The following is a 144,179-nucleotide window of genomic DNA, read 5'->3' as shown; positions in this document are numbered from 1 at the left end:
TTATTATTATTATGATTAATATTAATAATGCCATTGTGTGTTTGTTTTCTGAAATGTACCTATTGATAGATACTACTTCACCTTGTACAAGGTGTGGGTGTGGCGTTTGCATGTTCTCCCCATGTTCTGTGGGTGTGGCGTTTGCATGTTCTCCCAATGTTGTGTAGGTGTGGAGTTTGTATGTTCTGCCCATGTTGTGTGGGTGTGCACTTTACATGTTCTCCCCATGTTCTGTAGGTGTGGAGTTTGCATGTTCTCCCCATGTTGTGTGGTTGTGGAGTTTGCATGTTCTCCCCATGTTGTGTGGTTGTGGAGTTTGCATGTTCTCCCCATGTTGTGTGAGTGTGGAGTTTGCATGTTCTCCCCATGTTGTGTGGGTGTGGAGTTTGCATGTTCTCCCCATGTTGTGTGGGTGTGGAGTTTGCATGTTCTCCCCATGTTCTGTGGGTGTGGCGTTTGCATGTTCTCCCAATGTTGTGTAGGTGTGGAGTTTGTATGTTCTGCCCATGTTGTGTGGGTGTGCACTTTACATGTTCTCCCCATGTTCTGTAGGTGTGGAGTTTGCATGTTCTCCCCATGTTGTGTGGTTGTGGAGTTTGCATGTTCTCCCCATGTTGTGTGGTTGTGGAGTTTGCATGTTCTCCCCATGTTGTGTGAGTGTGGAGTTTGCATGTTCTCCCCATGTTGTGTGGGTGTGGAGTTTGCATGTTCTCCCCATGTTGTGTGGGTGTGGAGTTTGCATGTTCTCCCCATGTTCTGTGGGTGTGGCGTTTGCATGTTCTCCCAATGTTGTGTAGGTGTGGAGTTTGTATGTTCTGCCCATGTTGTGTGGGTGTGCACTTTACATGTTCTCCCCATGTTCTGTAGGTGTGGAGTTTGCATGTTCTCCCCATGTTGTGTGGTTGTGGAGTTTGCATGTTCTCCCCATGTTGTGTGGTTGTGGAGTTTGCATGTTCTCCCCATGTTGTGTGAGTGTGGAGTTTGCATGTTCTCCCCATGTTGTGTGGGTGTGGAGTTTGCATGTTCTCCCCATGTTGTGTGGGTGTGGAGTTTGCATGTTCTCCCCATGTTGTGTGGGTGTGGAGCTTGCATGTTCTCCCCATGTTGTGTGGGTGTGGAGTTTGCATGTTCTCCCCATGTTCTGTAGGCGTGCACTTTACATGTTCTCCCCATGTTCTGTAGGTGTGGAGTTTGCATGTTCTCCCCATGTTGTGTGGTTGTGGAGTTTGCATGTTCTCCCCATGTTGTGTGGTTGTGGAGTTTGCATGTTCTCCCCATGTTGTGTGGTTGTGGAGTTTGCATGTTCTCCCCATGTTGTGTGGTTGTGGAGTTTGCATGTTCTCCCCATGTTGTGTGGGTGTGGAGTTTGCATGTTCTCCCCATGTTGTGTGGGTGTGGAGTTTGCATGTTCTCCCCATGTTGTGTGGGTGTGGAGTTTGCATGTTCTCCCCATGTTCTGTAGGTGTGGAGTTTGCATGTTCTCCCCATGTTCTGTAGGCGTGGAGTTTGCATGTTCTCCCCATGTTCTGTAGGCGTGGAGTTTGCATGTTCTCCCCATGTTCTGTAGGCGTGGAGTTTGCATGTTCTCCGCATGTTGTGTGGGTGTGGAGTTTCTAAATTGCCCATTCTGTGAATGTGTCCTGTGTAATGGATCAGCATCCTTTCCAGGGTGTTTCCTTGCCTTGTGTTTCCTTGGAAAGGCGCCAGGCTCTGACCCCGCCAGGCTCTGACCCCGTACTGGAAGATGGATGGATACATGTCAGATGGCTAACTACTTAACTGCTCTAAATATCTACAGATATTGCAACCAGCATGAAGAAGAACAGTACACCAGTGCACAACCTGCCTGTTTGATGGCAACATAGTGACTAAAAATTACTGCTGGAAGATGAGGCTCGTTGGTCATGGGACCCCAGCTGAGGCTTGACATTGTAAGAAACATGCCGGTGGGGATGTGCCTCTGCTGTCTGCATGGCTGGAGGAGAGGCAGTGCCTGGGAGTCAGATGCAAGAACACGTGTTTAAGGAAGATTGCAGTTATCTTCCACAAAATTGTGTTGCCGCATTGAAAACAACTATTGATTGCATTGAACACCGAGACCTCCTTTTTATAAAGTGTTCACATATTTTTCTTTTTCTCAAGAATGACTGTTTATGTTCTTTTTGTACATATGAGTGCCTTCAGATGCAACTTCTCTCGACAGGAAAAAAATGTTTCCATAGTAGTTGCATGTTCGTTTCGGAGTGAAGACTGTATTCACCTTTTTTCTTCTGGCCCCCTTTAAACTCAGATTCTAACTTAGTTTCTGCCATTTGCTGCTCAGTCTGGTCCGATGGAAAAGGAAGAAGGCCTATGAGAACAATAATGGAAATATTAATCATGGCCTAACGCAGCCTGCTGTACTGAGTAAATTAAGTCATTTTAATTGAAATTTCAGAATCCTGCACTGAGTGTCTGGGGACTGGGCTTGGATTTGGTGAGTGCATAAATGCAGCTAAGGTTTAGGCTCATGCAGGCTCTCTCTGTAGTGCAATATTATTAAGATAGGTGAGATAATTAAAGCAAACACAGAGCTTCATATAAATGCATTCAAAAAGCATTTTAAAAATATTTTTCCTCAGGCAGTTCGACTACTGAACAGGCCGGCCCTTCCAAATCTAAGACTAGATCTTTTAAAGGGACCAACTTTCCCTCTCTTTGCACTGGAATCATAACAGTGTAACTAATATTTATTCACTTCACATTCTCTTTCTTTCAATTTCATTACCATTTGCACAATCATATTTTTTAACTGTAGTTTAAAAAAAATAAAAAATCTGTCTGTGTCTGTGGTCAGTATTTTGTGTTTAAATGCCTTATGTATTTATATTGAAATTTCATGTCAGCATATGATCCACGAATCAAATTACTGGAGATGACAAAGATATGTTCACTGGGACTTGCTTAATGTCTACAATATTCTATAAAGGTTGACATAACATTACAATAAGCATAAAAATAACAAAAGAAGAGGTTGCACTTTGCATGATTGGGTATATCTTAAAGTAGCCATGGCATGCAGTTAGTTCAGGATTACTGCCCTGACTTTATTCGCACCTACAGGTATCCTTAAAGAGGCAGACCATTTATTTCATTGGAGGACAGTGCAAAAGGAGACAGAGCCAAATATGAATAGACAGTGAGGAACAGCACTGAACAGATACTTATTGTCCTACAGAATTTCCACAGAAAGTGCAAAAGATGAGTTTACCAACATGGAAAATTAGCTGTGAGCAAGAACACACAGAAGGATCAAAGACACTTTGCCCTTTTTAACCTTTTGTCTACTGTGTTCTCCACTGTTTTCCAGTTTTCCACTGTGGTTCTCTGGGTATTTTTATATTTGTAGCTTATGCGTTCTCTTGGACCTCATACACAAAAAGAAATCCCATTCATAGCACGCGAAAGCTGTATGAGCCACTGTCAGTGGAAATGTTTTCAGATCAACTGCACATTTTTGAGATGTATTTCACAGACTTCGTCTGGTTTTCTGAACTGCCACAAGTGTTATGTTAATTATATACATGCATTAGGACAGCAGTTTTCAAGAGAACTTTTGCTTTTTTGTGGAGTTCTGCTAAACTAGTTTTACAGAATTAATATACCTTTTTTTAAACATCATAGGTAGTAGAACACATGCTATACTGCTGCTATGTATATATAGAACCAGAGGTTTTGTGCTTAGCATATACATTAGTTATTTCCATATAAATATTAAAACGAATGTTTTTTCTTTCTTTGCAAAGCTCTTTCTTGCAGAAGTGGTATCGTAGCTAGCAGCATTATTAAGTTAGCAACACCACCCCTTGCCATGCATTAAAATATTTTCATGAATATAAATCACTAGTAGGACCTTTTTCATTTTTGTTGTGATACTAGCTTCTCCTGAATTTGCCCGCATTTGTCTGGAGAGTCAGTGACATCTGAAGTGCACACCAGAGGCTCCACACTTTGCCTGTGTTACTGTACTTCACTCCTTCCACATCTTGGTAATGATGCTAATGCAAATGTTCTTTCTTGTTCAGGTACAGCTGTAGATTAGCAGCAGGACTGCATTCAAGGTGATGTTGAACAAATACTATCCACCCGTTCATCCAGCCATCCATCTTCCATCTGCTTACCTTGGTAAAGGTTTCAGGAGTAAACACTGACAACATACAGTACTGTGTACTGTCTTTATCACTTAGCTACACAAATAATCTTACAGGAATTCGGGTGTGGGTTTGTAAATTTACGTCTTGTATGTATCAGTCTGGAAAGGGTCATAACATTTGTATAAAATGTTTTGTGATATATCCACTGCAAAACAAGCAGATTACAATAAAGAGCAATTTACTCTATATTCACAGTATTCTAAGTGGTTAGCTAAGAAGACAATGTTGTCCTTGATGTTGTACATTACATCAATTATGTCCAAAATAACCTTAACACCGATATTAGCGTAATATGTGGGATTGTCCTGGTTTGAATCTACAGATGATTCTGACATCAGCACTGTTGAAACAGCGATTTTATATCAAATTCAAATCATATTCATATCAAGTAATGCCAAAATATCCATCCATCCATTTTCCAAACTGCTTATCCTTCTGGGCCGCAGGGGGTCCGGAGCCTATCGCGGAAGCTACGGGCATGAGGTGGGCAACAACCCAGGATGGGGTGCCAGCCCATTGCAGAGCATTGTAGAAAAAAAACATCAGTCCTTCTGCTTATATACATTGGACCTGCATTCAAGACAGACATTTTATGATGAAAAAGATCCTAAAAGTTTCAGCTAAGCTATGAATGAATGGATTAAAAGCATTCAGTTTCATCTAGACCTCAGATTGCTGTGGTAGGATATAAAGTAGACTGTCAATGCTATATTGCCAACAAATTTGGAGAAGTTCTATGTGTAAAAATAGACAAATTCCAAAAAGATATGGAGATGTGAGTCTATAGCAATAAGCATTTGTATTTGCTCACTTAGGCCATTGGACTATTTTGATTTGAGCATAATCAATGAATTAGCCCAGTCCTTGAAACAACAGCCTTATTGGATTCTGGTCAGAAAAATTACTTTACAGAATTAAAGTGAATTTTGAGTAGGGAGGTTTTGAAACAGGTAGGTAGACAGCTAAATAAATAAATAGACAGACAGACAGACAGACAGACAGACAGTCAGTTAGATAGATAGATAGATAGATAGATAGATAGATAGATAGATAGATAGATAGATAGATAGATAGATAGATAGATGTCATATATCTTCAGCAACAATGCTTATGTCAAAAGAACACTTTGTTATGACAGGTTTTCATGACATGCATTCTTCAGTCTTTCTCTGCTTTTTCTGCTTCTTCGTGATGTCTGGGGTGGGGGTGGAGGGCAACAATCTCGGCAATCTCAGGTATGATTCCTAAACCAGAAATCAAGCCAAAGTTATGTGTAAAATGTGCCATGGAAAGCCTCCTCGCAAAGCAGCCCTAACCCATCTGCACAGGTGTGAGATTTTCTCCTAATTTTAACTAAACAGCTATTTTAGAATATCGATTCATGCTTAAAATATGCCGAGAATAATTTTTGTATGTGTTCAACATATAGGGTTTGTATAGCTGCTATATGACAAGTAGGGGGTGCAGTATCAAAAGAATTGAAGAAAAATGCCTCCCAATTAAGTCTTCTCAGATGCATTACAGTTTTAACTCATCAACAGCTTTACCCATTAACCTTTATAACCAGGAAGTGGGAACACCAAGTCCCTGAAAGAACAACTGGGTCCATTGAAGTTACAAGCAGCTTAATGGTAATGTAATTAATGGTTCTTAGCAATTAATGGTTCATTTCTATTTAATCACTTAAAGGAAATGTATGTTACCTTCTAAATATTCAATGGTATAAATGTACTGTTGGAGGGGTTATATCACAAAAGGGCTAAAAAGCTAATACACCTGCATGATCATACTTATTAAAATAAAACAGACTATATTTGACCAGAGGTGGAAAGTCCAGGACCAGAAAGTAGAAATCCGGACCACGGTTTTGTTTCAACCAACCAGTTGAGTATAATGAGTCACAGTCATAAAGTACTCGGTTGGTTAGTTGAAACAAAACCTTGGTCTGGATTTGCACTTTCAGGAACTTTCCACACCTCTGTCTTTAGCAACGGGGGGGGGGAAGACACACGTACTGAAAAAGTTCAGAACATTATTGTAGATCTTCACATAGGAACAAGACTTCCTATGTATTGTTTCATCTGCATGTAGTTTAAATAGAATGTGGTCTGCCGTGGCAGCACATAAGCACATATGTCTTAAGAACTAAGTAGCACAGCCGGGGCCCCCTGCTAAGTGCATGGAGAGCTGGGAGCGCTCCTCCAGAGGCATGTTAAAGCATGCTGTGAAACAGCCTCTTTGCACGCTCCTTGTTACTGTATTTCCTCGATCTGCATAAACATGTTAGTAAACCAAAGTGGTCTTTGAATCTAAATCTTCAGTTATTATTCAAATTAAATCAAGTCTGGCAGATGGTAGAAGAAGTCACAAGCACGCTGTAAATCTCCTGTTCTACCTCCGTGATTGCTCTGCCCACACTGGAATAAAGATTCAAAGAAAACCAGTAATCATGACGGATGTCATTAGCATATTCCCAATAAGGGAGTGTAAGGGAAAAAAAATAAAAGAAAGAAATTGCCTGGATAATATGGGCAACGGACGAATCAATGGAGAATATGCATGAACACAGCTGCTTGACAAACACATTCACTCCAGTACGTGGGAAAGGAAGTTTACTGAAATGACGCATTTTATACTGAGCTCATAGATTGACTGGGAACTTTTGATAGTATCATTTTCCCATCTTAGAATCAGTTTTGCAGCTGGGTAACCCTTGGTTTTTTTTTTTTTATCAATGTCCACAAAGCTTCAAGTGGCTGCTGTCATTTGAAGAAATTTGTATAATTCGTATTTTCAATTAACTTAAAAAAAAAAAGAACTATGGCTCTCTACATGCTACACGATGTTGGTGGTTCGTAGAATCCTCTCTGTCTTTTCACTATATGCGGTATATATTGTGGTATATTATGGTATACACTACAGTGTAGAGTATATAACAAAACTGATGCCATTCTTTTCCAGTTCCTAGTAAAGCGTTTTAAAAAATGTGAAACACTGTGATCCAGTTGGTTTAGTTTGGCGTAATTAAAAAAATACACTTAAAGGAAACTGCTCCACAAATTAGTGGAGATAATGCTTTTTGCAAATGGTTTAAACATCATAATGCTTCAGCTGAATCACTTTAGTTGTGGTTTGAATGTGGAGTAACAGTATAATGGTAATAATGCTTGTCCTTAATTAACTATTTAATGTGCTTTTTGTTCCCTGCGTATCAATTTTATGTAAATAGCACTGCTTGCAAAGCAGTTAAAAAATAAGGAAACTTAAAATAAAAATAAAAAACACTTTGATTTGCATACAAAGTTAATCACAAGTTAAACATTAATTTAATTAACAGGCTGTGATTCTGCTTGTGTTGATCATTGCTAAGATCTGTATTACTCATTAAACCACTCTAAATGTTTATGACAGTATACATATATATCTGAAGCAGACACAATGGGCTTATATATCTGAAACATACAGTATAAAGTCTTTTAACAGCATTTAAATTCTGCTAATGCGTTTGCATTTATGTATTCTTAATGATTAAGAGGACAAAAAAAAAAGAAACTACTGACAAGAAACGGAAAGAAATGGTGTGAATTCTGCTGCAAATATGCAGTTTGGGGAGGACATGAAAGAGGTCATTTCTTACACATCTGTTTTCAAAGGAAACGTAAGAGAGACAGTCCTGATAGATAATTGATTACCCCAATTAGGGGCAGATGGTTAAAAATAAAGTAAAGAAAGTGGCACAATAGTTACATTTTTGCTGCATTGTGATACAATTTTCTGTTGTATATGTGACAGACGTGGTCAGCCTGTGTTGAATAATTAAGCAAGTGTTGAAGAGAAATGTTAAATGAGACTCACCGCTATTAAACTCCCTTTATTCCAACCAAGAATGCAGAAAACATTAATAATGCTTCTGTCACATCCCCATTCTCAGCAGTGAAAACTGAAGAAATCATCAATTACTGTTTGTGTCACACAGTAAAGACGCCTCCAATAGTCTATCCCTGTCTGTGTTGTTTTGTTTTTTATTCACCTAGAGACCACCTATTCTCTGCGATCTGAATAGTGGTTTGCCCTCTATACCAACAATAAGCCTCTTAGCTCACATTCCATGTGTTAAGGAGCTAGGAGACCTCAACACAGCTTTTACCAAATTGTTAAAAACTAGTTTGAAGTATTTGATACCATCAGTCAAATTAATTGATTAACTGGTTAAAGAAATGGGGAGCGCACAGGAAATGATTCGAGTTACAATTATTCTATCACATAAATTATGGCGGTACCAAGTATTTCTGAAATAAAACTGTCCCCATTCACATAAAACAAAGCTAAATCAATCAAGTGATAATTAAAATGTTATTATCAGTAGTTACCTTTAATTATCACATTGAGGCTGTACTCTCGCTACATTTAACACAAAGTATAAAAGACATTTGGTTTTCATACATTCAGAGCTGCTTGAACCCCACATTCCTTTCATGACTGAAGAATCCCTTTTAAAATATTACTCAGTAAACTGCAGAATGTGTACGAGTGTCAAGAACTTGTTTGTGCACATTGTAACCAGCCAAACAGCAGAGAATGGGAGAACTGTTTTATCTGTTCCCAGAAATGCCTTTAATTCTAGATCCCCATCTTTATGCACTGTCTCAGTGGATGGATATTTTAGTCAATAAACTCCTCTACTGACATTCTAATCCAGTATAAGCAATATTTTGCTTTTTCAGCCCCATCTTCAGCAATATCACCACAATCTGTGTTTCTATTTTAAACATTAAATATATATATATGAAATTAAATCTCATTTACTCAAAACAAATTCTCCTTGTATGAAGTTTCACAACTTTTTCTTTTATACCATAATCACACAGCTTTTATTCTATACATGATAACATAACCTCAGTTACTCCATTCATGAGCATTTTTAATCAAATTGCATACTGGATACAATATGTATGTTTATATACTTATATTTTTCTTGTGAATTCTTGGGTGCCCTCCTCCTAAATCTCCCAGAAGTCAACAGGACAACAAAAATGCAAGTTAACAGATTAAATAGACGTGTGAATAAGAAGTCGGTACACTCAGAAAGAAAAATGCATTTTTCCTTTTTCTGTACTCTGAACTCTCCTAGAGAGCAAAAATATATAGCAACTATATTTGTTCATGATTTGTACTTCAGAAGTAACTGAGTTACTATTAAGTATTTTTGCCCCCTTTAGTATGAAGTGTTACATTTCCTGATGATGCCTCTGGAACCTTTTTGGTTATAAGGTTATGCCCTTAATGACTATTATATTTGTTATTTGCCTGTTTAGGAGAGGTGGGGTATAGGGGGTAATAGGGGGTCACTGTCTATGATGACTCATAATCCATCAAGACTCATAAAGATACTGTCATATGGATTGTCTTGATCGACATCTTTAAGGTAAGTATACTTGAAACCTCAGATCATGACCACTTTAACTAATGACAAGAACAAGCACAGTCCATGTGGTTCATCAGGAGATCCAGTTCTATCAAGGTAATACAAGGTAATAAGTTGTCCCAGTCTTTCAAAAAAACACCCATGCTAGACCACTTAGACAATCTTCAACATAGAGAAATGGTCCCATTGACTTGTTTGGCAAATATTACTAATTTTGAACATAATAACATACTTATTCATTCATTCATTCATCTATTTATTTATTGTTTGCTTGTTTGCCTTTTGTTTTTTTGAAAATTATGTTTATTTGATTTTGATTTAATTATCATTCATTTATTCCCATGTGCTGTAATGCCTAATTTATCTCTCTAGACTCAAACTTCTATCAAAATAGCAAGGTATAACTCAATATTACTCATTGTAGAAATCTACAAATATGCTATTAATATTGTTTATAAATGTTTATTTGTGAAACATAGCATTACAAATGCTAAGTCCAAAGTTCATTCACATAAACAAATGCACAACAACAAGATAACTGCTCTATTTTAGTCTCTTTCTAACAGGCCCATACAGTATATTTAGCATTGCATATTTTGTTGCATAGAAAAATATGATTACACACACCTAGATGGGGATTCAGAATAAATATAGCCACTTCACATCTAAGATACAGTAGTCAGTGATTTATTTTTAGTCACTGGAAGCAGTAAAACATCTTAAGGTTTTGGATAATGGCAGCACCAGCCAGAGCAAAAATGCTATATTTGCATTAAAAAAAAACAATAGCAATAAGATTACTTGTATCAAGGTAATAAAGACATTTTTCAAGACTTGAACAGAGGAAGCATAAATTTTATTTTCAGCTTTGTTTTTTTATTGTTTTTTTCTGATCACAAAATCGCTGAGCATTGAGTTACATAACAGATCTAACTCTGGCAAAACAGAGTGAATTATTAAATCCATGTAATAATAATCATATTATGAGTACTATAATTAGAAAAAGGCATAAGGTATAATGCTATTGTCTACAGCTGCTAAGGATATATTGTATATTAATATCACCATGCTATTTGATTCTTGTTCTACTCATTGGTCAAATTCTTTTCAATAGTAAAACAATGACCAGTTACACTAGTAGCCAAAATTGTGGAATTACTTCCAGTTTTTAGAGATTGCAGAACTTTATTCAGCTGTTGCTCCAGTTACTTATTTAATTGTTTAATGTATGATTATGTAAACATTCTTTGATTATTTACAAACATTACCACCAATATCGTGTAGTATTTTTTTTAAGCGTAATACTAGGTGTTTCCACAATTTTGGCCACAAGTGTACATGACATAGGTAGGACACTCAATTCACAGATGGCAGAGAGCAAAATAAACCTTTAATAATTAAAGGTTAATAATTTAAAGACATACTAGATGCAGGAATATCCATTGTCTTCAGATTAGCTGCTCTATATGCTAGTAAAGTTCACCTGGTAATCGCTATTGTTTAAGTACACACACGTGTCTCATTTATCCTGAATGCAGTTACACAGATTTAATTAATTAATTATATTATGTTTCAATATTCTATTGCATTTTATAAATGAACCTGAAGCATCCTTAGCTAAGAGTTCTGAAAATTAGAGAGTACTTGAAATAAAGAAGTACTTTAATGGACAATCACAGTACAAGCAGCATCTTATATGTTGGCTTTATTAGTTTAGTCTTGAGTACCATTTATATTTGTTTCTCTAGAGGGACCGCAGGTCTGTTTTATGTTATGGTTTTGATTAATAAATCTATAGTTTTTGTTGGGGTCTCACATATACAACTGTCAATGTGTATGTATACACACGTTATATGCTATCATATCCATGTTTTGGCCTAAACTCATTTAATTCGGAATCCCAATATTCAAACAGGACTTACATTACGATTAATTTATGTTGATTGCATAAATATTCAGACCCTTGAAATTGAAAATGAAGGCACCTTTGCCAGTAATTACGGCTGGACTTTTTTTTTTTTTTTGTAGGTCAACTACTTTGAACACTGATTTGATGCAATTTTTTCCCATTGTTGCCAGATTTCTTGAAGTTCTCTCAAGTTGCTCTGGGATTGCTTATAGACAGAAGTAAATCTTTCCAGATTGTCCTGATTCAAGTCAGGACTGATTTAAGGACAGATACTGTCTTTCTTATCCCTGAGCCAGTTCAGTGCAGTATTGGCCTTGTGTCTTGGGTTTTGTTTCTGAAAGGTTGCCTATTTTGGTATCTGTCTGTATTTTTTTCTGTATATTATGTTTCAGCCCAATCAATTTCCCACTATTTGATGAAAAGAAGTATCGTCGCTGGTTGATTTTTCCTCCAACTTGTCTGACTGTGTGTGGGGTTGACCAGGGGTAGATTAATGAACACGTTTGCCTAAGCTCCAGCCTAGGATCCCAGAGTGATCAGGGGGCCCCTATTGTTTTCTTTTTTCTTGATCACTATTTTTTAAAGTGATCCTTCATTGGCCATTTGTTTTGTAAGCTGGTGATTGGTTAAAACTGGATGGGGAGACCAATCCTAAATGTATCTTTTTTTTTGGCACTCTTTTTATACTGTTGTGTATTTTCTGGTGACGCGGTTTCCTGCGTTTAATGAATTTTATGAGTCTGGTGAATGAGTTTTCTGCCCAGAAAACATGTAGGAAAACATTCTAATAGTAAAAACTTGTTTAAGTTTCTTTTGGAATTTGCCCTTCTCTGTAAAGTTGTGTATGGTCTATGCTATCTATGGTGACGATGTGGATGCAGTTGACACGCATTGGATCAGAGTGTATTGTTTTAAGGCTATCGCTGGTTTATTCAATGAGGTCTCTGTTCAGCTCTTTCTGGTTGCTGCACATGACTGATGTGAGTGTGCAGGCTTGCTGGTTTGTTGTTCTTATAACGTGATTGTTCTCGTTTGACACAGCGTCACACTCTCTTTGACTTTTTAGAAATTATTTAAGAGTTATTAATATTTTAAAAGTTTTAGTGTTTAATTGTTGTACTGCTTTGGAGCAGAAGAGGGGCGTACAGAAAGTGTAGCCTAGGGGGGCCCTGAACTCATTAATCCGCCACTGGGTTTGACTAATATTAGGGATCTTTTCAGTGGCTGACCCAGAACTCTCAGCGCAGTATAAACCTAAGCTATGTACATCATGCAGTTTTGCTTCATTTTGGGGGAGCATTCTCATATTTTATTAAGCTACATGCAGGATAACTTTATAATGTCTTTCTTCTTGTCAGCCTGACGTCAGTGGCATCAGCAGAAAATTTCGATAGGGGTAGCCATCAGGGGCTAGCAATATTTTTGGGGGTGACCACACCACACCGTATCTATTCTATGGTTCTGCTTACAAAATAAAATAATCCATATTTTGTTTGTATTATTGTGATTTGGGGTGGCAACAGGGGTGGTCACATATTATATTTTCTTGGGGTGACCATGACCACCCCTGGGCCCCCCTTAGATCCGCCCCTGCCTGATGAATGACTTAAGCTATCAATATTGTTAACTGATATTCTTTCTCTTTGCCAAAGAACTCTTAAGTTCTTTTAAACTTGTATTATTGTTAGCCTTATTATGGTGTCTCTCACAAGTATTCTCCTTGCCCAGCTGTTAAGGTTTAAGGGACAACCTCATCTGGAAAGTGTATGACTGCTGTGATGCAATTCCTGCTCACAGGGTTTGTGGGGAATGTACTTAAAGAGATATTCATAGACTTAGATATTGTTTTTCTACCCTTCTGAGCTCTGTGTTTCATTACTTTATCTTTGACTTGCTTTGAGAGATCTGGTCTCTTCGAGGTTCAATTTTTGTTTAATTTCCTACCAGACCAAAGAGTAGCAGAGATGGCTATTGTTTTTCTTAAACTATATAAAATTACTTTGTGTGTCTTTATGTAACAATGAACTGTGCACCGGAGTGATCAATGTGAAAATATTGAAATGCGCAATGTTAAAATATAGATATGCAATACAATTAGAGTATCTAGTCATGAAAAATCTGTAACATGCACCATATTTACAGGCTGACGATTTAACACAACCGATTATTTACCCATTTTTATCAGTCGATTTTTACAATTTTATTTAGTCAAGAACATGGCAAAACCCAACAAGAAATCCACAAATAAGAGCTATTGTTAATAAGCCAATGTCTAATCAGCTGTCTTCCAGTTGACACAAGATGTTAAACGGCATCCACCTGTTTTCTAATGTAATGTTTATAAGTAGCCCAAAATAAAGGTAATCACTCCTGTAAGCCTTCTTTGCATGATGGTGCAGAATCATTAGAGGACAATAACAATAACAAGATAGTTTCCCAAACAAAGTTGATAAGCCTCCTCTAGTTTGTAAATTCCTTATGTTCTTACTAAGAAACATTTGAGTGATGCATAGATATAAAGCAGAGTAAAGGTACAGATCAGGTGATAGGTGTAAAAGGATTTTTATGGCTTTACATTTTCTTGGAGCACTGCAGAAACTATAATTAAGAAGTTTAATGCATATAATACGGCCATAACGTGTCTAAATCAGGTTCTCCTGCCAAACTGTTCCAGAGAGTTCATGAAAGACTCATCAGACAGGACACCAGAAATCAATCTTTTTGCCAAAGAATGGTAATATTCTGCATAGTACAAGAATGTCTGCAGCTCTGCCCAAATTTGGGTGTTACAGGAGGGTGCCAAGAAAAGTTCTACTCACATTGAAGCTTGTTTAGGCATTCAGAAACGATACTCTAGGGATTCCAGAGCCATGTGGGAAAAGGTTTTGTGGTATGATGAAACCAAGATAGCACTGGTTGACCTCAATGTAAAATGTTATGTCTGCTAAAAACCAAACACACTACATCTTAAAAAACAACATGCATGCCCTAAAGTGTGATGGAGACAGTATCCATCTATAAAGCTGATTGTTTTTATTAAGCACTTGTGAGGTTAGATGAGAAAGGGGATGGAGTCAAAGTAGGTTTTTGAATGCAACCAGTTGCCTTTTGCCAGAAACTATGGAAAATTTACTTTCAACACAGTGACTCTAGGCACACTATCAAAAGCGGAATATCTAGCAGAATTGCTAATGTACCGAAAGGCAAATATTCTGAAGTAACCAAGCCTACAGCATGAACTCACAACCAATCAAAAACAGCCAACTAGCAACAGTCTAGCAATGGTTCCCCTGTAATATGAACAGATGAATGTAGAAATATCACTAAAGCTAGATGTGTTATGATGGTGGATGCCTACCTAAGTTGTACTTGGCAGTAATCTATGCAGAAGGTGATTATACCAAGTATCAGCTCGGGGTTGTGTACACTAATCCAACCCATATTCCCGCTTTTTGCTTTTATATTTAGAAAACTGGAGCATTTGTTTTATTTATTTATTATTTTTCCTCTTGGAGGTTGTGTGTTCCAATATGTAAATAAAGGTAGAAAAATATCGTTTCATTTATCTTGATTTTGGGTAATTGGTCCAACAGATGTCAACATATTTAAATGGTATGTAGATTTTCTATATGTATTATATATTATATTCAAGAAAATAAGACGTTATCAGTTTGCTACCATATTGTTTTGCACATATTCCAAATGTACTTTGGTTTTACTATTGTAGCAAAGATGTGCATATTTAATTTTAGCGATTTAACACATACAGCTGTATTAGTGCATACCACGGTGTTACGCTGCTATTCACTTCCATACTGTTTTATTATCTGATTATTGGTCATTTTAAGCATTCATTGTAAATAGCAGGGCACATGTCTCTTTGGCATGTTAAACGCTCCAGAATGTAAACAACAAGCATGTTGTGTTAATGTGAAAGGTAACCTGAATGCACAGTGATGTTTATTTTATGTTGAATGTGTGGGATAATTGAAATCAGTTTTTATCTTTTATTGCCTTCTGTACCTAACCTTGTTTTTATATAGCAATGTCACAAAGGTTTCGTATATCTTGTGTAATATCAGATTGCATTATATAGTTAGATTTTAAATTACATTATACATCAATGTATTTCAATTATTTTTCCACATTTCTTTGAAGTCGGTTTTCTTTTATGCTGAAACTAACATCTATAAAACATAAAACGCTGAAGAATATGGACAGGATTACCACAACTATGTACTCAAAGTTAATAAAATATCTGATTTAGCTTTGTGACCTATAAGAAATCACAAGTGTGTATCTGGAAATTATGTATACTGAGTAGTTGTAGTATACAGTGTAGCATAAGCAGCATCACATTTCATGCAATAAGAGTGCTCGGGGTCTCGAGTGTTATTTGTAATTTTAATACATTGAATAATATCCTGTTTCTGTTCAAATTGCACTTTTGTATAATTATTGTAAAATGTTATGGTAGCCCTAGTGCTGCAGTGAGTGTATGTGAAAGTGCTCTCCATCTAGGGTACATCTCAACGTGATGCTAAGCATGTTTAGCACGGTTTGTATCACATTTTTAACATTAGAAACAAAAATTATGCAATTCTATTGGATTTCATTGTAAAAGGTAGCTTTTATTCACTTGAAGACAATTTATCTTGTCTGTACATTTCCTCTGAAATTTTAACAAATAAAAAAATGTCTAACAAAAAATGTTTCGGAGGATTCAAGCTGAACATTACAAAGGTGTCTCAAGTGTGTTGCACAGTGCTTCAAGCTCGGTCCTAACAGGGCATAAGAAAAACAAAATAAAAAGAAGCCTGAAAGAAGGCAATAAAATTATATTTCTGCAATCTAATATCCAGGAAGACTCAAATTGCAGATCACAATTACAGTTATAAAACACAAGTGGGTGTCTTGATCATGGCAGCTAAGGACCCCAGGTTAGTGATTACAGTTGGCTGATCACAGAGTACTGAAGTTAGGTTTATGCAGACGACTGTATTATCCTCTTTGGTTATTGCCACAGACCAATTGCAATTTTCAGAGGGCATGAGGCAATATACCTCAGTCTGCTACTAGAAGGGCTTACATATATTTTGTCTTACAATATATTCATAGGATGAAGAATTCTGCTGTATTTCAGTTGACCTCTGTTGCGGTACATTCAAATCCGTATTAATGTCCATCATGCAGACTAAATGTAAAAGCAAGTTGTAAAACTGCTATCCAATGAAGAACGATGCAGTGCTCATCTGTCACTCTTTCTAGTGCAGTTTTAATGCATATTACTGTTCATTCTGATGATACTCTCTTTTTCTTTGGCTACATTGCCATTGTTTCCATCCTACACTTCAGGTTAAGCTACTCCCTTAGAAATGTGTCCTTGATTGGGGAAAAAAAATCTGTCCGTTCCTGGGGTCCCGCAGCATGCAGATGAGTGGACCAAGTCCGAGACTAAGTCCATGTTGGTAACGGTTCTGGAGGGCTCTTCAACTTCAACCCATTGTGTGGTTCTGTGCACATCTCTCTCTGCTTGTACTCACTGAGGCTTCAAAACTTCAAATTGCCCAGCAGAAGTTATTTTTTTCAGTAGAAACTGGCTACATTCTGCTGATCTGTGTTAAAAGCAGAAACGTGATGGCTGTTCTTGGGAATGTTTGGGTTATTATCTGTAAAATATAAAATTAAATTTTACTCATTCGGTCACATACAAACCTATTTAAACCTTTTTCATTTTTAATGTTAACAATGTCTTGTGACATTGTTTAAGACAATTATACAAGGCTAATATATTCTGTAATTCTGTTATTTTATACTTCCTGGGGGCTATACACCATCTATAAAGAGTATGAATCCAAAGTGATTTCATGTAAAACGCATCAATCTAGATTAAGACATGCAATAAATATTACATTTACTAAAGTCATTTGCAGGTAAATTTTAGATTCCATGAAATATAAAAATATTGATCATATTTCACATTTTCCATAATCTCCCAGAGCCTATATGACTAGGCACAGAGCTAACATACAGTATACTGTACAAAGAATATCATTTCTTAATTATGCTTTTTTTTTAATTATTCATTAATTTTTTTGGACAATGTTTTCTTTGTTTTTCAGACACATCCATCCAGAATGTTTGAAACACTGGAGTCACAAAGAAGTAATTGATGTTAAAGTGTGAATGGCATTGAGGATACAGATGATTCAGACAGGTTTCAACATTCTAACCGTGTAAGCTTGGAGGTGCTGATTGCACAACTCAGTTCCATGTAAAAAAAAAAAAATACATTTACAAAGAAAAACATATAATGTAAAGTCACCAACCAATAGCTCAAATGCAAAAGCAGAGGACAAAATCACAATCCAAACATCTTTCAGGATCAGTAATGTCTTTAAATAGGGTGACTGCATAATGATCTATCAAACAAATTCTATGGTACCCATTTATACAAAATGAGAAAATTCAATTAAGAGAATTCTCAGCAACCATTTCTTGACTGAAACAACTAGTATGTCTGTAGATTTTTAAACCTTCTGAAGGATAGACCTCAATAGATGTTAGTTGTTCAGATTTGTTCAACAGCACGGTTTGAAAGGAAATATTTCTGATACATAACTCATTTATAACAGTTATACAGTATGTAGATCCTACATTTGGGGAAGAAATTGTAAAACACAGTAAAACAGAGGAACTAAAATAAGAAAGCAGAAGTTTTAGTAGGAGGAATTTAAGAACCTTCAGACGGGTATGGCTGTATTAAAATATCGCCACTTTCCTAATCATAATGAAATAACTAGTCCAAAAGCCATCACTATTTCAAATATATTTGTTCTGCCCTCCTATGATATCAATAGTTTTTGAAAATAACAGCCTGACTTCCAATGAGTTTGTTGTATTCTGTTTAAATAGCATAATAAACCTTCACATTGTCGTGCTAGTTCGTTCTGTGAAGCAAATGATTTTTGAAATGTCATGCTTGCTTAACAAATATGAACATAGCACCTAGCATGGCATTCAGTTCAGGTTACATATTGAAACAATGTATTAAGATAATGGACGGTTTAGAATTAACTCTTGAAAATAACTTACATTAATGAAATACAGACAAAACTTTCTGAAAAGCCCATTCAGTGGCTTCAGGATTACCGATCCAACAATTAAAATAGAGCTCTTTGGATTATTTGGATTTTTTAAATGGAAATAAACCATCATTATTTTAAGAGAAGGTTATTGCTTTTATATGAAAACATTCCCATAACATGTATCCCCTGGGACACCATTACCAATTGTTAACCACTGGACTAAAATGAATAGAAGTTAGTAACAAAGGCGATAGATGCCTTTTCCTCATAATAAGGAAAAACATAATGTTTAATTAATGTTACAGTAATTAACATTTTAATAAACTCTTTTCAACAGGGACTATATCATCTATTGAACACAACATTGAGCCCAGAGCATCTTACTCAAACAATGTTTTTATGAACATTGTGTGTATCACATATAAAGCAAAAGTGCTGTTTTTGCTGTATCAGTCCAGTACTGTTAATATGACATTAGATAGTTTAGATGGGTTAGATGTGTCATTAATAGCATCAAGCATGGGAACTGCAAACTGAATCTCATTGTACTTGTGCAGAGACAATAAAGATATTCTATATTATATTGTATAATTTTGATGTCTAATTTCATTTTGACATATAACTGAACATGACACCAAACTACTACAACTATTAACCAAATCAACATAAAAGAGGCCATCCATCCATGCATCCATGCATCCTTTATCTAAATGTTTATCCTGGACAAGATGATTAGGGCCCCAGGATCATAAATCCCAGGAACATGCAACACAAGGCAGACATACATCTGAACAGGATACCAGTCAATCTCTGGGCACTCATCTAAACCAAAGTCAATTTGGAGATGCCAATTAGCCTGTCTTTGGGCTGTGAAAGAAGATCAGAGCATCCAGAGGAAACCTGTACAACACTGGGGAACTGTACAGATCGACTCACACAAAGAGCAAGGATTCGGACTCTCAGCCCACTGAGCCATCATGCCGTCTTTGAATAGACTAATATAAAAGAAAATGGTAATGCTTTATGAGCTTCATGTTATAACAGAGGGATCCAAAAACACACAATAAAGTCAGTTGACCCTTTTATAAATCTTGTTCCGTAGTATTGCAGTATCATTCCTGTGTCCTTTCACCAATGACGTGTCCCTAGTAAACTTCACCACCTGCCGAGTTAAAAGCCCACAATATTGTGAAGTGAGGAGTGAGAAAGCGTTTGGAAGAGCCCGTTGGAAGTCTAAGGCTCACTACCCCAGTCATTATGGATCCAGATTTATAAGGTAAATTGTCAGGGCCTTGGGGTAAGGGGAAGAGGCAGTGCTTTTCTTGAATTGCAAGCTCCAACACAGGATATGAGATACTTATCACTGCCCCTTCAACTACATCAAGACCACGAAGGGACATTATACTTGGGTGTGCTGAAAAAAGTACCTAGTACAGCACTTTTTAAAATGTTTCATCCTTGTTAAAGAATGTAAAAAGCGTCAATGTGGCTTCATATATACCTTATCATTGGTAGTGGTACTTAATAATATGCTAATTAAAAAATCTGACTGAATACAAAATACATTGAATGGAAATGTTTATGAAATTAACAAAACGGAAGTATATTTACTTAGTCAATTGTGTGCTATAGGATAGACCCTGCTTGTACAGTTAATCAAAATCATCTGTGGCCAAGCTATTTCTTATGAGAGTAAGCAAGTCAAGATCATAAACCTTGTGAAGACTTTGCACACTAAATCATATTGGAAGGCTTATACTGAAGGGGAAAAAAATCAGCCAACTGCATTCTGCAAGCCTCTAATTTAACCATTATAATTGAACATGTAGAACCAGTAAATGGAAATTTGAAAAATGTCAATGGGAAACTGGTTCTAGGAAAGGAGTCTGTACAAACTTGGTATGTCTTGCATTGCATTGCAAGAATCCCTTGTTGATTTAATGCAAAAAAGCAAAAGTTACCTTATAAATCATTAACAGTGTCAGTACTGCAAAGGGAAAAAATAACAGGTTTTTTTTTCTTTTCAGTAACGCCATATGTCTACTGTGTTTATGTAAACTTACATTAAATCCTAGGTTATGGAGCCATCTGGGTTATAAACCAGGCAGACAAAGCAAACATTCTTTTTACTAAGTGCAATTAAACATATATAAATATTTAAATTTATTTAAATATCTCTGCTTATTTTTACAGCAGAAACAATAATTTCTCCCCAAGATTATGTGAGAAATTAAGAATTCAAAAGTTTATTGATTATTTGCTATTAGATCAAAACTACATAATGGCATTTTTTTTTTCCTCTCCATAGTGGGGATATACAAGATACACATATTCCATTGAGATTTACAGCGAAAGCTGTAATTGTCAGGAATGACAATAGGGAGAGTTCAGCTAGAAGCCGTGTAACCATCTGCTCCACAATCAGCACAGGAGAGATACAGTAGCCGTTAACTTCACTACCGCTACAATTGCTAAAGCTGGTATTGGAAGCAGGTTTTTGTTTGTTTCTTTGTGTGTTTGCAAAATTTACAACAGTTCTATACATCATTTCTTTGAACACTGATTATTGTGTTCTGAATGTCCCAATGTAGAGATAGACAACATGTATATAATGCTAGTGTACTACCATTCAAATTTTTTTGCAGCTTAATATATGAACTTATACTTCTTTCGATAAATATCGTGGAATATGAAAGTGCAAAGCTTCTCTTTTTTGTCTTTTAAGAATGCTAGATGAAATCTATGCCTGAAAGTGCATAGTACAACGCAGAAGAACACCCAAAAATGGGATGGCAGTCCATCACAGGACACGTATTAACATCCGTTATTGGGTGTAAGTAGGATTCAAAACCAGAGATGCGAGGCAACAGTACTATTGTCCGTGTGTGTGTGCGTGTGTATTATGTTTATATTACATGGTATTATGTATTATTCATTATGTTTGTATTACATTACCAAATGTTCAGCACCATGTAATTAAAATCTGTGCTTTTAACGTTGTGTGGACCATTTTCATATTTTGTTTGGTTGCTTATGAGTTAGGGTTAGGGCTCGGTAGGGGTTATGGTCGTCACGCTGGGATTAGCGTTTTGCCTCATAGAAATGAATGAAGAGTCCCCACAAAGATACAATTACAAAGCTGTGTTCATCCAAAATCCTGGCAATGAAATGACATTTCTGATTTAGTATTCTAGCATTCTCATTTTTGAAATGCATTGATTATACAGATACACGTTAGCTTGAGTTATCAGTACATTTACCTACATATCCTTGAATCCCGTCTGCCTTCTGTAGACAAGGGCATAGATTTGGGTATGGACAGTATGCACATGTCTTGAACAATACTGTGGGGATCCCATGTGTGTTTAAACAGACTGGGGGGGGGGGGGGGGGTTTGGGGTATATTCAGTCTACCAATGTTGAAACCAAACCTATACCTTTGTGGCCGTGCAGGGTGTATGTTCTCCCCACAGCACAGGGTGTATGTTCTCCCCACAGCACAGGGTGTATGTTCTCCCCACAGCACAGGGTGAATGTTCTCCCCACAGCACAGGGTGTATGCTCTCCCCACAGCACAGGGTGTATGTTCTCCCCACAGCACAGGGTGTATGCTCTCCCCACAGCACAGGGTGTATGTTCTCCCCACAGCACAGGGTGTTTGTTCTCCCCACAGCACAGGGTGTATGCTCTCCCCACAGCACACAGACTTCCTCTGTGCACACCAAAGACATACAGTTAGCTTAGCGCTGCCTATAAGCTGCACATTGTTCATGTGTATATACTCTGTATCTACTCGCAGGTGTTCTGGCATCCTGTCTCAGCTACACCCTGGTCTTGTGCACTGCGCTGCCTGAGACAGACTCCAGAGCCCCGCAAGCCTGACCAGGATCGAGATTTAGAAGATGTATAGATTAATTATAGTTATTATACCTGAGCTGAAAATTAGTCTTTATACAGAACAGAAAATTAGTGGAGACAAAAAACATAATGTTTCAAATCATTACTCAATGACTAACCCTGAAACAGAAGGAGGAGCCTATTATCTTACTGCTATGGTCAAAGGTTGTATTTTCCAGTTAGTGTCCTTTTAAAAATTTACTAACACCTAAAATTATGCTGACACCAGGTTTTTCTTTATTTGTGCACAAATTGTATTCAATGCATTTGTAATATGTATTGGCATTATATGATTAAAGCCATATGATTGGATATGTAGGGAGAAGGAAATGCTTACATTAACATTCTTTTTTTATTGTAAATTATTCATATACAGACAGTAAATTCCACATTCTACATTCATGCCTCCATCACTGTCCCTTCTCACCACACTACGGCAACTTCTAAACTAATTTAATGGAGAGGAGTATGACTGAAGAATTCCCCCATTATTTTCTGAGTCTTATTCAAGCAAAGAAAAAAGCTAATTAAACTAATAATAATAGGATTCGCAACTGTCATAATTTTCTCCCATTAATAGTCCATCACTGTGTTCACAGTGCTTTATCAAATAAATTGGTGACATCAACGAAAACACAACATGGTATTCTACTAAAATTTAAATATATGGTATTTGGTGGGTGTGTTTAGACCTGTTTTTTACCTTTATGGTTGACCCACTTATTAAGTTTTTTGCATTTTCCTGCTAACTGCATCTCTCACAGAAGCTGAATCATAGATTTGTTTAATCTGATTCCCATTAGAGAAGTAAAGTAAAAGTAAGTGCATTTTTTTCTCTCTCTGCCTCAGGAGAAGCAGAAGTATCGATTATTAACGTCCTCAACTATTTGTAATGTGTGAGAGCCAAAGCTAACAACACACACACTTTGTGTATTTAAGGCTTATAGGTACTTGTACAGTTTCATTACATAAATAAATAGGGCAGCAGTGGTTTTACTTGTGCAGAACCTGATTGCACAATGGTTGTAAAAGACACAAACCAGTTTTTTTTTCATTCCCAAATATGTGACACTGCTAACAAACACTCATTTCAAGTATAATTCGAATGAAACCCTTACAGGAAGGTGTCGTGGCAACAACGAATTCCAAGGAAAACATTTTAGTGCTGGGAGATCTCTACATGATCAGATTTAATGATAAGTTGTATGCACATCAGCAAGTTAATTGATATTTTGGGATTGAGCGAAAGCTGTAATTGTCAGGAATGACAACAGGGAGAGTTCGGCTAGAAGCCGTGTAACCATCCGCTCCACAATCAACACAGGAGAGATACAGTAGCCGTTAACTTCACTACCACTGCAATTGCTAGTTTTTCTGATCAGTTAACAAAATGTTCCCTGCTCCGTAATATAGTAGCTAAGTAATCTGCAATATAAAAAAGCTCTTGTCATTTCAGTAAAATTGTGTATGCTGTTGTTCTTTTTTCATTTGGTTTTTTTTCCCTGACCAACTGTTACATTTCACACTGTGGGTGGTCAAGGATTCTGTGAATGGCATGCAGATTATCCATTCCACACACTTTTAAATGCTGTGAAAAACATTCTTTAGAGTACGTGAGGTAAATCTTATTTTTGGCCGTACCACTATGCTTGCATAACAGCACCTGTTCCTGTACTCTTAAAATAGTACACTGTTTCTAGTTAAGCTATGACCATATCTTGGGAATGTCGCTTTGTTCCCCACAGAAACACTTTTCATAATGATTTGTGAAAGCCAATATGTTTGTGATGAAAATCATTCAATTTTTAAATAACTATAGTCCTAAGTGTGCAGCTTTTTCTAAATTGCTACTCTGTTGACTTGAAATGCTACAGCTTCATTTACCAAAATATAAAATGTATCAAATCATTTATAGTGTGACTTGGTGTTGTGGCATTGTGTTGAGGAAGCAAGACAATGGGCTTATTTACCAAATCATGCTGATTAAAGGAGATGGATGTGGAAATTGTGACTTCACAGATCCAAGACTTTCTCTGTTTTCTGTATGCTTTCAGAGGCTTTTCCTGAGAAATCCAGTTTTATGCCATGAATGAAAGGTATTGTTTGCAAAATTGTGAAGTACCATTAGTGAGTTTTTTAATACTTTATATTAGTAGTGCAAGTTGATAAAATACCATCACCATTATCTTCATAATTTAGGTAACTGCTGATTTCCCCTTTTCCTTTCTCTCATTTAAGTGTGTTCCAAATAATTTGTAGAACTTTGGTCATTTGTACAGCTATGATAAAGGCTAGTTAACTGTGTCTGATACTGTGTAAAGGAAGGAACAGATTAATGCAATATTGCCCATCATAAATTTAGTCGATTACAGATTATATTTTCTAGATTATTAGATTATATTTTAATTTATTTAGTATGAATGTAATCGATTGAAATGTAATTCTTTTAGTTCATAGATCACTTCTTGTCTTCATCGTTAGCAATATATCTTCTTTTTTTTAAAAAAATGACATTTTACAGTACATTTTGTAGTTAAGGTATATCGAAGTAAAGTTCAGACTCAAAATCGTTGTATCTCTCTTCTATATTCAGCTGATGACCCGTCTTCACATTTAGTCTCATGATATGCTTAATCGTACAGTAGAAGCACTCAAAACTAAAGCAGTCTCAGTTCTCTATTTGTCAAATAATCTGTGCCTTGTTGATGCAGATCGCGCTGATTGCTGGTGCTGCTCCTTTTTGCCTGGAAACTGGCCAGATCCTTCTGAAATGCGAGTAGGCCACCAGCACCAGTACGCCATCACAACTTTCCATGAGATCTTTTCAGTTCCTCAGAGAATGAGAATAGAATGCCTCCAGTTTCCTTTGTTCATTGAATCTCATGAAGTTGGAGATGTCCAGGTAATCAGCTTGGAGGATCTCAGTATTTCATCATCCCTGTAGCATCTAATGAAGTACCAATCAGACGTGCTCCCGGAGAAAAGGAGTGCGAGTAAGCCCAGTTTTAAGTGGATCTTCATTTCTCCTGCGACCTTCATTTTGCAGAGCCTGAAAGAAAGCAAGGGCTGTGAATAAAGATTAAAGTGAGGATACAACCACACTACTACAGTTTCAGTAACTTGGGTAACCATATTCACTGTAATATATGGACAAATAATGTAATTTATAGGAGCGCCTGATAAATGTGTTTTTTGATCAAGTATGCATTTTAAATTTGACTTACTTCTCTTCCAGTCATACAAGACATTTGAGTAATATTCAGTACTTTTTTCTTTTAATATTGAACAGCATAAATAAAATATGAAATATTATGTTTTAAAAAAAACTGAATAATTGTTTTAATAACTGTGACCTTTGCGACCCTGTATAGGACAAGTGGGTATAGAATATGGATAGACATACATTTAAAAATGCTAAATGTATATTTTAAATTATAATCCTCTATACTACAATTTGTGACCAAAAATACATTGTCACTGTTATATAATTACTGTCAATCTCAGTCCACATAAATCACTTACTTGAAAACAACATATACCATTAATGTGTAATTTAAAAAAAACTGAACCAAATATTGGCATAAAATCTTTTTTGTGATACTGTCAGCTGTGGTCTACTTTACATTCAACGGCTCCCCAGTGCAGTATTATTCTTTGTTCATCCCTCTGCATTGTAATTCAAAGTAAGACTAGTGTCCTACAACTCATATCTGAGTTGACATCACAAAAAATAGGGTCCTATTTGCAAAACCACAAGGAAGCAAAACCAGCTTAATCTGCTTTAATATTTTTCCACAGAATAATGTCTGCTTAGTGCCAGGTTGCATTTCTTGATAAATTTTAAGCCAAAGCAGCAATGTCTTAAAGCACTGGAAAGCTTATTAATAGAATTTATAGGCCACATAACCCCTTGCCCAAGCAGGCTCCCCTAATTATCCCACATGGTGTCCAATACTGCTCTCTGTTATTACAACCCCAATGTATTGCAGAAGACAGCTAAGAAATACTTCTGCTTTCATGTAATGATATAAAGATATTGCTATTCTCCTAATGAAGTTCTACCGATTTTTTTTCCCTTTGTGTTGCTACGCATTTAGGTATGGGGAGATGGGCAGGTTTAAAGGGGACGGCGTCCTGGTAGTGAACTCAGGTAATGATATGTAATTACGTAGCTTGGCTGATGCTCGCGTATGGTTCATTGTTAAAATGTAAACGCAATGAAAGTCGTTATAATATACGCACTCTGTTGCCTTTTTAATAGGGTAATCTCGAAGTAATCATTCATTAGAGATTACTTCAGTTTCAGGTTCAGTCATTCATTTGCAGCAGTCCTTTAAGTGATTAATGAAATTATTAAATGGATTTCATCGTTTGCGTTCACGTTACACTGATATCTATGCATGTTATATGTATATGTATATGTATATGTATATGTATATACGCAATCAGATACATGACTGTCTCCCCTTAAACAAATTTGATTCTTCAGGACAACTGCATCCCAAAATTTTACAAGCCCTTCACCATATTATTTATTTTTTTGATGTACATTTTATATACGTGTTCTAACCTGAAATGAAGCAAATGAGTTATTATCAAAGCACACTAAACATGTACAAGACGTAAAATATACAAGTCGTAAAAGACAATACATTAACTACAAATGAGTTGTCGAGTGTCAAGAAACTGTTTTTCCCCTCTAATATATAAGTACTAATATTTTTATCCACTGGCATCTCATGCAGGGGGCACCCTGCGTTCCTGTTCTGCCTGGCATAGTTTCCAGACCTTCCCCACTCCTCCATCTGACTCGGATAAGCAGTCAGAGGAAGCATACATGTAAGCAACAAAGTTGTAAACTCTGGTGTGATTTGTCATTTGAACGTTCTTTCAAAAATATTTAAATTATTTAAGCTCATTTACAAGAGTTCCCTCACCCTGTCTGACACGGTAATAATTTCCAAAGCATCCAGTTTTGCTAACCCTCACAAAAAGCCGATCTTACATACATCAGCAAAAAAGTATAATATAAACAAGGGGAGTGGGGGAAAAAGACTTTAAAAAACGTCGAAAAATTATCGCTACAAACAGATTAGCAGAAGATGCCTTGGCTAATGGTGCTGAAGGCTACAAACCAGTAAAAGGTGCAAAAGCAGAGACCTCAGCGCAATGGCCTTGAGCCTCAGCAGGGGGCACCAATATGTCTGTAGGTCTAGGAACACCTCCCTCCTGTCAGTATACTCCATAATGCATTCATTTACATTTTGCTCCAACCCAGCCCCCATTCCCTGCGCTAAAGTGCCTTTTTTTTTGTAACTCACAGCATGCGTATATTGCCCACAGGCCCTGATATGAAGCCCCCTAAGAAGTGTCGCACCTTAATAATCAGGGCATACTAATAAACCACTATGGCACTGTAAATCGTAGCCGTTTAATCAATAAATGCATTACTGAAATCTCCTACTGAGTGATACAAATAATTAAATCCTGCCTCCCATATAGAAATGCCACCGAATGAAAAAAAAGGAAAGAGAGGAGAGAGGAAAAACGCAGAACTTCTTCTTTTTTTTTTTAACTCCACATATAAAGAATGCATCACAGTGACCTGCCATTCAACTGTCCAGTTATGGGTGAGGCATCTACAGCACTGCCTTTGAAACCTACGCCACAGGTCATCTGCTCAGCATACCTACCTGACACAGACTTGTTTGTACTGGAATTCCCAAAGACCCTTCTTTAGTTCAGCTCACTTGTCCAGGTTCTTTCATATCTGGACTCTCTTGGTACCTTCTCCAGTATTCAGTATCCTGGGCCATCTCCAGTATTCAGTATCCTGGGCCATCTCCAGTATTCAGTATCCTGGGCCATCTCCAGTATTCAGTATCCTGGGCCATCTCCAGTATTCAGCATGCCGTACCTATTTTTTTTTTTATTCGCACAAGTCTCTAAAAACTCAGTCATCAATAACTGAAGTAAAATAAAGTCCAACATTCTCTGGTAATTAAAATGTTGTAGCACGGTAAATCACAGCTTTTTTCTGCCAATGAGATAAGATTATCCTAACCCTAACCCAAATAAGTATTCTCTTTTAATGCATTTTAATGTTTTATTAAATGTGTTAATATATGAACCTGTGTTAGTTTTTACTCATAAATAAAGCAGCATAAAATTCCTTGGTTTTCAAAATGCAAGCACCTGTCTGTTGACGATTTCTATGGTAACTTAAACTCAAGCATCCTTACCAGATATTTTATCCTTAGAGGGACTATATTTTTAACTTAGTTTCAACTTAGTTTGTTTGACCTAACATGCTCCATACTTTTTTAAGAGTCTTACTGGTGTAGGATGATTAATCAGGAAAAACAGGTGTCCGAAGCTGTAAGAAAACCCTTTCTGACACTGCTTAAATCAACAGGGTTACTTTATATTAAATTGAATTATTATTTTTCCATCCATTTTATAACCATTTATCCAATCCACAGGAATGCAGGAATTCTTCTTATTATTATTATTATTACTACTACTACATTGATGGTGGTGGTGTGGGTGGTGTTCTTCTTTTATCCTTTATCAAAGTGTGTTTGATGAGCAAAAATTGTTTAGTTGTTGGGTTCCAAACACAGACTGTGCGATAATGAAAAATGTGAACAGAAATATCCATGGATAGTGAAACAAAATAGCTTTTTCATACAGAACTGTCACTGCAACAATGCATCATAACAAACTAAACAAACTATTGCGCATGAAGTAGCAATAGGATTAATCTGTAACTTAAAAAATCTTATATTTAAAGCATTCAGTTAGTAATGCATGGCCCATCTCTAGAAAGTGGACTTATTCAAATTATACACAATGGAAAGTCAGCTCTTAATGTACTTGCAAAAAGCCAGTTCATAATCTATACAAATCAAGTTAAGAATCAATTTGTTTGTGCCAGACAATTGGGTGCCTACAAAAAAGATTTCATCACTGTGCAAAAGCACAGGTACACTTTAATTTCAGATTTTTTTTCCTCCTTTTTAAAATGCCATATCATAAACCATAAAGCTGATTAATACAAGCCTCTGAAAGTCTGAAGATCATTCATAAAACCTGATGTCTGAAAACGATATTAATAAAGGAAAAAACCGAAATGCTATTATGAAATTAGGTGAGGTGCTGACTCAGAAGATAGCATTGTGGTCTCGCACCTAATTATTATTTGCCATTTGTACAAGCAAAGGTATATAGGAATCCTTTGTTTTTCACATATGGCTTCTTGTTTTCTTGTGAAACATACAAAAATACAAGTGAAAGTGAAGGTTTAGCCATTTGTCTAGCCCCGCAGGAGTAGAATTTGGGTTGAAGAGTTGTGTTCAATGGCCCAGCATAAATACAGCTATCCTTCCAGCCAAGTCCTAAACTTTTGACCACTCTCCACTGCTGTATATGTGTACAGTCATGGGGTTTTCCTCTAAATAGTTTTCATATGTAGTTAATTAGAAAAATGTCTACGATGTTTCTGAAAAAGTGCATGCAGGTGTCAAGTGGTGACCAGATGCCCGGTTCAGGGTGAACCTAGTCCACGGTGAACCTTGTGCTGGACAAATGTGGCTAGAACAGAAATATCTGTTAAAAGGAAAAACAGTTGGGAAGAAGTTAACACATTAGTCATTAGTCACATGATTAAAAAAAATATTTTAATGTAACCAGATGTTTTAAACATTCGTCACCTTGTCCTCTTTATATCTCCTGTTTTTTTTTTCTTTCCAGGTTCTATATATGAAATCTTGAATTGTATACACACAAGATGTGAAAATGAAAAATCACCTAATTTGCAATAAATATTTATAGACTAACAAAGCATGTAACCATTCATTTCACGTAAGACATGAGAACAGAAAAAGCAAAAAATAACATTAAAATTATGTCCTTCTAAATATGCAAATTTCAGAGGCATATACCAGGCATAATAAAATCACTTTTCCTTATACACACACTGTCACCCCTTGAATTTATGATTTTCTTTTCAGAGACATTCTTTTAATATTATACTTGCTTTGTCTCGGGCAACAAGATGAATTATTAGGAAAGATACCATCATAAAAGCAAGGCTCTTATGACATCACATATCTACAAAACTACAGTCTAGAAAACTAAATAAAATTTTCACAAAAGTGATTCAGTTTTGTCTCTCATTGTCTTCTCACATAGCGCGTGTGTACATCCATACACACACATCCATACATACATACACACACATCCATACACACACATACATACATACACACACATCCATACATACATACACATGCATACATACACACACATCCATACATACATACACACACATCCATACATACATACACATGCATACATACACACACATCCATACACACACACACATCCATATATACACACACATACATACATACATCCATACACACACATACATACATACACACACATACATACATACATCCATACACACACATACATACATACATACATACATACATACACACACATACATACATCCATACACACACATACATGCATACACACACATACATGCATACACACACATACATACATACATACACACACATACATACAGTACATACACACACATACATGCATACATATACACACATCCATACATACACACACATACATGCATACACACATATTCACGGACAGACATATAAATTAAAACATTTGTTTCTTTATAGAGGTCTTTGGGTGACAGAAAAGATAAATAAAATATAAGTGACTCAAATAAGCTGGAATTTTACAATGTCTTCCTCAAGAAACCCTTCATCTCCCCAAAGGCCCTGTCATTGTTTTTCCCACTGTTTCAAGAATCCTTTCAGCTTCTGTCTAACCTGCAGGGGTGTGGCCACGTTTTGTCTAAACTGACAGGGAGTTTATTATGTGGCTGGTGAGAAGCTAATGCAATTATGTGCATCTGTGCTTTCAAGCAGCATGCTATTCATTTAAGTCCATCCCATTCCACTCATCCTTTCTAAAGAAGCTACCTTTGTAAAGTGACAGGTCCTGTGAAGTATTTATCCACTCGCCATGCAAAAAAAAAAAAACAATTTTAATTGAAATTAGTCCATCTTAGGCAACTGGAGGGAAGCCCTGTAATTGGTGCTGAACTGTGTCATTTACTAATTTTTGTGTCTAAACATGCATACTTTAGCAGCAAATTGCGGTTACCAGCGGCGCTCACCTCTGCGTTATGTATGGCCAGTGTCTGGACTTGTGTGATTCAGTAACCTGTTTTATGTGTCACGCAGAGCTGCTTGTGGTGATACGGTACGCCCTTCCGCCTCAGCTGTCAGCGCGCACCAATTAAAACAACGTGAATGCAGCTTTGACCGGCCGGCACCATCAGAGAGCTGTGTATTTTTTAATCAAATTGCTTTTCAGGTATATATCGCCTTCAGGCATTCTCTGCTCCAGCTGCTTATTTATCATTCTGCTCATTCAGAAATTAGCTTGGCGAGGCAGACAGCGTAATTAGGTCAACTAAAGCTGTTATTTCATTTTTATTTATTTATTTTTTTTTGCAGTCACAACTTGGATAAATAGATATTTTTCCCCTACTGTTTTTTCCCCCTCTAAGTGTTTATATAACATTCCTAAGCAATGACAAATCCCAAATTCATAACTTTCTTTAACCATAAACATAAAGCTATCATGCAAGATCGAAGCTCATATATATTTGTTATCATACCCAGCTGAATAAAAATTTACTAGAGCCAAATTAGAGATAGAGTTTAGTGCTGTGGTTAAAGTTATAGATTTATTGGCAAAAAATTTGAAGGGCCGTTATTGTGCTGTTAAAGGTAGGCTGCAGATCAGTTGCAAATGGTTTTATAAACAGCTTGTCTTTGTTTTAAAAATGGAGGGTTCAGTAGATTTTTCTTTTTATACACGGGATTGCATTTAATTCACTTGTCACTATCTGGATTTTAAGACTCTTTCCTTCAACAGTGTGGAGATGCTTTAAACCTGTTAAATCCTTTATCAGGGTGCTAGTTGTGTATATCACCTTGGATAAAAGAAAATGCTTAGCAGCTTGCTAAAATAAATACACTTAATTTAGTTATAATAGTCAGTTTGGCTTTCTAAGTGAATGTCCTAGGGGGAATAAAATAGTTTAATATAATAAATCTGAATGTGTTGTCAGTGTTGTTGCTAGAGATTTTGAACCCCAAGAAAGCATTTCATATTGGCCCCCCATCGTAAAGCAATCCAATGGAGTTCCACATTTTTTAGGGCCCTGTTAGCCAGGGGCCCTCAGCATCATCCTAGTGTCCGAAATGAAACAATCGTCTTTGTTGGTTTTTACTGTTTTGTGCATTGTGGCACTGTAGTTTTATATTTAAGTCCTATATATAAAATAATAGACAGTTATGTAAAATTCATATATATATTTTACATATCATTGACTAAATACAGATAAAATATAGGCACAGGTATGTTCACTTAAGGGACAGTTTCATACATGTGCAAAATGCTTTTGATAGCATTTCTAGTCACAGCTATTATACAAATTAACTAGGCTTTTAGATACAAATGTCTCTGTGCCAGATATGTGTAGGCTATCAGGGAAAGTTTTTAGTGCATAATGAACAGTGTCACCAAAGAGACAGCAATGAGTAATGGTGGTTGCCTTGGATGGTCCTCAACACAGTTTTGAAATAAAACGATCATGCTGACAACAAAACAGTAAGTGCCCCAATCAAATCTGTCATAAAAACTAAATAATCGCAAAAAAAACTTCAACAGGTAGGAGCCATGCAGGCTTGTCATCAAGTTAATTGCAATAATTATAACAACACCATACAACTCTCCTGGTGGGATGGCTTATGATTAGTATAATATGATTATATAATATATGATTAATGCAACTGATGATCAGTTTTGCCTACACATTGGAGTAATGAAAAAAATAAATAAATGGATTCCAAGGACTGTAAGTGTCGCTGCTTCTGGATACTTCTTATACTTTGTTATATAAATACATTGAAACCATATAATTTATTCCTGACAAAAACATGTCTACATTTAACAGCAATTTTTTAATTTATTTAAATTTGTTTGTGTTAGATCTTAGATGTTGGAATGCCGAAGCATCCTTGGATTTCTACACTGATTTTGGCACCAGTATTTTCTGGCCATTTTGTTTCCACAATACTCCTAAGTTCACACGGCATTTCAGTACTGGCCCATGATATTTATTTTGAAGCAAAGAAAAGTACAGAGGAAGCTGCAACTTATTTCCTCACATTGAGATTTCAGAAACAAGACTGAAAGTCAGTGATGGTAAGCATCAGAATTCATCATGAACCCAGTACTGGGATGATGCAAAGAGGCAATATACTTAACTACATGCCATTTTTTGAGTACTGCTTTGTTGTTCCCTGTTAATTTAGGAAGAGATTCTAAGTGAAACCTCATAACTTTGCTAATCAGATACCATGTTGCCAAGTAATATACTATACAACAATACTGCAGTTGATTGTTTAGTCACTACATTTCAGCTTGTTTAATTTATAATTTAATTTCTCTGTACATTTTAAATGAATAAATCTATGTTTTATTTACTCTGGTTCATGGTTTTGATATGTAAAACATATTAAAATGCAGTCAAACCAGCGAGGCAAAATGGCAGCTATCGTATGTGCAAAAAAAATGATCAACTTTTTAAAATTAATGTTTTGTTTTGATATTGTTGCATCATTGCATACTGTTACATATATGGTGCATGTGTTTTATTGTTAACATGTTGATATTCTCTATATTGAAAAAACAAAGTTCGATTAATATCTTTCTGACAAATACAAAAATCTATTACTCATTAAGCAAAATATTTCTGAGGAGAGCTTGACTAAACATGAAATCATTACACTAGCTTCACTGAATGTTCTTGAAGCATTAAGAAACAGTTCCAGCCTAGTGATGGGCTGTTTTCCCACCTATGTTCACTGATGTTTTTCAATGTATAACATTTGTTTGACTCATTACTTGTACGCAAGAATGTGAGAAGCATGCTTTGATCACTACTTTATCATATAAAGTGGTTTGTTTAATCCCACTGTGATCATTAAACCATTATTAGTGTTTTATTTCCATTCATATTATTTCCATCCGGAAACATTTTAGGTTCATTCGATTGGCATGAGGGTATATGATGTCTATCGTCACGGCCTCGTTGCACGTAAAATGAACCAACCTACCCGGAACAAATAGGGAGACAATCAGGGGGAGTCTTTAAGTCCCCCAATGCCACAGCAGGGTGTGTGTAATGAAAGAACGGGTCAAGTAAGTTTAATTTTCAAGCATTTTCAAATTTGCCTAATTCTGGTTTTGTACTTTATAATTGGATCTTGATTCTTTGTCAGTAAAATATCCAGTTGTCATCATTTTCTTAAATTGCCATTTTTCGAAAATACAAGAGGACCCTTTTCAGTCACTCTTCACAAAAAAACCTACATAATCATTTTTGACTACTGCGCTGTTTTATGGAAATACTAGCATAATTATTAATATGAGATGTCAACAATGCTCTCAGAAATCTAATGACATTACCTGCATATTCTTCAAATTACACTGGTGGAAATTTTTGTTTTGTTTATGATGTTCCATAAATGTTTTATTTATGTCTAGTGATCGGGAAGGTAACAAATGGCTTGTGCTAGTATTTGACAAGGCGTTGTTGTTTCAGGTACTATTCTTCTAGAAAATGTTCACATTCTAATCCCAGATAAATAATGTGGAGATATAATGGATCCAAAAAGGGACACAATTACAAAACTCGCAGATACTTCTTTTGACTTTCAGGGATGTGGAGCTGTTGCTATTAGACAAACCGGTATCCATTATATATGATATATTACGTTATATATCAAGCCCTCCACTATAACAGGAATCATCATGGCGAAATACAGTTTTGATGTTCTGCTCTCAGATTGTTTAACCAATGTGAAATTAAGTCTTTATGAAGAATGTGTGGCACACCTGCACTCCTGGCAATTTATACATTTTTCTCTTAAGAACAATAAACACTGTAAAAGTGCAATAACAACCTGAAGTACAGAAGACCAATCATTTATCTCTGCTTTAGCAGAAAATTCAATGGAACGCACAGCCATTAGTATGAAGTAAAGTGCCACTTGTTCGGTCAAGTCTCAAGGTTCTACATTTCCGTAGCTACATATAAACCCAATATGCCTTTTAACCCTTTCCTTTAAACAATTCTTTTAAATATAGCTGATATTTGAGCATATTCTACTATTGATATGGTTTACCTACGAAATGCAAATCTTACAGAATTCTTACTGCATGCTATGTATGTTAGGCTAGACCTGTAACTTTTATTTTTAATAACAACCCCAGTTCATAGGAGCCCATTGCTTGTGCTCCATATACCAGCTGGTACCCATTACAGTTTATGCAGAACAACCTGTAATGGTATCCAATCATATGAAAGGTCTTATCACTATTCTTGTTGGTGCAAGATAGATATATTGTGATGCCCATTTTCCAGCAGCTGTGTTGTTCCTCTTCTGATTGGTGTCCCATGGATGAAAGTAGGAATGTACCTTTGGATGAGTACTGGGCATTTAAGCCGTTTAAAAATAGCCTAGAAGACAACCAGCATACGTCATTCAAGATATATTGAAAGTGAGAGATGCTGATGAGTGCAAACTCGTCTCACATGGCTTGTTAGCCTCTTCATACTCATTGGTAACGAAACAACTTTTAGTAGAACATGACAAACAGTTAGATCTTCAGATGCTGCTTTGCCAAACGTGCACTTTCACCCAAATCATGTCCTGGTGTACCCATTTTGTAACAGTTTAACTAGTTTATATGTGCACCACAAAGGATGACTAATGAGGCAATAATTCAATATTTGCCAAGGACACTACTTGTGCGCAATTTTATTGTCCTTTTCATTGTGTTTGCCATTGTAAAGGCAACATTGTACACAAGACACCAGTCACCATCGAGGCATAACTGAATTTAAAATTGTCTACAAAAGGAAAACAAAATATGAACTGGAAGCCCTTGTTAGAGTCCCTTCACTGTACATTAGAAAGGTACTTCAGAGAAAGGTTATGGCTCATACTTGCAAGTTACCACCTTGTACGGTATGCAATTTCAATTAGCTCAAAATGGAAAAATGAATCACTTCCACATTTTTGGTAAATAAATTTAATTCAAAGAAAGCATTAAAAACAGATATAATATACTTTAATGATATGAATAAGCCGTCAAAATTTTCTAGTAAGCATGAAGCATGTTAATAAGCACTGCAAAGGATTTCCGATAGAACCAGTTCTACCTAGTAATAAAATACAGATCAACCTAGCAATAACAAAACACAGCCTTAATCCATAAAAAATACAGGTATACATCATATACATAGATTTTTAAAAAAACTTGTTTTTATAAACACATGATTTTTTAATAGGTGGTATATTTTCAGTTTCCAAAGGATATTATTTCCATTTCTTTCTACCATCATGGAAACGTCTGACTTTGTTCTTTTCATTTTATTATGCTGAGGACCATGAACTTTAATAGAATTTGCATAAAAATCAGACAGCTGAAGCTGGACTCCATAGCACAGTGAGATGTCCCCCTAATCCAATCTTCTCCAATGCTGCTGGCATGGCAGTTGTACAGCCCAAACAGTGGGGATGTCTATTGTCTGAGAGGGTAGGATCTGTATGATTTAAAGCCCAAAACCATGCTGAGGTCACTTTCCTGTACTAAAGTTGCTTCCTCTAGCTGCGTTTACATGAATAGTTAGGTAGGTGGTATTAAACAAACTGAAAATCAGGTGAAAACTCAGTCATCACTGTTTAGTTACAGAAGGATAATTCTCTAGTGTAAATAAAATAAGATTGCTAAATAAGCCCAGGTATACAATGGCACCTACAAGATTATTTATTTAAAATTAAATCATTCATATATATATATATATATATATATATATATATATATATATATATATATATATATATATATATATATACCATTTTCTATTGCTCTATTACATTTCTATTCCCACTTTCTAATTTTCCATTTTCATGCTTATTTTATTAATTCTAACCCCTGTTAGGTGTGCCACTGTGCCACTACAATAAGTCCAGAACACATATATGTTAAGTAATTTTTTCATTGTTATCCATGACTGAAACCAACCAAAACAATTAGAAAACAGGCTCAGAAAGTCATATTTACTATCATGAATACTGTAAATCTGTCCCCCACAGACAGTATAAAAACCAGAAACACACGGCAGGTTGTAGTACTAAGTTCCTTCTGCAATTCGCACATTTCTTGGCAAAGGCTGAGGGGGGAATATTGCCTATTGTTCCTCACATGACAGCTGTGACTTCAAAAAGGCCATTTCTAGCAAGTTCCCCACTTGGGTCTCAGCTACCCACTGTTGTCTCCTCATTGACTACATAACCGCGGTATATTTCGGAGATTTGTTGTAATGCACACAGGAATCTGGCCGTACCAGGCACTTTTTCACCTCAAAAAGATGGCAGAACATTCTGCAACTCTACCAGTTTTATCTCAGTGTGCATAGTTACACTTATATTACAAATAGGCTCAAAGTGGAGACACTGATACTCCCCCAGTAACTTAAAGAATGAATGTAGAATAGTGGATCCTTTACAAAATAATTAAGACTTTGATAGCAAGACTTGCTGTTCTTTTTTCATTGTCTGTGGAAAATTTCCTGGAACAAGGTCTGCTCAGAAAAATGGTTATAATGTGCAATTAATTAATATGAGGAAAACTGTCTCTATGAGCAGGGTCTTGAGACTGGATAAAAAAAGTATTATATCCTATTCTCTTCTCATCAGAGCTTAGTTATACATTCTTTGCACTGTGGATCAGTCTAAGTGGATCTACAAGGGAAGGAATATCTGATTACAATGTGAATCGTAGCCGAAGAAGCAAAATGTTGCCATAGCGATTGAGATTAAATGCTCAAGAAGTTATTTAATTAATTCTAACCTCTTTAGTAGTTTTGACAGTCAGTAGAGTTGACAACAGAGACCATCCAAGATATTAAAAGTGCAAAACTAAAGGTCCCTTGTTGAGAAATCTTTGTTCAAGGAAATTAAAAACAAGAGGGGTAAGATAATGTAAAACGAATATATTTTTATATGATTTCAATTATTCTGCCGTTGGAATCTATCTATCAATCAATCAACATCAAGTGATATTTGTCAGGGTGTAATTCTTTAGAACACAGATGGCTAGAGGTAGAGTGACTGATTTGTATAACCTGCATTTTATTTTAATAGAATATCATTATATCATTTGATATCGATTAGTAGTGAAATGTGCATTTTCTTTTTTTAGTTGTCATAAGCTTTGTATTTGTATTTTTGTTCTATTTTGTGATAAATACACAAATGCAAACAATAAATTCACATGTTTAAAGACACTCAGAGGTCCAATCATTAATAGAATGCCCTCAATAGCACACAAATGATTCACCATTCAGATGTCTAAGAATAAACAATAAGTTTGTATATACAGACATGTCATCTTATTTCTATTTAATATTTGAAGCAATTATACATTTTATAAATCTACAACAACTACAACATCTACCATTGGGTGTAAACTCAAGCAGTTCAGCAATGAATATTTTCATGAATATTATGCACCATAATAGGAAGGATTAAAAAGTGTTGTTTTCCTTGTTTTCTTGTACTGTAAATTAGGTTGTGTAAAAGCATCATTTACATTGACCCATAACAATAACCTCTTGGAAAGACAGCTGATGATTACAGTAATAAGAGCTATTACCAGGATAGCCTTTGCTTTGGTAAGTCAAGCAGTTTTACAGCTCCACAATCAAAAAGAAATAAGTTATGAATCTACATTAACATATTTTCATACCGAACAGCAATCATGCCTCTTTTGATTGTATCATAGACATATACCTGCATGGATTGAGTTTTGGAAGGAAAACAAACGAATCCATGGGTACATTGATTGATAGATTTACAGAGGGTTTCTCCAACACTCATAATATTCTACTAGTTATGATATTGTACTAGGTTAGCTAGTCTATTATTCTATGTATTAAGTTGCTGTAACTAAAAAAAAATCAATCCATCCATCCATTTTCTATATCCACTTGTCTGGAGCCTATACCCAAAACCTTGTACCACCATGACCCTGTATAGGAGCTGTAGGCATGGATGGATGGATGGATGATAATAATTATTATTATTTACAGTTTTTTTTTTTTAACCAAATTTGCATTATTTTTATTTTATTTTTTCAGTATACCTCATATATAATGACTATAAAGGAGCTAACTGTACCTTTCAGTCCATAAATCTAACTAAGATGTTCCAAGATGAAATGATGGTGTGGTGGCTCTGAGGCTAGGAATCTGTGCTACTAGTTGGAAGGTTGCTGGTTCAAATCCCACGAATGCCAGTAGTGGTTCTGCTCCATTGGGCCCTTGAACAAGACCCTTAACCTGCAATTGCTCTGTTCCAAGTATGCTGTTAACCTACATCCAGGCCTGCATTCTACAACTTTCAGGGAAAATGTGAGTGTTGGTGGCAGGATTGGCACTCCAACCACTGGGAAAAAAACTCCCACTGTTCCATTTGGACTAGGGTGGTGTAGAGGTATCATCATATATGTGTGTATACATAGACTATGTAATAAGCAGAGTTAACACCTATATGGAAACTAGAACGTATTTATTTATCACATATAGGCTGCTTTGAAGAAGTCTAAGTCAGTCCTCACAAGTCAATTCACAACTACACATATATAAAAAGCTGAAAGCACTGAAATTTCAACAAAGATTTTTTATTGTATTCACTCTTGTGTCCCAGAGAACAAGCTTCACATATTCAATTACATTCTTCATATTGTATCCATAAAGGTAGAAAATGGTTCCCAAAGAGGTTGAAGGTGCCTCTCTTCCTTGCTTTTAAACTCATACAAGATGACGAGAATCTTCCCTGAAGGAAAAGACATATGGAAAAGGTTCCAGAGGTTTAACTAGAAGGATGTCAGGCTATTGACATGTAGGACATACATAAATTACACTGCATAATGATAAGAGTTCTAACAAAAACAACAAAAGTCAAGTTAAGGCGCATGCATGTCTACAGAACATGTTGACATATTCATGGACAAGAATTGACACTCCTTCAATGAAACTTATCACTGCTAGTGTTCAACTTGCTACTACATTTAAGGCTCCTTTCACACCTTTACAATTAATGAGCACAGTTAAACGTTTAATTTAAAATTCTATTTTTGTATGTGTGTGTGTGTATATATATATATCATATATATACATATATATATATATATATATACACACATGTATATATAAACATACACACACATAGTTATTTTGCGTTACGTCTTCCTTTATGTCTAGCTCATGTGTGTAGGTATGCAACACAAACGTTTCCCTTTGAGGATAAATAAGTCACTCTAAATCTGAATTTGAAAACCTCTGGGGTTGTGGGTATAATCTTAGTTCTGTCTGCATTCCCCTGCACTGTATGTGATTCTTCCAGGTACTCTACTTTCATCTGAAGTAGAAAAGAAAACAACATGCAGTCAGATTTATTGGCAGCCCTGAATCGCCTGTTGTGTGTGAGTCCCCTTTGATGGACTGTCAATTCATCCAGGGTGTACCCCTGTCTTGTGACCTGTATTACCAACCCGCCCCACCCCCCCCCCACCACTACCACCACCAACCACCGAAGACCCTGTCCAACATTAGGGGAAGGAAGAGGGATGGAAGTGAGGTCCTCAGTTTGATGTTGTTTGTTTATGGACTGGTACTTATTTCTCTACAAGTCCAACAAAACAGCTTTCTTTACAAACCATATTTCACCTGCCTAAAAGTCAGAATAGGAGTTTGAAAAAATTAATAATGTGGTGGAACACCTGGAGAAAGTCATCTGGGAGTTGCAGGGATTTGAAACCCACATTTAATCAGCTACTAAAATTTCATAGAAAACTGTGTTCAGTCTTAGGAGCAAGTTCAGGTTTTCAAGGAATTCCTGTGGGGTCCTGTTAATGTGCCAGAGTTAAAATTAGTCTTCAATGAGTAATAGTATTCATTTAATTTGCTAGGTTTTTATGCATTGCTGAACAGAAATATATTTAGAACAATAATGTTTTATGGAAATAAGCTATATGTATTTAAAAGTTTTATAATTGAAGTCTTTTATGCAATCACATAAAATTTACTTTTGAATTAATAGTATTAATAGAAATGCACAATTAGGTAAGGCTGTGAAATGTGTTTTTCCCCCTCTCAATTAAAACTTCAGGCAATTACTCTAGCAGATTATTGATCTCTTAGGGGACTTGTGATGTCACATAAGTTTTTTGTTCATTACTTGGCATTAGTACTCCACTTAATTAGCAAAAACAATTGATTAACTTTTCTACTCATATAAGCAGGAGGTGATGTGGACTCATTATCCAGACTATATTTTTCCTGATAAATGGGCTTCTTATCATTGTCTTTTCAGCTGTAGATTTCCTCAGCTGAGTCATTGTTCATGAGACGCACACTGAGCTGAGCTGAGACATGGTGCACAGTTGTAAAGTATGAAATATGTAATTCTGTGCAAGTAAAAAAAAAATACAAAAATTGAAAATGACCTGTTTTGTGAAACTCAATATTATTTCATAAATTAATATTACATAAATTTCATTCTATAATACTGCATTGCAATATGTCTATGTATATGTGTTTGTGTGACATTCAGTATAGTTATTTGTGCCAGAAACTGTAACAATGTTGACTTTGATTAAGTATTGAAACTATGAGGTTCTTTGTATACAGCAGAGTATTAATGTAAATGTAAGACCTACAGGCAAACATATTTTTGTTTCATTTCCTTATGGGAAGCATATTTGTCTTTACAGAGGATTGGCGCGCCTTACCATTTGTTTAAGGAAATGTCTGAATTTACATAAAACAGAGCACATCTTTGTAAAGTGAAGCAAATTAGAACTGCTGGCCTCTGTTGAACCATATTACTGGGCACCATATATCAACTTTTAGATGGGACAGCAGTGTGCCACATCTGTTTTCACTTGGAAACAACTCACCCTCTGAACAAAGCATCTGAATGCAACATGTACTCAAAGCTTGCAAGAACAAAATATCCATACACAGGCTGTGGCAGCTATAATTAGCTACATTCTAGAAAAGCACGAAAAATGAGCCAAACAGTCAACAAACATGTGCTACAATACTATACTGTCCACTATGATGCACTACAGTGGAGCTTGTCCCATCTTTTTTATGTATTATAAAATTTTCCTATAAAGATACAAACAAGAAAGAGGTTCTACATTCATCCATCTTCCAGCTGATTATCCTGGTCATGTGAAACACAATCTATGAAATTTAAACTCTCCTCTGCACTCAGGTAAGGCATTTAACAGAATGATTTGTTTACATTGTCAAGTCATTTGACAGTAGCGTTAGCCAGAGACCATGCTGGCATTTCAATGATTTGATATTAGATGTAAACATGTGTAATATTTTTGAGCACTACTTTTCAGTTTAATTTTTTTTTAATAACTGTTCAACATACACACACATGCATATTTTATCCCATTAAAGAAATGTTTAATCAGTAACAAAAAAGCATTGAATCATGTATATCTTAATTTATTACTTATAAATGACAATGTTGCACTACAACTACATTTGACGATTACTTGTTTAATACGCTCCAGAATTATACAACAATTAACACCATATAACATCTACAAATACATAACAAAATACATGACAAGCCTGAATGTAGATATTTACATGCAATATTTTCAAGACACCTCTAAAACTACTGATAATTTAGTTCAAAATACCTGGATATATCACATATATGTAATCTCAATATATATTTGAATATCTATGAATATCTGTATATATGCCAAATGCTTTTTAGCATAAGGTATTTCAAGATAACTTGATATACTGTACTTAAATTTCAAAACTATGCATCATTTAAAAGATATTCTAAAATAGACCATAAGTGATTTTAGGATACTGCTAACTGATGAACCAGAAACCATATAATTCAATGTCATCATCCATTGAAAAATTTGAAGTTATCTGTAAATCATTTCCAGAGAGCTATTCATGATCAATGTATGGCATAAAATTAGTAGAATGTTGTTTATGATTTTGAAGACATAAGTGCTGTTATTCATCAAATTATAGTGTTGCCATAATAAACTATAGAAATATTGAATTTGGCTTACAGTATCTTTGTTAAATCAACTAAACAATATATTTTTTTTCTTTGAGTAATTATTCAAATTAAGCTAAATTCATTTTAGTTGGAAACCCACATTGAAATCAAGTGTGGTATATGCCTTTGAAGACCACCGGACTTCACCATGCACAAAGGTAATGGATTCCTTCCGGCCATTTAAAGTGGAAGTGCATTTTCACAGAAGAAAGAAGATTTATAGTTACGTATATGGAAGCCACATTTTTAAAGAAGAAACACATTTAAACCACTGAGGATTTCGATGGAGTTTGGTGTAAATGTCAGGTCTGTTCTCCGTGTTTCAGCTGAAGTCTGCAGGAGTTCTAATGAATGCCTCTGTCTTACAGAGGGAGCAGCGCAGGGCGCAAAACCAATAGCATAAGCTAGTTAGTTTAAAGTTTCTGTTAATCCTGGCATCAAAAGAAACAAAAGAGCCTTTCTGTTGTAATGCTGTTGTAGTTCAACCTTAATGAACTTCCACCTGGGTCAAATCATTCTTCTGTGTACTAGATGTATAGCAAAATTCTTTTATATTATGTATCATATAAGTGCTTCAGTCAGTACACACAATTACCCCTTGGACACCTTTTACTAAAACAAATATAAAATTCCTTCAAAAAATTTGGATTACATCATATTAAATTAGATCCTGTAAGCAATCATATGCTAACATATGTCATAAAATCAGAGTCAAAGTCATTTTTATTCGCCAAGTGTTTTGATAGTGATCTACAAGGAATTTCCCTTGATGGTCTTACACAGTTTAAAGTGTTTCATTGAGCAGGTGTGTTACTAGTGATGGACTATCCATAGGAAGTGTTTTATGAAGCCTGTGCAAGCCTTTGTTTATTGGTTGGGTTTGCTTCAAGGTGGCATGATTTGCTATATTCAATATACAGTACATGATCTTGAGGTTTGTGTAATTCCTGCTCACAAGATCATAACATCCCCATGTAGACAAATATCTTAGTAGTATAGCATAGATTAATATAATTATAAGGATTAATATAATTAACTGTGATGTAATATCATGTTAAAATGAAAAGTCTGATTAGCTATAACTGGAGAAACGGTAATTTAACTTTCAATATTCTAATAGTTTCTGTTTTTAAATACATAAACATGCCTTTATACCTACATATGTTTCACATTTTTCACACTTGCTTTGTGTGCTGGGAGCACTATGGTTATAATTTGCCCAAAGAAATGTGACAGTTTTTTTAAGCCTCATCTCAGAAATATATTGTAAATATGCTTTTAATTTGCATATGCCAAAAATCAACCCCATTTGACAAATTATCTTGCCCATTAATTGAGTTTTAATGGCCCTCTTGGCATATCCTGAATGTAGGTTGCACACCACAGTGTGGGCTGGAAACTGAGCGGAAAGAGACATGCAAATGGCAGTGGCTTTGACTGAATGTTAAATTACTGGCAGTTAACTTTCGCATAAAAGTTACAATGTCTATAAGTACAGCACTGGTTTCTGCTAAGCAGTACAGTGTGACTATATTGAAAACACCATCCCCCAATCATATTCATTGATGTAATACAGCACTCCTTTCAAACACACACACATGCGCATGCATACGTCTGGCCAAAGCATAACCACAGGGCCCAAAACGAATTCTCTTGTGAAATAAATGAAAAAGGCATGTGCAGCTTTACTTGTCAAATATAGTCAATTTTTTACCATTTCAAATCTGGAATACACTGATAAAACTAAACAAGATCACATTTTGGCAAGCTTGTTAATTGCTTGGATGCATTAGAATTTGGATAACATTAAAGGCTGCTCCTAATATTAAACTTCTTAATAGGTATAAGAATTCCTAACACATTTCATTTTATTGGCAGGAAGGGATTAATTTCCTAACATTACTACAAATCACAAAATTATACTCTACATCAGGTTTATATTTCACATATTATTTAGCAGAAATGTACCTTTATGGAAATCATATTCTTCACTGGCTTACATAAACTGGACTGATGTAGCTGAATGCGTCAGTCCCAGGAATGCATATTCAGAGAATCACAAATGAGAAAAATATGATTTTTTTTTCTATTGACAGTGCCCACTGTGATGTTGCGGGTAACAACACTCGTTAAGATAACTTCTAATTTGTTTTTTTTTTTAATTCTCTCTCTCTCTCACTTGTGAAAACAGACCACAGGGAAATGAAATGCAGATGAATGAAATATTACTCAAACTTACTGCGATGAAGAGCTTCACATTATTAAAAATTTATTAAAAATAATTTTTAAAAGTCGCTCATGCTTTCTCATGCTTTCTGGGGCTATCCAGTGGGGCCGAGCACCCCAAAGCATCCTTGCAATTCTAATGCTGTGTTATAGAGCTGAGTGATAGTAAGGCGATTACACGTAAAGATGGTGCTAGCTGAATCACCCTCCCCCAACAAACACAAAAGCCTTCCATTTTTATAGCTGGAAGCAAAACGCAACTTTTATCATATATTAGCTAGTTAGTCTTTGAATAAATTACATTTGTTAATTTAAGTGATAGGGAAAAAAGAGATTTTATTATAGTAGTACAGCTTTATTTATGCTACTCTTCCTAAACACCAATCAAATGCAAATTCTTGTTAGAAATATTGCTACAATAATCAAATAAACAGTGATTTAACGGTAAACATGTAATAATATTGTCTCTGTAAAGTAAATTTTTCCCAATGATTACACAGTTGGTCACCTTGCAGCACATCCTGCAAAATATGCATTTTTAAGGTTTATATGGATCGGGGCTATTCAATCAATTAAAATTAATTAAGTGAGGATCATTGATACCCTACATTTCACACATCACAAAATCATAGTTTAACATGTCCTTTCTTATTTGCCTTGTCAAAAAATGGACAAATTAAAGCGTTGACCTAATATCAGCAGTGAAATAGATTCTGTGTGCCTGTTTACATACCATGTGGCTGTTATTATATTTTTATATTATTGAATAATTGAATAATACATTTTCAATTTGCGAATAGGAATTGTTTCTAAATATAAAATATGGATTACCTGAAACTTATAACATTATATCTCACAAGACAACATACAGTGTCTCTCTTTAAAATAAGCTGTATGTAATGGAAAAAAAAATACAGGTGATTAAGGACCACCATAAGTTCGGCAATTGTTAACAAACAACAAACATTCACAGTTAATAAAGATAGATATATTTTCAGCATTTTGATACATATGAAAAACGTGTGAATAAAACATGCAACATATTTAGACGTTAAAGGTGGGGAAACCACATGTGTTTTAAATTGTGGTGGTACTTATACATAAACATTATTTCTCCAGATACGAATATTTGTCATTGGATGACCTTTATTACTGCTTTTTCTTGTGTGGAAGAAAACGTCTATTATTATGTAAAATTATGCTTATGAAAACAAGTTCCCCCCGTCCAGCCACCTTCACTTGAGCCTGACTCCAATTCATGTCTCCCCTCAGCAGTTTGGCGGTCTTTATTGAAGCCAGGTGTAACACAAGGTTTCTGACCCGGTCGCTTTATCGAGTATAGAACACTCGCGCGTTCCATCACAGTTTTTAAATAACAATCTGCACATTTACATTCCGCGACCAGTCGTTCACGCACATATGCTTCCGTCTTACACAAACCAAAGACCGTGCAGAAGTATCCTTATGAATCTTTAGGAGAAAAAAAATCACAATAAATGAATGTATATTAATATATAAATGTATATAGCAGCAAATACTTACAAAGTAAAATACAAAAATCATTGCTCACCTGAAAACTTTTTACCTGTGATTCATTTATGTGTGTGAGTGTGTGTGTGTGTGTACAGACGCACATACACACACACACACACACACATAGTAGCCTAATTGTCTTCGTGGAGGAAGGCCAGTTGCAAAAAGAAGAAGTGTACTCTTTCCCCAACTCTTCTTTCTTGCGATGCTCTCCCATGACTTACTGTAAAATCGCGTCCTCAGCCATTGGTCGAGTTGGCTCGCCCGTATGCGAAGGGGACCGAAGCGCCTAAAGCCGAAAGGAGGGCAGGCAACATTCACCAACGCAACTGGAACATTGTCAATAGTGGCATATATTTATGCGCAGTCTGCGTCGCCTTTCAGCCCGCTTGTCTGTAATCTTCTTTTGCGACGGCTAAGGATGAAAAAGAAAAGCCGTAGTCTTGCTGCACATGATAACATATTTATATGATTAGTTGCTTCGGATCTGGGGGTGGTGGGGGTAGGGGGAGGTTAGAGGAAGCTCCGAGCCGCTCCGTATACCGGGCCACTCCGTGTCAGGTTTTGACAGCGACCCATTCAAAGGCGGCTCAGGCACAAGGCAGCCTGCATAGGACTTGGTGCGCTGGCTCTGTTTACTGGGACCGTGTTCCTCCGTGTTTCCGGCATCCTCAGCACCGCTTATGAGCAGGATCCTCGCTAAATGCAAGCGGGCTGACTAACTTAGTACTGATACGGAAGGGCACGCTGTTATTCAAGGCGACACGGAGTGGATTGACACTGGTGGAAAGGTGCTTCAGTTTGCCTTGTTCTTCCATATCAGACCTAATATCTCAAGCTTTTTTTCATAGTACTGTGTTTTTTGTCGCCCTGCGCTGCTGTCTTTTGTATTTTTTTCCCATTTTCTTTTTTTTTTTTTTTTTTTTTGGGGCATCTTTAGAATAGGAGAGAAAGCCGGACTGTTGATCGATTCAGCACCTTCGCAATGGGACCAGTTGCCGGGTCTGGGAGAATGTGTGGACTCAGAGAAAGAGCGGCTGCCCGATAAAGCGTCGCCTGTCCCAGATAAGTGGAGCATGCATCAGGACTGCATTAGCTTCCCTTTATGCTGCGTGCTCTTCATTAGGCTGCAGAGGAGTTACTACCCGGCTGTCTGCTTTGCGTTTATTTTATTCCATTGTCTGACCGATTTTGTCTTTGCCACCAAAACATCCAACCTGTCTGATTCCCTTTAAAGGTAAGAATTTAAAAAACAATTTCTCTCATTCACGTAGGTTTGTTTTCTCAGTCCAGTACTGCGAGGCTTTTTTATTTCTAAACTTTTCCTTAAAGTACAGAAAGTTTTACGTTATACTCGTTTGTTTTTTTAATACATTATAAACTTGATTCCCTGTCGACACATTTGTGATTATAATCCAGTTAACACTGTACATTTTAGTAATGCAGCACAAACTGTTCGAGGCCATTTAAACTTGACGTTGAACTGATAAAGAAGGGGAAAGCAGGTTTAAACATTATGTACAGTTTATCAGAACAGATGCAATCTGTTTAGAGTAATTAAAAATGGTTTAAGAAGCAGCGTGGATAATTGAAAAAGGTTAATCAAAACATATTCAAACGTGAATTGATTTACAAGACTGCCGTTTTATTGAGTTGGAATGAATGCAAAGTATAGGGTTTTTTTTAATCTTTTTTTCTTTTTTTTTTTGAGACGGTGGTCGGTTTATTTGAACCAGACCAAGCAAAGCAGTTTAATTGGAAATTATGCGTGTCAAGTACGAGCTGGACGGATTTCTCCAAATATTAGTAGCTTGTTGGCCTGTAAGAGTTTGTGTGAACGTGTGTATATATACGGGTTTGTTCGCCTGAACCCGTGAGTGAGTTTCCATGAGGTTATATGTGTTTTTAAGAGCCACTGAGTATTGGCTGTAGTCACACTTTATACACACTTTACTTTTTTTCTGCTCTCTTAATGGACTCATAAAATGTACAAAATACAGGAGCAAAATTGAATCTTAGTTTAGATGTAAAACATCAATGATATCTGTGCGATTTTTGAAAGACTGATAAGCAATATTGGTCTGAATGTCTGCTGAGACGCTACTGCACACAGTGGCAGTAAAATTAGATCATTTTACGACACATGCATTATTTACCGATATCTCAGCCATTATGTCAACCGTGTGTTAATCAGCAAGCAAGAGGCAGGGAAGCGGAGCGGGTCTGCCGCTGGCGGAGTGGGTTTAGCGGGCTGAATCCTGATTTAAAGCCCGATCTCCTGGCAGCTGAGCCGGACAGAGAGCCCGCATGGATCGATAGCCCGAAGTACGTCGCCAGCAGTGTCCGGCACAAGAGAAACATTGTAATACTTTGGTCTGAATTGTATAGTTACACTCGTAGCTATTAAAATGGATACACGCTGCATATTCTACTGTCTGTGTATTAAAATCTCTAGATCGACAGTCATCGTGCAATTGTACTCGCTTCACTTTTAAAGCATATTGGAGCTGAAGGTATTTACTGTATTATAAGTGAGGTATGCTAGGGTCTTTAGTCCAAGGGACCATATGAGGTTTTGCCTCTGTGTGATAAAAGACAGGGAAGACTATAGGCAGCCTTGAAGGGTATTATCTATAATAAAGTGCCTGTAAACTGGAAAGGTTGCGTTTAGCTGAAGTGCTAGTATACACGTAAAGGACAAAAGTAAACTTTCTATTAAGAATTGGGGGGTGGGGGTGGGGGGCGCTAAACCTGTAATACCTTTTTAATTTTAAACTATAGGAAAATCAAATATTCTCTGACATTTAGGATTTTTATTCCACAAAACCATTAAGAATCCAGGAAATTTGAATTAATAATATGTTGGTATTGCACGAAAACAAAATTTATTTTAATGTTCCAGACAGGACTTTATTATTTTTTTAATATGTCTGGTTTTGAGTGAAAGGAAGAATTCAGCAGAACAATTGTGCTGTTGTTTGATTTCATTGACCACACTGTGATACACTCCTTTTGTTCTGCCTGTCTTAAAAAGAAATGCCATTTCACATTATTCTGCACAAATTGTTTGAATTAATGCAAGAGTGAATGCTTACTGTTGAAAGCTTCAATTAGCATATCAAAGTAGTCAGTGCTTTAGCTCAGTGGAAGGAACTTCAGTGCTGTCCCACATTTGTTTTGGCGAAGGTGGAGAGGGCAGAGGGGTATATCAAGGAATGAAGTAGGGAGTTGAACTTGTAATCTGTTTTAAGACATTTTACTCTCTCCATGTAAACAAGTATAACATGCTAATCTTTACTTGCCAAAAATGATATAATTTGTAACAAAATATGCATTATTGTAATTCACTTTCAAGTAAAGTAACTGTCTTCGTTCATGACGTTGCCTTCACATTTATTCTCAACCAATTAACAATAGTGTGCAATGAAAATCATAATTTGTAAATTATATAAGCTAGACATGAATCTCATCTCAGTGTTTTTATTTATCCTATAGATAGCAAGTTTTTTTGTGTTTCTGCAAATGTTAGTTATTGCAATACTTTTTTGATTGATTTAAGTTTTATGATCATTGATTTATTATGATGTTAGTTCTCAGTCAGCTATATTTGTTAGAACAGGCACTGACCTTTATATTAAAATGATACAGAATGGGCCGGTTGTGTTTGACAAGTAAGTGTAGAAAATGTGGTCTTTTTAAAGAGAGAGATAAACAACAGCTGCTGTTTGCAGAAAATAAATAGGTTATTTGCCAGTACAAGGTATTGCAGTGCCTTTCTTTTCATTTTCACTCACAAATCAATAGCCCACTGTGGCTCAGTATAGATTAAAAAATAGACTAGTATTTATTGTTGGTTCCTGTTTTGGTTTATTCTGGGTCAAAGATAGTTATTACGTGTAACTTTGTTCTCACAGATGGCAATATGTATAATAAATGTAATGCATTCTTTCTGTTCAATTTGTTTGGCAAATCTAGTATTGCAGTGAGATTATTCATTACATTTGTTACTCTTATAGTACTGGAACAGTGTGTCATACCACCTTCAATAAGCGGTTCTGTTACTGCATGTGATCAATCTAGCATCGTCGTATAACAGAGTGCCAATCTAGAGCACTGGATATTTTTAAGATTCAGTCATTCCAGCTGTTATTTAAGTCTTTTGAAATGATCTGTCATCAAGGTATGGAAGACACTTGATTTTTTTTTTCTCCAAAAGAACCAATGCAATGTTCATCATTTATTATCATAGATTTTAGTTTAGGTGATTGCACCAAATTAATGGAATTAGTGAGTAACATGTCGACAACTGCCGTTCCTTGAAGTATAATGTATAGGTTATAATCATTATTATAGTAAAAGGTCGGCAGAATGCAAAAATCTTCGTGGTCATGTAAGCAAATATGCACTGAATTAGAATAGAGCACATTTACAGCAAAATGAATAGAGGCAGGGAGCTTCACCTGACAGTGTCAATTATGGCTTCTTGATTTGTCAGCTGTCTCTCTGTCAAAAAGAGGGAAACCCAGAGGCAGGAAACGGTCTGACAGTTTAAGAGGTCATGGGATCAAATCAGCAATAAATTTTCCTGCTGTGAGTTCGGATTTCTTGATTCGCGCCTAAAAAATTTCCCATTCATCTTATTTTTCTGATTTCTCACACCACACTTACAGCTGCCCAAAATGAATAATAAACACGACTATTAAAAGTATGACTGTAACTTTAACAATATGCATTCACCTCAGTATTTGGTGGCACAAAAAGCTGTGTTTATTACTGCAGTTTTACAGCAGGCAATCACTATAACGCCAGAAGGCAGCCTGTTTCCTTTAAGCCATTTTGTAAAACATTTGTTTCCACTTGCCAAAAGCTTCTGAGGCAGTAAGGGCAATTTTTGGTTCTCAAATGGCTAATGAAATTTTTTTGCTCACAATTTTTTACGTAGACTTTAAAAATACAGTGCTATTTTGGGCTGTATATCTTTTTAAGACTACATCCCTGTATTGTCTTTCCCCCTCTTCCCTTCTTCTTCATGCATTTAGATCAGTGAGAGGAACATGGAAAAATGGCAGGAACCGCAGAATTTGGTGTGATTCACCAGGTTGCATGGTATAAAATCACTGTCACTGCAAATTACTCGGTTTGAGGAACCAAAAAAAAGTCCTAAGACACCATGACCTTAGACTTATTTTAATGTTCCGGAACGTTATTAAAAATGAGGGGATGCAAAAAGATGGCGGTTAAGTGACACATTGTGCTCTGCACATGAATAAATTAATACAACGTGATAGACATTTTAACATTACATAAAAATCAGTATCAGCAGAGTATCAGGCTGCTTTGAAATGGCCACGAAGGCCTTTTACTCACCATTTAATCACAAGCTGGTGTGGGTACTGACCATAGTGAAAAATAAAGGCATCACTTTTTTATACTGAATTTTTTTGCCATGATGAATTTTCCTAGCGATATTCTATTTGAAACTTGATAAACATAGTAAATAATCGATCTGATCTGTGGCCGAATCGATAATAATAAAATTGATATAGTGTAGTTTTAATATATATTCTGCAATATCACAAATAAAGGTTTCCGATTTTTTGCTTTGTTCTGTTGCAGTGCTATTTTATTCGTGTGTCATTGGTTAGTTTTAATCCTTTTATGCCATCTGATTGAGAATCAGAACAAAGTACAAGCTTACTAAAGTGTCATACTTAAGACTGCCTCTGAAATGATTCGTTAACGTGCTTTCCTTGACAGTACTGGTACTGGTAATGTTAAGACACAGGTTCACTAAATAAGCCTTCAAACCACACTAAAAAGGCACCTATCCCCATACAGAAACACATCACTTAACAATGTTTGTATATGAATAGAATGTATATTTCTCATGCACAGCTGCGGCAGTGTGAAGGATTATGATCAGTTTTGCTACCTCAGAAGAGAACCTCCGAGGCAGCTCTTAAAAACAAACAGAAGCTGTTGCCAAGGACAGTGTCGAGCTAAGTGTGATCTGCAGCTGTCTGCCAGGGGACGCTTCAGATCTTCTTATGGATTATGAAAGAGGTTCACGTTCTTGCCAAAAAACTTTTATTTTAAAGGAGACTATCCTGCAAATTAAGCTATAGTGAAAAATCCTGCTCCTCGTTGATCACCTGATTCTAACTCTACGCAAATAAAATAAACGTTGTAACTGAAGTCATAATTCATGTTTATTTCATTATGTTATTGGTGTCAACGCCTGGCAATAGAAGGACACACCTAATCTTAGTGCACTTGTGTGTGTTTCAGTCACTTCACATTAAAAAAAAAGTCAGACACATGGTTTATTACTCAGTATAATTTATCATATAATACAATTTTATTTTGTCGTGTAAAAGCCTGTCAGAAAACAATAAATGAATGTCATTAAATGTTGATAATACACAATGGAATATATATTATTGTTGCTCAATTGTAAAATTTGCATTTGTTTACATTTGAGACAATGATTCTGGCAGTTTTAGAAGTAATGTATTTTTTTAGCAATAGGGAGATGGTGTAAATATGGTCATTGTTTATAAAAGTTTTTCACTGAATACAAACAGTGTATTTTTCTCTTATTAAAACTACACTTTATATAACTGCGACTTGTATTGGGATTTTATGTTATTATTACAGCTTTAGGGGAAGTGATTTATTTTTTCTAGTACTTTATTGCAAATATCCCTCAAAATGACAATATGCATTATTTCAAATTAAAGTATGTGACAGCACTGAATACCTTTAACCATTTACACTACAACATCCAAATTTCAGTAAGTTACATCATTTAGGGACCAACCATTCATTTGATTTGCTGATTGTGGATGTTTGTTTGTGTTGCAGCCTGTATTTGTATGCTAATTTCGTCTTTCTCTATATTGATAAATGGAGTGACAATTTATCATTTAGTGCATAATGACTAATGATTATTTAATGTAACCATGTTGACCTGGTGAAATGGTACCCCACTGATTTTAGCTGCAGACATTTCCAATGAATACATTACTCCAAATTTAATACATAGGATCCGGTAATTCTTAAAACTTTTATTGAATTTGTACTATCAGTGAAGCCATTCTTGCAATTTGGAAGGTTAGTTGAGTGAATATTCAGGTTGATCTTTTTTTTTTTTTTTTTTAAACTCGTTCTACTTGAACCATGTATGATCAGGCTGACATTCTGTGAGCAGCTAAGGAACTATCTGCTCCAGACAAAGACACGTTGTCGAGGACAGCCTATAAACGGTAGAACTGAATGGCTGCATCTGTGATTTTCATCTTCACTACTGTGAGGGCTAGTATCAGCACAGCAACTGGCGGTGTTGCACCTGCTGCTGTTTCAGCGAGAGGCTTCCTGTCCGAGTACGCTGCAGGATCACTCTCCTAGTCTTGACAAGTCAGAACTTAAAGGGCTGAGCTTGGGTCATGTTGCCCAACTTGAAGAAATTTCTGGGGAACATACTTGAAAACAGAGGACAAATGTCACTGCAAATATATACGTTTAAATCAGATTTCTGCCCTTGGGGTGAAATTTGTTCCATTTGAGCCTGGATATAATGTCTCCCTCTACAGAGTGCAGCATAAATCACAGACTGACAAGGGGATGGAAGCCTTGGTAAAACATTCCCTCGTTTAGTCTTGTCATTGGTTTTCACAATCTGTTAGGAGTGTATCATTATCATGAACATGCTCTCCTTGGGATTAAGTATGAGACATGTCCTGTATTTTTTTTTTAACTGGGAAGAGTTGCGTTGGTTTAGTATGAGGGGTCTTGAGGGACACTGGTGATGGTCACTTTACAGGCTTGCACAGGTAGCTGAGCCCGTGTCCCGGCATTCATGGGCTGCGATTTTCCGTCTCCCCTATTTTGCTTTTCGACCAATCACTAATGTTTATCATTACCTGTGTCAGCATTGTGCACAAAAAGTAACGGAGCATATTAATTGAGTAAAATCTTAAAAACGTTATTAAAGCCCAAAAAGTTTAAGTTTAGTTCATGTGTTTTCGTTAAAATTGAGAAATTCACTTGAGCCGAGCATAATGTGTGATCCTTAGCGTAATCCATTTGGGCACTCGCTGTGCAAATAGCTACGTGTAAAAACATGCTTTTAAAATGGCTTAATCTTGCTAACAAAGAAAAAATATTTTACAATCTCTATGCAACTGGCCTAGTGCGTTTATCTTATGTTCTTACAATATATTATTTGATTGTCCTTCCAAAATACAAATCTACCGTGGTATTTCATGGAAGTCAGATATTACAGATGATTTTGAAACAAATGTAAATACCATCTGTTTTAAAAGAGATATGTGGACATCTTTTAATCGATTAATGAGATTTGAAATTTGAAAAACAATACAAGGTCCGTGGAAACAGTAGGTCAGTGGACGAATATTTCTGGCCTTCTCGGATGTAATACAACATTATTTACATTAGCATTACATCTATAACCAAATTTCCAAATGCCTGAATTTAGGAATGAAAAAGAATGCTATATCTGATGGGATTAAATCAGTGGAATAGCAAATACAAAAAATACTACACAAAATGAATGTAGGATGTTATTTTTCACCTAGAATTATCGATCCTGTAGAAATTACATAAAAAATAAAAGAAATCGCAAGACATGCTGCACTATTGCCCTTGTACATGCGATGTTCTTCATTCATTTAACACCTTTACCACTGATCATGGACCAAACTGACAGGATACTGCCCACATGTCCACTACAATCACAAGGAAGTCAGGCGAGCCCAGAGGCAGTTTGAGAACTGTTTTATTCATTTATTTATTTTTAAAAAGAAATCTATTTAATACTTCTATTAACTGCTTTATTGTGTCTGATAGCATCAGTCTGGATCGGGGCGTTTTAGCAAAGCTAAAAAGATCTTCCTGTTTGCCTAATCTTTCAGTGACTGTTAACTCTATTAGTCTGCAAGTGGGCATGAAAGCTTGGTTTCTGTGTAAAATCGACACAGCGATTCCTGTCCATTAACCATGTCACCACGGCCTCAGTTTGCCCGGCAATTTCCCTGATAGCAGACATGAGCGACGGAGCCCCGATACTGATGTCTTTCTGTGGTTCATGGTTAAAGTCTCTCCAATCTTGCCAACTGGCCTTCAATATTTACCATAAAATAATGTACCTTTGATTGTGTTTCCTGTGCGCTCTTTTTTTGTTAAGGCGTGCAGCCGTCCCTTTGCTATGGCGTAATCTTTTTACGTGTTAAGCACTATGTCACACAAAATACTATTTGGACTGTGTCGAGCTTCCAGTGGGGATAGAGAATGTTTTGAGGAGTGCGAAAATTGGTGTATTGAGATAAAGAGATTGTGGAGTAGTCTGGTTTCATATTAAGGAGTCCATTAAGTTCCATATTTGGCCTTCATTTATCCTTAGTTTTTACCTGTAGGGGGAGACTGTGAAATGAGCTCAAAACAATTGGGATTAACCAGGATACTGCGCATCTGAACTGTATCAAATTTCTGTATTTTATTTTTGAAGCATCTCTGCAATGTACCAAATGGAAACAAAACACATTATTAGTTTAAGTACAATAATTGCAGAAATGAAAATTATACTAATTTTGAAAGCCATAGAAATTGTCCTGTAATAAAAATATGAAGATATAGTTTTAGATACTCCTTACCATCATCTCTTTTTATTTCTATAATTTTTTCAAGTCAACAATAACTGCATTTTATTATTCCAAATAATCTTAATCTTAGTTTTATGATACCCAAGCAAATGTTTGCATCCTGACTATTCCATTTGCAGTTAGTAATACTACATTAGTCTTATTCTAATATGGAAACTTTATTTATCTGGTGTTTGAGCTTGGTGATCCAGTGATTTAAATGCTTTATCCTGTCAAGAAACAGCAGATATATGACAGAGAGGTTGTCTTACAAGGAGATTTCTAGCATCCACAAGAGCTATTGTCAAAGTATTACCCTCTTTCTCAGCGTGATTCTGCGTTCTCTGACTCGCACTATATTCATATTGAGTTTTGGGCTGTCATTATTTTTCATTGCACTTAAAGTGGATATTAACCGCAGCAATTACACTTCACTGGATTATCTAGGTATTGAGACAGACAGGCATCTTTCTCTTATTCAACATCTTTTCTCCAGTTGAAAGGAATGACCCAAGCAAACATTTTATCACTGGGATGGAATGAACACTTAGACCACCTTTTTAACATTTAAATTTATTTGAAGATGGAGAAGAAAGACAAAACACTGGAAGATAAAACATCCGGGGACGTATCTCATACAATTCTCTGATAGTTACTCAATCGTCATGTATGGCTTTGAATACTCAGACTTTGTCTTGACTTAGAATTATTTCTGAAGCTATCACAAAGGAGCACGCTGTCTCAAAAAGACACGGCGTGGAGAGGTAGTGATTGCTGCATCTGCTGTCCTTCTGTGATGGTAGATGATGATAACACTATAATTCATGTACATTAGGTTTGCATTGCTTCAAGACTAATTCGTCTTTGCATTTATGCTGATTTATTTACCCCATTAACATCAAGTGCTATAAGATGCTACTAAATGGATATTTTCTACTCAGATCAATGGCATTGCATCTTTTTTTTCCACTTTGGGCTATATTATGCAGGCATATATATTCTGTAGAACAGGGTTTCATAAGACAATGAGACAAATCTGCATTAAAATGTTTTGTAGGAAGCAGGAAGTAGTTCAACATTACGGCTGCTGCTTTTGTCTTGTGAGCATTGCTTTCAGCACTACCTAGAAAAGGCACACTATGCAAGCAGAGTTTGGCTCTGGCTCATGCTATAATGCAGACGGGCACGCTCAATGAGCCAGTCCAAGGACAATTCGCATCACAATGCTTCAGATAACACTGGTGGTTAACACATGTTAATGAACATGTAACGATCCCAGGCTTTAGCACAATGTGAGGCCGTTGTCTGTGTTCTGAGCTCTCGAACCCTTGGGAGATTGGTACTAGATGCTATAAAACTGCATCTAATTGAACCTGCCTGATAAAAGTCTGAGCCTCCTTGTGTCAATCACTGGCTCCGTGGTTCTTTGTAAGGCAACAGGATACACTTTTATTGCTATACTATACTGGTCTGCTTTTTAAAGGTGTGTTTAATGTTTATGGGTCTGGATTAAAAAGACGACCTTGTTATCGCCGTCTTGCAAGTCGTTCGGGAGTGTTACTACATACTTGTTTCCAGTAACGTGTCCAGAAGCGTAAGATGTTTAAGCTACATCTCCATGGAGATTAAAAATGTCTGTATAAGTTATACATTTAGGTTGCTATTATTAAAGGCACAATATAAAATTTTAAAGGTTCTAGAATGTGCCAGAAACCAGCTTGGTGTGAACATGGAGATATTTATCTTTGGCCCTTGGCGTGCCATAGTCTGCACCTGGCCATTTGGACGATGCTATACATTCCCCTCAAAAGGCTGGAAACATTGGATGTAAGTAGCAGCTGCAACAACAATATATGTTGTGTTTTTTTAATCTGTCTAGGTTAGGTCTGTTCAACTCGCTTTGGTTAACTAGATAGGTTTTGTCGGAACACTACATTGTCTTGGTATACACACACACACACACACAGATATGTAATAACGTGCAGGTAAAAAAATAAATTGAAAACGACCCTCTTGTGGAATATTATTTCAGAAATTATTTTATTCCATAATACTGCATTGCAAAATGTCTATGTACATGTATGTATATGTGTGCTTGCGTGTGTGTGTAGATACATATATACCTCAGTGTTTTGCAGAATACAGGCTGCTTGTTATCGGGCCCCACATCAGGACTTGTGTTCTCAGAATACTGTGCAAACCTGATAAGCCACACAGGGTCTCCACCAGCACACTGTCGGCATTGTAGACTAGACACCAGCTTGAACAAATGGCCTTCAGCATTGTCTTGTTGATTGGGCAAAAAAAAAATGTACACGACAGGGCAAGCTTGACAACTTCAATACGAAACAGAATACATCTGCATTATTCACCTGTCCCAATAATTGGATTGATTAACTAACTTATTTATTAATCTGAATATACTCGATTCTAATATTTTATTTAAAATTTGGCGCCATGAAACAATGATGATTGTAACAATATTGAAACATTCAACACATTTGTACTATATGATATTCTAAGTAAAGGAGCAAGGTATACACACACAAACACAAAAACACTCACCTAAAAATCTGATATTTTGTCACTTATTCAAATTGCTTCATTGCGAATCTTCACACAAAAATCTTGAATGTGTGGCGGGTGCATTTTATGCAGTATACTGTTTTATTTTGTCTGGGAAAAACAATGTCACCTCACATGGAAATTAACAGATGAAATTTCTTTGTATCTGAAGAAGTTCTTGCTAGGGCTGTTGCTATGAAAGGGACAAAAGGCATCTCCCAGCCTTGTGGTTTTGTAGCATTTGAATGCCTTTTGTAAAAAAAAAAAAACACAAAAAGTTTGAAAAGCTGTGCTACTATCATATTGTTATAAAAGATTTTAGGTGCCAACTACTTTCAGAAAAAATAACTTACATTTGGTTATTTTGACACTACATGCCTTGGTAGAAATCTGCAGTGTTTTTTAAAGCATGTGATGTATTTATTTGTATATTGTTGAATTTGACTGATTTGTAATTACTGTTAGATAAAGGTTGTGCCTATCATCCTAACTTTTGTGCTGCATTGGAAAAATGCTAATTAGAGATGATCTATGTGCGTTAGTTTGAACGTGTGTCAGCTGAAGATTAGTGAAATTCTTCAGCTCAGGATTTTTCCTTGCATATTAACAAAATCAGAATGTAGATGAAAAATTTAGTTATTCATTTTGTGATTAATACTTTTATCATCATCATGATCAACATCATCATTAATAATAATAATAATAATAATAATAATAATAATAATACTTGTATTATTGTTGCTGTTGTTCTTCTAAAACATTTAATCAAATATCAGAACAAACTTTGTCTCTAAGGAGAAATTTGTCTTAAAATTACAGAGGGTGATACATTTATTTACTTTACTGTTTAATATTCTGTCTGTACAGGTTTTGTTCTCCATGGTACCTTTAAAGTTTATTGTTGCCATCAGTTATCTTAAAAATTAATTATACTGTTAAATAATACTTTACCACCTTAATGAATTATTTATGGCTTGTTCTCTTAAGAGAGACAAGCTCTGTACAGCAAAGGTTTCTTTTAAAAAAAAATCCTTCCATTGTTATACGTATTAGTCAGAAACACTAACTTTTTAATGTGAATATACTTCATGAAAGCTGCTGAATGTAGCTGATTACTTGGAAAGTATAGGTATTTATGCTATTTTTTTATGTTTATACTCTAGACATTGTAAATATTATAAAGGTTATTATTCATTAAAGAAATTCGAAACATATTGGTTTTCAGCTGTGTATGGGTCTTGCAAATAGGGTATTTATGAGCTAATTCATAAGGGGTACTAGAAAAATACTTAACACTGTATAACCTTTGTCAGGTTTTAGCTTGAATTCTGTGCATATCTACTGTGGGAATCGTGCTTCCAACATAAACATCTATTCACTGTATCTGGAATGCTTCCTGTTCTTTGTCAAAGCTGGTTAGTGATAAAATAAGCCAATTAAATTTGGCAAGACAGACTATAATGCTGTGCACTAAGAGGTAAATATGTGGTGCCTGAAATTTAATTGTTATGCTGTTTAATGTTTTCATGTTATGAACGGCATCATTAACATGCACACTCAGTCTGTGCTGCTTAGAATGCTGGTGCTGCTCTCTACCAATTTATACCTCCAACCAATAGTTCAAATACAGCTTCATATTGCTGATATGGGTACTTTAACACTAGCTTGCAATACAGTGTGAAAAAAAAATCACCGAACTCTGCAAAATTGGCTTAATGGTTAACAGTAGCCAAATCATTAGTAAGAATGGTGGGTGTCAAAAGGCATTGTATATAATGACATGATTGAAATGCTACTCGTTTTAACAATCATATTGTACGCTCCTCTGGTATAGTGTTTTGACCCTTAACTCCATGCCTCCTTTGGTCATGGGAGGGTTAATTTTTGTTAATTGTCCTGATTGCTTAGTCTTGTTATACACTTTTTAAGCATTAGAATGATATAATACAACATGCACAAAAATATAAATATAGATAAATTGTTATATAAACAAACATAAAATAATCACAAAAACAAAATAGCTGTCCTATTATAGTAAAGAAATACTGACATTGTCATGACTGTTTGAGAACCAAAATATAAATATTATTAAATATTGGTGTTATTATAATTATTATTTTGTTTTCAGTCAGCTTGTTGTCAAAGGGAATTAATCAAACTGAGAACCTTTGCTGCACTATTCTGCACTATTGTAGTAAGAACTACAGCAGCGACACTCTTGCAGTGGCAGTTCTTGCGTTTTTTTTTTTTTCTTTCTAACTTTGTACCTTTTTTATTATTAATGTCAGCCTATTAATTCCACATCTCAAAGGCATTTGGCCTATGCACCATTTTCAGCTGTGGGAGCAACTTTCGAAACCTGTGACCTGAAACTCGGATTTACAAAGCAGCCTTGTTGTAATCCTTGTTGAAGACCCCTGAGGCTGAATGAAGGGTGAATGTCCAATAGTCACCTTGGAATTGCTATATAAATGAATACATTATAATAAGAAAAAAAACATGCTGATATTTTTTTCAAAAATAATAATGATTATTCTAACAAAAAAAAAAATAGGTGATAGTAGTATTTGCCTCTAGCTTCCGATCGCTTACTCCGGGGGCCTGGAGCCAATTGCCGACAGTGCAGGTATGCTTGCTCCTGGACCGGATGACAGTTCATCGCATGACTGCATGTCATTTGGGGTATGGGAGGAAACGGAGCACCATAAGAAAGCCGCATGATGCCGCGAGAAGATGCAAACTCCGCGCGCACCATGGAGGCGGGATTTGACCCACAACCCTAGAGGTGTGAGCCACTGAGTCACCACCCACTGCGACATTTTATTTTATTTTATCTTATTTTATTGTTCTGGACTTAAATGCATTTTATAGAACACACCGAATAGCCCAGTTTCAATAATTGCAGTAAGCTTTCAACCTGTCAGTTTTATACATTTTTAATACCAGTTCTATTTAGTTAGTAGTACAACATTATTTCACATTTACATGAGTGACTACATTGTTCACATTTACCTTATACATCCAGTAACGGTAATGGTATCTGTTGTACGGCTACCGTTATCCTCAACTGGATAGGTCGTTTAACGGTGGGTGCGTATTGTGGCCTCTACACTCCTTTAAATATTTATGAACTTTTGCATAAGTAAAAACGAAATGGTGCAAGTTGTGTGTTGCAGACGACCCCCCCCCCCCCCCCAAAAAAAAAGAGAGAACTTTGAGCTTGTGACTAGATGATCTTAGGTGCAGAATCAATAGGAAATATAGTATCAAAAAGAATGAAAAAATTAGCGTATTTATCTTTATTGTGGAAAGGCGACTCACTGGTACGTTACTGGTTTGAGAGGAAAAGGCAGAAACTCTTCAGTATCGGCCAGGTTGGATTAGTGGCAGGTGGGGACGCCTCTGTTTATTGGTTGCTATAGCTCTTCATCCAGTAATGGAAAAATTAATCGATAGGGTAAAAATTAGAATAAAAGTGCTCAATTGATTGATGATTGGTACTAGCTTTAAATTTCTCCCTCTTTTAATTTTTTATCCAGAAAGGCCATACGAAATGGAGCTGTGTTGTGCTTAATTGCATTCAGATTTATCAAATAGCTACGCGCCAGCATTGTGTCAGGATTTCAACTTAAGTTTATTTAATCATGCAAATACTCTTTAATGTATGATTTGAAAGCATTGTAGATGTACAGTAGGAAAACAAAACAGAAAAAGTAATAGTAATGAAACTTAGAAATGAGTCCACAGGAACTCCCATGAAATGACACAGTAATGTTTAAAGTACTTTTTTTATTTTATTTTATTTTTTGCTTGAAGCCTTTTATTATGGTACTCTAATATCCTCATTAACAGCTGGTATTGTGACCTTCACCTTGTTAATAATACTGCCTGTCAGTAATAAGACCGCATGTCCTCACACTCTCAGATCTGTACCTGTAAAATGCCACCACGAAAGTCTGCTTGTCCTATTGTTCCACCTTTCAAAGACAAATGTTCTTTTTTTGTGCTGTGGCTAAATTGTACCTCCCCCCCTCCCTCTACCACTTTGCAGGAAAAAAAATGGGGTAAGTGATATAAAGGCTTTTAGGGGACATGCATCTTCCAAAAACCTTGCCAGGGCAATGAGTGAATGTGACGTGCATAGGTGACTGCAAAAAGCAGCTTCCGGAGCCTTCCCCGAAAGTGTTGAAACTTTGAGCTGTCCCCCTCTGCAAGTAGATGTCATGTAGCTTGTTTGCTCTAAAATGTTACTAGTGACCTAAATGCCAATTGAAAAAGATTTGTGAAAACAAATGCCATTTATTTGTTTGTTTCAAGATATATTTTATTTGCTCCCCTTGTGCATTTTTTGAACTAGAACATTCACGTACATTCTTTAAGGCGGCTGGAATCTCTGGGCTAATTCAGAGGTCAAGCAAAACTTTCAGGTTGTTAATCTCTTATTGTAAACCCACAGCCTCCCCCCCATTTGCTTCTATCTCTTGTCTCTTTCCTTTTCATCCAGTCGTCCCTCCCGTAGAATGCCCAGCTCTTCCCCTATTCTCTGGTGACTCTCTCACCAGCTTGAGAGGAACAACCACAAGCTTTGTCAAAGGAATTCAGTATGGCTTCACATCTGCTTCTCATTTTATTCTGCAGCGTTCTAATTGTAAAGTCATTTCTCAGCCGTTATTTTAATGGCTTTCTCTTGTTTCTAAAATACTTTCTACTTTTGGTAGAAAGAGCAAATGCACGTAAGTGATTCATATATATATATGATTCAATGATTAACCTGCTCCAATTCTTTCTTCAGAAAAACAGCAGATGTTTCAGGTAAAGGTACCTTTTAACCCACAGGGGCCAGGACCCCATGTATTTCTGTTTTTATGATGATATTTTTGCATCATATTTGGCTAAAACAATTTAGCATCTTCACGCACAGCAGTTCGTAATATTTAATTTTAAAACATCATTGTCATTAGAATACATCTGTAGATGTATTTAGGTTAAACAACATACCTAAACCGTGGTATAAATTTTCCAAAATCACATAGGCATATTTAAATATGTATTATAATACGTATGTTAGAATAAAGCCATATTATGTTAATCACCTTAACTTTTGTTTCAGCTCTGATCAAACCTGATCAGAATCCATTAGAGTAACAGTTTGTAGATGATTATCAGTATTTCCCAGTGCAGCTTAAGAAGAAAAGTCTCCAGCAGTGAAGGGAGACCTAACAGGGTTTAACGAGGAGAACGTCAGACAGGTTCCATTTCTGTTCTTTGGTACAGAAAACAATCACGTTAACCACTCAGCATGATAACGAGATACGAAAGTTGACTAAGATTAAGATATTAACATCAACAGGGATTTCCCGAACCCTGGTTTTCAGTGTGTATCTGTGCTCCTGTATACATATGTATGCTGTAGTCAGAGTTAGTGGTATTGTTTTGTATTTGAACATTGTAGAAAGATTAAATGATTATGGCTGAATCATTGCTCTCTTTTTTCAGCATGTAATATAGTTATAATGCGATTCTTTTTCTGCTTTGCATAGGGGTACATAAGCTCAATTTATTAACTACTAAAGCAGTGTTATTGGTATCTTAGAAATTATACCATTTCTGTACCAAACTTTTTATATTTATTTATTCTGATTTTCTATATAAAATATGCCAGATATGCAATTAATGTTGTTTTATTCTTTGTGTATTTGTGCAGTTTCACCTCCAGTTGAGCATTTAAGATAGTAAAAATGTAGTCCTTTTTGGCTACTAGCTTTTTTGAAATTGGTGTGTGTGTGTGTGTGTGTGTGTCTGTGGGTTGGGGACCAAATTGTCCCTAAAGTGTAGTAAAACCTGAAATTTCCCTACTTTTGGGCACATCTTTTGAGGTCCCCATTTGGATAACATCAGTTTTATAAAAATCTGTGAATGCAATCACAAAAATAGTAAAAATGCCAAAAGTCTTGTATTTGGGCTGGTTACTTATGGTTAAGGTTAGGGATGGGTAGAGGTTAAGGGTGTCGTGATTGTGATTAGGGTTTTTCCCATAGAAAGGAATGGACGGTCCCCATTTAGATAGGTACACCAACATGTGTGTGTGGGAGGGTTGTGTACTTGTTATACTGGCCAGATATACAGTGTACATTAAACATATTATTGCTATTGGCAATGTAGCATATTTTAATTATTTTAAATGAATTTAGAATCGTGCTAAATATGATATTCATAGTTATAGCTATAGTGGAGTATTTGCATTATCTTCTCTAACAAATGTTCAGGTATAACATCTGCCTATGGTGGATTCATGGTGTTGTGTCATTGTCTGTGGGTTTCTAATACTTATATACATACATACTGTACACACAATTGAAGCTTTACTCTTCAGCTAATGTGCTACTGGCATAAATTATCTTAGTAGCTAGTCCCCAGTCACGACTTTTACTTAAATATCTCTTAATGCAGTTGTATCTGCTTTAAGTAGTAGTAGTAGTATTCATATGAGTTTATTGTTAGGGTTAGCCAAGTCTTTTTAGGGAAATTATTATTATTATTTTTAAATATTGAATTTATTTTGAGTGGTACATTTGGTCCTACAGGTGATATATATTTGGTCCTTAATCTAAAATTACATTCATACCGTAATTGGAAATTTGGTCATGTCCTTGATACCTTTTTTTTTTTTTTTTAAACTATACAGAAGATCAAGCAGAACAAATTATTTTATTAATTAATTTAGTTGTACGGCAATTAATAAAATGGGCTGGAAAGAATTACTGAAGGAAAAATGACCCAATCTTGCAGGACCAGCGCTTTTATTACAAGCAAACTTTTTGTGGTCTTCACATCCAAGGAAAACGTAGCAGAGATGTCCCGTGTAGCTGTTTAGCGATTCTGTTTTTCTTTGCGCAAAAGATTCATGGGAGGGAACATTTCTTGCCGCCAGAAGTGTAACCATGTTAGACAAAGCAGGGCAGTAAGGAGTGAGGATTGCATGCCTGAGCACATAGATAGGAATCCGTATGTCAGAAGTCTGCCAGCTGGCTCTGTGTGGTATTTTAAACTCTTGTGGAAGCAGGGAAGCAAAGAAAAATGTCTAAATGAATCAGGTATTGATGCGGCGTGGTTTAGATGTGGCGCTAGTAGTGGTCATGTGATCATAGGCAGTTTATAACACTACTTTGGCTGCTTTCTTGGCAAGTATAGTGTTATAAAGTGTCTCGTTGTTTTTGTGGCTGAAGGAGGAGATACACCAAACACTGGCGATGAAAGGGCAAGCTTTTCCTTCCATTATGGGATCTTCTCTCTTGACAATGATTATCCTTCAGGCTTTCTCCGCCACTTGTGGATTTACAGAATTTAGCCCTCTCGAGCTCTGCTTTTTCATTTAAAGCTTTTGGGTGAAAATGAGGATCGTCACGAGGAGAAGGTGGAAAGAATGCTCCTTAAAGCAGAGGGGGAAAAGGCTAAAATGAGGAAGCAGTGGAAATAATGTAGTGTATATCATACATGATCACTTCCTTTCTATTTTTTTTTATTTGTTTTTTTTTTTTTTTTTTAGGTGAGAAGATCAATGATGAAGATTGAGATCTGCAAGTCTGGAAATTTTTAAATACGCTCACCTGTACCAGGGGTGCAACAAAAGCACAATGGCAGTGTGGAAACTACCAACTTTTTGCTGGGTAGTCTTTGCAGTGGCTCATTTACATTATTCAAAAGGTAGGTAATCATTCATCAGCTATTGCATGCTGTGACAACGTCTTTGAGAGCTGCACTCGGAGCACATATTGAACGTGTGACAGTCTTTCATATATGACAGGATATACATATTGCGAAACTTGCTTTCATTTCACCATTGGATTTCTGGCCAAGAACACTGGATTTGTGTATATATTTTCACATTAACAAATAACGACATAACGTTATTAACAAATATTTATTTGAAAGCTAGGTGACAGGTTTTGATTTTGTGAGAGTTATTTGTGTGTGACGAGGCAACATCTTAGCCTCAGACTTTCATTGGTCTATTAAATTCCTAAAACATCCCGATTCTTAAATCTGTCAGTATGCCTTAATAAACTACCCCCTTTTGTTGGTTATCATGCTTTTTTGTGAATACGACACTGACTTACCCTGCAAGTGCCTCTCTTAAGTATGCTACTCTGATACTGTAATACTTATATCTAATGTGCTTTTCTTTTGAGTAACATAATGCTGGTAACACTTACAGAGGAATTCCATCTAAAGTATTTAATTTTATGCATTTGTGATGTTTACTGATATATTTAGCTGGGGGACAACTACAGTAAATAATTCCTGTAATTATTATATTATTATAAATTTTTGTGGGTTTCATTTCACAGGAACTAATTTTTAGTGTTATCTGATTCTCAGTGAATTTTTTGGCATAATGTAGACTATTTTACAAGGTATAAACCTTGCATGTACGTGCTGAATAATCACAGATTGATAGTAAACTGGCAAATATATAAAATATCAAGGTCCAGGAATGGGTATAGAATATTTTGTTGTTATGTAGCTTGTTTTTAAGATGGCTTGACATATCAAGTTTGGGCATCCAGATCCTGCCCCTTCCTAGCAGTGTGGGTTTCCTTTGGGCATTCTGGTGCCCTTCCATAGTCCAAAGATACGCAGATCGGCAAACTGCCATCGCTGAATCGCTTAGCCTAGCCGCACTTATGCCGAGTCGGCGATCCGGCAGCACGTACGTTTGTAATGCGCTATTTGCCTCACTTGTACGATGCTTTGGACAAAAGTCTCTGATAAATAAAAATAAATGTTAATATAAATTAGCCATTGTGTGTGTGTGCCCTGTGATAGACTGGTATCCCACCCATGGTGTCCCCTGGCCTTCTGCCCTACCATGACTTGGATTGGCTCCTTATCCCCCAGCAACTCTTGTACTGTATACTGTAAGTGGTTGGGAGATGGATGGGCACATGTTTTTAGGAAAAGGAAATTAGTATAGCAACCCAATAACTAAAATAATCATTCTTTATTGGTTGATCTGGATTCTCTGTTGCTGGTTGACAGAATCTTTCACTTCCTATTACTGGCAAATGGGATGTGAAGCCCTATATTGCCCTATACTATTTAGCAAAGCAGCATGTGCAGTATCGCCTTTTCAGAACATGAGTAAAGTACAAGCTACAAGCTCACTGTTTCTTGGCTCAATGGTTAGCACTTCAGCCTCACACCTCCAGGGCCCTGCGTTTAATTCCTGTCGTGACTCTGTGTCCGTGGATTTTGCATGCTCTCTCTATGATAGCATGCATTTCCTCTGGCTACCTGGCTTCCTCCTGCAGCACCAAAACGTGCAGTTAGTAGAATCACTAGGCTTCCTCTGTGATTCTGTAGTGTGTACCCTGTGACGGACTGGCATCCTGTTCACGGTTTCCCCTTGCCTTCTGCTGTATGCTTACTGGGAATGGCTGCAGTCTCATTATGGCTTTGTACTGGACGGGTGAAAAAATGGATAGATGGATTTCATTTTTGGATTAGTTTTTTCGCTCATATTAAATTTCACTCGCGATAAAGACATGCTTTTTCTAACTGGTTTGCTCATCTCCCAGAATACTTTGGTGCCACACATCGCTGTTCACCAGGTGATTAGTTATGCCGTGATCCTGTTTTATTTAACAGCACTTTGGCTGTGATCCTTCAGGTGAGCCACTGTCATATCTTCTGCGTCTCTCTTTTGGTAATGGTGCTGCCTTAAAAGTTCTTGAGTTTTAAATGTTATTCGTGCTCATCTGATTTTTATTTAAGAAAATTTGCTCCTGAATTATATTATGTATCGACTCTTTCCTAATTTAGTTAAACATCTTTCAAGATCACATATTTTTGTGATCGTCCCTTGTAACCACAGGGAACAGCCCAACAACAGCTCATTATAAGCAATATTCCTAAGTAAACATGGTTCATTAAACAGCATCCTGTCCGTAATATCCTTTTAATGAATTTTTTGTAATTAAATTAAATGGGTTAGTGGCATGCTCTAAATGGGTAGAAGTTTAGCTTTTGTTGAAGTTTGGCTTGAGATTAATGGCTTCAGGGTTCGTCTCCTCCTGCTTCATTAGAAATGACACATATGAGATAGACAAAACTTTCCCCTAAACAAAAAACTATTCTGTTGTTTATTTCTATCGTCTGTACGGGTTCTGTGTTCTCTTGCTTACTTTATTATATTTTTGAAAGGGAAACAAATATCTTGAGTGTAATACAAATATTTGCACTAATTTTCCTTGCATAGTGACCTCTGAAAGCTGCAGCATGTAGCTGACAGTGCCAAATACGTAGCATTACCTATATAACAAAATGTTTCCCAGCTGCACGTGTACGCACCTGTCTCTCTGAAAGGATTTCTTCTACAAAAACAGAAAGAGAGAGGATTTTTGGGATCAGAGTCAGAGATTGACAAGGATGTGCATTTTCTTACATACTGTGAACATTTGAAGACTAGAAAATGCTACAAACATATACCCTTTTAATGGGTCGCACTCAAATTGCTCTACCTCTACAACTTTTCATGCCACAATTCGGATGTGTCAAAACAATTATGTTTTTCAGATTGTAATTTGATTGTATTAAAAGTCATTTAAGTAGCTATGTTGTATGACCACCTGTTTGTTTTTAGTAACCAAATACTGTGTTAGGGTCATGGTAATCCAGATCTGATTCCTGTTAGTCTGAAACCTGTCTGTCCCTGGGCACAGACACAAAGAGTCAAATTCACTTTAAAAGTCACACATGAAAAGCAATTTAATCACCAATCTACTGTGCAAAAAGGCATGTCCTTAAACAAATGGTGGGAGCCCCAGTGCACGGGCTTGTTTTAGAAGAAAAACCTGTTTTATTGTCTTGCTTTGAAAGGGCATTTTAAACACTACAAATGCAAACTAGGCACAGACAAGAGACATATTGTTTTTTTTACACTTGAATTTTATGGTATGCTTGCATTCTGTACTGTGATTAGCTGCATCTTCATGAAACAACACATTTGAATTTTACGATCTCTTTGATGGTATAGTTATAAAGAAAAATTTAAGGCAGCCACTTTTTTGGGGGGGGGGGGCGATGTCTGTGAACACTAAGAGCACTTGGCTTTTGGCCTTCGTTTCTGTGAAAATCCACATTCGCAGTGACCTGAGGCACAGTTTGGAATCTGGCTTCCAGTGAAAATTAAGTGCTGTCTGGGAAAATGTATGGCAACCTGTCGTAATGCCCTGTGTCTTTTCAACTGCCAGCCCAGAGAGTTCAGGAGACAAAGGAGTTAAAACTTGCAGTTGCAAGGTGTGACTGTAGCCGGGGTCCCCACCCTGCCGAGTGCTTTTTTTTTTAATCCTCCTCAGGATTTTCAGAAAGGAAGGAGGGATTTTGGGTGGATTAAGCCTCCTCACAGCTGGGTCCAGGTTTGTGTTTGTCATGCAATGTCAAATGTCATGCATGAATAGCAATTCTCTATTTTACACCCAGATGGAAAATTCTACCCCCACTGCAAGTAGCAAAACAAAAACAAATAATTAACATATAAAAGGGGGGAAAACTAGCTTGCTTCATCACTCAGTGTTAATGGCATACTGAATAGTTTGTTTTACTATTGTACTTAGTTAGTACATTTTTAGTAAAAAAAATAAATCATGATAAATAAAATAACAAAAATAGTGACCATGCCACTGAATTCACCACTATCACTGTTCCAGTATTATTTTATATCACTATTATTTCTAATATATATATATATCAGTATATATATATAAACTGGAACATTGTGTTAAACAGTTAATCCCTTGATTATGTCTTATGACAGGCACAATATACGCCTAATAAACGGATATGATTTGACTATACATGAGCAGTTTCACTGTTTCACTGTCTGGTTTATGCACCATCCTTTTATTCTATTTTTATTTTGTTTCTGGCCCACTGAGATCTGTGCGCCTGCAAAAAGACTATGTTACGTTATCAGCAAAACATACTGAGACAGGAGGCTGGGAACATAAATGCCTCAAGACAGAATAGCTAAAACTTATCAACCTTTTTTTCTGCTTGTCTTATCTGTGGATCATGGACCCTCCCCCCCAAAAAAGAGAAAAAAACAGTGCTGGTTGACTGTTGTCCAGTTATTATGAATATATTGAAAGAATGTGGGCAGATTATGACAGAAATCTTGACTTTGCTCAAAGGGAATATGGCAATCAGCAGACTGCATTTGTCCCCCCCCCTCCCCCCCCCCTCCATTTGTGCCACACACTGACAGACTTCAAAGTGAACAGCACTGCCTAAAATTTCACATAGCCTTTGAAGAAAGAACATTCAGCGTCAGTGGATATCCACCTTTACTGCTGCCTGGTCCTGCCTTTCTCAGGGAAAAGACGAAATCAGCTTGAATCTACTCTGAAGTGCACAGGTGGAGACCCTTTTCTGTGAAGCCTAACAATTGGCTGTCTGTCGGCATGTGAAGGTACTGCGGATTGGGCCGAGGTTAGGAATGCTTTCGGGTGCAGCCTCTGGCAGTTACTTTGGTGTCAGTCCTACGCAGAGACACTTGTTTATCTGTGGAGCAGGTCATGGTAAAGCAGGGTTAAAGATCAACAATCTTGCACTCTGTCAGTCGCCCTTCTACTGTCTCTCAAATGTCATGGTAATTTAAAAGTATTTTATGTGAGTATTACACAGTTATCTTCTAAACACAGGTGTTTGTACCCTTTTCAAATATCACATTTGAGTTAAGTAGACATTCCCCTCCATTGTTAGCAGTTTTTTTTTCCACAAATGTGCCTTTGACCAGCCTAACAGTACTTTTGCTGAGCTTGCCACTGGCATGTAAATGTGGATATCACATATATGCATTTTAATCAATAAGAGGATTATGTTTGAGGCCATGGATACTGCAGCCAGCATAGTATGTATTAGTATTCCATGTAAGAAGGATGAAAAAATAGCACGTCAGATTTGTTTAATGGTTAAACTTTCATGAAACTGAAATGAAAGTTAATAATATCTATCTTCAGTTTGATCACGCTGCAATGCCCAAGTGCAAAGTCTAAATGAAGAATAAAATAAAAAATAACATTATCAGTTTCTGCTGTTCATAATTGTGGTGGGATACTTAAAGCAAATGGCCCAAAAACTCCAAACCCAAAGAAAAATAAAGATACAGCAATCTGTATTTATTGTTTGCATCTAATGGGTTTGGGATTTTAACCTTTATTTATAGCAGATTTTTATTAAAATTATCATTGAAGCTATAGGCTAGATTTTGTGGTGGATTGCCTGTGGAAATAAACAACAGTGACACATTTGTAGTAATATACGTAAAGGCAACATTAAGCATACCTATTACTGTAGTCTGTTTTGTTCTATTTTCCTGGAAGAAGTTAAAAAAAAGAGCAACATTCACATGATGTCATACACGAAATACAAGGCTGCCATTTTTTACAGAGAATACCACTATAAGGGTATCCTGCAATGAAAGTAAACTCAGATAAAATGTGCTGAGACTTCTTCAACATATTTTTGAATTTAATATTTAATAGTGCCCAACAGTAATTTGCTGCGTGCTGTATACTGAGGAACTGATGACAATGGCAAATTTTTCGGATGCGTTCCAGTTTGATTTAATTTCTTCCTTGGCATGATCCTTCCATTTTGCTTTATTTTGACTAGTAATAGCAGGTCAATTATAAGATGGTCCAGTAAACTAGTGAATATAGCCTCATAGATAATGAAGATTGCATAGAAAAGACAAATTATGGGATTTTCAGAATCTACTTTTCTGATGTTCGTGATATATGCTTGAGTCAACAGCAGTGGGATTTCAGTCTTTTTTGGCAATTGATACTGTTTTCCTGTGGTTAACAAGAATTAATGATATTCTCATTTAAAAGTGACTACACTGACATTTGTAAATTGTAAATTATGAAATAAAGTCCCCCCTTCCCTCCCACTGGAATAATAATATACAATTGAATACTTTATTGTTGTATCAGTAAGTAATTGCTATGTCAATTACTGTGTGACCTCCAAGTTCTTCAGACTCCCCATGTCTTGAATATAGCACTCTGCAATTCTTCACATGCTTCAGAGTAAATCATTGTGAAATAAACAATCATTAAGGAGCATGTCCTGAATGCCCCTGGTGGACGGATGATACCACTCAATATCAAAGTAATAGAGCTCAAACAGTGCTGATTCTGCAGCAGTCACTGGGACCGGATATGAACAAGAACAACAATAACAATAATGATAATAATCATAATCATCATTATTATTATTATTTAAGTTTACAGGGCATAATTATTATATTCAGTATTAATTGAATACAATCTTCAAAATGATGCTTAAACAGAAAATATCTTGACACTTTCTTGGTTTAAACAATCCAGCAAGAATTCCTATGAATTTATAGTCGTATTTAGTCTCAGAACTGGACCAAGTGAATTCTGCACAGCAGTATTTCTTAAGAGCAACTGACTTACTGACGGTTCTGTGACACTCCTCCCGTATAGATATGGTGCTATTCAAACATGCATGGCCATACTCTGTAGCAGTATAACTGAGCTAAGCAAGTGTTTTAATGCCTGTTTTCAGTGGGAGCCTGTCATCCGTTTCTTGAATAGTAGTGAGTGTGAATTTGAATTGTTTCATAAACTAAAAAAGAGAAAGCATCTCACAACTGGTCTCTGTCAGCATAGCCTCGACTTATTAGAATTGAGCTTTCTTCCTTTCGTTTCCAGAACCCAAGTCAGTATTAATACAATTAGCTTTCGCCTCTTATTGACTGTATTGAGAGTTTATGACACACAAGGATGCAGTAAACTTTCACACTACCATTTAATAACAACACAAAAACTAAAAAAATTATCCTGAAAATGCAATATTGTGAAGAACTAGCAGGTTCTGAGCATTAAATAATTAACCATCTGATGAATAAAATAATTTATATGTTAATAATAAATAGTTCGAAATCTATTTTAGTGTGCAAAACATTATTTGATTATACGTTTGTACAGCTACTTTACTAGTGACATACGGTTCTGGCATTGCATGGAAGAGGTTTAATAAAACAACCACATATTTGTTAATTAAGAAATGGGAATCTGATTGAGGGAGAGATATATGGGGCTCAGGGTTCAGAAAATTTACATGAATCATATGACTGTTATTCTCCTTAAACAACTTTAACAATATGCCATATATGCTCCTTTCAGAATGACTCATTAATTAAATTCAGAATGACAGTAATTGCGATGTCACAGTTGTTTTTTTCTGTCTGGCCTGCCGTTCTAAGAATACATGTACATCAAGCATGGATAACTTTCAGGTCTGTTTTGTTGTATTATCAACTGAGTATTATGAACTTAATCAAAATATTATAAGCTTAAGTTGACTCTTAGTCATGCTATTGTTTAGTCTACCTGCGCCAGTCAGAACAAGCTGAAAGGCTCACGGTTATAAATGTTTGTTTTAAAAACCCAAAAATGCAGCGTGATGTATTTGCATGAAGGAGATAACAGTTATGTTGTGATCAAAAGCCGTTAGCAGTTTTCTTGAAGACCCCAGTAAAATTCACATTAGGTAAACTGCTTTTTAAATAGTTATACATTAAAATAGTTAGGACTAACATCTTATCTGATTTTTTTTTAATTGCATAATTCATGCGGGGGTGGCATGGTGGTGCAGTGTTGCCTTGCACCTCTGAGACCAGGGTTCAAGTGTCTGCTCGGGTTCCATGTGTGTGGAGTTTGCATGTTCTCCCCGTGTCATAGTGGGGTTTCCTCTGGGTTCTCTGGTATTTCCCCACAGTTCAAAAACATTCCGAGGTTAATTGGAATTGCCAAATTGCCCATAGGTGTGCGTGTGTGAGTGAATGGTGTGTGAGTGTGAGTGAATGGTGTGTGAGTGAATGGTGTGTGAGTGTGCTCTGCGATGGGTTGGCCCCCCATCCTGGGTTATTCCCTGCCTTGTGTCTGTAGGCTCCATATCTCCCACAACCCGGAATAGGACAAGCTATTTTGGAAAATGGATGGAGAGTGCATGGTTTCTAGTGTAGTACTATTAAATGTATACATCTCTGTAAAATGTAAAGATTCCTGGTTATTCAAAGCAAATAACTCTCACTGTTTTGTTAGGTTAACCATATCTTTAAACAGTCACTGTAATCTCTGAAAAACAACATAGAAATTTGTAAAGAGGTGGTTTTACCAAATGTTTCAAACTGAATACAAAGATATGCTTATTATTGTGCATAATCCACGAAAATGTAAGGCAAATTTGTCTATGCACATGAAAAATTAAGCATGATTCCAAAAGTAGCTGTATACAGAGACAAATTTTGTTTACTTTGTGTAATATTATGAGTTATTAAATAGTAAATATATTTAATGAGGGAGGGGGGCAGAGATAAAAATAAGAGAAAAGCTGATATATGTTTGAAATACATTTCTTTTTAGAAATGTGCTTGTTCCCTTTTCTGTCCTCCACCAAGACCCTGACCAGGATGAGCAGTTAGAAGACAGATGGATGGAATGTTCTTTCGTTTTCTGAAGCCATTCTCATAACATGGTTCAGGTCATGCCTGTAAGGTCAGGTCAGGTCTTGGAACTGGATGTGTGCATTATCACATTGGGGCCTCACTTGTCGTCCACCTACCTTTGAGTTGCTTCTGCCATCAAAAATGGTGGGATATCTGCAAGCATATATATATATATATATATATATACACACACACACACACACACACACACACACACACTAGACAGGCTCAATTTCAATTTATAGTTGATTTGGCACTTCTTAAATAGATAATACTAATATGTAAAAAAAAAAAAAGATCCAGTCATTTAAAGATGTACTGATATCAAAGATGTTCCTGATAGCTCACCCACTGTTGCTATGGAAGAGAAAAGATGTAAATGAACTGAAGTAAAGGGTATAGCTGTGAATACAAATAAGGTTCAGTCTGGTGCCTACAGTCTCTCACATCTGAGAATGACAGAGATTCCCTGTCGCATCTTGCACACACTACTATATACAAAATACAATCTTAGATAATTAAAAACACAAAAAAATATGAGTTAAAGCCTTGTGGTGGATACCATTTAGTCTAGAAAACGAATAATCCACTAATGCTCTATTCTTATATATTTGACATGTATATATCAATTGTCGACTGTTTTACTTGGCTTGGGATTTCTTGACAAATGACAGCTGGGCACCAGCTTTTGCAAAGATACATGTATTATGTATCTTTGATTGATAGCAAATCCAATAATATCTTTCATGTAATATAATAATTATATTAATATCAATCTTGTAATATCTTTTATTGGTGTATGATGCAGATATGTAGTCAGGGCTTTTGTTTTAGAGAAGCGGAATTAGCAGTCCATTTGGCCTCATTGTGGCAGTCACCATTAACGGCCCCACGTGTCTCGCAGTGTAAAACGTTTCTTTTGTCCCAGACATTCTGCCTTTGTACATATCACAATGGTGACAGAGAGAAGGAAACGTGTAATGCTCAGTTACTGCAGTCTAATTTCAGTACATTTTCCCTCTAAATTCTGCTGAGTGAGTTGATCAGCTACAGGTGCAGTAAAATGTTTAAGGCTTTGCACCTAGCCTGATTAGACTGAATTTATTTGAACATCTATGTAACTGCACAATAAGGAATTCTTTTCTAACACCGGGTCTTGTTTTGAAGAACTTAAGCCTTGACGAATTTCACATCTCTTGGTAACTTTTTCTTTGACGTATTTTTGTAGCATTCATTTAGGTTACAAGTGTTATGGTTAGAGTGACAACAAAACAATACCTTCTGGTATTTAATTCTCACAAGCATGTTATGCATTGAAATGTGCTTCCCGATTCCGGTCTCTTTTTTTCCTTCCCCCGTGAAAACCTGACTTTTAAAGACGGCACATTTTTATAAAGAGAATCGTTGGATTATCGCTTCAACGCTGTGGGATGAGGCTTTACTTCAAGGATCCTCTTCTTTCCTTAAACTTCTCTTGTCGATGCTATTGGGAAATTAAAAAAAATAATGATAGTAAAAAGGAAAATGAAGGACTCAAGCTGTGTTTTTTCTGGTTCTAGTCTAAATCTTTAGGCCAAACTCCCTTTCCTCCCAAAATCCCCTCAGCAAGTAACCTTGTATGCTGAAAGTGTAGAATAATGGCAGCCAGGCCAGGAATGGTAGCTCATTTACAAGCAGCTGTTTTCTGTTGTCAGAACAAAGGCAAATCAAAGCTGTTTTAATAGTGGCTGACAGGCATCATGATCTCCTTTAAATCTCCCACAGTAAAATTATCTGGTTTTAGATCAGAATAATCTTAGAGACAGTGCTGCAATAGAGTCTCAATGGACACGGGTTTTTGTGGTTTGGGGAGAAAAAAAGTCTTAGAATTGCTTTGAAACTATTGATCTGATTGTCCTTGTCATGGTATCTTGTCATTTTGAAGACTATCCAATATCCAATTTGCCTTAATACATTTTATAATTCCCAGCAAAAGCTGAGCATTCATTTTGAAAAATAATATGAAGTCCAATGCAGAGTAACAGGAAGAAAAAGGGAAAAGTTAAAAAAAAATGTCCTTTATTATGTACAATTATGCTGTATCCACACTTCACAAACGTCTTATTATACAAAAACACATATCAGTATAAATTGTTTCATTTATAATATTTCAGTTAAAAATTCATAATGCATAAATAAATTAATTGTATGAATCCATGAATTAATTAAATGTTTCACCTTTAACTTTGTCTTATGGGTACAACCAGCACAATTCAGAAAATTGTTTTAGTATAACATAAATGATTTGTTATAGTAGGTACTATGCAAAATTCATGTAAATACTTTGATACCAACGCAACGCAGTTTTTTTTATTAGAGTATTGTGATCTCAGATTTATCACTGCAAACTTCAAGCCATTTTTGGCTCCATAACCACAGGACCGATTAAACATGGTGCCTAAATGCTCTGTAAAATTTGACAAGGCTGAACAGTTAGACCTCGTTCAGAGATGTGCAAAAGTCTGAGTGCCATGCAGGGGTGTCAGAAGCATTTTCAATGTGGGGGGGGGACACACTGGCATAAAACTAATATTTTATGTTAAATGTGGGGGGACACGTCCCCCGCAGATTTAATGACGGCAACACCCATGGTGCCATGTATCATTCAGGAGCACAATTCTGTTCCCTTTAGCCAAGTAGCTTCCTGACAGCAATGAAGAAATCTTCTTCCTCAGTTGCTGACCAGAATGACCGATAAGTTGCAGTGTCAACAGATCCAGGATAAGGATCACAGCAATTACCGTGCCAAGGAGACACAATCGAGCATTCCTTTCACTGTAACATTTACCACTTAGGATCATTTTTATACTTGAAAGGAAAGTATTTTTGAGTGTACTGTTGATATTTAGGAAGGATGTTGCATTTTTCATTTATGTTATGGCTTTTGTTTTGCAGAACATTGCTAAAGGCTTATTAGCAGAATTGTTTTCAGGATGAGCTAACAGAAGACGTTTCAGATGACACTTTTGTTCATAAGGCTTTGTGTAAGCTCTTTAAGGCTTGCTGCAGGCTGGTGTGTCTTTAAGTACAGTATTGTTCCCTGGTTGGCCACCGAAAAATCCCAGTGTTTACATGACCAAACCACAAAAGGCCTTTACTCCCGGTTTTAAGGGAATTTTTAGCTTCTTTTACCATCAGATTTTATATCCCCGCCAGAGTTATATTTGTATGTGACTGCTTTACACAGCTCCTAAAAACACAATTAATACAATCTAAACTGATAATATAGCATTGGAAAAAGACATTGTATTAAAAAGGTCAATTTTGATCAAAATTCAGGTTTCAATACTTTTCATAATATTAGTATACAGACCTTAATCTTTGAATTGAGTCTTTGGCATTGATTTAAATGAGCCCCATCATGATGTCATCAGACATGATGGGGTCAGAGGTTGTGTGAGGGATTAACTGACATGCTTGCCATCATGTTTTGGAAAAAGCAGGTATGGTTTGAGCTTTAAAAGACTGATATTGTTGAAGGTTTGCAAAAGCAATGTAAATGTAGTGCTATGACTGAGAATTAGCCTGCATTACTTTGGACTTGACAGTAATGTGGTAATAGACTGAACCTTCTTCGAACATGAAATGTCAGCTATGGGCACCTGCTAATAATATAGATAGATAGATGGATAGATGGATGGATGGATGTTAAGTTGTTATGGGAAACAATTTCTCTGAAATCAATAACCCCCTAATGCACTGATTTTGCTGTTCGCTTTGCTTCTAGTGACATTTCAGGGGAAAAAAAATGAACGTAAATAGTTAATTTGTTTTTCTGCCACCATCACTTCATTGCAAACTGATTATCATAAAAAATTGGTTTTGCACTCGTCATTTATCAGATTTCGGAAACTCAGGGGTTATGAAGAGCTCCCAGCGGGAACTTAGTGGAGGAACAAAGGAGAAATATGATTTCAGATTTATTGCACAGTGGGGGGCACTTTCACCTGAATGTGGTTTTCAGGCATTAGAGTTGTATTAGATTTAAAAGAAATGGCAAATATGCACAATGTGTGACTATGATTATAGTTGTTTTGGTGAGAGGGAGGGTTTCTCTCTACACCTTCTTTCATCCAGGTCATTAGTGGTCATTGTCATGGCTTTAGTGGCCCGGTGAAGCACAACAAAATATAAGTCAACCAAAATAAATCATCTTACTTACTAAGCCATACCACATGTTTTTATATAGATGAGCGACACGCTCATAATCTTGAAAATCGCAAGTTTGTGCAAATAAATTCAGTATTTGCCTGTTTCCATTAGAGATTTTTTTTTTTTAAATGACAATGAAAATGAAAAGTGCTAATGCTAAAATTTGGATAAAAGCAGAATTAAATGAGAGTTGCATGCAGATTTAATATTGTATTCTCTTACCTGTAAAACAGTGCTGTAAATTGAGATCCAGTTGTCTAACTGCGGTTTTGTTCAAAAGGCTAGCAATGTCAAACACATACAGTGTATGAATTACTCAACAATAACTAGGAATGAACAGTACAATGACTATTTTTTAAAATGGTCTTTTAGGTTTTGATGCAGATAGAATAATCGTGGCCAGGGATAGAGGGCTGTGTCAACTTATATCTAGAGGGGCCAGTTTTGGGGTGTTGACTATAGAATTGCCCAAGGAGAGTTCAGCAGAAAATATGAAATGAGAAATAAATTTTTTTCTTCTTTACTTTTGAAATAATTTTTCCTGGAGGCAAATTGAATAAACTTTAATGCAGGTGTCGTAGCATACGAAGGAGATCCATTTTCTGATGCTTGTTTTAGCTTGATGATCTCAATGAAGTTGGCGCCACGCTGAAGGTTTGTCAAAGATTTAAACCAAGAATCGACAACCAGTTCGCCTTAATGCAAATAGTGTTTTTGTGGATGGGGGGGGGGGGGGGGGGGCACTTTCGATATGTCATAGATTGATATTGGACAGATTAATTGCAAAGTATAGGTGGGTGATTTTCCCCAAAAAAATAATATCATGATCTTTTTAAAGGGGCAGTTCACCCCAAAACTGAAAAGAGATGGTTTTAGATGGGTTTTAGTGCTCTCTCTTCATCTAGTTTGTTCTGCCTAGTTTTGAAGATATCAGCTGGCGAAATGTCGAACTACTCATGAATATGATGGGAGTGAATGGCATTCTTCCTGTGGTGATTAAAGTACCAGAAAAATACATCTGAAAAATTCAACAGCGACGTCTCTTACCAGAAATCATGACCCGGTTATTGAAGACTTTGTAGTAAGCAGTTTAATCTAGGAAGTATTTCTTCTACCGAACTCCACACACTAATCATATCACTCCTCAGACGATACGAGCACGAGCTCCCCGGCGATATCTTCTGTGATACAATCAGTGTGTGACATATTGTGACACAATCGTGATCCACAATCTGAACTGCGATTCTTTCCAATTTTGAAATGTACTGTCAAGACTCAAACAAGCCTAAGGACTTATTGATTACCATCATTTACAATACAAGTGTATTAAAAATACAGTTTAAAAAATGGTCATTAGTAAACAAAGTTGTAGTTGGCAGTCAATGGATAACAACCATTAAATAACACAGATTCTTCAAGTACAGAGGACTGATGCCAAGTCCTTTTTCAGCATGACAACACCGATAGCTCACATTGAATTGTTTTTGAAATACATGACATCTGAAACAGACCGTGTGATTTTTTTTAGATGTAAGTCATCTACTGTAATAAAGCCAAAAATTAACAGTACGCTTGAAATGGCCTGTTATGGACTGACATCCAACCCACAGTGCACCCCAGCCTTGTACTGTCTGTGATAGGCTCCAGCCCCTGCAACCTTGACCAATGACTAGCAGGTGGACTGACGTGATGACCACGGATGACGTAGTCGTAGCCATCTAGTGACGTACATGCTTGTAATTTCTCTCTGCCGTGTATAAACCTGGCTACTAAATATTTAGCTACTTGCTAATGTCTGCTGCCCACTCATTAATAGCACACATATCTTGAAGTCAGTCACCGTCTGTCAAAGTCATTTTGTTTAGGTAGCATTTGCAGTCTTTGGTGGATAATGCCCTTGCATAGCTTGACAAGCTGTTGCACTTCGCCATACTTCCATTGCCAGACTATGCTCTTAACTGTAAATGGGTATATAAGTGTTCAAATCTTGCCTTTGCTGTGTCTTTCGAATTTGCATGTGCTTCCCATGTTGGAGGAAGGGACAAAAAACTTGATTCCTTTCACAATCTTATAACCTTTCTACAAAGGGACTTGATGTACCTTCTACAGAAGTATATCCACTTTATATAGCTGACGGAAAGTCATTTGAGATGAATAGTATTGATGTGACAGCATGAAGACTCAAATAATTTTTCCCTGGGTATGTCTGTGGACAGACCCACAGACAGCCATTCCTGTATTGACGTTCGTGTCACTCAATCCCTTGTCCTGTAAGGTCATCCAACAGTGGCTCTAAACTAGTCCAGCCTCCAGCATAATCAATCGAGAGGGTTTTTGGCAGCTTGAAAGTTCAGTGACACATAAATTGACCCGGTCAGCACTGTGGGATTTTTTTTATTCCAGAAATTTCAGCAAGAAAACTTAAACTAGTAACCAAAAATTATTCATTAATGTATCATTATTATTCATTCTTAAATGTATTATTTTGTTATAGTTTTGTTATTATTATAGATTCCCTAAATGAATCTGAAGAGAGATAATGATGAAAAATGGAAAACAATTTGAAAAAATGGGGTGATGTGTCATAGTTTTGGACTAGGTACTTTTTAACTTTTAAGCAGGGCAGTGGAAACTAATGTAACCGAGTCAAATATGTATGACCGTAACCCAGTTGGTCAATGCAAAATACACAGGAACTTAGACATTGGAAAAAGCATGAATGTAAAAACTAGGTCACACTATGGTTGAAAAAAATTCAGCTATGTAAATGTTTCTTACAGTAAAATTAGACTGTTTTACTGTAAGGAAAAGTACAAAATGATAACTTTTGGCAGTGGGGAATGTCTCCAGCAAAATATTTAACTTTAAAGAATCAATGTAAATCGCTACTTTTTATTATAACTCTTTCTTATTGAATATATACATGACAATTGACATGGCAGTTTGGAAATGCACTGATATTAAAATGAAATTGACTGTCAAATTTTGTTGCATTTCTGTGCCATATTTTCATTTCCTTACATCAAGACTCCTGGACAGCCCAAGCCATGTTATGAATTTTGTAACAGTCAAAGAATTCTGTCAAATATTGAAAATATAAATTAAATTATACTGAAATGAGGTCTATGAAGTATATGAACCTGTCAGATAGTAGCATATTTAATTTTTCATATCAAATATAAAATTTTAAAAAAGCTTGACAATAACACTTTACTTATTAAATATGAAAAACAAAATCCTGATTGTAACCCTGAGATGAAATAAATATTAAACATCAAAATATTAGATCCTGCAGTGTTTACTTAAACAAACAAACAAATTATATATATATATATATATATATATATATATATATATATATATATATAGCTCTGATATAATTCGCCAATATACAAAAATAACTGGCAAGCAGTGCCTTAAAAACATTTGATTTTCTTAATAAATGTTATAACTGCTGTTATTTGTCAGTGTAAATGTACTTGCTACAAAAAAAAATAATTCTTAACACATCGGCTAGTGCACCAGAGCCTGGAGTTTTTGGTGCTGTAGTCTGATATTTTAAACTTTAAATAGTTCAAACTGTATCATCCATGACCACAGAAATTGTAAAGTAATTAGCGAGGAGAGAACATGTGGATCAGGCAGTGTTTTTAAGTGCCAAACTCGCAAAACAAATCAGAGTATGAGATGGAGCAATGGCATTTTTTTCCAAGTCACCAGACTGTGAAGAGACTCATTAAGGATGCATAGTACTGTGTAAACACAAATGGCCTATGCTTCAACCAAGAAAAAAGTTGTTACGAACAATGGTGATTACTGATGGATCATGTGGTTAGTTCATGTGGTAGCAGAGCTCTTTTTCAAAAGTTGATCTCTGCAATGTGTACAATTTACAGATTGTTGTGCTTTCTCCCAAGGTATCTCGTCTATATGTGCAGGAACTGCCCAAATTAAAGTCAGTATTAATATAGCAACAAGACTGATGTACCTCTAACTGACGAGGCCTATTTTTGCCTTTTGTTTCTCTTTCTCTGCCTCCTCTCTTGAAGCTTGACATTTTACCGTTGCAATGAAAGCCTGTCTTTTGAAAATCATTTGAGGAGAGAGGAAAAAAATGAAGCGAAATAGTTCATTTTACCCTAAGCACAGCTATTTGGCAGTGTTCACATTTGCAGAGCACAAAGCTAGAGTATTGATTTTTTTTTTTTTCCCTTTTCTTTCTTTTTCTTTCTTTTTCTTTTTTTTTAAGTTAGCCTTCCTCCAGTTCTCTGTTCGATTGCCAGGGCTAAGATAGATTAAATTACACTTCATGTTGTTGAGATGCTTGTTTTGTTACTTTTGTTCCTGGTAGAAAAAAAGATTGCAAATAAACTAAGAGATACCAATGACTGATTTAGTTTTTGCCACTTTTTCATTCTTCAAATTCTATAACCCGTAATTGTAGATCTGTGTGCATATGTGTGTGTGTGTGTGTGTGTGTGTGTGTGTGTACGCAGCTATTAAGGATGAACATGTAAAAGTTTGAAGTGGAACGTGGGTAGATCACTCATTTTCTCCTTCATTTTGAAATTTAATCCATGTCTGTTTTTTTTCCTTCTTTTTTTTAAACCAGATTTTTCAGATTTTTATTTTTTTTGCCTCGAGTCACCAAAAGAGCTTCACTGCTTCTCCAAACAGTACAAAATGCCAGTTATTACTGATTTAAACTATCAGAAAACTGTGGCACTTGATGAATGTGATTCTTTAGCCGCTGTAGGCTAAACGTGATTAAAAACGTGATTTTAAAAATTGAAAATGTGTTTTGACCTCTTTTTAATGTTCAGATTTAAGGAGAAACTTAAAACTGAATTGATCTAGTAACTGACCAAAACATTAGAAATTTCACTCATTCAGACCAGATCTATATGTACAGTTCTACATTGTTCCTGTTCTCTACAGACTGTATTTTAATACAAAATACTATCTTAGTTTTCCCCATGCCTTATTCTGCTCCCTGTCAGAAAAGTTTCTTTTTTTTGGCTGTAATTTTTGTCTTACTGATCCACAGTCATGCCTCTCCCTTTAGGGTTTAGCCGTGCGGCGCTGCCATTTGGCTTGGTGAGGAGAGAGCTCTCTTGTGACGGTTATCCAATTGACCTGCGATGTCCAGGAAGTGATGTCATCATGGTTGAAAGCGCCAACTATGGCCGAACAGATGACAAGATCTGTGACGCTGATCCCTTTCAAATGGAAAACATTAACTGCTACCTCCCAGATGCCTACAAAATTATGTCTCAAAGGTAAGAAAACTAAAATTTGCTGTGTAGTCCTCACAAGCATTTTCAAATTTAAATTTAGGATATCACACGTTTATTGTTTTTACACAAAGTAGCCTTTATTTATGATGTTTTTTTCCCTTTAAGGATTATTTACATAAATTTTCTTGAGGCTTGGAGAGGTCACTTGTCTTGTTCTTCATTTATGACATATTTTTTAAAAAACAAAAAAAAAACCTGTTTGAATTTAAGACCAGAACTGAAGTGCAGGGTGTGGTGTTTGCTGGGCATGCTAATCGCTCCATTTGGCATGCAGTTCCATCATGAAATACAGTAGCATTCATTGTTAATTTAGAGATGGTTTTCACACTGCATATCAACTGAGAAAGAAGCTTTGTTGCAGTGAGTCGGTCCAGAAAACTAACTCATGCTGAGTGTTGCAGAAATCACACAGGAATGTTTTTAACCTAGTAATGGATTTTTTAAAAATGGTGAGTCTCATACATATGAAAAAGTGAAACTTTTAAAGGTCCACTTATCTATAATGATGCTGTTGTAAAAGGTCCTGAAAAATAAATTGAAAAGGCTCCATTTTTTCTGACACTTCCAAGTCTGGAATTTCTGCACAAATGAGTTGGCAGCTCTGTATAGACATACTCAGGTGTTTATAGTTCGATGGCATGTACATAGAGGTATTCTGACTAGAAGGGTTAGTTCATATTATTTTTATTTGTTTTCCCTAATGTGGAGGATTCATAAATGACCAAATGTTATTATCCATTCATCTTTAAAACACATGTTTTTGACAAGTCAGAGAAGACGATTGTTAAAATGATTAGGGGTTTTATTCATTTCAAAAGTTACCTGCTTTTAAAATCTCTTTGTTTCAAGAGTATATTAGACTGGCATAAAAGTGTGCATGTGTTAGCACTTGGGGTTAAGCTTTATATTGTAATTTGTCCATTTGTTTTCCGTCATTTGTGTAAACTATAGAACTGCACTTATAGTTATGTTTTTCACACTTGTTCACATTTGTTTCACATTGCCCAGGTTTATTTAGTTGTATAGTCAGGCTCTTCTTCTTATAAAGATTTGTGTTTTATACCTTTGTGCTTTTGGTGAAAAACAAAGAAAGAAGAAACATGTGATGTATTCAGTGTGTTCTTGTCAACACTGATTTGATAAGGTCAAATAGGTGAGTGGCTTATTCTGTGCTGAGAAGTCTTAGCTTTTGTGAACATTCCTTGTTGCCTTTGTTCAGTTTAGAAATGTTTAATGTAATACATAAACGGGCACGTCAATGGACATGGATAGCATAAGTTTTTTCCCCAGAATGCACATTTTTCCCAGAATGCACAGGGAATAAGGCAGGGGATGCCCATCGGTTCCCATTATAAGTTAGTTGATTATTTTCATGTAGTGTTGCTGAGTATTATATTTCACGGTTACAAACAGGCAAGCAAACAAAAGGTACTTAAACAAAGATGCATGTATACGATGTTTTAAATACATGCAATATAAATTATTTGATTTATATTTTCAGACTCTACTTTTTTGATGAATGAATGGATTGGTAGTGGTCTAACCTGAGCTGACTTCAGTAAGAGATAAGCATTGATCATTTGAACTCACTACAAGTAACCCAAAGATGGCTGCGTTTATAATGAGGTCAATGATTTTCTGATCTGCATACTAAGTGCTGATGATGGCACATTACACATTTTACTCCCTTTGCTCTTTTTGATTTATGAATGCATGGTAAGAATTACTTGATACACCTCAATGAGGCTACATTTCAGTTATCTGTGGAAAGATATGAGGTGGAAACATATGAGGCAGAAACAGTATGTGCATTAATTTAGGTCAAGGTTTTCGCTGGCAAATTTACATATAGCAGCTGACAACAGGTGCTAATGTGGAAGATTTATTTATTTGTTTGCTTGCTTGTTTGTTTGTTTTTGATTCTGTATGTATGTCTACTGTGTGTAGCATTTATTAGCACGACCTCTTGGAGAGAGCACCCAGTTCCAGTCGCCTTTGGGTTAATCTGCAGAATGATTGATAGGATTATGTGCATTTTTAAATACAGTACAAGCACACAGAAATTAATTATTTTGCGGGTAGAAATCTCTGGTCTTAGTTGCAGATATGACAGGGAAACTGAATATATTCATTCATATGCAAAACAATTGCAACATATATAAGACCTTGACATATTTGAAAGAATGCATCCTAGTTGGATGTACTTTTTGGAGTTCTTGCAGTCAACTGTATGCTTGGCGTTTGGTATTTTTTGGTGAGAGGACATTTAGTATATTTCTCTGTCCTTATAAAATTTTGTGCAATTTTTTGTTATTGATTTTAGTGACATTTTAGCTACTCATTTGGAGTCCACCCTGGTTGTGATATTTGGCATTTCTGTTTTGAAGAGTTAGCCTTCACTTCTACGTTAAGTGTTTTAGGATTGTGTTACTGGGGTCCAGTTGCATGCTATATGTATATAGTGCATATGATGGTCATGGTGATGCTACACATCATATGATGAGAAATATGTTGTGTGCTTTTCGTAAACCTCTTCCCAGTTAAGGTGTGTATCGCTGGCATTTTTTATATTTATTCATGTGCATTTTTGAGAGCACTGGGAAACCGTAGGTGACTAAGCTGGTATGATGTATAGGTGTTGTTTTTCAATACCTCTTGGATGTTCAACCAATGTTTGGTTGTAGATCTTTTTTAAAAGCCTACTAATCTAAACAAATATTGTGCTTCTGAAACAATGTGGCTGGCGACAGAAAAAGAATGAAAAAAAAGTAATGAAACTGGTGTATTTCAACAATTTCCCAAAAATGTTCAAGATCACTGTAGATGAATGGTTGCTGTATATATACTATATAGCAGTTTTAAAATTAAGTAAGGACTCCCAATATATGTGTAAAGAACACAGGCTTGCATTTATTTTCTTTTTTATGACTCACTTGTTTTATTACTCACTTGTTTAGCGAAATCCATGGATATTATTAGTGAAAGTTGTAAAGATCTTTTGAAAAGGTGGTAATTCTCCCATGAAGGTTTCGTCCAGAACATTACCGCTCACGGCTATATTTAATAAGCTGAAAGGGAAAACCAGAACTGTCTTTTTTATTTGTTGTTATCAGTAGCCTGAATCACTGCAGTTCTTCGGAAGCATTGGGGTGGGTTGATTTGATGTATCGACTCCATTTGCCATCATAAGCTTTACAGACAAATGAGCACAGGAAAGCATCTTCTTATGCTTTATGGGAATAACCTACATATGTTGCATTGGGCTTTTTTTCATGGATTAATCAAAAAGACACAAAAAATTTTGGTCTCAAAGCAGCCCTGCCGTAATACCACCCTTCTTGCGGGTAGATTCATGTTCACATCCCAGTGGCGCACACTGATGACAGCGCTGTTTATTTTACTTTTTTTCCATAGATGATTTAGTTAAAAAATGCACTGCAAAGGTAAAACGTCCTTTATGTTTTCAACATTGAATAATGCTTCTTGCTTACACTATTTATATCATTGACAGAACTGCTTGCACTGCTCTATATAGACCTTCATTGCTGCTGCCTGACAGCAGATACCTATATACTCACACTGCACATGAATATATGTATTTGTATATATTTAAAGTACTTCTGATTAAAATTTAATGTCATGATTACTTTTGCCCCCAGTCATAGAGTGGACTTCAGTTCAGTAACCCTAACTGTTAACAAATGAAGCTCATAAACGTTCATTGTGCATGTGCAATGGCAATGACAATATTCTGTTCTATACAGTGTACTCCAGTAAAAAAAAAAAAAGAAAAGAAAATCAATGAGCACCAACCATAAGATAAAGATATCGTCTGGATTATGAATTGAAATGGGGAATCAGTAATCACTATTGAATGGAATTGGTAGCGAATAAGAAGAATGTTTTACCTGCCAACATTATTTTGCCTTAGAGAGGTCCGGCTGAGTATAATACTATGGATAATTTTCTCAAAGTTGGATTGTTATTAATAATGACAAAGATGAAAGGTATCTTAGTGCCAAGACTTTTTTTTCTCCTCAGCCCCTAAGAGCACAAGCCCTTAACAGTTTTTAAATGGCTGTTCCGACGTTTGAACTGCATTAACCTAGCTTCTTTAGCATTTGACAGTGATTAGGAGGGAAGGGATGCTTGCCTAAGGTTAGCTTATGCAAGCGTTGAATGTGATTTTTTTTCAGGCAGATCATTAGCTTCCACGTCTGGTTTCGCTGGTATAAGGACACAGCATAACTTGGCTAACCGGAAGGAAACAATGAGTATTTCTAGCAGTCTTACAGGTTTGTTGAACTTGGCCTTGCTTTTAATTTTTCAACGAAATGTGATCTATGTGGCTTGAGCACAGAGTGTTTGCTTTAATATTTGGCTATGAATCATCCATAAGCAATCCTGGATGTAAATTCTCTTCTGTGATGGATTTAACCCTGTCGTCTTGTCATTTCAAATCAGCGGTCTAAAGAATAATGTCATAAACAAGGCATTTTTGGAATATAAGTGCATGAAAATATCTGAGGAAAATGTTTGAGGATATCGTTTAATAACCCTCTATACTTGTAATTATAAGGCCCAGTTTAAATTATATTACTTTGCATTTGCTTTCAATTGTAAAATATAAATATGTTCAATTGAATAACTTGGAAGCATGTAGTTTTCTTTGGTTATGTACATTACGTACATTATTTCTATTTTGGTAATTCTCAGTAACCTTTTGTGCATTTCATGGCTAGGAATTTTCCATCATTATAAACAGTATTTATTTGCAAAGATGTTAAATATGTGGTTTTAACACATGTTATCAAAACTATCATCACTTAATATCTTTCTGTACTATTTATATATGTTTTTTTCAACACCTGTCAAGTCAGAAATGTTCATGGTGAGGAGACTTACTGGAAAATCAGATTAGACTGTTAGATCTGTATATCAGCCCAGATCAATATCCGGTCTTTTATTTCTCCGACATGATCTGATACAATGAAAACATGTTCTTAGTGTAGAATCTGAAAATAGCATTTCTTTTAGCTAAATTTTTAGCTAAAGTGTTTGTAGAAAGCATGACTTGGTGAAATAGATTTTTATGCATTTGTTTTTTGTTACAAAATGGGGGTGCCTTTATATGGAACTGCATGAAATGCTTCAGTGTTCTCATAGAACGTTATAATGAATACTTTTATTTACTTATCTACTTTTATGTAGAACGTTATAATGAATACTTTTATTTAAATGTGTCTTAAATACTGATTTAAATGTGTCTTATATACCAGCCAAAACATCATATAGTGTGAATCATTAATTGACCATCATTTAAATTTTCTCAATAATACAAAGCATGCATTGTTATTCTATTTTATTAGTTATGTAAAATTTGCAGTCCTTCAATGTATGATGCCAATATGTAATAAAAGTCCACCCTTAAGGTCAAACCTGAGGTGTATTTTGTCTGGAGGAGGAAATCCCATGTTTAGCAAAAAAAAGCCTTATGATGCATTGCTTTTTGGTACTTCTTAGTCCAGTTGTTTAGACACAAATTATTAAGCTGAAGTGGTGTGAACGCTCTGTTAAGACCTTTGCCCAATGAGCAGAGTAACGTGTAATGGGGATTGTTCTCCATCAGATTTCACAACTGCTTCCTTCTTGCAACCATTCATGGATGTGTGTTACTATCCGATCTAATCTTACATAAGTTGCAGTTATTTTGAAAAAATATAATGTTATAACGGCGGCACCGTGTACTCCAGGGTACCCTTGGTGTTATTGCGATGACCCAGTTTTAGCACTTAACCTGACTACAAAGCTAGAAATGATAGAAGCATTAATGTCTTATTTATTTAGTCTTCTATATAAATCACCTATAGACATTGACAGACTTTGTGAGCATGAGAACCAGACACACTCAAACCAGGACCAAATCTAGCACAAACCCAACATTTCAACCTCTGCACCAACCGTCAAAAAAATTGATGGAAATCCCTTCTAAACCCTCGCATTCAATATCAGCTTGTAGGTAACCTGAGAAAATTGCACCGAAACCATATATGATATATGAATGACAATATAGGTTTTACTCAAGCAAAACCATTAAACTTTTATGCGTGTGTCACCAACTTGATGCCAAGGGCATATGCATGACAACGCACACTGTATACTCAAGCTGTGCAACAGCATTCACGGGGCTTATCATGACAAGCAATTTATGGGCCGCTGAAGACATGCTGTCTCTGTGGAACTCAATAAGACTTGTCAAATCTTACATAAGCTCAGTCATGCAGGAAAGTGGCTGACACATACCATACAAATGCTGTGCAAACTGGATCATTTGACAGAGTGAGGACTTATATGGTGAGAATTTGAGGTGAATTGGGGTGCTAAACTGGGAGCTAAAATACCATGATGATCCAATCGATGGTCAGCCCTACGGGGAATTCTAAGGACTGATATTGTAGGATCCCATATTAAGTAATGGCTGAAGAGAAAAACTGTTTGGTTACTCTTTTGCTTGGTGAAACACAGAAGCAGACGTGCTTAGTGGCTGTAGTCTTTTATTTAGCATTAGCCCCGGAGAAGTTTTTTTTTTTCCTTTTTTCTGCAGTCTGAGCTCAAGAGGTGTTAGGGAACAACAGCACTGGAGGCAGAACCAGAAAGGAAACAATGTTAACAAAGCAAAACCGGCAATAGGGCAAGACACTGCTTGTGAAGGTCGAAGCTTACGCAGATGATTACCATGCCAGCACGTGGATTCACAAAGCCATCGTGTGCTATGGAGGAAAGAAACTGATTATTTAATAAATGCATGTAATATTCTTATTTTAATAGTAAGTAATATTCTAGATTAAATGGTGAGAGAATCTAAGAATAAAGAAGAACATCATTGGATGTATCTGGCATATATTTAATTTTCTTTGATGTAGCTTTACAAGTACAAGGACTAAAGTGATATTATACATTTTATTCACAATTAGAATAAATATGTGGCCTCACACATCCTGGTCTGAAAATTCAGATCCTGTGCATTTGTGTATGGAGCTTGCCGGTTCTCCCGGGGTCTGTGCGGGTTTCCTCAGGGTGCTGCAGTTTTCCTGCTGCATTTACGCGAACTGGTGACTCTATATTACCCATGGTATGTGAGCGTGGGCCTGTGATGGGCTGACAGCCCATGCATTGTGGTCCCCCATCTTGTGGTCTGTACTTCCTGAGTTACACTCCCGTCTTACCGTGACCCCCGTACATGATAAGCGGTGGATGGATGATGCTTCATCAGTCATTTTTATCAGCATAGTCATCTATGTATTTTTTCAACCTGCGTTTGTACACTTATCAAAACATCAAAATCTGTTACATAATATCTATAATTGTCTTGCTCCACCTCTGCACCATTGCAGATTGGCACCATCGTAAGACCCTGTGGTCTTGGGCATGAACTGAAGGAAACTGCAACAATATCTAAAGGGTTTCAACATTTTTTATTTATACTGACTAATTAAACACTGCAAATTTGGTTATAATATCTATATCATACATCATATGTGTGTGTGTGTGTGTGTGTGTGTGTGTGTGTGTGTGTGTGTGCGCGCGTGATTTTGGGTTATGTATATATTGCATAGGGAGAACCAAATGTCCCCACAATATGAAAAAAAATGTTATTTTAATGTTGTGGAGACCATTTTTTCAGTCCCCCAAGGAGAAACTCAGATCTATAACATTTTTTGACTACTATCAAAAAACTAAAAATGTCAAAAGTGCTGTATTTTGTTTGGTTACTTATGGTTAAGGTTAGGGCTGGGTAGGGGTTAAGGTTGTGATTGTTGAGATTAAAGTTTTTTTCCATAGAAATGAATGTGGTCCCACAAAGATATAATTGCAAATGTGTGTGTGTGTGTGTGTTTGTGTGCGTGTGGGGTGGTATTACAATGCATATATTTGTTTTTTGCATAAAGTTTTAAATAGGAATATAGGGATAAGTGAACAATGACATGAAAGAAAAATGCTACAAATTCCACAGCTGCCATTTTAACTTATGAAATAGATAGAATTAGATAAATGTACGTTATAGCTATTTTTAGTAATTATACATTTTCAGTGTTACATTCCTGAAATTGTTGTGACTCTATTTTTCATTTAATTTTTGGCTTGCTCATTTGATAGATTGAAGAAGCTGTCCACTGTCATACAGTGCAGGTTTTAAATAAGAGGACTGGAAATGTCTGTTGGTTACTGGTCAAGACCCACATTCATCTAGGCTAAATTTCTTCATTTTAATGCAAAGGCTTTCTAGGTCACTTAATTTAGTACTGCGATCTTGTAATGCTGATAAAAACATTTTTTTTAATTAATGTAAAAATGGTGATTTAGAAACATCATTCTCTTAAAAAAAAGTAATTCCCATACATTTCACTGGACCCAAGTGTTCAACATTATTCTTCTTGGAATGAATGAATGGTATAGAGGAGGATAAGGAGGAAACAAATGTGATAAACCTCCATGATTACATTTTCAATGATCTGTTGAAGAAACACTTTGGTGCATGACAAAAAGAAATATATTTTCTAGCCTCTGCTTAATCAGCAGAACAGAGCTATTGATTAGAAGCACTGTGCACTGCTGATTATGGAGACAGGAAAGAACTGTTAAAAGGGAGAGCTGCCTACTTTTTCGGATAGATCAGGACACGTTCTGAGTGTAGCTGAAGCATATTTGACCCTACAGTGAATGAATGTGAACAATATTACATGGTGGCATATTGATTAGTCGAGCAAGGCTATGGCACCACTCTGTGGGTATTTATGATGGAATGCTACCTCCTGATTCTAGAAGTTCATGCAGCAACAACAGAAGGAGAAGAAAAAGCTGCACAAATGCCATTCCTCTATCTGTGACATTTTCTTTGCAAATAGGCCTAGAAGTAAGCCTAACTTGATAGGGATTTTTGTTTGGTTTTATTTAGAAATAGTATTACAGAGCTGCATCCTTGTAACTTTGTCCGCTCAGAAAAAATACTGTCTCCTGTAATGAACATTACCTCAAAAACCTCAGTGTAACTGCACGCCATACCTTTTGATTTTGAAAACCGAAACCTTAATCAAGCGTAATCAGATTTTTTTTTTCTTCAAAAAACATTGTTAAAACAGCCAGAATTCATTTCAGACCAGCTGCCATAGTTTGATATCATTTCTCTGACTTTTAAAGAAAATACTACCGATAAAATGTCACTCTATCCTTTCGATACCAGTAAAACAAGGGTTTGCTGTTGCAGTTAATTCTCACAAATCCAGTATCCACTTTGAAGATGTTCAGATTAATATTGTTATTCTCCTATCAACATTATGGGTACCGGATTTTATGTTTACTGTTTTGTTGCTTTTTGTTTTCTGGTATCCCTACTATTAATACTCTGTGCCACCTCACCTTGATTTTAGGAAGATGGATGAGGGATGAAGAAGCCCATAAATATTCCAAAGATTTGTTAACTCTTCAAATTAAAGAGTCAAGGGTGGAGACCAGGGGCATCAGAAGCATTTTGAATGTGGGGGAGAGACACACTGGCATAAAACTAATATTTTATGTTAATTGCGGGGGGGGGTCCAAACGAATAATTATGGAATGTGAGGGGGACACGTCCCCCTCAGATTTAATGGCGGCGACACCCATGGTGGAGACTAAGCATTCTTTTATGCCCCTTTTTTTCAGGTGTAACAATCGGACCCAGTGTGTTGTGATTACTGGGTCAGATGTCTTCCCCGATCCCTGTCCAGGGACCTACAAATACCTAGAGGTCCAGTATGAATGTGTACCCTATAGTAAGTACAGACCTTCATTCAATATTTGCTATTTATTTATTTGTGGATGATAAGACTAGTGATTCTCAGTATCCTGGGGTAATTATTTTACATGTAGACATGTTGACTGTGCTGTTGTATTTTCAAATAAAAATGACCCAATTTAATAATGTAATAAAAAAGTAGTAGTAATAAAAATACAACTCAACTATAGTAAACTGGAACAGTGAAATTCAAAATAATCTGCAGTGCATTTACAATTTCCTTAAACAAGCAGAAAAATATCCCTAATCCTAAATGTTAATATTGGCAAAAACTAGCTAATCTCCTTACCACTTCAAAGAAAGTGATACCTGGAAAATGCAGAGAAAAGGGCTATTGTAAAAAATCTATGAAATTAATGAATCATGCATTACTCCATCAGTTGGAGTGAGTAATCATAATCAGGTGACCCCACACCTTGAGGCAGGGGACTGAGACGCAGATGATAGCACACTAGACACTGGATCTTGCTAACATGTGGATACTTTGTCTAGATGCTGTCGCAAGCCATTTGGCTGGGAGCAGTTGATTTGTTAGCTGAGGGCCAGATGGCTTTAAGCAGGAGGCAGAAGGGGGAATCTATATAACGGAAGAACAAAAGATCAGGCTTCAAATTTTGTTCATAAATAGATGATATTGGAGGAGAGTTAACCAGGTGCAATGCAAGTTTGTCACAAAGTCAGGCTTTCTGGGGTCACAAGAAAACCATAGCTGTTAGAAATTTGTTAATACCTTGCGAAAATAATCAATTACAGAACAAAATGAACTTTTTACTCCAAATTAGATATTATATATTATTTTGATGTTAATTATATGCCCATTATTAATGGAGAAGAAAATTCTACTTAAGGCCAACAAAAATGTTAAAATGCTTTAATATAGCGTTTGACATTTAGCTAACTTTTACATCAAAGTATTACAAATAATTGGTGCAGTATTATAAATATCAAAACAAGTTTTCACATACTCATGGTGACATTCTAAATTATTTAAATATTAAATAGCATAAAGTGTTCAATAAAGTAATTTTGGGATTAGATACACCTGTACCTATACTAGGATGCTGATTCTTATATTGGAAATATATATAGGAGATATATACACATATATAATATATATATATAGGTAAATATATATATATATATACTTACATTTTTTCCATTACAGTATATATGGATAACAGTGTAACTTCTTTTTAATCTGTAATGCATTTTATATGCCCATATGGAGGTTTACTGGTTCTAACATCAATCAATCATGTGTTAAAATGAAGTCTGTTAGGTTCGCGTTGCCAGGACAACAATATTTATTTGGTGTAGGCTCATCTAAAACCTGGTTTGATATTACACAGGCATAATGAGTTTCATATTTACTATTATAAACATTTCTTCCGTCTGTCCATGACATTAATATTTGGCATCATCTTTCCTCCACTGTAAGATACTGTCAGTGATTTAACAGAAATCAGTACTAAACTCAGCACCTCGAGAGAAATTTTGAGGCTGTGTCATGCATATGGAACATATGAGCGTCAGACAGAAATGGCAGAATGAGCTTATGAGAGTCAAGTTCAGTGTAGAAGTACATTCCATCACCTATGAGAGTTTCAGAGCCACTTATATACAGTATACTGTTTCTCTTGAAAAACTTCACTAAACTCCTAGAAGAGTATTAGAAAGATGCCACAGATACAACTGCATCTGTATTGGCAACATATAGGTCTGTGGCATGAGAGCCATGTACCAGGTGGAAAAAGAGAAGTTTAACAAACATAAAACTACATAAATCTTTGTTCAACAATAACCATCATTCTTCGAGTGAGATTAAGAAGCAGATTGCTTTATAGCTACATGATAAATGGCACTCGGCAATGTGTATTTTGAAGCTTGGCTTTTACAGTTTGACAGCTATTGCACTTCTGCAGCTCAACAACCTACTATTATGAGAAAAATGGAAAAAGTTGCCATTACGATACTTGGATCACTTGGAGTGCCGGGTATCCATTTGCTTCCAAATACCCTCCATGTACTCAGAAAAATGCTTGATTGGAACCACAGACTAACGATGACTGAACTTTCCTAGGTTATACCTTTTTCGGTACATTTTAGTTAAGGTCCAGTATCCTAATTTAAGCAAAAAACCCCTAAGCCTGATGGTAGTAAATTATGTTATATACATTTAATCGGGGAGGGACATGCACATGATGGTATGAAGGTCTCAGACGACTTAGAGGCAGGAGTTGAGGTGATGCAAAATTAAAAAATAAAAAAAAAAACTTTCAGCTGACAGATAACTTCTTCCAAGAAGACTAATGCAAATATTATGTTGTCCCCAGATAAGGGTATAATGAGTAGTCTTTAAAGCACAGTCATGTTTAAATTTGATGTTCACGAAGAGCGATGCATAAGTTACTCATGTCAACTACATTGCCCCTGTTATTTTAAGTGTCTTGCCCATACTGTATTTGTCTATATAATTGTTGTTTTTTCTGCCTCTTACTCTAATCTTACTCAAATTGGGAGGCATTCTTGTTATACAGACTGATACATCAATGAGCCAATACCTGGGAATCAGGGGATTTTATCTTACCTGAATTCTAACAGGATTACCTGTATATTGAAAGTATTACTTTAATTGCCTTATAATATGCTTCATAAATGTGTTTCTCTGGATAATTCTGTGCTTCTCCAGGTAATGGTAAGACACTATTTTACAGTTGTATCATTTTTTTACAATTGTAAAAAAGTTTGCAAATCAAGTGGCATCATTTTTCTTTGATATCATACATCGCAATACCCAGCTTCTGTAAGGCATGCCACGGGGAAATTAGAATTGGCATTTGCCATTTTTTTTAGCACATTAAACAGGCATGGTTGACTAATTGGCATTATCGACCAACTGAATTGCTGCCCAGCTGTCTATTACTGAGAAAACAACAGAGTACTTGTAAAGGGTGCCGCTGATTGAAAGCAGCCTGGTAGCACCTCAGTCTTGTCCAAGGAGCATGCTGCCTGCAGGGCCAGGGACCGCTGCCATCACCAAGCTAAATATTTGCATAATAAATGCTGAGCAAAACTAGAGCAGTACTGCACATTTACAAGCAGGTGTTTCCATAGATTACACTCAGCGTACATTTCAAATAATGACTAATAATGCCATATTTAATTGGCAACAGGATATATTGATTTTACTGTGTCCATACTTATTGCACGTTTAAATGTTGACGCAAAACATGTTTAGTTACAAGGGTCACATATTGATAGAATAGTATACGATATATCTGAGCTAAATGACATGTAGCATTTATGGTTCGACACTGATTTGGGATTGCAAAAATCAAGGGTCTCATCTGTTCTGAATGCCTTTTTGACTCTTTTCTTTCCTTGTACAATCTACAGGAATTTCCATCTTGCCCTGATTTCTATGCTCTTTTCTTTCTGAAAACTTGAACTAACATCATCTCAGGTTAAACGTCTCACTTGCCCTCCTTTCCAGATTTCTATCATTCCTTTTTCTTGCCGTCTTTTTTTTGCTGTTGTAAAATCTGCTGTGTGTTAATGTATTTCCTTCTATGTTTGATTTCTTAGGCTACGAGAATGCAGCTAACCCATAAATATGTCTCCCACCGGAGGTGATTATTGCCATTTAATATGGCACAGTTGCAAACAAGGGCATTCTTTGGGTGTGAATAATAAAATAATAATAATAATCATAATCATAATAATAATAACCTAAGGAAAAGAAAATGCATTCACTTTGATTTACCAGGTAAACATAGGAGCTAAACGGGCTGATTGCTAAAAATAGATAACATGACAAATTGTACTGTGTTATACGACCTTATTTGTTTTACTAAACAAATAATACTGTAGCAGCATATAAACTGTTACATTTCTTTGTTTGGGGTGTCACCGTGGTTCAGTAGCTAGCACTCTCATCTCCCCCCTTCGAGGGTCAGGAGTTTGAATGCCAGCTCTGCGTCTGTTATCCCCATCTTATGTGGGTAGTATGACTCCCTCCCATAGTCCAAAGGCATGCAGTTAGGCTAAGAAACTCTCTGAATCAGCCACAGTGTGTTCGCCCTGCAATGGACAGACATCCTGTGTAGGGTACACCCCAGCCTTCTGTGCTGTGCAGTTGACAGATGGTATTATTATTATTATTATTATTATTATTATTATTATTATTATTATTATTATTATCAGAGGTGGAAAGTTCAGGTACAGAAAGTACAAATCCCAACCAAGATTTTGCTTCATCCACCCAGTTGAGCATAAAGAGTCAGATGCACAGAGTACTTAACTGGTTGGTTGAAATCTTGGTCTGGATTTGTGCTTTCTGGACCTGAGCTTTCCAACTCTATTATTATTACTTCACAAGGCAGAAATTTACGCATAAGTGATATGTAAGATCTTCGACAGTTTATGATTTTGTGAATCTTACATTATTTTTCATTCAAGTCAACTACAACACTTTCATAGTGTTATTGTGCGAGAACTGCTCCTGACAGATTCCCTGTGTTGAATGCAAGACTGATTCATCAAAAACATGAATGTTCTCTGTGGTTTGTTACTTGCTATAGTGTAACCTGGAATATTTATAAAGCCTAAGCATGAGACAAATACGTATCATAAAACTGCATACTGCTTTTTATCTTTTTCTGTATGTAGTCGTTTACATTAAGATAAATTTAAAACAAGACCAGAGGATTTTGAAACCGCTGTTAAACAGGAGATTTGGCTGGGCAATGCATTATGTTCGTTTTACCAGAAGAATACTGCAAGATTAATTATTCAGAGAAGTCCTTATTGTTTTCTTTGATCAAAATATATTTCTTTCTTTATAATTAACCCACTGATAATCAAACTGGATGTTGATGGACAATTTTTTTGTGTATTAATAAGCATTTTAATTTTAAAGAATTTGTTTTTCTTATTTTTGGATAGATTTACAAAATTTACAATCAATATTAAAGCTACAGACTGTCTAACATTTTCTGCAGCCTCACATTTGTTCAAAATACTGAACTGAATGATGCAGTGCATGTTAACAATCAAGAAATATAATATGTGTGAACTGCTCCACTTGTAGGTCAGAGCATTATTTTTCTGCTACTAATAACACCCCTCCTGTGACTTAGAAGTCACTTAGACTAATTACCTGCCCTCTCAAAAGGAGGAAAAGATAGATAATGTTCAGTGAAGGACGTAAGGAATTGCATTGCATTGCTACTTTTTTTTTTTCATTGCACATCATGTTATACTGTTGGGCATGCATGCTTAGCGCTAAATAATAAAGGCACAATGCAATAACTCTAAGTCAGCAGCACTGACTCAGTGCATTGCTGTTTCGTAACGGGATTCGATGCTTTATTACCAGACCAGACCTCACCATATTATGGCTAATTTTAGTCTTTGAGTTAGGTGACTTGTGTGCATACAGTTACACTCAGTGACTAGTTTATTATGTACACCTGCTTGCTAACAGCCTGTTCCTTCTTGCAGCGAGTCGTGTGGCTGTGACTGAATGCATACAGCAGGCAGGGTCAAGATGTTCACTTGCTGTGTAGCTAAGCGTTAGAACGACCGGGCTCTTCCATTTTGAACGTTATATGACTTTCGGTGCTATGCACCAAAAGAAACATCCACCCACCTGGGATTTTCACACTACAGAATGGTGTGATGAACAGAGAACGTCCAGCCGAGGTCAGTTCTGTGGCCGAAAACACCTTGTTAATGAGTGAGGTCAGAGGAGAATGGGCAGACTTGTTAAAGCTAACAGGAAGGCCACCAGTGCAAAAATAACAGCTCAGTATAACAGGGATGTGCAGAATGGGCACACAACACTGAAGAACCACAAGACTGGGTCCTTCATGGTACTAGCTAGGCGTACCTAATAAAGTGGCCACTGGGTGTATGTTTTGGTTTATGGCGAAAAATCACAAATTTGACAATTTCCTTTGTATGACATACAACAACAGTATTGAAACAAGCACATTTCCTGTCTGCTTTTCCAGCATGAATACCAGTAATGTGTTTTTATGCTTCATAATAATAATAACAAGGGTCATAAAGGGACAATGTGTTTTTCTTAGGGAAATAAAGGCCTTTTCTTAGGCAAATAACACCCGTTAAATGATTGGATCCATCTTGAACCAGCATAAACCAATGATTATCAAACTGAGATAGCCAAATAGATTACCAATAGATTGACTGTTAGCTCTGCTAACAGTAAAATTTTGCCTTGTTAAAATGACACAGCATTGTCCATTTACACCCTTCCGTCGTTTTTTCTAACTTGTTCATTTCTTCAGGCTTTTCCTGGTATTTCTCATGTTTCTATCTTTCTTTCTTCCAGAATAGGTGTTCTTTATGTCCTTGTCTCATAACCTGTGCTACTGCCTATGTGACCATAGAGTTAATTCATATTGATCTCTTTTTTTCCTTGCACCCTTTTCATTCTCTCTTCCAACGCTTAAAATAGAAGTGGAGCAAAAAGGTAAATAACTGACACAACCCAAACCCTAAGCTCCTTGTTTTTTGTGGCATATGGTTGTAAACCTTCGTATCCCTACTCCAGTGTTCTGATCCCAGCAGGCAATAGAAAAATCTCCTCATTACCGTTAAGGTCAGTAAACTGTAAAGACGGAAGCCGTTTTTATTAAAAAACTGATACTCGCAGCTTAAGGATGTTAGTGGGCCGTAGTGTCCAGGCTGCTTAGTGCTCTCCCTCCAAGCCCCCAGGTGCCTTTTCTGAGAGCCCAATCTCATTTGACTGGCTTCCCAAACCCTCTCCATAGCATGCCATGGTAACAGGGATTCTTAGCCTTTTAAACTTATGACTTCTACAGTATTCTCTCTCTCTCTCTGCCCTCTCCCTCCCTCCCGATTCCACCGCTCACTGTTCTTTCCACCCGTTTTTTTGGTTTTCTTACTCCCCAAACGAAATTAACTTAGAGTTCTTTATTCATTTCGATTTTAATAGATGTGACATTTGCACCACCAGTAACACGAAGTCTCTGAGATCCTAGATAAAAGTGGTGAAACCAAGTGTCACTGGATACTTATTCACAGACACGCTGATTCCTGCTTCCACGTTAGTTTATTGCTTTCATTTACAGGATATATTTTCTTCCTGTCTTGCCCTTCCTATCCCTTTGTTTCAATTTACACTGTTTGTCTACGAAGCAGTGTCTCTGTCTTTTAAACGATGAAAGACTTACTCAATATCATAGTTTGTTCAAGCTATACTTTTAAAATATTTTTTTATTCATTTACCTATTTTGAGTACACACAAAACCAATTTCCCTTTTTGCTTGAAAATGCCCTTTTTATGTTATTTTATTGTTTTTGTTTTTTTAAGTCGTAACCACAAATGTGTGTCTGATCACCACGTTGCCTGGACAACCCATTTACCAAGACAATGTAAAAAGTAGTTTGTGCTCTGTAATCTGTCTTCTTTGTGAGAGGTGTTTTGTCACTTTACATTTGGTCTGTTTGTTTATTACCTGTTTGTTTTGTTTTGTTACTCTTCCCCATTGCTAGTTTTTGTTTGCCCTGGGACCCTTAAAGCAGTCGGCGATGCTTCCTTTCTCTATGAAGCGGAACAGCAGGCGGGTGCATGGTGCAAAGACCCTCTCCAAGCAGGCGACAAAATCTATTTCATGCCCTGGACACCTTACCGCACTGATACTCTCATTGAGTATTCCTCACTCGAGGACTTCCAAAACACGCGTCAGACTATCACATACAAGCTCCCTCACCGCGTGGATGGCACTGGATTTGTAGTGTACGATGGCGCAGTGTTTTTTAACAAGGAAAGGACCCGAAATATTGTCAAGTTTGATCTTAGGACTAGAATTAAAAGTGGAGAGGCCATCATCAATAACGCCAACTACCACGACACCTCACCGTACAAGTGGGGCGGAAAGACGGACATCGACCTGGCTGTGGATGAGAACGGCCTGTGGGTCATTTATGCCACTGAGCAAAACAATGGGATGATTGTGATCAGTCAGTTGAACCCTTATACCCTGCGATTCGAGGCAACCTGGGAGACAGTTTATGACAAGCGGTCTGCCTCCAATGCCTTCATGATTTGTGGAGTGCTGTACGTGGTAAGATCCACGTATGAAGAAAACGAGAGTGAAATCAGCAGAAGTGTGATAGATTACATCTACAACACCAAACAAAACCGTGGGGAATTTGTGGATATTCAGTTTCCAAATCAGTACCAGTACATTGCAGCTGTGGAATACAATCCAAGAGACAACCAGCTTTATGTATGGAATAACTTTTACATATTAAGGTATAATCTGGAGTTTGGACCACCTGATCCTGCTCAAGGTAAGCAATATTTTCTTTTGTTGTTGTTTTCTTACATTATTACAGGGCAATGTGCAGTACAGTTTATTGTTCATATTCCATTGATGTTGTTCAGCGTATAGCAGCTGTTACGGATGACTGATCTTTAATTTATAATCTTAATAGGCATTAGATATTGAACTAAAGCTTTTTTTTTTTTTCTTGAGTATGTGAAGTATCTCAAAGTAAAGCAGCACATATCCTGGCAGTAAACAAAATCATTATGTGAGTTAGGATATCATAAGGGATCACCGGCTGAGGATTTCAGCAGATTTACAGGGCTGCCGGCTCCCACGTTCCCTGCGCTAATGCCTGTGAGCCCATGTTATGAACTCCACTCTGAATGAGAAAAGAGGTTCCATCATCAGCTGAATGCTACCTGTCTGAATACAGGGGCTACAAAAGATCACTCTCACAGGTCCAGTGTATGAACTCCCTTAAACACACCATTAATGTGTGATCGGTGGCATGAAGCATACCCTAAAGAAGAAGAGGCCATCGGTACCAAGAAATTAGATCAGTCAAGAAGGTTATGTAGAGAAGGAAGCTTTTAATTTGACTGTCAAGAACTGAAATTAAATGACCTTAACATGAAACTTAGTATCTTCATATTGGGGGTTTAATATCCACAGCTACAGTAATCCCTACTTTAGGTTCTACATGATGCATCACATGATGTCGCTTCTGATGATCCTGGTGGTCAAGGAGCTTTGCACAAGTTATCACAGTTCAGAGCTGCTCATTTCCTACCTGCAATATTATCAGACCTGAAGCGTCTGCTTGAGTTCAAGTAGTTTAGCCTCAGAGCAAGATAGAACCATAATTCCTTTGTAGCTGAACAAAATAGAGTTGTGCAATGATCTCTGGGGCAAATTAATATTAATATTAATAAAATTCATATGGTAAAAGTAGTTAGAATTGAGGTCAGTGGGAAGATGTGAAATCCAATTGCTTTTTCCTATTAAATGCCAGTTATTAAGATACATTTTTTTGTAGCAAAACTAACCAGGATTCTCAACATTTCTTTTAGTTAATAACATTTTGTATTGTTCAGAGAATGGGAACAAGTAATTTTAATGTCTTAAAATGCCTTAAAATACAGGTTAAAGAAATGTTATCTATATCTGTTTTCCAATAACAGTCTTATCTGAAAACATTTCTGACTTTAAGATGCAATGTGTGGCACAGGATGTCCATTATCAACTATCAAGATAGCAATGTAGTTACATTTTGACCTCTAAATCATTCCATTTTAGACTGAAAACTGGATCTAGTCACTGTTTAAATTGTTTAATATACATTCAATTGCAGTGGATATGTACCACAAAGCACAGGTCACAGGGAAGGGCACACACTCTCACACATTGTAGGCAATGTGGATGAACAGTTTTGGAAAGAAACTCATTCAAACATGGGAAGGCATGCACAATCAATCCCACAACCTTAGATGTTTGAGGCTTAACATGGGGAAGGCATGCACAATCAATCCCACAACCCTAGATGTATGAGTTACCAATTGAGCCACTGTGCCACATTTGATTTTACATGCAATATAATTAATGTATCCAGCTGGGGTTGAGTGATTTTCAAAGGTACAACAAAGGCATTTTAGTGGAACTTGAACAGACAGCTTTCGTGTAACAAGCCTTTGTCATTAACTACCACACCACGTTTGCTGTTATTGATTACTTACACTGGCTTGTAGCTGTTGATTACTTTTTCAATGAGAGCTATTGTCTGCATGGCCTTAATTCCAAGCATAGATGAGGTTTATTTCATGATGAGTTTGTTGATATAGGCATAAACATTTGTGATTCCTGATACAAAATTAGTAAATGTCTGATAGAATGTACAATTTATCAAGCAAAAAAATAATTTTTGACAATAGCATCAATTTTAAACTAACCTTGGGCTGCACCTGTTCTACCGTGTAGTGTTTTAGGTGATTTAGCAAATTAACTTAACACTCTGTAAACATTTTGATTTTTGTGCAAGAATAAAACGTGCAGTTGCACCTTAAATTTGCACCTTTTACTGTTTAACCAATCTACCTCTGAGAGTGGCAATTAGCAACCACCAATGCTAATAAACGTCTGTTTTTAAAATGTTTTAACAGTTCAGCAGCAGTGCAAGTGCAAACATGAGAGACAGGTGCTGGAATGAGTTTGTACGATAAAACTGTCGGTGGTCTAAATTGGAATTGTAAATGACTGTCGTACATGCCCCAAGTTATTTCAGATCAAAGATCAAGGTCTTGTGGAAAATGTTAAAGATAATGCTGTTTGTTTTATGTGAATGCGGGGAGCATCCAAGCACGCACAATGTAAAAAGAATGTACTGATGTGGAAAATCACCATTGTTTTTTTTCCCTACTATCCCTTTCTTTCTTCGCTCTCTGGTGTGTACATGTATCTGGGTTTGTGTCACAGCACATGTCGATAGGAGTCGTCATTGTTCTCAGCAGTCATCGCTGACTGTCCCCATGGATGAGTGCTGGCACACTGGCGGAGATCCCTTTCTGGCGTCTTATCAAAACAGACTTCAGGATACAGGCAGCCTCCACAGGCTCCTGTTTGCTCCCCCGGTTACTGTTTCACACCAGATTCCACAAACTGACCTGTGCTTCCTCTCATCTGTGCGAGTAGTGAAGGAATTAATTACTTCCCCTGGCTTTCTGATTGGAGTAATCTCCCAATGGTCACTCCTTGAAGTTTCATAGACATTGTTCCAGTGCATGTGTATGCAGTTGATGCAGCCTTATTTTTTGTTATTCAGTGTTATAGATATTGATCCAACATCGCTGTCTTACAACACAAATACAATAACTGAAATAATATGCTAATTACGATGAGTTAAGGTGTAATATAGCTATCATAACCCTAAAATTCTGATAAAACTATTTAGCTTAATATAAAAAAAAAATCCTTAATAGCAGTTGGTTGTTGGATCACGAATACTGACATAGAAACACAAGCACAACAACTTAATCCCCTCTTTTTGGTACATTATGCCACAAATGACCTTCCTGGTGTAAGGCAGGGACCATGAGTTGTAGGTTTACATAATAACTTTTATACAAGTATTATTATCTTGTTATTTTATGTGTGTGTGCGTGTGTGTGTGTGCGTGCGTGTGTGTGTGTACTAGCATACTGTATGTGAACAAACACTGTGACTTATTGGCTTTTAAAACATATTGGTTACATTTCATGATGTTCTGAAGGGTTACCGTTTTCATTTATTTATTTATTTATTTGTTTATTTTTAACAATGAATTGGTTCTGAAGCAGATGGCAGATTAATTTGTTTCTCTGCTTGCTTTCTTTGGCTATCCCACAATGACTCCGCTTGGCTCCATTCTGATCCACAGAACAGGGGTTTAATTGTTTACATTGCTATCAGGTTATTTTGTTAGCTATTACTTTTCCATTAATAGGTAATTACCATCTGGGACATGTATTTCAAAAATGATAAAAGGCTCATTTAAAGAATTACTTCAGCTCAGCCAAGGAATGTTCTCTGTCATTGAATTGATTCTCAAGGTTTCTTAAAACTTGGTCACAGCAAACATAGGAATCTGCTGAAGAGTATTTAATACAGATTTTGTTTAAATAAATGATACAGATATTATACAAAGTTAATTTCAATTTGTTCAGATATAGCTGAACCAACAGTTGAAGCAAATAAAATATTACTTCCCTAAACCCCAGTCTAAACCTGTTGTGTACAATGGGCACTCTGTGTTAGTTCTGAATGTGGTTATGAATATGTCTGTTGTAAATGGTGAATGATTTTTTTTTTTTCTCATTCTGTGGCAATGACTTGATGTTCCCCATTTAGACGGAATGTGAGAAGGACATTAATTGGGGCAACATGTTTCTACAGGGTGCTGTGTTTCAAACAAAAAATGAAAATTTCTGATGGATATTGGCCAATGCGTATTTGATGGTGCTTAGAGTCAACTCATCACCTCATGTTCATATAGACGTTCTGTCGTTTGTGAGGGTTGTTGTACATAAGAGTGCATTTCACTGCCTTCAATTCCTCATGGTTTTCAATGTCAGAAAGTAATGAGATTAAATGCTTGTTTCAGACTAACAGTGGAGCAGACTAATAGCAGAGGAAATAGTCCCTATCTGTTGTACTGGGCACATATGCATAATGAAATACTTTGTATTCCTAAGATGCATGCACAAAATTCACTCATGATATGGGACGTGCAAAACCTCCTTAAGGAAAATAGGTGTCCAAACCTAGATTATTTAAATTTAAACTTGGTGGATGACTCGTCACTTCACAGCCTCAATTAACCCACATCAAAAATCATAAAAGCAGTTTTGTCATTTGAATTTGGTTTAAAGTACTTCTGCTGCTAAACTGAAAAGTAGGCTGCAGACATGGATGCCAAGGACCGGAATTGTCAATTTTTCAACAAAGTAATTAAGAAGTTATTGTAGGCTAGTGTAGGTTGTCTTGTATAACTGTTTTTGTCAATGTGGCAATGCATACTCATTCTAAGTAATATTCACTGTAATTCCCATCACAACTGTAAGAGCTAACAGTAATATATTGTCCAATTTCTTAATCACTCTTCTCTCAGCTGAATAATAATATCATATTAGCCTGTCAGTTTCAATAATAAGAATGGTAAAGAATTGCTCTCATCTCAGTGGTCCATGTATACATGTAATATGATTTTTGTTCTCTTGATTACCTGTCACAGAAATTATGGAGAATATAGCTGGAAAAGACCCCATTACTTGATGCATTGTAAAAATGGATTTTGCTTTAAGTAGTTGGTTTAGCCACCTGCAGAGCACAGGGAGTTTAAAGAGAGTCTTGTATATATACTACAGAATCCGGCAGACTGATAAAATGTATCCCTCTTCACTTTGTAGTCCATCAGTGTGAGGGTGTGTTATGAAAAGGTGTCAGGACTCACCGCATTTCTGTTACTAAAGAAAAGTATTTAATGTTAGAAGTGGGAGATTTACAGAACTCCCCCCCCCCCCCCGTCTACAAACAATTTGTTTTCCAGTCAGAAGAGAGTCTGGGAACATTTTCTTACTACATAAGAAAAAATAATAATAATAATATTTCCAGGTCTGACTGAAAACATAACGTTTTTCTTCTCAAATACCATAATATGTGTCCTTTTTTAATGTGTGCCATTTCTGAGACAGAATTATGATTGACACATATATGCTTAGTATAAATAAGTTGTCAAAATAATGACTGCACACTCCAGAATTTGTAATGCATCATAATCTAGAATCAAATAAACACTCTTCAGCCCAAACAGTTTTATTTCTTGGCATTGCCATAGTTGTTTTATACTTGTAATTTATATGTAAACATCAGCTGAAAGCAAGCAAGGAAAAGGCTCAGATGATGAAACAACACATACAGGGCTTGTCTTTCTCTGTTGAGATTTAATCAGGGGTACTTCAACATTTCTGAAATACGGATGGCTGCCAGGCAGGAAGTAATTATTTCCTTATAGGCTACAGCCTTGTTGCCTAGAATAAGATATGGTTTGAGGAAAATGATAAATTTGCACATTGCAGCAGTTTTCCATAGCCTGTTGGTAATTTAGAAAAAAATAGCCAGTGTTATGTAGGATGCTGCTGTCTCTCTCTCTCTCTGTCTCTTTCTCTCTCTGGGTCTCATTCATTGGTGATGAAGAAAGACCTGTATGATCACATGAACAATAATAAACTGTTACTTTGTCATCATTTCCAGTGCAAAGTTTCTCGGAAACGGCCGCCACATTCGAGCCCCTGAAGACCACCACCACTACGACCACAACGACGGCTCCCCAGAAAGGCTTGGAGAACACCACGACAGCGTCTAGCCCGAAAGAAGGAAGCAGGGGACCTAAATCACCACCAGGCGCTCCTGAAACTGTGGCACCAATTGATTCCTTCCCCTTGCCAGAAAGGTTCTGTGAAAGCACAAAGAAAAGGGAGATATTATGGCCTCAGACGCAGAGGGGAATGCTGGTAGAGAGACCCTGCCCCAAGGGAACCAGAGGTACTTCACACATTACTTAGTTCATGGCTTCTACTTCTACTTTTGGTTTTCTAAAGAATTTGCTTCTGCTTCTTTTTTTTTTAAAGAAAATATTTTAATTACTCAATGTTGACACATTAATCCAAGATGAGATATATATATATATATATATATATATATATATATATATATATATATATATATATATATATATATATATATATATATATATTAGCCTGTAGTATTTTTCAGCACTTTATTTGGACATGTCTGCCTTGAATCAAAGTATATTACTGACAGAGCAAGCATTGTAAAAAAAAGATTGTTATGATGATGCCAATTATAACCAGCATTCAAATGAATTAAATTTGTTTGAATGAATAAAAACATGCAAATCAACCTTATATTATCATGGTAATCAGTATGTGCTTGTTTTTTTATTTGTTCGTTCATTCATTTATACAGGTACGGCTTCTTATTTGTGTGTTCTTGCCACGGGGGCTTGGCACCCAAAGGGACCTGATCTCAGTAACTGCACATCCCACTGGGTGAACCAAGTGGCACAAAAGGTTTGTGTGAACTACCCCTTACTCCCAGCCAATTTTCCAGTGAGTGTGTGTGTGTGTGCGCGCGCGAGCGGGTATACCTATCCTTATGGGGACACAATGTCCCCATAACGTGATAAATATCTATTTTTTTTTCCCTTATGGGGACCGGTTTCCTGGTCCCCATAAGGGAAAACTCTACTTTATAAAAATCAGTGACTGCTATGAAAAAACTAAAAATGCAAACACTCTTGTATTGTGTTTGGTTAGTTATGGTTATGGTTAGAGCTGGGTGGGGGTTAAGGTTGTCATAGTTAGCGTTAGCATTTTTCCCATAGAAGTGAATGAGTAGGCACTATAAGGATAGCTATACCAGACATGTGCGTGTGTATGTGTGTGTGTGTGTGCGTGTGTGTGTGTGGACTGATCTCTATTTTTTCATGAATTCATTAATTCAGGCCCTTTATTGGCCATCTGTTGGAATGAACATTCTTCAGTCTTAAAGTAGTCTCGTCCTGACTGAGCTCAATGTGCGGTCGTATACTTACGCTTAGTCATATCCGTATATCGCTCCAGATCAGAAGTGGGGAAAACGCAGCAAACCTCGCCAATGAGCTGGCCAAACACACCAAGGGGCCCATCTTCGCTGGCGACGTGAGCTCATCTGTGAGACTGATGGAGCAGCTGGTGGACATCTTGGATGCCCAGCTCCAGGAGCTGAGGCCCAGCGAGAAGGACTCTGCAGGCCGGAGTTTCAACAAGGTCTTTTTCTTCTTCATTACCCAAAGCCACTCTGTCTTTCACATTTTTTGTATAGCTAGGCGGCGTCTTGACTTTTTATAGGTTTAGTAGAGCTTTCATGCTGCTCCAGGGAAAGTCTTTAAGTGAAGAACCAACTTTTACAGTTCATTTATAGAAAGAATAGTTTTTGCTTTTATATACTATTTCTTTTTCCCAGGTTGCATAAAGATTATATAGAGCACTTTTTTACCAGAAAAAATACAATAAAAGGCCTTCTAATTAAATATAACTTTAGCTCTGAATTCATGGTGTGACTTGTAGTTTTACACTAGCATAATCTGTATTGTGCATCAGGTCATTGTGTGTTCAATGAAATTTGGATCCAGCATACTGTCAATGTAAAGACTAGCCCAAACCCTAAAACAGTGACTGGAAATTAAACATCCATTTTTAAAATAAAGCCTTTAAAATAGATCAGTAAGTATATAATAATTTACCTTAATCTTTAAACCTGTAAATAAACATAGGTTTACAGCGATAATGCAACTAAAGAAATATCCTAGAAATATATTTTGCTATGCACTGTGTGAAAAGCATAACAATTGTCACATATTTAGAAACATGGATAATATGTGATATGTGTAACAATAACAACATCTTGATTATATCAAAATTAAAATCTGGAATAAAATTTTTTGCGTGCCTTTCTATAAATGGAAGCATGCGTAATTCATAGGACGCAACAGACCTCAAGATGAGGCAGGTTTCAGTATCAGGTAAAGCGTGTTGTTAATCATATGCTTCTGTGTTTGATCTCTTATTTTTTTAATGAAAAAGCTTCAAAAACGAGAAAGGACTTGCAGGGCATACATGAAGGTATGGTATAGTTCTGTCGCTGTATCAACCCGCTTTTCCGATCCCCCCCGCCTGACCCTGCTCAGCAGCATGTTCTCTTTGTATTGCCCCTACCCTCACTTTGTGCTTCATGCATTTTTATGAATAATTCCTCTCCGACGGCAGTAATTGTGCCCATCCTGGCAGTCAGAGTGACTTGGCAATCACTTCCAGCTGCAAACATTTTTATAAGAAAATCTTCGCAAAATATTGCCACACTTGTATGATTTTTTTTTTTATCCCCCGCCGTTAAAGGACATTGTACTGTATTTAATTTGTTTTTTTTTTGTCCTCTTGTGTACCCTGTTATCCTTTAAAAAATCTATTAGTTCATATGACATAATGTGTATTTCTGAGTGTCTTCTGAACCCTGTATTGTTTAACATTATGGTTTGCAAGCCTTTGCATCAGATACAGAAGGAATTTCTAATGGGATGATTATAGGGAAAGGGAGCCTCCCGTTGATGATGCTCAGAAATTATTTAAGGGACCTAGAGCTCAAAGGGTTGAAGCACTTTCTGGCTGATATCCTATGATTTTTTGCAACCTTAATCACTATTATCCATCCTTCCATTCATCCATCTTCCTGCCACTTATGCCGGCAAGGCTTATGGAATAGTCACTTTTTATAGATTGGTATATATAGGGGCGGTGAATTTTTTTTCACAAGTTTTATATTTTATTAATTGGCACGTTTGTATTGCATTTCCATTAGTAGGCTAAGTTAAGTTCATATGCTTGGTATGTTTTTTTTTCTTTTTTTTGCTTCATGCCCTGTTAAAACGTGCATGTTCCATTCCACGTCCTGAACCCCTTACAATCTAAGAACAGTCATTTAACGGAATGCAGATTTTCATTCGTTTCATAAATTAGAAACAAAGTTGTGCATTTCTCGGTGACTAATAAGGCTGTTTCCCTGATATCTCCGACTCTTTTTTCTAAGCATTTGGCTATTTTTAACTGGATGAAGACAATGAAACGTCTTCAACTGCAAGGTCAAGAAAGGTTAAATTCAAATAGTGAGCAGATGTGAAAATAGATTAAGTGAATTAATCCCTGGTTTATTTTTTGCTTTTCTTTTCTGTTTGTTTTTGATCAGTAATGTATTTTTGGTCCATTTGTACTTTAAATTCAGATGTTTTCCATGCTATGTAGGCTTTGCACAGTTGATAGATAAGGTAATATTTGTCTGCCTAATGACACATTATGACCACAGTGATGGAACTTGTGTGAAAGTGCAGAATCAGCAGTAGCTGACATATTTGATGCGAGGCTACATTATCTCTGCATTAGCGGAAGAGCCATATACCCATTGATTGTCTGATTAGCTTCATTGATTTATTTTTTAAAGTGATTTCAACATTGTATCATCAAATTGCTATATTTACTGGTGCTAAGATAAGAAGCCAAACAAGTCTAATGACAAATATATGCAGATTCTCTCTTCCACCAAATATTTATTTTAACTGTACAGGAAACATTAGAAAGTGATATACATGCAGATTTAATTTTGTAATAATGATATGTAAAAACTCTAGGTGTCAACACATTAAATGCAATTTAGCTTTCAACTTCAACTGTATTAGTTTAATCTGAAAAGTTATAAATTAAGGGAAAAGTATGAAATCCCCATGTCTGGACATAATCGACCCCTCCCCCAGATTTACAAAGCTAGGCATCAGTATGTGTCTGTCCTTTCATTTTGATTTGTCCTGAGTTTCCTTTCACACCACTGGTTCGGATGCTGCTGGTCTTCCACTGCAGATATTCTGTCACTGGTTATGTTGACTAAAGTGCTGACCAGGCTCCTGCTTTGGTGGCCACAGGCAATTGTGGATACAGTTGACAACCTGCTGAGACCCGAAGCACTGAAATCCTGGCAGGATATGAACTCTACGGAGCAGACGCATGCTGCAACCATGTTACTCGATACTCTGGAGGAGGGAGCCTTCGTCCTGGCTGACAATCTCATGGAACCGGCCATAGTGAAAGTACCTGCAGAAAACATAAGTAAGTGACTCGCTCTCAGTAAACTGACTGCAAGCTTGTCTGGGAATTATTGTCTGTCATTTTACTGTAGCTACTTTTTTGAACATTCATTTTATTGTTTATCAACTGTTACAGTATAGCGAGACTGAAAAATTAATTACATTATAATTAATAGTAAAAATTACTTCATAAACCTTCCGTTGTTCAGCTACTGATTCCTTGGGGGGGGGTGCAGGGGGACGGACGGGGGGGGGGACGGACATGGGTCACTTAGGCCGTTATGTTTGGGAAGCAGCAGTATCCGTGATAGATATCATCAGAAGGGAAGGATGCCAGTTTTGAGTTAGATGGTGGTGAATTTGCTGATAAATGGTTACCTTTTGACCCAGGTAATTTCACGCATCAGAAAAGAGTTGAGTTTAGCCATGAAAAGGGCATTCAGAGGAGTCAGTTCTTGAAAGAGCTGTTACATATGGGGCTATCAACCATCAGTCCTGTGGGGGCAAGAATGATTATATATTTTATACAATTTATTTATGATATATTATACAGTAAATATACACTAAATGTTATATATTGTATGCAATGTATGTGTGTATATGTGTATATATATAATTTGTGTGCATGTGTGTGCGCACACGTGTGTGTTAAACTTGCCAGTATTTAAAAATACATTTGCACAACACAAACAGATCACCACCCTGACATGTGTTTTATCAGTTACATGTTACCTGATGATGCTTCATCTCATTTTGGTTACTCAGAATGATGTACATAACATCACACTAAGATTTCGAAATGGAAACCCCTTCACTTTTAAGATTTAAACATGAAAACATCCACAAAAGAATATTTATTCTTTTATTCCCCCAAGTATTTAGGTCTAATATTATGTCATTTACAGTTTTTCAGAAATGCTAATGACTGAACTTTCAATAATGCCCAATGCTGTCCTCTTCTTCTTCTTCTTCATGAATTATCGGTTCATGCAAAATCCAGTCCTGGATGTTTACGTGCTCAGTACGGATGGTCAGGTGCAGGATTTCAGATTCCCACAGAGCAGTAAGGGTGGTGTCTCTGTCCAGCTGTCCTCCAACACAGTCAAGCTCAACAGCCGAAATGGTAAGTAGGAGTGGGACTGAATGCGCAGGTATGCATGCTGCGGTTTATTTGGGGGCCTTTCTCTCAGCGTTCATGTGAGCTTTGGTTTATTTTTGTGTTCTTTTTAATGGGGGGGAGGGGATGTGGCAGACAATTCTGTCATTGGCACTTTCTCGATCTGACAGTACACTGTGATTACTTGTCAACACTGTTAAAGAATTTACTCTAAGCATTTGAATGATATACTAAAAGTTAAGATAGACTGTGGTTAAATTGCGGCTCAAAACTTATTTTGCCTTTTGTCTCCTACTCCATTGTTGAATATAAATGTTTTTATTTAATGCAATGGAACGTTTTCGGTCTTGTTGTCAGAGTTGTCCTTGAAAATAAGTGTTATTTTCACTATGTTTTTCTCACCGCTTTTTGCTTATGCGTGTTGTTGTTTTTTTTTTTTTTCCTTGTCTTTAGGTGTTGCAAAGTTGGTGTTTGTTCTTTACAAAAACCTGGGGCAGTTTCTCAGCACAGAAAATGCCACGATTAAATTTGGCAATGAGGCTAGCAGACAAAACCATTCTGTTGCTGTGAACTCACATATTATTTCAGCCTCGATCAACAAAGAGTCCAGTCGTGTGTTTATTACGGACCCTGTGATTTTTACCCTGGAGCACATTGATGTGAGTCCTCCTGATGAATTAATGGAAAGGTCATAAAACCAGTGAGAAAGAACAGCTAGGCAGACAGAATCCCTCCATTTGAATTGTAAATGCTTGGCTGGGTCACGGAAGAGTTTATTTAAGTCATTGAACATAAAATTAAATAAGTCTGCACCAATGGTTATTAGAACTTAAGTGAATTCTTAATGAAAACTGATTGTTTAATCAACATTAGAATGTAAATGATGCCATTTTCTTTAATTGTGGGAAATTAACTCGTAGATTAGCTATACAATGCATGTGACAATTTGTGGACCAATTACCCTCTGTCTTTTTAAAGTTCTGAAAAGGGATCTCAGGCAGTCTCAGCTGATTCTCTTCTCTGTGTGGGAAATTGTGCAGACCTATTGATAAACCATTATGAAGTTTTTAAGGAGGCTGGTAATTAGCAACGCCAATGGCAGTCAGCTGTATAAAAAAACAAAAACAAGCTCACTGACTGTAACAGTATGTGTTTGTATTGCATTTAATAGACATCTTTACACACTTATACCTTCATTTCAACTGTTTTCAGACGGAGAACTATTTTAACTCAAACTGTTCCTTCTGGAACTATTCGGAGAGAAGCATGATGGGATACTGGTCCACTCAGGGCTGCAAACTCGTTAATGCAAATAAGACGCACACAACATGTTCCTGCAGTCATCTCACCAACTTTGCCATACTTATGGCACATCGTGAAATTGCGGTGAGTTGAATATTCTATCTCCGCTGCTCTGATTTATTGAGAGAGTAAGGTGAATTTAGTATTGCTCCTTCATTATAGCTTTTTTTGATGAATGTATGAGTCAGTCATAATATCAGATAATGACACAAAATAACTGTTCCCATCCATGTCCACTGGACACCTGCGTTTTATGGAAAAGAGGGAAATATTCATTTGTGCTGTGCTTTGTTTTTCAGGGCAAAGACGCAGTCCATGAGCTGCTCTTGACAGTTATCACCCGGGTGGGGATAATCATCTCTCTGGTTTGCTTGGCCATCAGCATCTTCACTTTCTGCTTTTTCCGGGGCTTGCAGAGTGACCGCAATACCATCCACAAAAACCTGTGTGTCAATCTCTTCGTCGCCGAGTTAATTTTTCTAATTAGCATCGATATGACGGAACCGAGGGTAAGCACTAAGATTTTAGTATTGATTTTGTGATCCATTTCCTCGTTTCCTCACCAAAAATAAAAGCTCTCTACCTCACACTGATGAATTTAAACATGACTCTGCCTCTCAGGCTTCCGTGCTATTTCCCAGAAACAGCATGGCTCAGTCAGCACCACGGATACAGATGAAAGAACCCAGGGCAGGGCTCTGCACTCTCTGTCACCCACGGTTATAGCCAGGTTGTGAACTTATAGAAATGCAAGATGTAACTGAAAGATGTTCACCTTCACATCATTAAAAAAAATACTTTACAGCAATTTAAAGTCCTTTTCTTCCCTTTTATTAATGTGTTTGGTTTTTAACATTCTGTGAATTAACGTTTTCTTTTTTTCCTTTCCTTCTTTGAAAATGTGGTCTATTTGGTTGCGTACGTGCCAAAATAATGAAACTGGGTGACATTTAAACCCTACAGGGTACACAAATAATATATATGCACCAAAAGTTCAAATCTGTATGTTGAACAATAGGAAGGAAGTCATGAAAAGAAAATATTTTGTCCAGTATTGTTCAAAAGTGAAATTCAGAATATTTGCTAATTAAGAAGCATAGTCTAATGCATGGATCCTGCTAATTATTTTTGTGTATACAAATATTTATTAATGAAAGCAATATTCGTCCTATTTCTCATTATATTCAATTGCACGCATACAAATTGTATATGAGTCTGGGGCAATACAGTTATTTGGCTGATAACATTGTAGCCTCACATCTCCAGGGAGGTAGATCTGACTCCTGCGTCAGTGTGCATGTTCCCCGTTTTTATGTCTGCGTATGCGTCTGTGTCCTGCGAAGCTCTGATATCCCTTCCAGGGTGTCATGCCCTTTGTTTGGGATAGGCTCCAGTCTCGCCACAATCAGGCATTTGGGAATGTTACAAGATGAAAACAGTTATGGAACTTGATGTTTATGGAGATGTTCTTTTTTCCTGTTTTATCGCAGATCGGATGCTCCATTATAGCTGGGATTCTGCATTTTTTCTTCCTCGCTGCATTTTGCTGGATGTGTCTGGAGGGCGTGCAGCTTTACCTCATGCTGGTGGAGGTTTTTGAAAGTGAATATTCCCGTAAGAAGTACTATTACGTTTCTGGCTACCTTGTCCCAGCCATAGTGGTGGGCGTGTCTGCAGCTATCGACTACAGGAGTTATGGAACAAAAAAAGCGTAAGTTAAAGAGTGGTTCACTGGATTTTTTTTTTTCCATGCAGAACAGTTAGAAAATGTTACATTGAACTAATTTCTTTAACAGCCCTTGATATGGGTGTACCACTGTTGCATTTCCTTCTGCATGAAAATATTACCGTTATCCCATGTGTGTGTGTAAAATGTACATAAAATTTCCTGTGTTTGATTGCAGGTGCTGGTTAAGGGTTGACAACCACTTTATATGGAGCTTCATAGGTCCGGTGACATTTATCATTACGGTAATATTTTATGCTTTCACCATTATTTGTTTGATGATGTCACTCACTCTGCTTCTCAATAGTTGCCTGAAGTAATAAGCAAAGTTTAATTAGAACTTGCACTTCTGTACACAGTTCGTGTGACAAGTAATTCCTGAGACAAATATTAGCAATTATCGGCTTGTATAGCCCGTCTTGTAAAGTTAGGTTAATAGGATAATTTTTTCCTGAATTATTTATTTATCAGTTTTTTTTAAACCATTATACATTATGCAGTATTCTTGTTTTTTTTAAATATTTTTTTAGTTGGGAATAAATAATTAATTCCTTAATAAATGTTATTCTTATTGTCATGGCTTATTGTCAATGCTACTAATTCATTTAGTTATTGTACATATATCCGTATGTGCTTATTTAATTCTAAGACAACGGACATGAATATGTTTTTGTGTTCCTTTAATTGTGGATTAAACATGCAGCATCTACATGATAATTTTTCCACTAACAATATACTGTATGATGTTGTTTTGCAGTTATCAAAGTACCCCATATTTAACTGTGAATTCCATCTGAGTTTAATAACTGAAAATATTTATTTTGAAGTCTAACATGATTGCATATTATATTGACATACTATGTGTGTCATGCCATGATATTTACTGGTCATGACATCATTACCATGTAATCGGTGAGGCACATTGCTAAGAGACCTGGGGGAGTAGTGGTCCGTGCTTAAAAAAAATGAAAGAGCCGGTAGCAATTTTTTGACGGACCGTTGGAGATGTCTGCTTACCATCTATTGCCTTGACCTTTAAACTTTCACACTAGCAGTTGATTAATGGTTCAGAAAATATTTTGTGTATTATCTTATTTGTGTCTTTCTCCATGAATGCAGTCAATATTGCATAAGTACCGTCTCGCCATGTAAACTCGCTTGACTGGCAGTATTTTATGATATAGACCTTCCGTTCTCCTCTTATGGCAAACAGCTATTGAAAACTGCGATATTTTACACACCTTTCATTGCGGGCTACGTTTCTCATTTTCTTTTAAAATGAGTATTAAAACTACATTAGGCCCCGAAGATAATAAGAATCTCTTTTCTAGTTAACGGTGACATAAAACACAAGGCCATATTGAGTGATAATGATCACAGAGTTAGAGATTCTGGGACTGATTTTTAGGTTGACTGATGACAAAAGATAAGTATGAATTTTTGCGAGGTGTGGACTTCTTGAACTTGACTGATGTTATGAGCAACTCTGGCCTATGCCTTCAGAAAACAGTGCAGCCAGCTGTGTAACATTCTGATAGACCTTGCAGTGCTTGTCGTTCATCTCAGAATAGCGTAAGCATTTCAAAACCAAACTTCTTTAAGCTTGTTTGAAAGCATTAGTTGCTCTGCCTCTGGCACAGGGGCTGTTAGCTCAATGAAAAAGGAACATGAGCGTAATGACTAGCAAGGCACCATTAACAAGCCTGAAATGCTTTAACACAACCTCAGATCGTGAAATGTCATGAGCTCTTCTCCTCATCCGGACAGTTCCATCTGCACCTTTAATATTTCATCCGGTTCATTTGAAGTTCAGCGTGCACGTGCGCTCACTCGAAAAGCTTTCTCCTCTGTCCCCGGGTAAGGGGGACTTCTGCATGGCTAACAGCGAGGTTTCTGATAGGCGAGGCGAACTCTGAGGCACTTCTGCCGGGGTAACGGAAGCCCCAAGGGGGGCAAAAACACGGAGTGGGGGAAAAACGTGCCATGCCGGCAGCTCACTTTAGAGCCCTGTTTTTTCATTCTTCTGTCCCATCAGATCCGTGTCACTGTTGCAAGCTGTTTGAAATGCATTTTGGCTGGCTTGACTTGAGCAAGGCAGTGATGGGTTTTAAGACAAAATGGGACGACGTTGTATACTATGATCTAAAGAGCCCTATGCTATTTTTCCCCTTCCATACCCGCAACATTGTGTGGCTCCACTGGTTGGTGACTGGAAAGCGGGTATTGATTAATACGCTGTCTGGACGTCAGGATGAAGACCACAGATATGATGGGATGATAAGGCCAGGAGTCTAGTCATGAGAAAAGACACAAGCTCTGGATATTTAGTTTCTTCTTGTGAGTGTTTGTTGATCTCAGCTGGTTGCCACGAAAGACAAGATAGTAATACTTGCTGAAAGTTTAGCTCTTGATTGGGAAGGAAATTGCAGCATTATTACACTCGTGCTTTTTTGTTAAGAATTTGCTTGTGTGTGCTGGAAAGAGGCCATATTACATGTAGCTGTCAATGTCTAAGTCCGTATTGACCTATAATGTCTAAGTAGTCTGGATTTGTAACAAAAGCTTATGTACAGTGTATTCCAAATTTTAATAGAAAAACAGAAAAAGTATCAAATGTTTCATAAGTACAATAACATTAAAGATGTTATATAGTGAACTGCTACGCATTTCTTTTTTTTTAGTAAAGCAAGGCATGATTATAAGCTTACAATGATTTCAAAATTACAATTTTTGGTGTACAGTTGTACCAAAATTAACTTATTTTATGCATATTAGCTGCTGTTGGTGAAAGACATTGAACTTTATTTCAAATTTAAAATTTCCCACACAGACTATAGTGTATGTGTCACTTATTCTTTTGCAGTTTTGTAACTGTGTCTCAGAAAATGGCAAAAACTAGAATTGTTGGGCTTGCAACTGTCATGGTTATGGCTAGCCCAATGAGCCTTTAAATCATTACATCGATTTTAGGGGGTAAAAAAATTGAAATCTGATGTTTTGTTACATAGTCTTTATCTGATATCGATGACTCAATTTATTAAATAAAATTTTATTTAATGTAATTTAAGATTTTATGTGATATTAAAACAAGGCAACCAAACGAATGCAAATCAATTATGTGTCTGTAAGGAAGTGATTTTTTTTTTCTTTTCCGGTCCCTGCTCAGAAATTTCCTGAATGTATAAATGCTTTCATAGCTTTGAATATGTTATTGTTTTTTTCTCATAAGAGACTTTTATTTTTTCCCCACAATATCATGATCTCAGATTATTTTCTGTATGGTTTTTCTCAGAGCTTTGCTTTAGCTGCATTTTTTTTTTACCTGCATTCAATTTTAATGCATTTTTATGCTCTTATTGATATAGAATGGGACTATATTTGGCACCGGGCTTCTTGTCTAAGTCTTGCAGCAGTGTAGATGTAAATTACAATACACAGTGAGAGGGAGAAACTTTGAAAGATATTACTCTTTAAAAGGAAAACTGATCCTTTTTTTTTCTTATTTTGACAGTTAAATCTCGTCTTCCTTCTAATAACCTTGTACAAAATGGTTAAGCATTCCACTTCACTGAAACCAGACTCCAGCAGGTTGGAAAATATTAAGTAAGTATGATTTTATGATGTTCATTTCATTGTTGGTGGGATGTATGTTAAAATGGGTGACTCAGTGGGCAGCACTGCAGCCTGGTATCTGCAGGGTTGGGGGCTGAATCTCACACACGCTCTGTGTGCGGGGGCTTGCATGCTCTGCCCATGTGACACAGGCTCTCTCTGGGTATCCAGTTTTCTTCCCACAGGCTAAAGACATGTAGTTAGGCTAATTGGTGTCTCGAAGTTTCCCATAGTGTTGGTCAGGGGAGTTTCTAGCTATAAGACCAGAGGCTAAGTCAAGTTTACCTGGGGATTGACGTCGTTTTTTTTTTTAAAAGGAAGGAAGATTGGCATAGGGGCTGAATACTTGGGCTAGGGTTAAAATCCTGGGGGCTACAGCCCCAAGTGATCGGCGCTAACGACGCCCATAGTGAGGGTGTGTTTGTCATGCATTGGACTGGCATCCCATCCAGGTTACAACCAAGCCTTTTGCCCTATGCTGCATGGATTAGCCCCCCCGCACCCCAATACCCTGTACTAAATATGCAGCTGGAAGAAGGATGGATGTTAAAATGGATTTCCTTATATAAGTTATATTCTTACTGCAATTACTAACAAGACATCCCCTGGAATAAATGCACTACAGACCAATATATTAGCCCTTCTGATGACTCCTTTCTTTCTTTCTTTTAATTTATTTTCCAAACTCTCCAGTTTTTGTCATTTCAGGGTGCGCTGCATCAATTATAAATGTCTTGTTAATGTTCTTGTTCTCAGAATGCTTTTGAAGTCCTCTTTCTCTGCGTTTCACACTCGTCGTCAAGAAATATTAACAAAGGTTTTATATGTAAAATACGGTGATGCTGACAGTACGTTTTGCCCTTTCTTTAGATTCTTTATTTTATGCCTCATTTTGAGTGGCCACGCAATTCTGCTGGCCTGGCAGAATCTTTCTAGGACGCAGATTCTAACAGATGTTGGAAGGTGCTCTAGGCTGGGGATTTAAAAAAAAAAAAAAAAAAAAAAAAAAACTTAATGCATTCAAGCACCTAGTGTGAGAATAACTCATTTAATGTTTCCCCTGACGAGTTCACTATTCCTATTTTTATCTGTCCTAGAAGGAATTGATTAAAATAAAACTCATGAAGATATTTAACTATGAATATAATAACACGGTTTTATTATGATTAATAAATATCCACGGGACTGTGTAAGGAATGTGAAAGGAATGTGTAAGGAATGTTCATTCCTAGTAATGTGACTTTTGGAAAGAGTACCACAAACCAAACAATTTGTTTTGGTCTGTTTTTATATCTGGAAAAAATGCAGTATGCCAGTAACATAACAAAGTTCTAAATTAACAGTAATGAGATATGAATATCTAACAAATAATTACTATGCAAATAGTACCGTTGATGGATTTATATCTTATTTTTCAGTGTTGTCAAGGTTCAGGGTCATGTAAATAATTTTAGTGCCATATCTCATTACTGTTTGAATGTTTTATCATAATTTGTGGGCACAAATGTGTCAATCTTTATATATATTTTAAGAGATGAATTTACATAATGCTTCACCAAGGAGCAAAAATAAGAGATCATATTTAATATTAAATGTGAAATTCATGCATATTTTATTTAAAAACTTTTTTTTTGTTGTCTTCCAATTGGTCTCACTGTTTTCAACAGAATCACTAGAAATGATCTAGAAAAAAAACACAATTAACAGCTTCATTTCAAACTACATGTTGGAAGTAATAGCTAATCTGTAGTATATCTTTTTTCTTCTCATTTCTTCTCTCCTCCCTAACTTCTTGTTCACGCCAGTAATTACCGTGTTTGCGATGGCTACTATAATACCGATTTGCCTGGGTAAGCTACATTGAGTCTACATTCACAATTTGATTAATTAAACACTCTAGCTATACATTTGTTATAGTAACAATTCAGTGTTTGCAATGGCAAAGCTGTAGTTCGTTATTAAGTTAAAAAGCAAAAAAAAACAAACATTTTCTTTTTATTACTTGCACTTGTCTCCTAATTTTATCTCTTAATTTTGACCCAGTTTCTCCAAGTTTATATTTTATCAATCTACTGTTACTAATTTGTACTCCTCATGGTCTAATTTGTGTTTCTCTTTCCTGCTTGTCATGCTTTCTAGCTATGAAGATAATAAGCCATTTATCAAGTAAGAACATTAGCGAGACATTTTGTTTTTCAGCTTGTGGCTGACCTTCATTGTACCTTCCAAGTCACTAGTTCCAAGGTTTCTCATTCTCTGTTGTATGTGTGCATCCATGTCATGCTCATCCTAGTTTACATCTGATTTCTGAAAGTGTACGAAGGCTCCTGGGACCCTTCAAACACTTTGTGTGTGCCCCGTCTTTTCTAACTATCTCTGTACTTTCCCAGCTGTCGAAGTGATGTGCTGAGAGCATACTCTTAAACAAATAATGTAGTGAACTGTTTGGTATTATTGTAGTGGGGATATATATATATATATATATATAAAACTGCCTTTTCTTTGGATGATAGGTCTATCTATCTACCTACCTAATCAGTTGGTATCCTGCCTTAAAATATGATATGAGACAATAAATAAGCCTCTTGAGAAATTTGTATTTTTTATGGATTTTAAAAGGTGTTGGCTCTCATATTTATTTATTAACAATTATATTTGTTTGTTTGTTTGTTTATTTATTTGAGGGGCGTGGTCCCGCAGGAGGCAGAAGCAGAGTTAAGAACCTAATGATTTTGCTTTGTTTTATATTTCAGGTCCTGGGTGATTGGTGCTTTTGCTTTACTCTGCCTGCTGGGGTTGACCTGGTCATTTGGCTTATTTTTTCTCAACGAATCCTCCGTGGTCATGGCTTATCTCTTTACAATATTCAACACCTTTCAGGGGATGTTCATCTTTATATTCCACTGCCTGCTGCAGAAAAAAGTAAGCACATATCATTTAAATTAATTAAATACGTAGCATATGTCAAGCTGTAACATGACAGTATCCATCTGTTACTAGGTAGTCTGATCAAACTGGAAATTATCTGCATCTGGCTCTTTTTGCACATTCCACCAGCTGTAGGTCATCATTTTCATTTATTTCTATTAATTTCATTAGTTTTGTCCTTTTTTTCCTTGAATAGAAAACTAAGCACTGATCAATAACAAAAAAACTTGGCACATAAAGTATAATAGTCTGAGTCTAAGGAAAGCGCTGCGAATTTATAATAACCTGTACAGGTCCACCATCAAATATAATCCGCGGGATAGGTCTTGACATCTGTATGTATGTATGTATGTATGTATGTATGTATGTATGCATGTTTATAAGTATACACAGCTATACCATGCACCCTAGTAGATGATGTTTTCAGTGTCATTTATAAAGCAGCTCCCAGTTTCATTAGTGGGAATTTCACTGTGTACTTTTCTAGAAACCTAAGATGTGTAATATTATATAAAGGCCCTCAATGATTCAGAAATTGAAACCAATCAGAATTAATGTAATGTCATGACTCAATTAAGAGACTGGAATCGTCCTATACATCAGGCACATCAGTCAGATCACAATGTCATTATTTTCAAAAGTGAATAGGATTTGCTTAATATTTTGCAAAAACTTTGAAAAGGCATTACGTTTGGTTGGTGGCTCCCTTCAGTTTTACATATAACATTTTGCATTTTTTATTTTTTTTAAACACAGTTAGGATCATTATGTTTTCAATGAAGCAATATCACACTAAAAAGGTAAATTCTGAATGGACTTTTACTTTTATAAAAGAAATCAATATGACGGCTATGTTTAATGGCTTGACTTTATGTATTTTGAATTTGCTGAAATATTCAGCTAAATATCCGGCTCCCAGTTGCTATTTCCTAGAGATTCTTATGACTCGGCATTTGCATTCCAGACAGTAAAATCATTAATCGCAAGCTCATGTTTGATAACTCAATAAATGACTGTTGTTAAATGGACATATTTAAAATTCCTCTTTAGTTGTGATAAACGTTCTGAAACATATAAACAAATTAAATATGAATTACTGTTAAACTCAATACGATGCACCTGCAAGGACTTGCGAGACGTCGGTGTTTAATCAACATACATTTGCAAAATAGCTGGGTTGGTGCTACTTTCACATATCGTCGCTGTCCAATGAAAAGCACATTGCCAAACCCATTATTTTGGGGCCATGAAAAAAAGCATTTTCTCAGAAACTACTTTACAAAATAAACCTAAAACACCATAATGGGACACCCTTAGCACCACAAATCAATACTTTTTTACACAGCTCTCAGATGAGGGTTTAATGTTTTAAATAGACTTATGTGGGTTATTGTCGGTAAACGTGGACGTACGTGGTTTTCTTATCATACGTTCCAGTGGCGTACGGTTAGTTCAAGCCGCATCATCCTGTTCACTACATTCCAAGAACTCGGAAGATTGTAGATAGATAGTGTTAATGTTTATACATAATCAGAACTTTATCTAACTATCCTATCTGGCTGTCTATGTTAAGTTGATATGAAGTGATACAGTAATCAGAATTAATCCATATGAATAACCATCATGAATACAAACGTTAACTAGTACAAACATATAAATGATGTTTCCAGACAAGAAGCTTAGGGTGCCACTTTACCATGACAGCAGTATCTGGCTCAAACAAACTGCAGCACAAGATTTCTTGCCATGCGGAAGAAAAAGTTTTAGTAGGCCTGGGGAGAGGTGCGTAGTGGCATTAACTTTTTGTCTCAGAACTTTTTCTTCCACACTGGTAAATTAGTTGGCGCTCTTCCAAAAACATGGATATGCAGTTTCGACGGACACTTCAGGCACACAATAGAGATACTAATAAAGTATGTTAGTTCTTTGTTCAGTTAGGTGTCAAATGCTATCAGTAGACGGAGGAAACAGCCGTATTCCATCAAGTCATAATCGTCAATAAGTGGACATAGATGGTTTTCATTGGACACTGACAATAGAGAAGTAACATATTTCCTAGTCAAGTGCACTTAATAATAGCAATTTAATTTCATATTCAGTTACTTCAAATTTAATGCCAATGGAAATAAATAAAAAATAAAAAAAACAGAAAATTATATTTTAATTGGAAAATACTAACGGAACTGTCCAAGAAGCTATACAGGATGTTGCTGTGTACCAACTTGCTGTGCATTATGAAAATAGTTACATTGTAGTGATTTTATGTGTTTGTTGGACCTGCTACATGACAAGCTAAATTTGGAGAAAAGGATCCTTTGGTAGAATTGACCTTAGGTACACATGGAAATCAGTTACGAGTTCCACTTCAGACTGCAACATAAAAGACATTTCTTAGTAGAAATTAATTTGTCTTTTGCAGTAATTTTCAATGTATTATTGGTTATGCTCAGTGTCTTCCACAATCTCTGACCCAGTACTGGGTCTTGGGAAGCCTGGAGTCAATCCTTAGAAGCACAGGGCACAAGGCAGGGGACACCCTGGATATAGGGTTACCAAGAACCAAGCCGGGCTGAATGTCTTCCTGTCTGGGGTACTTATGGGTTTACAGCTGCTGCAGTGACTGAACTTCAACTCTAAAAATAGCAAGTTACTCACAGAACTTCCTGTATGCTTGCTAGCGCAAGATTTTTGTGAAACAACCAGTCATACTGAATCTGCATAGTAAATCCAGATGTATGAAAGCCCTTTTCACGAACTTAGCCCCAGGGAAAATTAGAATCTGTTCATAAGCCATCTTTAGAGCTGATGTGGACGGCTGATTTCTTCACTTAATATTAGACACGGTTGGACAAGGAAGTCCACATTGTGCATGAGGCCCAAGATGACACTCTAGCGATGAACATGAATACTACCCTGTCTCGGAATTATAAATGTTTTAATCATGACAGTCCCTCTTTCCAAATGATTTCTTTACCCAGGTTCGTAAAGAATACAGCAAATGCTTCCGCCACAACTACTGCTGTGGTAGATTGCCCACAGAGAGCTCCCACAGTTCAACAAAGACATCGACTGCCAGGGCTAGTGCCCGCTACTCCTCCGGCACACAGGTAAACGCAACTAAAGAAAACCGCATTTATCACCTTTAATGTAAGATCATGCTGAGCATATTTTAAGTTAGTAGCACAGTGAAGGAATATTCTGTGTATTAATGGATCTATGCTTTCAAAATATATGTTTTTTTTTTTTTAAATATCCACATAGTCAACATGGCAGAATGGAGTTTAAATTGTGTACTGAACATAGAAGGATGCTGATGCAGCGTCAAAGAACTGAAATTTTATATAGAAAATGACAAAATGAAGAAAACCCCCCAAAGAAAGGGAAACTGAGTACTATAAAGCCATAGCTGTCTCTTAATAGTCCCTTAATGTTTATTGTACAGAGCCGTATCAGACGGATGTGGAATGACACCGTAAGGAAGCAGTCTGAGTCCTCCTTCATCTCAGGTGACATCAACAGCACCTCCACCCTTAACCAAGGTCAGTCTTCGGCTTTTTTCTTCAGTTTGTTAAAAAGAAATCTCTCTTTATGTAGAAGTTACAGACAATTTTCAGAAATGTTGATAAAGAACGTTACTATAAAACCTAGCTACTCAAAGTTTGTGGATTATAAATCAGAAAGTTGCAGTAAATACTGGCTGTTGCTATTTATCAAATTATTGATTTCATAGTATTGAGTACAGTTTCACTGAACTGGCAATCTGAAAATGATTTTTTTTTTAAATTTGAAAGGAGGCAGGTAAGATGTGGTTAATGGACTTTTCTTTCATTGCTGTTAGCCTTCAAGGGATATAAATGAATATTATATTTCTTAAAAGAAAACCCTATTTCTCTGGGGAAATAGCAGGATTTTTTTCTGATTTATTTGGTATATAGTACAACAAATGTCACAGAAAAATGTAAAGCCTTTGACCCTTGAAATCACTAAAGATGAAATCTCCACTAGTTTATTATGCATTGTCACCTAAAATATCTGAGAAGTGGAAAAATAAGTAAACTCTCTTTAAAAAAAAATACCTGCACCTTTTGAATACCAAGTCAATTTCTCATTATGAAACAATTGCTCACCTTTATGCACTTATTCTTTGAAATGGCATTAAGAAGATGGAGGTCTTGAGATTTCAACATGAAACTTGAATAATACAGTAGCGGAAATTTAACAAATACTTTGTGTGGCTTGTTTAATATGTTAAAATAGCTTCGGCAAAAACAGAAAACAGCCCTTAGGGCTGACTAACTGTTATTGAAGATACATTCAGGCTGTGTTTTAGCTATTTTCCACCCAGATAGGTATTATTTCTTTTCCTGCGTGTTTTTATTCTGTCTTTGCAGTAAGAAAAGAAAACAATAAAAAAAACAATTATAAAAAATAGAAATACGTTTACCTTAGTGCTCGTTTTTCTTTTATATTTCACAAATTTCAGTTCCTTGCTATTTGATCTGCCATCACTAATACATTTAAAATAATTTAGATTTTACTGCTGCACATTAATTTGCTTTCAAAATTCAAATCTATTTATTAACCAAAAAAAAAACCCTGACAGCTCTTCCTAAAACAGTTTGTCACATATTATCATAATAGCAGAAAGAGAGAAAATGTTCTCTTTCAATGTGAAATAGTGTTAAGAAGCCTCTTTTAGAATTAAAATGGATATTGTGTATTTGTTCAATGTCATTTGACACTATGGTCATGGGACACTTACTTCAAGAAGCAGTGCACTAATAGGACTTACCTGTCTTCTTCTGTCTCACTGCTCCAGGGATGACGGGCAATTATCTACTAACAAATCCTCTCCTTCGACCACAAGGCACTAACAATCCCTATAACACCCTACTCGCTGAAACTGTTGTATGTAACAGTCCCACGGCTCCAGTGTTTAACTCTCCAGGTGTGCTTACTTACCACTTCAGAAAAGCATGTGTTTGTTATGTTTTTTTTTTTTTTTTGTAAAACTCTTGGCATTATTTCTGTGTTAAGGTGTATACGATGTAGTATCACTTTTTGTAACAATAATTTTATATATAAAGTCATACTTTTTGATTTGGCCTTTCTTATGAGACACCCTCATTGTGTAGAGCACTACCACCAGCCGTTTAGAGATGATCACTGCCGTGGTAATTGTTAGAAAGGTGATACTGTTTTGTATACATTTTAAAATGTGCACTTTATTTAAGTCTCTGAACACAGTGATAAGTACAGTGGTACCTCAGAACTCGAAATTAATCCATTTAGAACTCCGGACCGAATCCTAAAAAGTTTGAGTTCTGATCGAATTTTCCCCATAAGAAATCATGGGAAACCAATTAATTGGTTCCCGGCCCCAAAAAAATACACGAAATATGTTTTTTTAGCATTAAACACAAAATGAACCGGACAAAACAAGAAAAGCATATACTGTACTAAACATATCAAAACAGTAATTTTGTTAAGTAAGAAAATAAATGTATCCAAACAATGTGTAAAGTTAAAAAAAAAAACAAAAAAACAATGTGTCATGCCCCGATCGTCCGCTCCTTCCGTGTGCCACGCCCCCTCGTTAACCCCGTGTTTCTGGTTGTCATTAGTCCTCTGTATTTCGTCCCCGTTTCAGTTTGTTTCCCCAGTCCGGTCATTGTATTGTCCGTCTGCGTTTTGCCTGCCTTACCTGTAATTAAACCCTGTATTCCCCGATACCCTGATGTCTGCGCCTTTGTCTTTGTATTAAACTGTAAATATTTACCGTCTAAATATATGTATTCAGCTAGTGTAAACATGCACGATGCTATCACAGTGAATGTGAGGCTGAGACTGAAGCGTTACCCTTTGTTTCCGCTGAGAGACGTGCCGCGTGACTCATTTCCCCGCGCATACAAGTTATCTTAGGTCGGCGTTTACGGTTCGACTTCTGAGATTCAGATCGAGTTCTAGGTAATTTTTTTTCGAACTGGTTGGTTCGACTTTTAAGAAATTCAAGTTCTAATGAGTTCGAGAACTGAGGTACCACTGTACATGAATTCACTGTTACCATCAAGAACAGTATTCTTAAAAATTGGACAAAATACCTATAGTTAAAGGTGCATGTTTACAGTTTTTATGCTATATAACACAAAGAAGTGGAAGGTAAAATTTACCCCATCACCCTTTATTTTTTCTTATTTATTCACTGTTAAAAGAAAATCTTTGACATGGAACTGGAGTATCTGATATTTGGGAATACCGAAATGCATGGCAATAGAGAAGAATGATAATGGCATTCAGTGTATCTAACTGCTGTTTTCACATATGATTTCTTTCTTTTAACAGTGTTCTGAAATTTGCAAATAAATAAATCATATTATATTTATTTATATAAATTAAAATACAAATCTGAGGACTTGTGATATATCTTTAGTATGCCAATTTGGAAAATGACATGTTAATATATATATATATATTTGTTTGTTTGTTTGTTTGTTTATTTATTTGCTCTTTTCCTTATGCTTCCCTCTAGTGAACTACAGAGAGACAAGTATGGGAGTAAAACTTAACTTTGCCTATCAAATGTAAATTTTTTTCAGCATGGTTATTAAAAAACAACTTCCGGCATAATCAGTGGTTTACTTCAGATCATCAGCATACACTCAGTGGGCAAGTGGTTCACAAAATGTCAGCTAAAGTACACCAGATGAATACAGCTATATCAATGAATAGCATAAAAGTTTCACTATATTAATCTGTGCATGATTTAGAGGAAGTTTCTGGGAATTACCTCTGGAAGAAAATACATATATATTTATGTTTACTAAATTCATTATATTTTCGGATTTAAACTTTTTTTGTATGTAGATTTAGTGTATATAACATCGCATCGAATTTTAATAAGAGCAAATCTCCATTCTAAACTGGTAATATAGAATATCTATATTTAGGAAAATAAATAATGCGGAACCATTTCTGAAACCTGTTGATTAACAGCAGAGTCTGCCTATTTTTTGGTGTTAGTTGGGGGAAACCGTAAACGTGTTAAATTTGATAGATGGCCGATGTAGTGCAGCAGTCTTGCAGTGTGCAGCTTCATTTCATTCGCATCACTTCCCCCTCTTCAGACATCACATTTTCTGAGTGACTGTTGTTTTTAATAGAAATTAGTAATTATGCTAAGATTGTCACTATGATGGGTATTCATTTTTTTAACTACATTTTGTCCTCTGTCGTTTTCCTGATAAACCCTTATATGTTTTATGTTTGTTTGTCTACAAAGGGATTCCCTTATCAGAACAACAGCATGTCACCATAAAAGACCCATCCATTCCGTTTACTCCTCCCCTCCCTAATCCTCTTTATCATATGCCCGACAGGAACTTAACTTCTCTTGTCTTGCTGTGATTGACCTGCCATGATCAATACTGTATTCCTCTTTGTTCTGCTCCTCTTATTCTTCTTTCACCCATTTCACCCTATGCTGATATTTTGTTTTAATCTTCTGCTTCCTGAGCAACGTCCCATAGTTGTAGAAATTCCTTCCATTGCTGCATTTGACCTCTCCGACAGATTTTTTTTTTTTTTCCTGGTCCACACCTGTAATAACTGCGGCTACATGTGGACCTGTTACTGTGACTGATGCGGGTGGGGGGGGACATAGGCTACCTCTGACCTTTTTTGGCCTTGGGCAGTAGCTGCCATATAAACACTGTAAAAGCATACATTCAGTCAGTTAATGATGAGGGGGAAAAATGACTTTTAATCAGAATTAGCTGATTGCTTGCTAATTTAATTTGCTGAACCCTTGCTCTTACTGTGCTTTTTTTATTTTGGTTTTTGTTCCTTCAGTGATTATTCATCGTGTTACAATAAATCATTTTACTTTCTTTTGTACATCAGCTACTCTTAGACCAGATAGCCTGAGCAGACAGACATGATGTGAGTTGTCTAAAGTGAGTCATTCCACCTGCTGTCTGTCGTGATGTTGGGTGATGCTTGTGAGGCGCTGTAGTGAGAGAGATGGCTGTCTGTGTTGAACATAATTCTCTTTATAGGTCCATGAATGATCACATCTTTTTTTTTTTTTTTTTTTTACTTCACCTTCTCCAAAAAAAAAGAGTTGTTCAAACTTCTGTTAATGGTAGTAGCTTGCCCGTTTGTGGATACACATTTGTATATGTATTTCTGCTTTGTGTACGTGATGTTTACATATACATTTAATGTTGTTCAGGACAAAGTTTTAAAGTTATAAATTGCAAGCTGGCTTGATTATTTATATTAAGTGGCAGTAATAGAGGTAATTTTAAGAACAGTTCTATTGTTTTATATAGATTAAATTATTTTGCAAAGAACCGTCCAGTTTTTATTGTTGTAAAAAGTGCATTATCTAAATTGTGCAATGCATGTAATTACACCAGTGTCCTAAACAGCATTAAACCAGTATTTATTATTATTATTATTATTATTATTATTATTATTCTTATTAGTCCTTTAGTCACATAAGGTAACTAATGTAAACCCTATCTAATGTTCTCTCATTTCAGGAAATTCCCTGAACAGTGCCAGGGATACAAATGCAATGGATACCCTACCGCTAAATGGTAATTTCAATAATAGTTACTCTCTTCGCAATGGGGACTACGGCGACAGTGTGCGAGTGGTGGACTGTGGGCTCAGCCTGGATGATGTGGCCTTTGAAAAAATGATCATCTCCGAGCTCGTGCACAATAACCTCAGGGCTTGCAGCAAGAGCCAGAACATGGACAGGACTTCGAGCAAAGTGGCCGCGGGTGGCAGCAGCAGCGAAGATGACGCCATCGTAGCCGACGCTTCGTCTTTGGTGCACGGTGAAAACCCCAGCCTGGAGCCGCACCACAAGGAGCTGGAGGCTCCGCTCATCCCACAACGGACTCACTCGCTTCTGTACCACCCGCAGAAGAAAGTGAAGACGGAGGGTATAGACAGCTACATGTCTCAACTCACGGCTGAGGTGGAGGACAACCTTCAGTCCCCAAACAGAGACTCCCTGTACACTAGTATGCCTAATTTAAGAGACTCTCCCTACCCCGAGAGTAGCCCGGATGTAGAGGAGGACCTCTCTCCTTCTAAAAGGAGCGAAATTGACGATGTTTATTACAAAAGCATGCCTAACCTCGGAGCCGGACATCAGCTTCAGGCATACTACCAAATTAGCAAAGGTAGTAGTGATGGGTATATTATTCCTATTAACAAAGAAGACTGCATCCCAGAAGGGGAGGAAGTGAGAGAAGGACAGATGCAGCTGGTGACGAGTCTCTAAATGTATTTAAGTCAAGTTACTTCTCAATTGAACCCCCCCTGAAAGACATGAAATGTGTACCGGTGGGAAGTATTACCACAGAGCCTGGCATTTTGCTCTCTATCCCCCCCCACCCTTATTTTTTCACAGACAGTCTGCAGTGCATGGAGGTTGTTCTGCGTCGGCTTTGAAAATCGCTGTGAAGCTGTGAACAGACTCTGTACATACCAAGCAGAATTAAAAATAAATAAAGACAAGCCAACTATGTATTTAAATATGCTGCTGCTGTTGAACAACTGAAAAAAAATAACAGAAGAACGGGCCATTCCAATTCAGCAGTTTCTGAACAATGATTGTACATACACTTCCATTACCCTTATCAAACCTGTTTTGTATTATATACAAAATCAAGCTCCAGGATCTGAACTGGAAAGACCTATGTGATGTTTTTTGATGTGTTCCCGGTAAGACTATTATTATGAATATAAAAGTCCTGGATCCTAGAACAGTCACCCCTATCGTGGTGAAGATTGGACCTTGAAACCACTAGCAATCAAGCCCCAGGCCTTATGTTTTCTGAATTGTACATTAAAGTGTTGTTAAGGATAATGGCAAAAAACAATATATAATATATATTTTGTTGTATTGCTAGTGTAAAATAAAATTCAAGGCAACCATAAATATAAAGACATTTTAATTAAAATTTTAGTTTGAAAAGGCTATTGTGTAAAAGTTGCACATATGTTACTCAAAGTGTTACACCTCATTCATTGGAGTATGTTTGAACAAGATAATGAAAGAAATTGTAAAGAAAAAGACCATGTCATGCTCACACTTTTCACTTGTGAACCGTGTTTTTTCTTGTATAACCCATATATCTTGACAACAATTCTGAATTTCATATTGCCAAAATATATTATTTTAGTATAGTATGAATCGAACTCCCAAATTCAACATATAATGCCTTGCACAAATTTGGTATTAATCATATCAGAGTAAATTACTTTAAATCTGTTTTACGATTAGGCATGAGACATTCGACATCAACTTTGTTTTTGTTTTAACGCCAGCGAGATTTTCATTTATCCCCAGTTCAGGCGTCTTGATTTGGCCTTTTATTTATATTAAGATTTTAAACCCTTATGAGAATTTTAAAACGGTGTATGAGTTGTTCTGCCAGCACCTGTACGCTATTCTTTGTTGTTTAAAGCCATCATTTTAAAAAAAAGCTGTAAAGTTCAACACTTGTTAAACAATAAATAAATGTCAAGATTTTTTGTCAAATGTTTCCAAGCTGTTTTATTAATGACTTCTAATGGTATGATTTAAGCGACATAAAAATGAGGAAATCTGCACCTGCCCAGTCAGGCTATGCATATTCGTCATAAACACACTCATCCTCACCCGCCCCCCAGAATTGGTTAGCTAAGTGCAGTACTCTATCACTTTCACTCCATAAGATAACAGAGCTAAGCCTTTTCATGCAATAAAACATAATAATGAGAGTCTTAGGTGAGGGGAAATTATTTTGTATATCATGTTCAGTATAGGGCCTCATTCCAATTTGAAAAACAAACACTTACTCAAGTTCACTCTCCCTCGCTTCGAGGGAGGAATTCCCATTAAGAAACCAATATAAAACGGTTGTCATTGGCAAGATTGTTCGTGACTCACATATATGAGGGATCAGCCATATCCCATTAATTTGTCATTTTTAACACAGAAAATAATATAACCTGGAATATCCCACATCAGCCAATCTGTGGCATTTAAAAAAGAAAAGATACTATTTCACACAAAACTTATACCTGTATTTTATTTCTTTGCATTTTATTTTTTACATATGGCAGTTAGTGAAATTTAGGCACAAACAAATGTTTCTGTCATTTCAGGTTATGCACTTTAAAAATGAAATAAATGCAATACTGCAAGGTCGCTGGCTTAATAGGATTTGAACAGTGATTGCACCTATATTGACTGTCCTGTTTCCCATCCTCTAAATATTAATATTTTATATTAGTCGGCTAGTATATTAGTGAATATTATCAATGTTGTTTTGCAAATGTCCATTGTTAATGCACTGAATGTACTACATTTCTGCCACCTCGGCCATGTACATCGCTCTGGATAAGAGAATAAAATGTAATGTAAAATGTCGTGATTAACAAGGCTTAATGTATTGAAAAGAACGTGTAAAACCTTTATAGTTTTTAATGTACAGAATTAAAGAAGTACAAGCCATGAACAACTGACTTGCTTCATTATTAGCAAACTAATAGTGCTACTCATAGGAGTATAAAATCATCGGATATTGTGGTTGGGGCGTATGGTAAATATACACATTTAAATATATAAATCATAGGTCATTGGACAATCGAGTATTGTCTAATTATGCTTTTGGGGTATTTGTATATAAATAGTGACATGCATATCAATTTCAACAAAGATAAAGTTTTCAGGGGTGTTAAAATTTGTCTTTTTTTTCCAAATTACTAAATACTATGCATTTTATTTATATTTTTTTTTTTTCCTCCAAAAACACAAACACAAGTGTGCTTTTGATATAAAATCAAAAACATGTTTTTGTCATTCCCTGTAACGGCTGCCTCATTGTAAAGGATTGTGAACATCATCAGTAAAACATCACAGTGCTTCTGAAAGGTCAATGAATTGGGGAATGCGGCATTGTGCACCTGGAAGAGGGCTGGCGTGTATGTTCTTGCCTCTTTAATATTTCAGTCATTTCGCTGAATTTATCATGTGTCACATCTTCATCTGAATCAAAGAACATGGCAGTTTTATATGCAACATTATGTAACCATAAAGTTAGACTAATTTTGAAGATACATTGATAATACTCGTTTTTATGTAAATTTTTAGATGGCTGCTACTGTTCATTGTCATAACAATTAACAATTGTCATTCATGTCTAATGTGAACCAATACACCACATACACCACATATCCTACCTTTGACTCAAGGATCCTTTGGGTATTGATAACCATCAAGAAATATTAAGAGCAAGCTGGGTATTGCAGTGGAGAGAAATTAGCTGAGGGAAATGACCCAAAGTGGTGCCGTAAAGTTATTCTCGGTCTTTGGTTTTCATGTTAATGTGCACACAAGGAAGAACATGTTTACCTGAACCCCGTGGTCATCTGACAGCAACTGTCCAACTGAAATTAACAGAATCCTCATTAAAAGTTAAAATATAATTGAGGTTGAAAATGGTGCATTTAGACTGGGAATCAGGGTCTTTTCATCAGCAAATTCTATCAAAAAAAAAGTAGGTTTACTCGACTTCTCTACTCATTAAACTTCAGTTACATTTTATGTGATATTTTTATTACCTTTAAAGACAACTTTTTTTTTTAAAATAATGACTAAGATTTTCTCATTTGATGTTCCAAGAGGCCTTCTTCAGTACAACTCAGGTGAATCTGCCTTTTTATGTATGTAATCATTACCCTTCTGTTACCCATGTTTAATTTTTCAGGGACATTCACTACAATGATTGTTTAATTATGCAATATGGAACATATTGATTCTACAATATTTCATTCATCTTTGAAATATGTTTCTCATATGCTTTAATGCATAATTCAGAATGATATCACTGCATGTGGCTTGCAGTATTCTTTTCCTTTCATGATTTTAAAAGAAAAACTTTGCTTTTTGTCATTCACAACACTTTCATTTGGAAGAGTCAAGTGAAATAATGTGTAATACAGCAGGATATAATAAAGAACAAATGAACTCAATTCCAATGCAATAGTGTAATAAGCATGGCAGGAATGCTTTAGTGGGAAGTTAAGAAATAGTTTATTTGTACTTTATTATTGTTACATTTTTCAATTGTTGGAATTTATGGCATGATCACATGGTCACATGAATAACGGGGGTAAGAGAGGGGTTTATATTATCTTCCCGATGTCAAATTAAAATATATATTGCACTGTACTACTGGCTGCTGGAGGAGTTAAAGAGTGACCACAATATCAAAATAAAAACTATATCCATGTTATTGGCTAAATCATTACACCTGTGACTAAAGTATTGTAAGTTCAAGGCAATTGCTATTATACCTCTGAGCAGTATTCGGATCCTGATCTTCTTTTGTATATATGTGGCTATACAACACACTGCTGAACAGTTCTATAGTTCTTTAAAGTCAGTCAAGGTGTTGTACCTATGCAGGTCTTTGGCTCTGTGACTTGGACTGTACTTTAAGATATTAAGAGCGCCTTTGTTTGAGAAGCAGCATTCTGAAGCTTTTTTTTTTTTGGTTAGCATATGGCTTGCACCTAAATCCAGGGGGGGGAAAGCATTTCAAGTAACTGAGCAAGTAACATTTTCAGGTCGGCTCAGATTAGGATCTTCATTTGAACATTTTGATTTCAAATATTAGCATGTGTCCCCAATTGAAAGTTTTCTTATGTGTATTTATTAGGCTTTTGAAGCTAATGACCTGATTATAAGGTTCAAAATCTACCGAGAGGACAGCATCTTTAAAGTCAGCGCTGTTGCTGTTCCATAAGATTCCTTGCCAAAGGTAGATATCAAGATTAAATGTCACCTGTAAAATGTTTTTACATAAAAAAGGTGTACACACGCTGCCAGGATGAATATTTTGGTACAGTCACTTTATTTTAAAAAAACTAAAAATGATAAAAAAAAAATGATTACTATCCAGTGACCTGAGATGAAGAGTCGACTCCGTTGGTACTATATTGACTATAACGAATCCTTGGGTAACGCTGCTTTGACTTTGTGTCGAGTGAGCGGTTGCTAGAGGAGTCCCGAATGAGGCGCATTACCTGCATTGTGCGGGAGCATCAGTCACGGCACTATGGCCATGTGGCGCATTTTCTGGACAGAGATCCGGCTCACAGGGTCCTCATTGCTGAGGACCCAAGCGGCTGGACCAGGCCAAGGGGACGCCCACGTAACACCTGGCTACGGCAGATAGACGGCCATTTCCGGAGGGTGGGACTGGATCACATGTCATCCTGGTCGCCAGCCAGGATCCTGAGGTGTGTAGTCGTGTGGTGGGTGTGGCAGTGCTCCCCAACCTGAGCGGACCCGTAATTCAGCTAACCTACAAAGAATAAAACATTGTATTTTGAACTTTTAGACTGTATTGCAAGTCTGTTCATGAACTATATAAATTCTACTGGTCTTCCTTAGGAGAAAAAAAAAGAAAAAAATCAATCAGAAAAGTGTGTAATCAGCATTAGTCAGTCGTCTGAAGAGCTTCAATTAGGCATCAATTCTTGCCACAGCACATTTTCCCTTTTAAATTCAGATTTGGTTATGACAAGGATATATTAAATATGTCTTGAATGCCTTCATATCCATATTTCCTATTTTAATCTGTAGTATCTTAAAAAAGACTGATCTGACAGCTTTAAGCTATATGTAGTAAGTTCTTTCAAAAACATACTGAGTTTAATGGATACTGAACACGCATTTTTGAACACATACTTCCCATAAACATTACCATTTTCAAATGTTACTGGAAATCACAGTCACATTTGCTTTCGAGCGTGGCCCCCCATGGAGAAAGATATCCCCCTCTGAATTCCTGCCACTCTTCAAAAATATGAAATTCTTCAATAAAAAAAATGTAATGCTACATTTGCTGTAGCTCTTTCTAACAGTTTAGCTTTGTGTGTTTGTGTATATACATGCTGTATTAAGCACTGATTGCCTATTTGTCTCACTCAATTAGCGTATATCTCTTTCTTAGGACGTAATAATATATTAAATGTGGAGTAAGGCTTTGCTTAACTTACTGAACTTGACATCGGCCATTTGGTTATTAACTTTAGATGTGTGATCAGCACCTGTTGCTTTGCACAAAATATCTACTGAAACTGAAATATCATAAATGCTTGAATATAATGCCTAAAACATTCACTTTCCATCTTCTTGATAAGTATATGGTGGAAGTGAGTTTCACTCACTACCATATGGCAAATCGCAAACTGGTCAGTGCATGCACAGTTTTCTTTAGAAAAGAAAAATGATCTTTCGTAAATATACGGCGCTGGTGAGTACAATATTTACACATTTGATGACATTTGTTTACTTGTTATTGTCAGGGTAAACTGGAAAATGATAGAAATGGCAATTGATTCCTTGCTTTAGTTTGTACAGGTTGCCATTACTGAAAGAGTGAGTTAAGGCTCTGCTCCTCTTGCCTTGTGTGTGGCCTTCTCAGTGTCTGCAAGCTTCAATAACTCCCACGTGTGCAGCAGGAGAGAGCAACTCTTTGTCAAACATTGATTTAGAAATAGGCCAGGAGCTGAGGGACTTAGTACCTCTACTGCTCCCAGTGTGGAAAGTGTAGCACAGTGAGAAAATAACATTCTCACAAAGCCTGTTTACATTCACATGAGCATTAGCTTGTTATTAATTGCCACAATTAAACATTGTTTAATTTAAAAATAGTAAGATGATAGGGATTATACAAACAGTACTTACACAGCAGCAAACCTTCAGTCAAAAACCTGCCTAATAAAAATATTCTCCTTCTCTAGACAGGGAACATTTGCTAGAGCACTGATGTGGTATTTGTTATTAAATTAATAGGGTGATTTAAACGTCTCTGGCGTGTTTGAGACAGCCCAGTATGTTATATCAGATATGGATAATTATTTATTAAATGTCAGCAGTTACCTAGTTACCTAGTGCCCGGCAGAGGAAAAGGCTGTTTCGCAAGAAATATACATAATTAAAGTGAGAAAACCATTACCTTCAATAAGGTGATCTGAAATGGGTTATTATTTGAGTGTGAGTAATGGAAATGAAGACAAAAACTGGGGAAAAAAGGAAGAGAAATGACTCATTATGAGACAGTTCAAAAAATCACTTTACAATCATGTAAAGTACAGTGTCAGGTGAAAATTCCCTTTTCCTGTTAAATGCTTGTCATTGCTTATTGGAATGTCTTGTACTTAATTCGGTCAAGGTGGGCTGTGTTTACAAGAAATTATGTTAGGGGGCAGAACACAGGCTGGTCACCAAGACAAGAACATAACTTTGGATTGAGCACTGGGGGCGTTGAAGTCCCGCCCCATCCATCATGACCATATCATTATTTGGGGGTGGGGTTGTATTGATGGGCACATACAATTCTCACATCACAAGAAGTCAGCTGGGTTATGATCAGGGTTTTTCACACCTTCATACTGTCCGGACATTATAGCACGGGGGAGGCTTAAGTTTCACGACAACATTTTTATTTCGCCGCAGGACACAAATCTTCGCGAGCGGTGCAATTTTAATGATTGTTCCTCTTCAAGGATTATCTAGCATATGTTTAAAACCAGAGGTGTAGATTTCAGGTCCAGAGAGTACAAAATCCAGACCAAGATTTTGTTTCAACCATCCACTTGAGTACTCTGTGACTGTGACTCTTTATACTCAACTGGTTGGTTGAAATAAAATCTTGGTCAGGATTTGTACTCTCTGGACCTAAAATCTCCACCTCTGTTTAAGACATCAGTTGAAAGATAACCGCTGCTGCTTTTACATGAGCTCTGCATGTGCTCTCCGAGCCAAAATAATAATCATTTTGATTCTTGCTGTTTAAATCACTCCCAGAGAGGTTTATGAGTAACTGATTTTGAATTCCTTTTTGCTTTATAAATATCCCAGTATTTATTACAACAAAATCAAATTGATGTATTTGAATCTTTTTCCAATACTATGTTATAGCAAATGGTTTTTTATTTCTTCTTCATTACCCATCCAGATCTTCTTCTGATTCTTCTGACCATATAGCTTTAACCATGGCCTGTCTATGCATAGGCCTACATTATAATTTTTTTTTTACTTTGTTTTTCATTGCTTTCTGAATTTGTAACATTTTTCAAGATGCTGGTTATATTGTATTTCAGAGGCAAGCTATATGCATAACCAATCGACGGTGAACACAGTTGCAAGTCCCACCCAAAATTACTGAAGTACCAAAAAGTACTCCAGTTGCTTTGAAACTTTGGGTTCTGGAACTTTTGGCACAGGTAACATGGAAAAGGGAAAGTACTAAAAGTACTTTACCAAAAGTACAGTACCTGGTGCAAAGAAAAGCACCCAAAATGGTTCACTGACCCCAAACCTCTCTCTCACCTGCATTTGTGCCTGTTTTATAGGTGCGCAAGTTGGGATATGCAGAAATGAAATAATTCCTTTGTGCCATTATTCATACTTGTATAACAGCAAATAAAGTGTCATTATCATTATTACTATGATTTTAAATCAATGTTTAAAAACATTTACTGTGCTGTTTATCTCCACAAAGATACTGAAAGAACTGCCAGAGAAAGGACCTGTTACAATTTACTCATCCATAAATTGTAATGTTATATGTTTCAGGATTAAGTTGCTTTGAAATGTTGAATACGATAACTTTATCAGAATTCTTCATCTGTCTTCGCTTTTTCTTCAGGCCTTTTTGCTTTAGTACAAATGCGTATATTTGTTCTGAGACAAGAATTAAATTCTGTTCCACAGAGGTGAAACCCCAATTAGCCCGCTGCTCCAGCTGCTCTCTCGATAATCCCTCCTAATAATTAAGGAATTACTGGATCCTGGATTTCAAATGAATTGGATGAGTGTGACTGTGAGAGTAAATTATATCCAAGCAAGCCTTTGAGAGGTCAAATTAAAACTGTTGCAATGGCAGTAGTAAAGTGGCACTAGTGGTAAATGTACCTATATTGAGTATTATTATGTTGGTATTAAAGCAAACCACTGTAACAAATGTAACTCAAAGTCCAATGTACAGGTCATATCCTGTATTATTTAAATAATACACATGAAAACCAGAAATAAGAAGTTTTCTATACGCAGTTAGGCCTCACAGTTTAAAGGAGCTGTAAACTTCTTGCAACCACACTGTTTCCTGCAACAAAAGTTTTAATCCAGAACTCAACATATAGTACGCCGCCATATACAACACGTAACAACAACAACCGGGTCCCTAAAAGAAAATCAACACACTATGGTCCATTACCACAAGTGCTGTGAAATGTATTGTAACCTGCTACATAACCTACACATATATAGTAAATAATAGTCATACCATATCTCCAGGGGTAAGCCAGGCCAAAATAAACATAATCCCAAACTGTCTCCACCCCAACTCACACACTACACTTACCAATCCAAAAGAAAGAAAAGAAAAGACATGCATCTACCCTATCTCCCTAACTACACAAAAACAAGAACAAAAGAGATGTACAAGTGAAATTGCGCACACCCCCTTCCAGCCATGATGGACAAAAATACTAACAAAGTATACAAATATATGCACCATATTACCAAATGAAACACAGTCCAACACTGGGGAAACTGTCAAAGCACAATAAACATAAAGCACAACAGCACAGCAGAGAAACAAGCACAATCATCCCCCCCCTTTCGGTCTACTCCTTCTGACCTTTATCATCTCTCTGGGCTTCCTTCCACCACGCCTCCAGATGTCATATCGCCCCCTGTAGGACAGGAGAGGAACAGGTATCGAGAAAAAGAAAGAAAGAAAAAGGCTACGGGCAAAGCCCGTAACAACATATGACTAACTTGAAGCTGACAGAAGTCCATCACGAATTTTCATGTCAAAAGGAAAACAGAGAAGTAAGCTCTGCTCAAGATGGAATAACAGGTTAGAAAATCTTAACCCCGCGACCAAATGTAATGAAGTTTTAGAAATAGAAAATGATATTTGAATATTCGTTTAAAATTCATATAACAACGTTCCTGTCATAGCTGCCTCAAACCGCATAAGCCATAAATCTGTAAAGGCCATGAAGTTAAAAAGTACTGGTGTTTATCCACCCATTTATCTCTCCGCTGCTTATCCAGGACTGGGTCATCGGGTGGGGGAGGGGCTGCAGATTATTCCAGGCAGCATAGGGCACAGGGCATGTACACCCTGGATGGGATGCCAGTCCATTACAGGACACACACACATACTATGGGCAATTTAGAGATGCTAATTAGCCTAACTGCATGTCG

The 144,179-nt window shown here is 36.4% G+C and overlaps 1 protein-coding gene across 24 annotated transcripts; it reads left to right on the top strand.

Moving 5' to 3' along the window:
* The first annotated feature begins 47,726 nt into the window (after positions 1-47,726).
* On the top strand, positions 47,727-136,407 carry adgrl2a (adhesion G protein-coupled receptor L2a). Of its 24 annotated transcripts, none has more exons than XM_072699630.1 (27): positions 47,728-48,807; positions 67,341-67,498; positions 85,594-85,807; positions 95,525-95,634; positions 102,139-102,153; positions 103,200-104,000; positions 109,760-110,050; positions 110,495-110,598; positions 111,151-111,336; positions 112,153-112,191; positions 114,036-114,219; positions 115,198-115,320; positions 115,768-115,973; positions 116,527-116,700; positions 116,916-117,125; positions 118,107-118,327; positions 118,521-118,587; positions 121,854-121,945; positions 123,760-123,804; positions 124,094-124,120; positions 124,708-124,876; positions 127,861-127,989; positions 128,325-128,421; positions 129,702-129,830; positions 131,412-131,429; positions 132,782-132,834; positions 133,426-133,554. In XM_072699630.1, exons 2-26 carry the CDS (start codon positions 67,429-67,431, stop codon positions 132,817-132,819), a joined length of 3,759 nt encoding a protein of 1,252 aa, XP_072555731.1. In that variant the 5' UTR covers positions 47,728-48,807; positions 67,341-67,428; the 3' UTR covers positions 132,820-132,834; positions 133,426-133,554. The 24 variants fall into 24 exon arrangements, with proteins under 24 accessions (XP_072555729.1, XP_072555731.1, XP_072555732.1 ...); XM_072699631.1 differs by having other exon boundaries at positions 132,782-132,820; positions 133,426-133,440; XM_072699628.1 differs by lacking the exon at positions 132,782-132,834 and having other exon boundaries at positions 47,727-48,807; positions 131,412-131,463; positions 133,426-133,616.
* Positions 136,408-144,179: the final 7,772 nt, after the last annotated feature.

The sequence above is a fragment of the Paramormyrops kingsleyae genome, chromosome 15, assembly GCF_048594095.1.
Source record: "Paramormyrops kingsleyae isolate MSU_618 chromosome 15, PKINGS_0.4, whole genome shotgun sequence".
Lineage (NCBI taxonomy): Eukaryota > Metazoa > Chordata > Actinopteri > Osteoglossiformes > Mormyridae > Paramormyrops > Paramormyrops kingsleyae.
This window is presented reverse-complemented; position numbering and strand designations above follow the sequence as displayed.

What these genes read in the sequence shown, in the direction of transcription:
- adgrl2a (XM_023844255.2), top strand. Translation starts at nt 67,429, where the DNA reads ATGGCAGTGTGGAAACTACCAACTTTTTGCTGGGTAGTCTTTGCAGTG. An exon ending in CAGGCCGGAGTTTCAACAAG is followed by an intron (nt 111,337 to 112,152) that starts GTCTTTTTCTTC and finishes TTAATGAAAAAG; the next exon opens with CTTCAAAAACGAGAAAGGAC. An exon ending in CTTGCAGGGCATACATGAAG is followed by an intron (nt 112,192 to 114,035) that starts GTATGGTATAGT and finishes TGGTGGCCACAG; the next exon opens with GCAATTGTGGATACAGTTGA.